Source organism: Brachionichthys hirsutus, chromosome 21, assembly GCF_040956055.1.
Source record: "Brachionichthys hirsutus isolate HB-005 chromosome 21, CSIRO-AGI_Bhir_v1, whole genome shotgun sequence".
Lineage (NCBI taxonomy): Eukaryota > Metazoa > Chordata > Actinopteri > Lophiiformes > Brachionichthyidae > Brachionichthys > Brachionichthys hirsutus.
Genome location: NC_090917.1, coordinates 3140202 through 3252942, shown reverse-complemented (window position 1 = coordinate 3252942; position 112741 = coordinate 3140202). Strand labels below are relative to the sequence as shown.

Here is a 112741-nt window from a genome sequence, read left to right as displayed (position 1 = left end):
TTAGCATTGCGAAAGTCCTCGCTGGAGAGAAGCGTCGTCAGGGAAGCCCAGCCCCCTTCCTGCTGATTCAAGATCCTCACGGAGCCTCCTCTCCTTCCTCCTCATCTCTCTCTCTCTCACTACTCCCTCTCCCCCCCCCCCCATCAGTAGTGGAATTTATTGTCCTGCTGCCCAAATGTTTAAGACTGCCCCGTTATGTGATAGGCCCAAAAACCCTCACACAGGCACAACACTGCTCTCTCTCCTCTCTGGTGTCTCATAAATTGTGTATGTCGCTCACCCCCCCCCCCCCCCCCCCCTCCCTCCTCTCTCTCTGTCATGTGTATCTAGCTTCTGCCGAATGTGAGACAGGATTCCATGCAAGTCTTTTGGATCCTCTGTCCAGTTATTTTCAGCCAGGTGAAAACCTTCAAAAAAAAAAAAAAAATACAACACCAGCATGAGATAAAATGCACACAACTCTTTACACCATAAATGTTCAGTAAGCAGACCAATATTAAATAGTAATTTAACAAAACAGGTATAAAAACAGTTTACACTTTTAAATAGAGACAATTTAAATATAGGATCAATAAATACAACTTTAGCATAACAATGAATTGACTTCAATTACAACTTTTTAGTAGTAATGAACAATAGTATGAATTACATTTTAATTTGTTTAACTATACAGTGTTTATTTATATTTATCCATCGAGTTATTTATATACTATAACTAACCACTCCAAAAAATTGAATCCCCCCGCATATTAACGCACCATAAAGCTTTTGGGATTGTAGCAAGGAGCGTCTATGGATTCTATACAATAACAACAACAACAACAACAAAATAGCTTAAATATCAGCGCAGTAAATCACTGTTCCTCTCCGGCTGTCAGCTCAGACTGTTTGCGGGATCGATATTACGCAGGACGCGTCCATAACAAGTCCTTTTTTCTTAGTTGCGCTCGTAGTATACGTAGCATTTAGCTTTAGCCGCTCCGGGATCATAACAGGAAGAGGAGAAGGTGTGCGTCGCTTAAACCTGTCCGACCGCACCCCGAACATCCGCCTAGTGATGTGCTGCTCGCCGCGACGCTCTCCCCCCTTTCCCATGCCTGTAACCTACCTTGTAAAAAAAAAAAATCAGACACAAAACATTCCTTTTGCACTTTATTGGTTTCTGGATGCACGTACTTCTTTGTGTACAAAAACAGACTTTCACAAACATACAAATGTACTCTCACGTACGCCGACAGACGGGCTTTCATCGAAACCAAATCCACCCCCCAGAGCAACCGGAGATAACAGCGTTATCTCGCACGCACTCCCATAATAACCCCACAGTCTGCCCACTGCTTTTACAACTGCAACACTATTTGTAGAACAGCAGCCAAATCAGGGGCTAATTCTTATTCACAAATAATAAACATAGAATATTAATATTGTTTATGTGGCGTGTTGAAAGAGAACATGTTTGAGGTGAGTAAACTGTACAAAGAGAAACATAAAAAAACACGTTGAAAGAATGACATTCACTCATACAAATCAGCTCCAAATTAATACCTTATGAAAATGTATCGCCATGGTGAATTAATCCTTTAAATAAAAAGACAACAAAGCCACGATGGATCATTGAGAGAACGCTCCAAAGTGTGACCTCACCATATGCTGCGCGGGTTGCCGGTTGAATTAGTCCTCTGTTATTTAATATTGGGTGATCTTTACTAATTGATTAGCTTGCTAAATATGATGGCGTTCAAAAACAGCAGCTCTGTGATAAACCCTTTATTTATATTCTTATATTCTGGGACATGAGCTTTTCTCCACATATAACAAGGGAAATCTGGTATCTAATAAAACACCTCACATGTAAAAGTGCTTCACAGACGCGACACTCCTTTAAAGATATCGTGTTAAAAATATCTCCGCGTGGCTCCGTATCTTTACAGCTCAGTGTCATCAATGGCCTCCGGTTCGTTGAGGGTGTCCAGCCGCCTTTTGCAGGCATCAAGAAGTTTTTTCCTGGGGCCCAGTGGTATATGAATGCTGGTGAGATCCTGATCCGAGCAAAGCAGCAGCGCCTGCAGGTCGATCTTCTCCCTCCTGAACATCTGCATGAACTCGCTGAGACTTTGAGAGGCCAGGAAGCTTTCCAAAGGACTGTTTTCCGGCTCCGTGTCCTGATCGGGCCCGACATCGATCTCCTCCCAGGGTAACTCCTGATTGTTTCTTTCTCGCAGGCTCAAGGCGCTGCCGATGCTGTCCTCATCCAAGCTGGGCGAGCGTGGAGGCAGACGTCCTCGTAGACGCACATTCGGCGCCCGGCCCACAGGTTCGCTCCCCGCTACGCTCCTTTCGTCCCGCGTCTCGATATCGAACATTCCTCCAGCCGTGTAGTTCCTCCTGAACACCATGGTGCCCAGCCCGGGTCGGGTAAACAGGGAATCGCGTCCGGAGTCGGCGCTGATCTCCGAGTACGCCGCCTCGTGGAGGCCCGGGTCGCTCATGGCACGGGAGACGGCGTCCGCATCGTCGTCGTGGTCACGCGGGAACACGTCGCGGATGTTGAGACGCGACTGCTCCGTGGGGTCGGCGTATGTGCCCCGTTTCAGGAACATGACATCGTTGCCGAGTTGAAGGCCGGACAGCGAGCGCACGCTTCTCCTCCCATCCTCGTAGATCTTGAAGGATCCGTCGACTTGCTTCTTCTTCTCCAGTTTCTTCCGGATCTTGGTCTTACCCTTGGCCGTGGAATGCAGAGTGGCCTGAGAGGAAAGCACATCGACGTAAAAACGAATGTTCCCATTTCATATTTACAGTCGAAATGTTACAATTCAAATAGGAGAATTGGTTCCTCGCTGTGTTTTCTCATATCTCTGGTAAACACGACGCTGCGGTTTTATAATTTGTCTATAAAAAAAAAAAAAAAAGGAATAACGATTAAATCAAAACTTTTTTCAACACATTTCGGCTTTTCAGACTGAATAATGAAAGAAAGCCTTTTAGTTGCAGTACACACACACACACACACGCACACACCTGTGAATATGGCACGTTGGTGTTGAACTTGGGGCTCCATGTGCTGCCGCTGCTGTAGCTTGAGAAGCTAATCGAATCAAAGTTGTCCAAAGTCCCCGACTCCTTCGCGAACCTCCTCTCCGTGTGCTCGCGGTGCTTCCTCTGGAGCTTAGCGCACTCTTTGATCCGGCGCTCCGCTGCTCGGAACGCCCGGCCCTTGAGTTTGCTGATCGCTTTCGGGTTGAGAGTGATCTGCTTGGCGGCGATGGCGTCCAGGTAGCGCACGCAGTCCGCGTGTCCCTTGGTGGCCGCCGCGTCCAGCGGCGTGTGGTAGTCGTTGTCCAGGCACCACACGTTGGCGCCGAAGGCCACCAGGAAGGACAGGCAGCTGTGGTGGCCGTTGGCAGCCGCCAGGTGAAGCGGGGCGTTGCCCCAGATGTCACACTTATCCGGATCGCCTCTGGAAGGCGGAGAAGACGAGACGTTGGGTCTCAACATCATTGGATTCGTGGAGTACATCGAGATCCGATTGAAAAAAATGGTCTTTTTCCAAATGATGATAATATTAGCTGACTGCTTGGGATGAGTGATTTGATACGGGTGCGGCTAGTTAGCCCTGAATGCTAAACAGCACTAACGCTGTGCCAGCAGTTCCATGTCAAACAACACGCTGGACTTTGACTTTTCATTACGACCGGATTGCGCTGCAGTTCTGGGGAAACGTGTAGCATGTTGACTTTTCCATATCATATAAACGCATATTGTTTTTAGTGATGCTTCATCTTTCTGTTTTCTCTCCGCACGCACACGCACACGCACACACACACGCACACACACGCACACGACTCTCACCCTCTGCCCACGACGAGCCGCAGCGCCTCCAGGTTGCCGCGGTAGGCGGCCCACAAAGTGGGTGTCATCCCGTCTTCATCCGGTGCGTTGAGCTCCTTCCGTGTCGCCTCCTTCAGCGCGGCCAGGTAGCCGTCCCGGGCCGCCCGGTGGTACCGGTCGTTCATGGCGGCGCCCTGGGCTCACTCCGAGCGCGGCTCCATGGACGGTCTGGAAGGATCGCCCCGTTATTTTAGGCAACTATAAGTCAGCGTGATGGAACCGCGGGGCGGCCTGGGGGTGGCAGCTTCACACACAGGCTGGTTACCAAGGCGACACGCGCTGGTTGTCAGGCAGGGGCGGGGTTACGGGCGGTAGACACGCCCCTTTCTAATATAAACGCTGTAGCAGCGTGAAAAGATTGACGCATAGCAAGAATAGAAAAGAAAAGAAAAGAATAGAATTAGTAGCCCTAAAATATTTTAAGGAAGAAACTTGTGTATTCTTCTGTTTGTCATGTTATAATGTTATATAGACCTGTGCTGTCCGTCAGCTAATAACAATAATAGGGTGTGAAAAGTCTGCAAACTCCATCTCCACTTCTGGGCAGTAAGTAAGGCTTTTTTTAAAATCATTATTATTTATTAACCTTGCAGTGATTTTACATGATAACTCATCATACAGCAGTGAATATCAGCAGTCAGCAGTAGAAGAAACTAGTCGACTGCAGGTTGAGAATAGACAGCTCACTCTCTGTGGTTGTAATATTAACATTATTGATTTGGTATTAACCTAAACTACAACCTAAACCCACTTCATATATCTGAAAAGGAGCTGATGGTTTTTGTTTCATTGTATGTTCCCCCCCAAAAAAACACTGAGAAAGGTCTTAGCAGCAACCATGATTATATTCAGATTTATTTGAGCATGTCGATAATGCATAGCAAGAATATGTTTGAGCATGCATTCAATTATTTATCTCTAATCCTCCTTCCTTAAATTCGCCGTAGTTTGAACTGATGAGCTGCAGCCACATATGAATCCCCAGGAGAATATATCAGCCTGACTAAATGAGATACTCAATGGGGCATGGTTAGCCGCAATTTAGCATCAATCTCATGTCGGCAGCTTTGGGTATCTATCATTTCGTCATTTCAGGAAGACTTTTCCAGTAGTATGACCCACAGGTAACCTCAGACTAAAACCAATAAGCATTTAGCTCCTCAACTACAAAACACCTATACTATAACATTTAAGTTAACCCATTTTTTTTTCATGATAGTTTTTCATTTTTGGAGGAGTCATGGAAATTAAAAGTGTTTCGTGTTGTGTATTAAGATGTTAGATATAAATTTTTCATGTCTTTTTTTTTATGTATGCTGTTCTCATCCATTGTGAGTGCATTACCGGTACCTTCAGCAGAGGATGCTCAGCACGACCACAGTGTGGAGCGTGTGGGAAGTGAACCGACGCACTGCTGTGGATGTGGGCAGCAGCAGCACATGAAACCATTTGTGTGCATTTAAAATGTACCACATTTCTAGATTCTTTGCGCCACATACAGATTTGCAAAACAAAGCGAGATGATGGGGAGAAAAAAAAAAGGCAAATCTGTGATGTATAGATGCTCTATTAATGGGCTGAAACATGCAAAAACCACCTGTGTGATGATTTACATTTGAGAGTGAAACTCTACTACTTGTAGACGCAGTAGTGATAAGAGTGATTCGATTTTATAAGTCAGTTCCCGGTGTGGGCTGTACTCAAACAGTGACACAACATGGCACACACAAGCAGCTGAGAAACAATTTCAAAGTAAAATAACAGCTTTGGCTTCAAGAAGAAGAAAAAAAAAAAAAGAGATTGCAGATTGTCAGAGATTCTGTGGACGTTGTTTAATCAAACATTGGCCAGGTTGTTTTAGTCAGGTCAAAGTTCAAGTGGCACAACCTGTTTGAGAAAAGCTGCAAGTGGAAAGTACACGATACCTGTTGCTTTTCCTATGAAAGGTATGCTGTTATTAATCTCGTGTATTGTGACCACACCCACACCAGTTCTGGAGGGCGGATCGGGAAGGAGTACCGGCGCTTTTCGGCCACATGCCCACGCATGTTGAACGGCAGATCAGTTTGAAAGCTCAAGAGAAAACTGTGGAGGCCGGATTAAAAAGAGAAAAATAATACAGGTGGGGGTTAAAAGTATTTTGTTTTAGAAGAACAAGAAGAAAAGGTGAACATGAACTCAGATTCTGGAGCTACAGAGATGGATTCCACCCGGAGGCCAAAGGAAAACTCTTGCAGTGATGAGCCGGTCGGTGGTGCAGAACATCAGATCCGGGTGCCAGAGCTGGATCCGATGCTGGTTTGGGCTCCCAGCGGCAGACGCCTGATCTCTGGTCTGCTGGGTCTTAACGTGGTGCTGCTGGGAGCTGCCCTCCTGACAGGACAGGCTTTCAACCCTGACGGCCTAAGGCATCAAGAGCCCCTGGTGTTCATGCTGCTGCTGATGGGGGCCAGCTTGATTTGGCTGCTGTGGTACCTGCTGTGGGCCAGGAAGAACCCTGACATATGTCCACATAAAGATCACCACGCCGGGGGGATCACTGTCATTGGTACGTCCCTGTGCAATGTGAAAAGTATCAGACATTTGTTTTGGATCGTGTCCTGAAATATTCCTCTTCTCTTCAGTGGTCCTCCTGCTTTTCGCTGCGTTCAGCCTGCTGCTCTATATCTGCAAGATTGGCTATTTGATCAGCCTGAGGGAGTGTAAACCTGCCGTTAAAGTGCTCGCTCCCTTCCTCGAAGCGGCTTTTCTCACACTTCAGGTAATGATTTTAAAATCCTGGGGGGGAAGGAACTGTCACTTTACCGCCGAAAAGAGACCCTGAGCAAGAGGCACAAACGAGAAATAAATATTATAGGTCTGTGAAGTTACAGCTTTTAATAAGTTTATCATGTGTTTTGTGGCATTATTGATCAATAATAAATATATATATAAAAACTCAGATATAAATTGGAGTTAATGTCACTAACCGAAGGTCAACAGGAAGTAGAAACAGAGGTAGGATATCTCTGATTTACAGAAATCTGATGATGTTGATCAGTGTTGAATTTAATTCCTAATGAATTCATAGAAAAGCGCTATATAAATAAAATGTATTATTATTATTATTATTATGATATAAAAGGGTGGCAAATATCTAAACCCAGGAGAAAATGTGTTTCAGGCCTCGCCTAAATGCAAAAGCAAGTATTTATACCCCCCCCCCCCCCCCTTTATCATTAATAAGTGTCCCGTTTGTTTCCTTTGCAGACATATTTACTGTGGGCTCACTCCAAAGACTGCGTTCACCAGTATAAGATAACCACCAGGTGCTTCCGTCTGCTAGTTATGACGTCATCATTACGATTATAGGACTGCAGCTAAACATTCCATCATTGATTAATGTGACCTGATGATTCATGTCTTGATGCATGTTTAGTTTCTTGAATATATCTTTGCATGTCGCCTTTGATGCAGGTCCGGTCTCATGCTGATCCTCTCGGTCGACCTGCTGCTGTGGCTGAACGCGGTCACGGAGGAAACCATCCATGAGGAGATTGAATTAGAAAAAGAAGATAGGCTTGGATTCAGCAACATAAAGTCACTTGAGAACATCTCTGAATCGCTAGGTAGTTTAACACACCCCTGCATTTAACTTTGTATATATATATATATATATATATATTTGAAGTATATTCCTCCATGCATGCCTCCAGGAATCTCCAACAAGACATTTTGTCAGTGCAGCGCGAGTGCAGCCTGCCTCGCCTTCAGAAAAGCAATCGAAATCGTTTATCCCTTCAACATGGAGTACTACCTGATGGCGGGCTGCATGATCTACGTGATGTGGAAGAACGTGGGCCGCAAGATGAGTGCTGGTCAGCACAGCATTACTGAGAAGCTGACTCTTCGCATCGTCTTCCAAGGTGGGATCGTGTACGGAATTGTGCTTGGTGGCCTGGTTCTCATAGCAGGAGCGGCCGTCTTCATTCTCTACCAGATTTGGGTGAGCCAGCCGCAGCTCCGCCTCACTGCCTTCCTCATCTTCTATGGCTACCACTTAGCGGTCATGCCGACCATGTCTCTTTGCTGCCTGGCTGGGATGCTGGTCCACAGGCTGGAAAGGAGGGCAGACAAAGGAGGACACAACCCGACTCGTAGCCTGGACGTGGTCCTCCTTGTTGGAGCGGCTCTGGGCCAGCTCGCGTTGTCTTACTTCTCTTTGGTGGCGGCCCTAGCCGTTGGGACCCAAGGGCCGCTGGGAGGGCTGGACTTGTCCTACTCCCTCCTCAGCCTGCTGGAACTCGTCCTCCAGAACATCTTCATCATCGAAGGCCTCCACAGGCACCCGAGTCTCCTTGCCAGGAAGAAAAGCAAGCAGAAGAGAAGCGTATTCAAGGTAAATGCCCCCCCCCCCCCCCCTGATCTTGAATCCTGCTGCACTGACTTCCAATAAAGACTAAAAGGGTTTTATTTGGTCCGACAGTCTAAGAAGAAGGTTTCTACCAAAGTGCAAGAGGAGAGGAGGACGAGTATTTCTCTACTTGAGAGGAATGCATCAGACGCTGCTGGAGAGAAAGATCAAAGAAGCCCCTGGACCAAGAGAGCAATCAGAGAAATCTGCGCTTTCCTCATCCTTTCTAATGTCATGGTACCATTACCTGTTTTTTTAAAGAACTTCACATTCATTTGTTGTTCCTGCATGCATGTGATGAACCTGTCTTTCCTCTCCTTGCAGCTGTGGATCATCCCTGCCTTCGGAGTCCACCCCCAGTTCGAGAACGGCCTTGGGAAAGAGTTTTTTGGTTTCTCCGCTTGGTTTGTTCTGGTAAACCTCGGCCAGCCGCTCTGCGTTTTCTACAGGATGCACTCTGTGGCAGCTTTGATGGAGATCCTCATCTCTGCTTAAGGAGCAACACGGACTTGCATGGCAATTCAAGCCGATCCAAACATTTCTAAAACGTTTAGTTTATATGTGAACAACCCCCCGGACACATTTGATTTGTTTAAATGTAAATGTGTCCCTTTGGTTAAATACAGTGATTCTTGCTCTGGTGTTTTCTCTTGATCTGCATTAGTGAATGGAACTGGCTGTGATGACCCAATGTTCCTTCAGGGTGTCTTAAATTCTAAAACCACTGAACAGATTAAACAATGAAATCTTAATGTCAAATCTTTATAATGTATATCATCAAAGCAGAGCAACCGAGTTTATTAATGTGACCCAAATGGGTTTATGTTCTGTTTGTAAAACCATAAGGCTGTCATAACACATGATTACACAGGATGTTGGTAACTGTAACTTATGTGTGTGATGCTCCGAAGCAAGCAAATTTCCACAATCTGCATTTTATGAAAAGGCTTTACGTGAACAGTCTGATCAGTTTTTAATTCAGGACAGAAGACTTTGCATTTCCACCCTGAAGCAGCACATATGCAGGACTGTTATTCATCCCCCATCAGACCCTGTATAGTTCCCTTTCAGCAGAATGTCAAATCAGCATCCCGGCACAGGGCGCAAAAAAATGTGAAGACATTGATATTCACTAAATGTCACACATCTTGTGTCCGATTTAATGACCGCCTGGTGCTGCCTGTTCTCCGTCTGCTCACAGCACAGGATGTGTGCAGCACGCCGCGACGCCGTGTCCGGTTGTCGGGACGATCGCCGCTTGTCGCCTTTTGAACAGCAAAAAAACGGGTCTGATCTCGTCTCTTGGCGTGAAAATCCAGACGTCGGGAGGGGCTCTAAATCCTCTGGATCTCAAACAGTCTTATGTCCGTGTCGTACCAGATGGGTGGGTCCACGTTGCTGCAGGAGACGGAGAGGAGAAACGCGTCAGGCTCAAGCCACGACATCCCATAAGCGGACTCGAAACAGGTCAGGCTGGTTTGAAGCTTGTTTTTACAGGATGATCCGCCAGAATGATTCATCGTCGCCTCAGTTGCAGACTCAATGTGGGCCACTGGTTAGTAAAGAACCCTTTTAACGTATAGGTGCAGGTAAAGATGGGCGTTTTTTTTTTGTTTTGTTTTTTTTACCGTAAATAAATGACTCCCCACATGTAGGTGCGGAACCAGACGGTTGTGCCGGCGTTCGCTTGGTACTTCCTGATGAGGAGGGGATGAGGGACAGGCAGGAGGCCGACCAGCGTACCGTGTTGAAGGAACTTCAGGATTTCTGATTCGTCTGTCAAACCCCTGAGGGCCGAAAAAGAAACAGACAACTGGAGGACTGAAGCCAAATGAATCTGTATTTATGCGTGGATAGGGATCGTCAAAGTTCTGATCTCAATGAGAATTCCTGAGCAGGACAGAACATTTAGGCAAGGCGTTAAATCAATTATTTGCTTCATAGATTAACTGAAGCTCTCACTTGTCGATGCAAATCTTCTCCACCTGAGGAACCAGCACTTGTAACAGCCGCATGATCGTCTGCAGAGGAAGCTTCGCTTTCCATGAAAGCACCTGAGACGCAGGTGGCATGGTGGAGGAGGGGAAACGGGGAAAGAATTCAACAAAGCGCCCCCCCCCCCCCCCCCCCCCCATGATAAATACTATGGATTAGATCGATTCCACTGACCCAGTCCGGAGTGGCGCTCCAAGATGCCGCTGACGACACGCTCGACAATCTGCTCCTCGCTGCTTCCGACTCCGCGTGGCAGATCTGGCCAAAGAATAAAAACTAAAATGAAACACTTGATCTGCAGAAAGAATAATAAAGCAGGAGCGGTCGGCGTGCACCTCGCGGTCTTTGTCCGAGCTGGACTCCGTGTCGCTCGCTCCGGCGCCGGCGCCGTGGTCAGCCGATATCTGTGAGGACTCCGAATGCGGCACAGCGACCATGGTACCGTCCTGACTCACCCGGGCCTTTTCCGTTATCTTATCAATGCCTAAAAGGGATTTGAGGGGGTTCTTCCAATTTGCACAGGACAAGAAAATATTTGTGATAATATTTGGCGATACCTGGAGTGGCCTCTAAGCTGGCTTTCAGTATGCCGCCCTCTGCAGGTGCAGCGGGTCTGGAGCCCGCAGGGGATTCCGCACCTCCAGAATTGGTCCTGGAAATCCCAAGGCTTTTCTTCTTCTGTAGGGCCTTCTGAATAGATGCTGTGCCAGACGGCAGGTTGGCCAGCTGGTGGAAAACGCTCCGCTTCCGGATGATGGCGTAGATCAGGTTGTAGTTACCTGCGAGGGAGGATTTAGTGGCTGGTTGACCGACGTAGCCGCGTTCTGTGATCTGTATGCTTCTCACCATCAAACTGGTACTGGATGATATTGTTGAAGACCTCCAGCAGGAAGAATACCAGGTGGTGGTTCTGGCGGGAGGAGAAGAGGAACCAGTGCGTAGAAAAAGCCTCCAGGAGGTGGAGCAGCTTGGTGGCCGCCACCATGGACATACTCTTCAGGTAAGGTGAAACTGTGAAAATAAGCCAAAATAAGAAAAAAAGTGAGGCATCGAATCCAAAGGGGGAGCAGCCTTCCTACTCGGCCGCTAGGGGGCAGCATTTGATGTGCGACGCTCACTGTTCACTATGATCGTAAGCAGGCAGTCAAACAGAGGCTGGAGGCGCTGGTGACCGATGGTGATGATTTTGTGGAAGATCTGAGCACACACACAAAAAAAAAAAAGATTTAGATTGCTGCTATTTATTAATTTTGGATTCCTCCTCTGGGGACAACAAAAACTGTAAATCTGTTCGTTCTGGATCAAAGAAAGTGATAGTCAATGCCCCCCCCCCCTCATCAAAAGCTTTACCACAATGAGCAGGTCAGCGTGGGTTCCTGTGAAAACCGGAATGTCCATGGGAACTCGGAGGGTGTACGGCTTGTTCAGGCGAACGCCAAAGTTTCTCTCTCCGCTCAGAAGCAAGAGGACGAACACGCCGATGTGCATGAGGCCCACACGAGCTGCAGAAGCATGCAAGCAAAAAAAAGATGAACGCCGTTTAACTAGCCATGCCATGCGTCCAACAATCTTAATGCGGATGTGCACGGCGGAGACTCACACTGATCTGCTCTGGCATCGTTCAGGTTGAAGAGGATGGGAACGAGTATTTCCAACACGTCGCTGCTCTTCAGCACAAAGAACAGGAATTTCTAGAATGCAAAATTACGTTTGAAACTTTTAAAGTAGAGAATCTGAGAATATCGAAAGGGAATCTCGGGAAATGCAAGAGCTGAGGCGACACTAAAAAAAACTCCACACCTTGTTGATGTCACAGGATCTCCAGAAGAGGATCAGCAGCTCCTGGTGGAACTGGATCTTTTTGGAGGAATGAGGCAGGTAAGTCTGGAGGAGCGGATTGTTGAGCAGCCGGGCTAGACCTTTAAGGATGAAGCTTAAATCCTGAAAAGAAATACATACGTAAAAAATACGCACATTACATCCTATTTCCGTGCTAGACAACATTTCACATACCTCTTCTCTGTGTATCCGAGAGAGATAATTCACAAAAAGGTTATTGGGATCCGCCGGCTGAAATAACACAAGGGATTATTATTATTTTTATTATTCTGTGCCAGTTAGATTTTCTAATAGTTTAACAAACAAATGAATTCATCTCCCTCTCACCCCTCGCTCCTCCACAGCCGACGGGGAAGCGGCGCCGTCCGCGGCCTGAGGGGCGGCGCTGGAAGGCGACCCAACCTCGTGCTCCAGGGTGACGATGAGGATCTGGATCGCCTGCTCCACCAGCTGCTCCCGGTGGTCAGAGACGAGCAGGTGGTTGTACGGGATGCCGTACCCGACGGGGTCGTAGGCGCAGACCACGTTGAGCAGGGAGGTGAACAGAGGGAGGGCGTGTCTGGGCGAAGCAGTGAAAGATGGGTCAAAGGTAAGTTTTGTGTGTGTGTGTGTGTGTGTTACCTGTTCTCTGTGGAGCAGAAGAAGGAAACCCAGGGATTGAGGGTCTTCTTTTCAGAGGAAGGAGGAAGGTACATGGCTTCAGAGAAGCAGGTGAGGAGCAGCTTCAGCAGCTCAGTCCTGCACACAGGATGGAGGGTCGTAACACTAGTAATCCTGCACCCTGCCCGACGCCCTCTGGTGGCTAAATAATGTAACTGCAAGTGTTTCTTCACCTCAAACGATCCATTTAGCCTAGTTTGCCTGCAGGTGGAGCTGCAGGCAAACTAGGCTAATGGTAAGAGCGCGCTGTTCTATGCGTAATTACGTGTAATAAACTATAATTACCTGTTAATATCATGGTAATAGTTAGTGGGAGGTGACTGCGCAAAACCCACCCCGGCCTCCCAGATGTATTCACAGCTGTCAATGGACTGAATGTGATCCACTGTGTCCTGCAGCAGGAAAAGAACATTAGGAAAACATGAAGATGTTTAAAAACTACAACATTTATATTATTTACAGGAGAGGAAAAATAATAGCATCATATTTAAAAACCGGCTGCTTGTACGTTCACCCTCATTTACTCCTCATGCATTCCTGAAAGCTGAAGTTCCAGGACTGTGTTCACACCTACTTGGACCATGTGAGTCAACAAGTGGACGACGTCGAGTACGCTGGTGACAGTATCGGAAGGCGACACGTCAGCACAGATAACCAGATTCACACGAATAGATCTGACAAGGTGCGCCCCCCCCGCCCCCACTGGTCCTTGTATGTAAACCGACAGGGAAAGGTCACCAAGGCCACGCCACAAATATCAGCTCACTGGTGTTCAGCCAAACCAAGGAAACATGGATTTGGTGATACAAAGAAAAACCATGTAATGAAACCCGGATTAGGTGAAAGATTAGTTTGATTTTTACTGTATATTTATTGGCCGTTTTCTGATCTCTAAATCCTTTTTCAGCTTGACGGCTCAAATCCTTCATGAGCCTCAGAAACTTCTCGGTTTCCGCGAGAACCTTCCTTCTTCACAGGTGGAAACATCCGCTGGGCATTTTCCACCTTTATGTTGCGCAATTTCCCACGAGCGCCACCAAATTCCACATTTCCTGAGGCACGAGGAGCGGTCTGATCCTGGACCAGTTAAGATCTGCAGAACAGCTACTTCCTCTCACTGCCCATGGTCTCCGGTGCAGCAGATGTTTGCTCAATGCATTTAAGACGTGTCCACCCATCGAAGCCCGCCTAACAAACATGGCCACTCCCCCCGCCTCCCTGTTTGATGGAGTAACTCATTAACTCACGCTACTGCCGCAGGAGATTGAGCGCCTGCGATAACAGCACATGGGTCCTAGCGGGCGGCGGACTCACTGGGTTGTTCTTCTTGTGACACTGCACGGTGAAATCCGGACAGAAGAGCAGGTCGGCGACGGCCAGCAGCAAGGATTCAGCCAGCGGCCGGCCTTCGTTGTCGTTTTCATCTTCATCTAAACGCTGGAGGATAAAGACACGAGTTCGGCCACGCCAGCGCCATCGAGTTCTGATGTGTCAACACGAATCTGAACATCTGATTTAAGAATGGGAGGTGCATCGATACATTGAATTAGATTGTGGTCAAATTGCAGCATTTCCCAACGCAGCCTGCTGCAGCGCTGAACTTTACCTCAGTCCCACACTTTAATTAAGGGGCATTCGATCCCTCTTTAATTCAACAACTGCAGCCGGGAGGAAGGGGAGACACAATAATCGCAGTGTTTGGGCCGAGGGTCCCCTGACGACCAGGTAACCGGAGAACCCGCTGCTGTCTGGGAGGCGTGGGAGGGTGGGGAGGGTGGGGAGGGTGGGGAGGTGGGACAGCGACCTCAACAACATCAGCACCAGCGTCTTACAGTAAATGCCACCGATGTAACACGAGCACGCGCTCACACTAACTTAATTGGTGGCAGCAGAGCTTTAAAGCTTCCTCAATGCATTCCTCACACTAAAGGACTAAACACTAAGATTTACGAACAAACGATGGCACGCCCGAGCGTTACATAACCCCCCCGGCCCCTCTCAGCAGAGTGTTTCTGCCCCCCCCCCGTGACAGGTTTTATGTCAGAGTCGTACCCCCGCTCTGCCGGCTCCAGGCACGGTGGACCAGAAGAAGCCCCTCCAGTCGGCGTCTTCGAAGATGTAGGGCAGGAGGCGGCTGAGCAGGCGGACGCAGTTCAGAACAGTCTGACGCTGTTTCTCTGAGGAACAGCCACATTCTGCGCCCTGGACCAGCCTCTCCACCGCCTGAGGTGGAAAGAAAATCAATGAAATTACATTCGAATTGAAGAAATCAAGTGGCTTTATTGGTCCGACACTTTTTTTTTATGTTGGTCACAATGTACAGCTGATGATTTGTCTGCAGGTAAACATCATTCTCTCTATTAAATATAAAAAACAAACCAATATTATGCAGCCAAAATCTCCTGATTCAAAATTCTGGTTAGGAAATTGTTAAAAAACGCCAAAAATTAAGAGTTTATTTTCGATTAAGTATCTAAAATGTTGAGTGTTTTCTTGTGACAGACCGGCGCTGCCATAAGAAGCATACAGTGTTGGGTTTTCAGTTTATGCTTTAACAGCTTTTAAAATACTTAAATGGGTCTTATATATATTTTTTATCCTATCTTAGGTGAGTAAAGTTCAGCACAAATTCATTTAGATTCCAGCTTTGTTAAACATTTGGGAGTTAGATTAGGAGACCAACTCTGATTTTGACGATTGTTTACTTCAAAATGAAAATATCCGTTTTACTCAAATGACCTTTGACATTTTACAAATGCTGAAATGTGTGGGAAAAACAAACAGCAGCATTCCTTCGACTCTAACAGTATCCAGGATGCACATTTACTCAATTTCTAAGTTGCTTTTCTTAAACAATTCCATTCATTGTTGCTTCACAACATTTTGTGCGTTAAAATTGGATTGTTTTACTTACAAATTCAAATTATTATTGCAAAGTACAAATCAACAACGGCACAACATCCACGATCCCAATTTCATCTTCTGTTACTGAACAAACAGCGTCTGAAACACCACATCCTTCACGGCAAGTCCTCCCTGTTAATGCAGGCTACCTTGTAGCAGAGGGTTGCCAGGTTTGAGGGGGACTCCTCTCTCACGGCTCGGATCTCTGCCGCCGGCACCAGCGCGAAGACGTCCTGGATAGTGGTGGGGGAGTGGGCCCAGAACTGATCCCAGAAGGCGTCGTCTGTGGCTTCTACAGGCTGCAGGAGGGCACACACACACATCAGCACGTACATGCGTGTGTAACACATTTTAACATTACCGATAAGCCAAAAAACTACAAAACCTAAAGCTACTACTTTTTGTTTAGCATTAATACTTAAATTGTATGACCTTTGTTTTTTTTGTTAAACAACAACAACAACAACCTCTTGATTTCATTTCTTCTGCATTGGTGGCAAGTAACTAATACATTTACTTCACAAATGCAGTACTACAACATTACACTACTTGTGCTTTACTCAAGTATTGATGGACGGCTCAGAGACAGTGGCTCTGAGGAAAAGACAGGAGGCGGAGCTAGAAGTGGCGGAGATGAAGATGCTGAGGAGTGACCAGGTTGGACAGGATTAGAAATGAGACCATAAGAGGGACAGTGAAGGTTAGACGTCTTGGAGACAAGGTCAGAGAGGACAGACTTTGATGGTTTGGACATGTCCAGAGGAGAGACGGGGACTATATCGGTAGAAGGATGCTGAGGATGGAACTGCCAGGGAACAGGGCTAGAGGTCGACCCAGGAGAAGATACATGGACGTAGTGAGGGAGGACATGAGAGGGGCTGGAGTTGGGGAGGACGATGCAAAGGACAAGGTGAAGTGGAGATGGTTGATTTGCCAGACTTTTTTTTTTTTTTTTACACAGTTTTATTTTAGAACGTATTTCTGCTTTTACATTATGTATACTGTTTGGTAAACTGAAACAGGATGGAAAGCTGCGCCCGTAGATTCTGACTGTCAGCAGGTGCAGCTCCACCGTCTGCCACGCAACTAATTGAATTCCATGTTTTCCCCACGTCACGTGGTGAAGGTTCGGGCTATGTAGGGAACGTGTCACCAAATAAGTAAACAACAAGTAGGGAGAAGTTCAATTCATCTCAGAGATTGCACTTTCCAGGACTTAAAAAAGCGCAAATATTCAAATTAATGATATTTTTCAGAGGATATATTTTAAAGGTACATTTAAAGCATCTATTAAAAACTGACTGAAATGATTTTTCTCTCCAGTTTGTGTCATCTGGGCAACAATTCGGGCTACCATCTGGCACTCCAACTTTGTGTCCTCAGGCGCACAAGCAAACACACAATTTACAAGAAAAAAAAGGTGAAACCAACCTGTGTTTTAGTTGTGAGCTGAATCACAGCTTTCCTGAAGTGAAGCTTTCCGTCCGCGTTTCCCATGTTGTCGCAATAAACCGCCTCCTGCCTGGCGAGGATCCGTGTTTTAACGCCGGGTCGCTTGGAAGGAGGATAATCTCCCTCATCCGACGCTCACAGCCGCTCTGCGCCCTGCTGCGTTCAGGGACCACTCGGAAACTCTCGACAAACACTGTTCAACTTCGACTTTTACATTTTGTAACTTCTACCGTGTTAGTGTGTTTGTTGAATAAGTAAGAGATGACGCTATTTTATACTGAAACCATAAAAAAGAAATAAAGTTCGAAGTTATGATTCTGAAAAATTCTGGTACACTCAAAGGAGATAAAACATGTAATGGTTTTTTTTTTTTTCTTTTTTGGGGGGGATTGGTTTTGTTGTTTTTTATTTTTATGCTTCTTTGTTGTGTCACTTAATAAATTTAAAATGTATTAAGTAAAAAAGGAAAAAGAGCAATTAAGAAGAAGATTGTAGGGTGTTTGAAGAATTAACTAAAAACCAAACAATTAAACACTTTAATATTTTCAAATCTGAAATTAAAACATTAATATGTATTAAATATATTCAAACCGGACTATTGCGTTAAGGCCTACGATAATACAACACAACGCGTTGGCATTTCAAGACTTTAAATAATTCCGACGGTATTTAAAGGGAACACAGCCCAAACAGGATCCAACGACTTCCGGGATCCTAATGTAAATATTTACTTTCATTCACGTTGTTTATTGGACGAAACCCGTTCTCATTTACGTATGATGCATATGCAGGTATGACGGCTGACGTCACCGTCGCATCATCACCTTCTGCGTGATCACCTTAACCATGTCATCATTTTTATTGTAGTAAATGGGAAACTTGTGACCGAACCTCTCACTATTTTTCACCTTTTAACATCTGATCTGATTGAAGGCTTTTTAGTTCCCATCTTACACCAGAACTATTTCACGGGTTTTCGGTGAAGTTTAGTGAAACTAGGCAGCATTTGTTCGAGCGCGTCTCATCGGCGGTCTGCTCTGATGTCCACAGAGCAACAGCGACATCTAGTGGATCCATGAGCGTTCAATTCATGGTAAAAAAAAAAAAAAAAAAGATTTTTAGCAGTAAAATGAGTAACGACTTTGTTCTTTTTTCTTCCTGTCTTTCTCAACCATCCATGTTGCTTCTGCTCAACCTCAATCGTGGAAATCATGCATGAGAAAATGTTCAGTCACCATAACGACAGCTAAACAGTATATCTGATTCCAATACATTTATCAGAAGCGCACCCCCCTGAGGAACGCCTTCATCTTGTATCGGTCTCTGTTTCCCAACTAGTCTTGCAGCATCACTGGTTAGAACTTGTGACTTATTCCAGAATTGTGACGTCCAGAGTATAGAATTATATCAGGAATTTTAATCAGGAAACTGATTCGCCACTGAAACATCTGAATGATAAAAAAAAAAAAATCCCTGATGTGATTCCTGGGATTCAATTATACGGATTATTAGTTCTTACACAACCATTTCTTCACACCTAAACAGGTGGGCCAGTCCTGTCAAAGAGATCTCCTCAGCCAATCGCGACTCTCGCTCTGCTCCGGCACGCAGCAAACAGACGAAAACAGGATAAGCCCCCCCGGGAGGGTCGGATCCCTGCAAGCACATTCACGCAGTCTGGATATCAACCTCTGCGGAGCGGCAACATGGTGGCGACGCAACGATTTGGGATTTGTATGTTCATCCTGGCGGCCCTGCCGGCAGCCGAAGCAGTGAGGCGCAGATTGATCTCTCTCAAAGTGAAGGTGTTGCATTTATTGTCGTGTGATCGCCGTCGCTTTGAAACTTGCAGGGCTTATTGAGAGATAGAAGACGGAAGAAGATTTCCATTGTCCCTTCATCCTTGTCCTCATCGTCTTCGTTCGCCTTCGGCCACTCAGGTGAGGAGCTCTCCACCGGTGCTGCTCATCATCCTAAGGGGGCGCGTCGGACATGGCGGTGAACTCTCTCTCTCTCTCTTCTCAAACAGGTGGGATCTGTCTCAACGGAGGAACCTCCTTCCCATCCCTGACCACAGGCCAACACATGTTTTGCATGTGCGCCGATGGCTTCGAGGGGACAACCTGCGAAACGGGTGAGGGGGGGGGGGGGCTTAAACAGTAAACCTATAGCTGCATGCTTTATTTTTTTTTGTTTGTGCCCATTTTTTAGTCACACTTATGTTCCTGTAGTGAAAAGCGGTCACTGCTACGAGGGTTTGGGACTGTACTACAGCGGCACGGCTTCTAAAACGGAGAGCGGGCGGACGTGTGAGGACTGGGATTCTGACACCAGACAGTGGCACCTGTCTTCAGATATCAATTCAGGGAGGCACAACTTCTGCAGGTAAGACGCCCACGACTCAGTTTTCTCCAGGCCCCTTTATGTCAGTGGATTTGAAATGACACGCCAATAATGCACTTATAGTTGGCTTTGATACTCAATTCGTTTGACTTATGGATCTGCTAATCAATGATGGGATGCCTTCAAGAGAGCCATAACTAATCGGTCATAGCTTCTTACCCCATGTCACGTTATTGATGTGTTAGTTTAACGGCTCCACAGGAATCTCCTCTTCAGACGGCGCCCATGGTGTCATGTGTGGAGAAATCAGCAGCTCACGTGGGAGTACTGCGATATTCCACAATGCGCGTCGGAGTCGTGTAAGTTGTGCGTTCCATTTGGACTTCCAGGAACAACCCAACCGCTCTATTTCATTCACTACGACCTTTCTACTCTCACAGCTCCAGCTCCGCCTTCTCCGACACCCGCTGCTCCAGAGCTAGGTACCGTCACTGCCTCCCTGAAAGCCATCACATCCCCCCCCCCTGCTTTATTGACTTGATGTAATCTCCCAGCTCCAGTGTCGGCATGCGGCCAGCGAAGCAGAAGAAAGCTGATGAAGATTGTGGGAGGAACAGTCGCCGCCGTGGAAGCCCACCCTTGGGTCGTTGCCATGTTTTGGCGCGGTAAAGCCAAGGAGAAGGTTTTTCGCTGCGGGGGGAGTCTGATCTCTCCCTGCTGGGTCTTGACAGCTGCCCACTGCTTTCCTGATGGGTAGGAAGCGATGTCATATGCTGGACTGCATTCCCAGCAGGTGCCCAGAGACAGCAGGTTGACCTGTTGACCTTTTTTTTCCAGCTCTCATACTAAAAACCAACGCTTCACCGTCATGCTGGGGAAAAACGCTCTTAATGAGAGCAACCCGACGGCGGAGCAAAAATTCAAGGTGGAAGAAATCATCATCCACGAGGGGTTTGACGAGGGGAGCTTCGACAACGACATCGGTGTGGGCGGGGCTTCACGCGCTTCAGATCTGGAGATCTGCACTCGTCAATGAAGTCATTCCTCTGCGATTCTTTCCGCAGCCCTGCTGAAGCTCAGGGCCAAAGGTGGGAAATGCGCAAAGGAGAGCAGGAGGGTGAAGATCGTCTGCCTGCCGCCGCCTCAGCGGGACCTCCAGCCCGGCTTCACCTGTGAGATTGCTGGATATGGGAAAGAGAAATATGGTGAGGAAAAGTCTTTGATCTTCTCTGCTTGATGGTTTGGTCTTCATTGATCACCATATAAACTATATGGTTTGATTAATGAACTAGAAAATGATGTCACTGGACAAATAATTAATGGCATGAAAACGAGTCTTCCAAATTCAAATAGAACCAAAAAAAAAAAAAAAACACATTTAATTTGTAAATTTTGCATGTGTCTTTCTCTTCTGCACAGGTTTGTGGTACAACTCCCAGAACCTCCGGGAGGCTCAGGTGAACCTCATCGCCGATGACGTGTGTCGAAACGAGGATCATTATGAAAACTTAATAACCGACAACATGTTTTGTGCCGGTCGCCCCGACTGGAGCCAGGACGCTTGTGAGGTATTCACAGCGAGTTGGTGCACGATCGGCCTTTTCGCTTCTAGGGACCGTTTTGTTCATTCCCTTCAACGCCGCTCGTCTCTCGTCCTCAGGGGGACTCGGGAGGGCCTCTGGTGTGCCAGGTCGGCGACAGGCTCTTCCAGTTTGGGGTGATCAGCTGGGGCGACGGCTGTGCCAAAGAGTTCCGCCCTGGCGTTTACACCAGAGTGACCAATTACAACAGATGGATAGCAGAGAAGACGGGGCTGCGTCACATCGCCGCCGGGTCCATGTAGGGACGTCACGATTATTGTGAGAGGGACACACGATTATGCACCATTATCATCATTATGAAAGGAAACAACGTGATTATTTTTGTTTTTTGTCTTTAAAAATCATTCATCATTAATCTTCATTAATCTTGTAAACATTCACTTTTTAAAATAAAAGGCTTCAAGAAGCTTCTTCCAGGAAAATAATTAATTGGGTAAAAATGTTTTTTATTTATTTAGGATTTGCAGACATAAGTGTATTATACATTAAAAGGAGCAATTGTAATATAGAAAAAGCTCAAGGTTAGTAAATATTGCATATAACTATTACATGAATGAAAAAATAAACCTAATTAATTATTGTGATTAAATTATTAGTATTATTATATTAAGCTAATATTATCACTTTAACCTCAATTCAGCAGTTAACGAAGATAAATTGTTGATGACTTGGGCATCAAATGCCACCCGGGTATGGAGTCTGAGACCCCCCCCCCCCCCCCCCCTCCGCTGAAGGAGCACTCCCTTGAAGCAGGTTTCATGGGAGCGCTCAGACAAACTCAGCAGGCCCAAACGTGTTGTGTGCGGTTCTGTTGGGAATGTGTAGAAGCGCCTGCAGTTATTGTGGTCTTCAAGTCCCACCTCCAGCACAGCTTCGACTTGCCCGGTCGACTCTTCTTTTTTGCTCATGGTGATTTACCGTGACCTGGATGACTTGCGAACCTACACGGTCAACCTGCTATTGAGCATTTGAACTGTTTCCCTATTTGATCAGGTGATCTTTTACAATTGCCACAAGACGTTGTTCAATTCCAGGATCACTGCTCGTCAGTGCCTCCAGAACCGACGTGTGGTTTTCAAACTCCTTGGACATTTTTTTTTTTTACCCACAATGGCCTTGAGTTGCCTCTTGAAGTTGTCAAGGTCACCGATGATTTCTGGCCAAACAATTTCAAACAGGTGACGTTTTACGACGTCACCCACGAGATGGCGCTAAAATGGTTCAAATGAAAGAAAGCTCAGCAGCGTTGCGCATCAGTCGAGTGGCTCTGGTGGGAGTTTTCTCTCTCTCTATTGATTGATGTACTCTATGGATCATGTGCATGATGTTCCCGTAGCCGCGAAGTGAGAAACTATAAAGTTATACAGACGAAAAGCCCTTTTCATTCCTTCGTAAATAGGAGAAGAAAAAGCAAACCGAAACGCAACACGTTTGAATAAATATCTACCGAAAACTCTGAAATGCTTCAAATAAAATAAGCTGCTGCAGTAAGAGAAAATATATGCAGGAAATACAGGAAATAAGATTAAGTTAAATAACTTTGATGGACAATTTGAACACCATATAATCTATTTTCACGGGTCTGAAATGATTTCACCTGAATGAGCTGAACCACCGTGACTTTGGGTGAGCATTGCTGCAGTGCTTCCTTGTAAAGAATTTTAGGGTGCGACTCCCATCATTGGAGGAAGACCGGATCTGTAGCTTCTTCTCGTTGTGTAGAAAAACCGAATAAATGGATCTTGTTCTGCAGCAGTGAAATGCTGTTGCACAACTGTCTCACCTTTAATAAGCAGTGTAAAATAGGCCAGACAAAGCTGGGGGTTTGTGACATGAAGAGGAAAAAAAAAAAAACATGCAAAAAGAATGAGAAGATCTATTGCATTAAATTGTGCTCATAAAAAAAGAAAAAAAAAAGACTGTGGCATTCACCGACACAAAAACACTGTCTGGCATAAATGATTTTTTTTTTATTGTCAGCTGCCACATTGTTCTTCTTTCAGGTGAACCGGTTTGGGGTTTTCAGAATGAGTCGCATCAAGTCCAGACTTTCTGATGGGTGAGGCTCCAAATTCTTGCGACATTCAGGGATTTCACCCAGCAACCGTCAGCCACAGAGGGCTAAATAACAACGTGTCTGCTTAAACCTAGACTTTTGCCTTCAATCACGCGTTTTTTAAAAATGTGTTAGACTTTTGTGCATTTTATCTTAACTGTACATTTAAAGGTTTACACAACACCTATCGCGCGTGCATTCAGGCGTCTCTTGAAAACAGGTAAGTGCATGAGACACACCTTTGAGGTAAAAAAAAAAAAAAAAAAAAAAAAAAAAAAACTCGCCAGGGTGGGTGTGACTATAGACTTGTCACAAAATGTTAACACCGAGCAGATTGCAGAAGACTCCCCGCCGTCCTCCGTGAATCTAAGGTGCAGTAAGTGCTTTTACTTTGGTAATTATACGGAAATAGCCGAAGCCAGATTTATTTTCTAAAAACGATGATCGAGATATTAGTTTGCATTATACGACTCTAAATAAAACATATTCTGTGCTGATGTAACGTTCCTTTGATGCATTATGTTCATATCATTTCACGTCATGTATAATTACTGCAGGGCCTGCATCATATTTATTCTATTTGATTCTATTTAATCAGTAAATATCATGTCTTTTTTTTTTATTGTCACTTCTGTCGTTTTCCGTTGATCCGTTGTCTCTTTCCTCTCCTGTCGATCAGCCGCCATCCAGCGACAACATGCCAGAGACTGCAGAGTCCCACGCTGTCATTCTCACCACCAACCGCAACTGTGTCATAGAAATCCACAATGTCAGCCAATACTACCTTTACAACCCACAGTAAGAGCACCGGAATCACGCATTGAGTCCTTTGTGATTCACATTTCTGCTGCTCTTGGTAATTGTTTTTTCTGTCTTTGTGTACCCCCCCCCCCCTCACCCCCTCCCAGGGTGTATACTAATAGCGGCTATGCCCACAGCCCCCCGACCCCGACCTTACGCCCCAACTTTACCGAGGTGTGCTCCTTCACCAAGGACGACAACACAGCGTCGGGCGCTGTCGGAGTTCTGACGTACGAAGTGGTCGGAGAGAAAAAACGATACATCCTGGGCGTCATGTTCTCTGTGCCGTTCGATAGAAACTTCTACAGTAACTGGTTGGGGGTGGGCATCTTTGATTCCCCCGCAGCCTGTGATGAGGCTCTGTATAAGAAAATGTACAACGACAAAGAGGAAAGTTTTGTGCGTCATAAGGCCGACGGCTCAGGGATAACGTTCTCCAACAAAAAGCTGAAAGTCAGGGCATGCATGTCCGACGAGGGCAGGGCCATTATCAAAATGGAGGTGTACGACAACTGACGAGATCATCTGAGTCCCTTTGTGAGAATCAAAGGAGTGCAACGTTGTGGAATAAAACACAAATACAATGCAATGAAATTTAAAATACACAGATGCATATCCCTGAAAACCGCCATGCAATCTGTCAACCATGTCATGTATTAGTGCTTTAAATAAAAATAAATACATAAAAACACGGACATCCTATTCTCTTGTATCATCTTTAATTTGTGTTTTGTGAATGAACATGAAATATGTGAAATAAGAAAAAGAGGAGCGTCACATGCATGCGCTTTATTGCAATAAATACCGAGCTTGTCTTGACAGGAATAATTCAAAAGAGATTCACAGACAAAAGGTGCGCATGCAAACGGAATCTGGACAGACCAGCTTCCAGCAGCGTGTTGTTTTTGCGTCTGGATCTCCTGCCAGCGTAAACATGCCTGCAGAGGTGCAGTAGGCTGGAACGTGGTGTGGGTGTGGTCAGTACCGTGGATGGAGACACCTTTGGGGGTGAGGTTTAGGTGGCAAATATCCCCGACACGAAACAGATTGAAAAAGGGACGTCCGCGTCAGACCGTGCGTAAAACCAAGGGAGCAGCACAGCCGCGGGATCCAGGACACGTAAGACGTGCGTTCACTCTTTCTTTCTGTGTTTAATGGTTGCACGTGTTGAAGTGTTGGATTTGATTTGTTGCTTCTCCAGCATTTTAACGATATGAGCGAATCGGCAGAAGCTTTGGCTGCCAGCCTGACAAGCAGCAGAAATGTCACCATCGAGATCAACAACACCGCCCGCGGAATCTGCCTGGCCGACCCCAAGTAAGCGCAAGACTTTCTCAAAAGTTATTCTTTATTCATAAAAAGTTATTCTTTATTCATTTGAACGCATCCTTCGAAGTTTAAATCCAAATATGAGAAAGAGCTTTTTTTCTTCTTCTTCAAAGTGCGTTCACAAATTGTCCCCAACTTTTATTTATTTATTTTCTTCTTTCTCAATGGTCTTTCAAAAAGGGTTTACCTTGAGAGCGGCGGCTGCCACAGTCCACCCCAACCCACTGTGCGCCCACTGAGAACCGAGGTGTGCAACTTCACCAAGACCTCCGGCACATCTGGCGCAGTGGGCGTCCTGACCTACGACATTTATCTGAAAGGTCAAAAGGAATGTAAAAATAAATTAGCGATTATGTTCTCTGTGCCCTATGACAACAGCGCGTACAAGAACTGGGTGGCTTTGGGAATCTTCGACATGAGCAGAGAGTGCGACAAAAGTCTCTACAAAGAAATGTATTACAATGAGTGCAATAAGTTCGTGCGACAGGAGGCCAACGGCAGTTGTGTCGTATTGAACACCCACGACCAGTTAGACGTCATGTGCACCATGTCTCCCCTGGGCAGGGCAATTATGAAGGTGGAGGTGTGGGACAAGACAGATGCAAAACGTCTGACGCCGTAGCGTTAAGCCGTGCACGTTTAACCATCTGTTTGTGCCTTTGCGCCACATCTCGTGGAATAAATACAGTCTGACATTGAAATTTGCGTCTTAGTGATTATTTGTTGTTGTTGTTGTTTTTTTGTTTTTGTTTTTTTATCTCAAAGCTTTACAACAGTCGTGAGGCTATTTAGTGTTCGTCATCCCCCGAAACTATCTTTATATATCTTTATATTCAATTTATATTTATTTATTTATTTCGATCATGTAAACAATAAATAAACAAATATATTCAATTTATATTTATTTATTTATTTTTCGATCATGTAAACAACAAAGAATAAAAATGATAAAACAACGCCGAATACATGCACACACATAGATATACATATACATATACATATACATATACAGACATATACACATCATCACATGTAATAGTAATTAATAATAACTCAAATAATAATAATAGGCATAATGCAGTAACTATGCAGTTTACATGAACGAAAAGGAGTAGGAGGAAGTACGTACTTATTTGATCCTACCCCTTCTAAACTTAAACATTATCTGTAATTATTCATTTTCTAGCCAATGTGCATCCTCTACCTTTGTATAGTCAACATTTATTGCCAATGAAGATAGTAAACCTGCAAATGAAAAAAACAAACACCAGGAAATGATGTCGTAAATTATATATTATATGTGTCTTTTATTTTCCGATAAATTATATAGAGACGCGCTCATGAAGCTCGACTGGGTGGCGACCTCAGCAATGCGCATGGATATAACAGCGCTGTGTGTTGCATTAGAGTGCCACCTAGTGGTTGAACGTACTTAGTGCTTAGTTTGCTTGTTTTATAAAGTATGTAAGGAATCATGTGATCATTTTAATCAAAGTAAATCGATTCTGCTTCGGGTCGTGTTTCTGCAGGGTCAATGAGGCCCAGAGCACTGCTCATTAAAAACACTGACGACTGTATTGAACCTGTCTTTCAGATACATCTCAAGCGTTTCCAGTGACATGTGTCTCACATCATATCCCCTGAACACTTTCTTAGCTGTCTGCTGCACCGGTACAATTTCCTCGCTGCTGTTACGGTCGTTGCGTCCGATTGCAGCGTACGAAGGAAATGCATCCTTCATTTCTTCCGGGAGACTGTTGTTGTATCTTGGGCAGCAGTATGCAGACCAAATGTACTCAGGCACAGCAACGCGACGATTCTTGAGCCAGTGTTCTTCCTTCAGGTAAGGGATGATTCCAGTCACTATGAACGCATCTCCAAGACAGTAGGCCTCCAGTGTTTTGTTGGCAGTCTGCTCCCATATTTCCCAGGGGCCGTCATTCGAGCCTGCCTTTTGAGGAACCACATTGGTGAGGGTGAAAGTGGCAGAGCGATCCTCATGGCTCCGGTGGTGAAGGCTAGGGTTCAAGTGGCCACGAGAATAGGTTGAATTGATGTAGTCCAGCTCCACCGCCTGGCTCTCCACGACGTTCGGGTCCAGAGGACCAAGAGGGAAAGGAATCATGTTGCCATCGGCTCCTGGGTAGGCTAACTGCTTATTGGTAGGTGGAGGGAAAACACACAACACAAGAAAAAACACATCAGATCTCATGCTTCAGGGAGTAAAACGGATCCCGTTAGCCGGTCTCACTTTGTGTGACCAGTCATGCGCTCGTTTCCTCATTTTCTTGTTATATGCTGAAAACACGTTACATAATTTCTGCTAAACTGCAGCATCAGCACCTGCCAAAACAGTCATGTTTTAAACATGTCTAATAATTATAGTGCCATTGCAAACTGGTTTCACGCTATAAGACAACATGAAACCAGTTTTAGCGCACGTCCTCCTAAAGTAGAACTTTAAACCATTTTTATGTAGATAACATCTGTTTATTTAGACATCTAATTATACCACTCTTCAACGTGTTTAATTCTTAATAGAAATGCACATTCTGATTGATGAAACCAGACTTCACACAGCAGTCGATCGTCCTCACCTGAGGCTCGAACTTCCAGAATGATGAGGGTCTCTTTCCCGCCGGCACAGAGTAGGAATAGGCCGAGAACCACGGAGATCGTCGTTGCCGGCTGTACAGAGTGGCAAAGCGGTACTGGTTGTTAAAACGCTGGCAGATCGGGGTCCCGGCCAAACCTTTAGGCGGCCAAGACCTGTAGAAGGACCGCAGGCATGGAATGAAGCTGCCTGCGTCAGCTTCACACAGGTACCAGCGCCCGGCGAGGGCCAGGACGGCCACAGCCGTCATATAGCAATGTGACATTTTTGAAGATCGACATCCGATGGTGAAATCCTGCTGAGATGTGTCAAGCCTCTAAGAAAGTAGACTGCAACGATCCGTGAACAATGATGTTGTTCCCCTTTGACATGTGACGTTGCAAAAGCAGAAGCAATGTAGTTTTCTTTGTCTGTAAAAAAAAAAAACGCAGTCAAGATTCAAAGACTGGCTGTAGCACAAAACTCACAGAGGACACACCCAAATCCAGCCCAGACAAAACAAATATGGAGAGTGGACATCACCCTTTGCCCTCTCTGTGCATGTGAATAATGTGTGTGTATTGTTACAGGTCTTCTTCTTCTTCTCCTTTATTAATTATACTATCATGTCATTCTCCTCCCTCACACAATCACCCTTTCCTGCTCTTATCTCAACTTGCCAATGAAAAATGTAACTTCCTAAAGTCTCTCTTTTGAAAGCTGAGCTCTGAGCGTTCTGAAGGTCAGGACAGGTCAGTGTTGTGCGCTCAGCACGGAGGTGGAGGAGTGGCTACAGGGTAACTGTTTACCAGCCCTCCCCTTGCGAGGTCTCTTCCCCGTGTTATGTAATAAGCTATTTTGTAGTTTGGATTCCATGCAGGCTGTTGTTGTCGTTTTTTTTAGAGATTTAAGGTAGACTGGAAAACGTATTTTTCCTTTTCTTCTAGTTTGGATCACTGAAGGTTACCGGTTTGCAGGTAAGAACCAATTCAGTCGGTTTCCTCTTCTTGTTTTACAAAAGCTGCAGAAATATGTGGTCATGATTTTCTTCTTGCATGTTGTGTGTTTTTTTCCTTGTTAGCAAAGTCCCTCCTGAAAGATTAGAATCCATAGCAGGAATGCTGTTCTCTTTTGTTTAACATGCAAATCCTGCCAGTCAGAAACAAAGAAAGGAAATGAGTGGCAGAGAAAGGAAAGGAAGGCAGCAGAAAGTTAGGATTCAAGATAAGGGCAAGCCTTTGGGTGATTAGTTAGATAGTTCATATACATGCTATGGTGTAAATTATTGTTGCTCTATCTATGCAGGGTCATAAACTGGCTAAGAATGTATGGGTATGACTCCTAATTGCATATCACACTTTGACTTTGACCTCCGCCGAGGCGGGGATATGAAATCCCCAGCGTTGGTCCGTTTGTCTGTTAGCATGATAACCCAAAAGGTTACAGACAGATCTCGATGAAATACCAGGAACAGATGATTCAACTTTGGTGATGATCCAGAAGAGGTCCTGGATTATGGATCACTTTGAGGTTTTTGTTAACATTGTAGTCTATGGAGCTTAAAAAATGGTTTTTTTATTTATTACTACAAGCTGCTTTTTCAAATCCTTCTTTTCATTATAAATATGGTTGTTCATTTCCCAAGGTGCATCTCCTGAATGGAGCGAAGAGCAAAGACGCATGAGACAATAAGATATCGGCAGTTAAAACATGGCGCGCAGAGATTGAAAAAAGACATTGGAATGCGAGGGGCAAAAAAAAGAGAGTACAGGAAGTGAAGAACACAACATGTTTGTGCAGGAAAATGTTGAACTTATTGCACTTTTGTATTCTCTTTTCCTCAGCCTGCACATATGGGGACCATCCAAGGCCTTTCAGTTCTGCTTCTGGTGGTAAGCGTGACCCTCCTGACGTGTCCCAGCGTCCACGGTGGAAAGATTCTGGTATTCCCCGTGGACGGCAGCCACTGGGTCAACATGGATCTAATGATTCAGAGCCTCCATTCCAGGGGCCACCAAGTCACCGTGGTTCGCACAGCTTCCAGCTGGTTTGTCAAAGAGAATGCGCCGCACTTCCGCTCGATCACCGTCACCCTGCCGGAGACCATCCTCATGGAAGACGAGGACTACCTCGTAAAATTCCTGTTCAGCATGCTGAAGATCCAGAGAGAGGGGTCGTCGCTTGTCAGTTCCGTAAAGTTCTACTGGGAAATGCTCGATTCGATATCTCAAATTCACAAACAGGCCAGCATGTTGGTGGTAGAGATGTTTGAGAATGAGACTTTGATGAGGAGCATTCGTGAGGCTCAGTTTGATATGGTTCTTATGGACCCGGGATTGCCCGGGGGGGTTCTGGTGGCCCATGAGCTTCAGCTTCCAGTTGTATACAACGTGAGATGGATCACTAGTGGCGATGTCCATTTTGTGGCCGCTCCTTGTCCACCGTCCTATGTTCCAGTTGATGGTCACGTCGCGTCGGACAAAATGAACTTCGGAGAAAGGCTCAAGAACGTGTTCTACTATTTCTTCAAAACATGGAGCGACAGATATATAATTTCACCTCACTATGATAGAATTGTAGACAAGTACTTTGGTCCAGATGTAAACTTCTATCAACTTCTACAAGGAGCAGACATCTGGCTCGTCAGGGTCGACTTTGTCTTTGAGTTCCCCAGACCCATCATGCCCAACATGGTCTACATTGGTGGCTTTCAGTGCAAGCCTCCATCGCCTTTATCAACGGAACTGGAGGACTTTATTCAAAGTTCAGGAGAGCACGGATTCATCCTGATGAGTCTCGGAACTCTGGTGAAAGCCCTGCCGATAGAAATCACTTCTGAAATCGCCGCTGCCTTTGCTCAGATTCCTCAAAAGGTCATATGGAGGTATCTCGGTGAGCGTCCAAGTAATTTAGGCAACAACACCCTCCTGGTGAAATGGTTGCCCCAGAATGACCTTTTGGGTCACCCGAAGATCAAAGCCTTCGTGTCCCACGGCGGCACAAATGGCGTCTATGAGTCCATCTACCACGGCGTGCCAGTCATAGGAATGCCTCTTCTCTTTGACCAGTTTGAGAATATTTTCAGGTTAGAGGTGCGAGGAGCTGCCAAGACGGTGGATGCAACCACCCTCACCAGCCAGAACTTCCTGGAAGCAATACAAGAGGTTCTTCAAAATGCTTCCTACAGAAATAACATGAAACGCCTCTCGGCGCTCCATCGGGATGTTCCGATGCGTCCTCTGGACACAGCCATCCACTGGGTGGAATTTGTTATGAGGCACAAAGGAGCCCCACATTTACGCTCCGAGTCGTATAAGATGCCCTGGTATGTTTATCATTCGGTAGATGTCGGATGTTTTTTGATAGCGGCCTTGTTCATCCTGGCAGCCATTGTGGTGGGATCAATACAATTTGTTTGCTTTAGCCTGTGCAGGAAAAGAAAACCCAAGCAAGAGTAGTGAAGGGCTCCCTGATACTGGATGAACAATAATAGAGCCATTTGGACACCTTTAATTGTAAAAGTAGATGGGGAGATGTATTTTTATTTTACCTGCCCTGAGTAACTGTCAAGAGTTTTTTGTATTTGAAATATTTGAATTTGAAATTCTAGTGTCTAGTGTAGGATCAACAATTTCAAAATAAATGCCAAATATTTTGTTGTGAATCATCATCATTCGAATAAATAAAATGATGTGGTACAAATAAAAAAAAAAAGTTTAAAAGAGCTTTATTCTGCAATAATTTGAAATGTTTGAACAACTGCTCCATGTTTGTTATAAAATGAGAAAAGTGTTCTTGGATGATTTAAGGTCTTGTAAAATATAAGATTCTAGTACTTAATGCATCAAAACAAGCATTAATAGTCAGATCTAATCGCTGTATACATAATTTATACCAGTAGGTGGCAATGCTGTGCAGTTTTATATGCTGTTGGCCTCTGGGTATTCTGTACAAGTTACCTTGTAGGATGATGAGATGGCAATTTTCCAAAGGTTTTCATAGGATTTATTATTATAATTATTATTATTAGTAAATATATGTTTTTATGTCTGAAAGGGGGAAATCCCCATAGTGAGATTTCAAAATCTGGTGTAAAGACTAAAAATAGAAACAACTGTTACGGTAGCAGATTAATATCAAGGGAAACCTTTTGGTTGTAGTGCGTGCACACAAAAAAATGTCACCAGACATATACAGTATTTAATAATATACATTTAATAAATATCCTGCAGAATTGTGAAAATACATCTATGTGGAGATAAAACACATCCAAAGTATTAAGTATTACATGTCACTTAAATTACTTTAAACTCTGCAACAATCTCAGCAATCATGAAATATGCTTTCTCAAATCACCTGAACTGCTCTTAGGGCTGCTGCCAGAAACAAGAAAGATACCGGCATTTCTCATCATTAGGTTTACGCGATTGTTATCGTACGACATGTAAATATGGCGGCATCAACGGGGTGTGGAGCCACAGAAGAGGCCACAGGATGAGGGAGCGGCCCGCTTCAAATGAGCATGCTCTCACTGAAATGTGTGACAGCAAAAGGGCAGATCATCTGTAGATATGTGCACTTTTACACACCAACAGTTCACTGTGATAAGAGCTGACATCACCTACATTAGGTGTGATCAGTCCTTAAGGTAGTAACTGAACAATGAGATGAATTCATCAAGAAAAATTAAGAATGTGAAATGTTGTTGAATGGGACTTTTTCTCTGGACGGGTGGATGTGTGTCAGTGACCTGCAAAGTCGCCTAAATGTGAATTAGGGTATATAATGTGGGTAGGAGGAGGAGGAGGAGGAGGAGGAGGGGGACGACGACGGGTGAAGAAGGAAGTTGTGGCCCAACTGAAGCGTGACCTCCATGTGTTCCTGACTAATCCCGGTGCATACAGAGGACGTGCAGAGACGGCGTTAGAGCAACTCTGTGCTAATGATTCAGTTACAATCCACCATGACCCAACATGACAGGGCCTTTATCACCTTGTTGTCATTTCAAAAGCACGGATTTCGGAATGCATTTACTTCATTTAGTGGCAGATAAAAACACATTTTCCCCAGTTGAATATTTCACCTGGAAAGCCCCAAAATATATATATATTCTGAAAACGCAAACCTCCCAAAAAATGTATTGGGAAAGAGGTTAATGGAACACACCATTAGCACAGAGTCAACGCGCCATATAAAATGTAAATTAGCTAGCTTCAGAGGTGCTGATTGGAAAACTTGCTGTCAGACAGAACCAGCTTTGATGTTTCTTCCTGTTTTGAGCTAAGATAAGATAAACTAACCGGTTTTCAGCTTTTGGTTCATATGTATAATAATAATACAATTAAAACAACCCCAGATAATTATTCTTATAGAAAAATAGTTCCCTGACTTTTTAGATTTATGATTTCACTCATTTTAATAACTGACTACTATTGTAATTTACCACCAGACTGTAATATACAATAAAAAAAAAAAACCCCGCATGGAGCAGCCAGGTGTTGTTGAGATTAATCGTCGCAGGTCTAACACAACTCACTTTTGGACTTTACTTTTCCAAACTACCAGATAAACCAGTACCGGAATGATGGCGACCGGTATGAGAGTGAGTAGGATCACCAGTCCCTGAGGAGCGTCCACAAGCGGGAGCTCCCCCTGGGAACAGTCCTGGAAGTACAGAGAGTGGATGTACAGGAAGAAGTCTTGGGTGTCGGTGTTCGGGTAATAACAGCCGGCCAGATTTGTCACCATTTCCAAGCATAAAGTCATGTTGTTGTACGGCCTGTAATGGATCAATTAGAAGACATTTAGAAGGGAATTAATAAATCAAGAAAATAATTGTCAGATTAATCAATGATGAAAGAATGTATTAATTGCCTTAAGATTCTAGAAATTAATATTAACAGTTATTACTAAGCGTATCCTCACTGGATGGAGTCAGGAAAAAAAAAAACAAGAACAAATCTGAATTCATGAGAATTAAACGCCTAATTTGGAGCAAAAACGCATTCAAAATCTACCTGCAACCAAATCTACTCTGCTGTTGTGGTCGCGGCATTTCCTGTGAGAATACCGACGAAGTGGGCGAGGGGAGGGTGGGGCTGCTGATTTTGCTCAGTCTTGATGACAGATGTTTCCCAGCACCTCTTACTGCTGAGGAAACCCAAAGGTCACTGATCATTCTCTGCATTCATTCTAAACAAATGTTCACGACGTTTTCTGAAACATCCGGGGTATTTGGGGCAGAATGACCGTAATTATAATATTATATATTAATTACTGCGGAAATATTTTAATTTAATTTGTAAAAATGTCCTTAATTCCTTCATTTTTGGTTACGTTCAGGTACTAGTTTAGAGTTAAAATAAATTACGTAATTTTTTATTGTAATAATAAAATGTTATTATTGATTATGTATATAGCACGACTTTTGAAAAGGGTGAATAAAACGGAATATTCTGTAGTCTTACCCGATGACATTTTCCAGGACACACCATTTGTCTTTGCTAATGGACAGAATCTCTGTGCGGAAAACGGCACCACAGATGCTGTGACTGAACTCCGTCAGCACGTCTTGATGGCAGCGCCTGGCTGAGAAATCCATTGCCTGGTCCTGAAAATGTTCTACAAAACAACAATGTATGAAATATGAAACAAATGGCATGTTTTCATCAATAAATTGTTTTGTTTCATTTGCCTTGCTGTGAAATTGTCAAAGTATGCATATTGTGTGATATGCAGATTTGGTTAACGCATTCGCCGGCCTAAAGCACTTTTCTTTTCTTCACTGTGGCCTTTGCCAGAAAGTGAAACTGCTGAAACCTTAAAATGAATGCAGTCATCTCCACAGCTACAGGAAATGTACACACACACACGCACGCACACACACACACACACCAATAAGAGCAGGGGGGTTTCCTCAGGCAGAATCAGAGGAAAATCTCACCATCATCTTCAGTGATAACAGTAGACGTCTTGTGTTGTAATTCTTCTTCAATTTGACTCATCATCACCTCATTCTCCTCTTTGAACAAGCTGGAAGTCACGTTTCCTGTTTTCATTGTAACTGCAGGTGCAAATCGTTCACTTTAGCAGAGCAGCATTCTTTGGGATTTGCATACATGGAAAATCGGTTGCTTTTCGTACATAATGAATGAAAAATAAAGTCTTCTTCTCAGCAGTGGACTCACTGAATGTTTGGTTCCTCTCAGCCTTGCGCAACTCATCCCGTGTCACGTTGGCTGACAGCGATTCCACAGCGCCTAAAAACACAGATTCACAAATCAATATAATCTGAGGCATGTTTTTTTTTTTGTTGCCCCTCAAAGCCTACAACTTTTTCCATCCATTGAGACAGGAGTAAACAATGGACACTGAGATATACCCCACCCCCCTAAACAGGAAATACTAAGAAAGTAAATACGATTGCACTAAAAGATGCGTGAAGTCAGATACGTACCGAGGATGAGGCCGGGGAAGAGCAGGTACAGGATCATGATGAAGACCTCTGAGGCTGTCGGCTGACCCGAGGCGCCGTATGAAGGATCTGAGAGCGGGCGGGTTCAAGGACAAGCCCAGCCCTCTTTATCTCGGCACGGATTACTGTTGTGTGGGCACATTTGTGTCGGCAGTGATGCCGTAACATGCAAGACGAACAGACCGAATGACACAACATGAAACGTGACCCCAAACAGTCCTACCATCTTATCGTTTGCAGATACAAATAGCCTCCCTAGCTGCTCATTTCTTTGTAAGAAATGACTTTTGCCGTCTTTGCAGCCTGCATGAGAGGCACGACATATGAACGAACCACAACACACATCCTCTCACGAGGTTTTTCTTTTTTCTTTTTTTGAGGTGAGATTTTGATGCAATTCGGATAAATCTCCAAAGGGAAATAGGCAGCTATGGAGAATGTGAGATTAACATCTTAATCTGAAATCAGTCTAAGGGATAGACTGACGAGGCTCTTCAGAAGCAACCCATCCATTTGTATAACCGTCAAGATGGACGGTCAAACTATTTGAGCTCAATAATGCATAAAGCCGCAGCGATGCAGCTACCTAATTGCTGTGGGACCCTCAGGATGTTTATGGGAATGTGGGCAAAGGGTGGCGGTACCACCCGGTTTCCTGCTCTTCCTCGGAAAGTCGAAGAGAAGCCCCAGGGGAATTTCCTCCTTCACTTAGCAGTGGTGAATGTGACTAACCCAGACAGAGATTGGGGGGGCGGGGGGTTGGAATCAGGAAGCTGGAGCAGCATGCAAGATAGGCAAAGTTGCTAAAACACATAAGCGGCACCCTGCGGACTGTCGCCTACTATTCCTAACATCCGAATATATACCCATTTGCATTCTTGCACGAGAAATAAGCGTTGAAGGATCTACTTCCTCTGATTTGTGTAATTTAGTGTGCAGGATGTCAAGCTTTCAGTAAGCGTGTCTCCAGACAGGAAGCTGCTCTTTGCTGCAAGTTGATGATTAAGGAGATTTTTTTGTTTTGTAATTTAGAAAAGTAAATCAAATATGTGCTGCATATAAAAGAGTAGCAATGACTTTATTTATTAGATAGTTCTCATAAATTCTCGTTAATTAATTCTCTGCATGCAAAATTGTATCATTTGAATTAAAGTAAGGGGACAATACAATTCTCATTTCATTTTCTTCAACACTTACATTGAAAATGTCTCCATGCCACTCAGGGTCACTGTGTAATTCTCACAGCTGCATAATACACATTTGATATTGTGTTCAAATGATTGTGAAAGCTGGTTTCAATTCGCCCTCCGGTGGTTAAAAAAAGAATCAGGTCATCACTGATTTATTTTCTTGTCACTGCTCTTAGTCAGAAACTCTTTCTTTTTCTCACCATCACTGTCCGAATCCACAATCTGTTCTTCACACCTTCAGCTTTTTCTGTTTCACATTCACACATTCAGACAAGAAGAAAAACTCAATGTAAAGCTGCTTTCTAAGGAAGAGTGCGGACCGGGAAACTTTCCATGTCTAAATGTTTGCTGTGCACAGAAGCTAGTGTCATAAAAAAAACATCTGCTCATGAAGGAGATACAATTATATAGTAATGATATATTCTGCAAAATTCCATCAGCAGTCATAGAACATCAAATAGTTTATTTTGTATTATGTAATATGAGCATTACTATTTAAGCAACAATAATTTCAAGTGTTTATATGTATATTGTAGCGGGGAATAAAATAAACTAATAAAATAAACTTGAAAGTATTTTAGCTATATAAAATGTCTTTGTTTTTGTTACAAAGGTAATGGTATATTATGCTAATTTTAATGTTTCAAAAACATTGAGAATATTGAAAAAGTTTAATTTAATTGCATCACCGTGTGTAACGACAATAAAGTGCAAACCTTAGACAAATATGGAGATAACATTTTTTTTATGTTAGTATGAAATAGCAGCATGTTTCAAAGTGTAGGAGTACATAAAAAAAAGAAACCACACTCAGGGATCTTTTTTATGCTACACATGAGAAAGTTTTAAAATAAATTATGGGTTCTGTATTTTTATAAGGGAAAATTTTGAGCAAACACATTGGAGTCCTGAAAATCGAACTTAATTAAATATATACATTTATACATATAATTTCAAAACCTCAAAACAGAATTATAGAGGTTATATAAGTGATCTCTTCTCTAATTTGAGAAGGCTAGATTTTTGCATTGTTCGTTGGAGGCCATAAAAATCAACGCGAGTTGTCTGAAGCTGAAAGTATGGACGGACCTGAAAGTTCCTCTTCCTGAGTATTTCTAAATGAAATGTTAAAATAAAGAAGAACTGATATGAGCTGGAGGTTAAGAAGCACATAACCATCTTGCAAAGGAGTGGGTGCACAATACAGTGTGACGTTCGAGCCACAGGTTGGCTTCTAGGTCACCGGTTTCACACAGATTCACAAGAACCGCGTTCGCAAAAAAAAAAACAAGCAAGGAAGGAAGGTAGAAATCTCAGCCCGAGAAAACCACATTGCGCTTCAAGGAATCTCAACATCCTAGCCAAACCTTCAGCTGCACATCGACCCAAAGCTTAGTTTTCTCTTGGTCTGGCGCCAACATCTGAGGCAAACATTCCCAGCACCGCTCTGAGGTGATAGGGTCACGTCTGCAATGCTATTTATTAAAAGGTCAATCAGACACAAACTCAAGCTTTTCACCACTAACACAGGAATGGACAGATGGGAGATGGAAATTGTACGTCGGGAACCCTTTGTAGTTTTATTCTCCCATTTCAACTCAAAACACATCTGTTTAAAACTGCCTACTCCATCTGATGCCAACTGTCAATTTTTATTGTTTTATTTTTATTTTATTTTTTATTACCGTATCACTTTCTTAATTTATTTCCGTTAAATTTATTTTGAGAAAATGTTTTATCCTGCATTAAAATTGTCTCTATCAATGAGGCCTCATAGCAATAAGGCTCTTGGGATTCTTTGCTTTGCACTTGTTTTTTTGTTTTTCAAGGATGATTGGTTAGAATAGGATTTCAACATTATTACTCAGTCAAAATAAGGAGCTGGTTAATTTCATCTCTTGCCTTGCTTTCAGTTAAAGAAAACTCAATGCAGACTTCATTCGTCAAAAAATTAATGAATCAAAATTTAAAATGCCACTTCAGCTTTGCAGCTTTAGATGCTTTTCACTTAGACCCTTATAGGTTACATCCATAAATAAACATTTAATCGTAACAGAAGTCGAGAAGTGGTTTAGTACTGGTTTAGTAAAAAAAAAAAACAGTCACACCCAGATGTTTTGTTTTCACCTTTGTCCGTGTGTTGAACCTGCAGCTATGTACATTTTAATTTTATCTTCTTATTCTGGCATATTTTTGATTTCTCAAAAGGGAAAGTGCCATCATATATACAGTAGATCAAAAATGTAATTGGAAATTATCAACCAAAGTACTAAAAACTTAGTATAAGTAAATAAAATAAAATAAATTGTGGTCACTGCGGGACAAATACACGCTATGTGGTTGCGATGAGGGTGTAGTTGACACATATCTTCTTCAAATTCAGTGCATGTGACAAACCATGCTGTCACCATCTGAGATGTGACAGCGTCACCGAGGCATCCTCACTGATTCCTTGTGATACAAGTACAGCAAGGTCAGCAAGAACAGCGGGCTGGTCTGATTGGCCGGAGGTGGGCTCGCCTCTGGTTTGTATTTAAGGATGCTGGCATCTCAAATTTATGGTGCTGCACAGGAACGGGAGGAGGACATGCTTAGCACGTCAAACTGCACGGCAGGTAAGGGCAACTGAGAGATAATATGCAGAAATAAAATAGGATTTACGATTTTTAAAAGACTAAAATAAGATTTTAATTGGTAGAAAACAACTTTGAAATAATAGCATGGTCGAATTCAGTCGTAAAATGTTTATTATTGTCTGTTGTATTACTAATTAATGTATTAATGTATTACTATGCTATTTTTTGTATGCATAAAAAGTCAGGGTCTTGTAATAAAAAATGACTGTATAAAAAATAGTCAAATTATGTAATATACCAATATATCCACAATATAAAAACGTTAAACCATGAATTTACAATTAATAAAAATGAATACATTTACCTGATTGTTGTTCAATGGAGAAGATTTTCCAATTTCAGTTTTCACTGGCAAAACAAAAGCAGTGTTTTTAACAGGAAAGATGGCATTTAGTTCAGACACAGTGAAAGCAGAAATGAAACCAGCGGTGATGGCATGTGACGGTTGGGATTTTTAAGCTGCTCGTGGATTCTCACATGCCCACAACTTAACACCAGTAACCTTTACAGCATAAACATGGTGAATTATATGATTGTCATGGTTTATTGTAGAACGTTCATGAATGATAAAATACTTGGAGGTAACAGGACCATACTTTCTTTCTAGAATAGTGCTCAGGCTGTAACAGTACAAACGGCTGGCGCACTATTTTAAGTGACAAATTGACAAGATACGAGTGTAATTTAGATCTGCAATTCAAAATGTGGTTGATAACTAAAATATTATTATATTATATATATTGTTATATGTCTATTATTATAGACACTTAAAATTGAGTGCAACCTTACACAGTCAACATAACAAACAGAAAGAAACAAGATAAAAATAAAAACAAGAATCCATATGAGCAGAATATTAATTTTGAATTCATGTGGTAAAAAAAAAAACAGAAAATATTATCCAATATCCATTTCAAAATATTTTGAGATTGTAAAATGTAAATGAAATGTGAGGTAGATTGAACATTTTAGAGCTCCTAATAATAAAATGTGATAAAATGCCTTTTTTTGTTTTTAAGATGAGCAATTATTACGTTGCAACTTGTTTAGAATTAGTTGTCTAAGACACAATTGCAGACTTAATCCAACACTTTTAACAGCGACAGCAAGATATCATTTTCCACATTCAAGTAAAATAATTGTTTTGCCACTAGACAAACTATAATTCAGTTAAAACCAGCAGGTTAGAAAATACGTTCACCTTTAAGACTTTTTCTTTTTCTTACCTTTGAGAGGAAGCCTCACATCACCCAGCATCACCCGAACCAGACAGAAAGGAAAGAGGAATATTTTATACTGCAAGTAACTTCAGCAGCAACACTATAAATGGTGCTTGTGGAGGCGGCTTCTAACGGTTACCAGCGTGTGACCCTGACTGATTTGTGGATTTAAAAGTTACCCACAATTTCCCGTGTGCCAACGACCTGATGCCGGTGGCACGCAACATGGCACAGGGTGACTAAAATGTCACAGCTGCTTCCTCAAACCGAGAGACAAAGCTGCAAGTCTCTCACCTTCAATTCGAGTGGAGGAATTTCCTTAATAAAACAATGAAGTCTGGTATCAATAATGACAGAAATGTTTCGGAAGAAGATGTGATTTTTTTCTTTTGTCAATAGAGACATGTTACAAATTATTATTACTACTTTAATGGTTTTATTTTTCCCGCCAGCAATGGACGATTTCATCTACTATGACATCTCAGACTACCCGCATTGGAATTCGACTAACAGCACAGAGCCCAGCGATTATGATTCTGACTGGTGTGAGGCTGGAGAGGAGGAGTTCACCATTAAAACCTTCCAGACTTGTGTTTTCGGCCTGATTTTCCTGCTGGGCGTGTTGGGGAACTCCCTTGTGATTGCCACCTTTGCCGTTTACCGCCGCTGCCACCTTCGCTCCATGACCGACATCTTCCTGTTCCACTTGGCGCTGGCCGACCTTCTCCTGCTCCTCACGCTCCCGTTGCAGGTCGTCGACACCCACCTCGGTTGGATCCTCCCCATCCTGCTTTGCAAGGTCATGCGCACGTGCTACGCTATCAACACGTACAGTGGGCTTCTGCTGCTGGCCTGTATCAGCGTTGACCGCTACCTGGTGGTGGCCCAAGCCCAAGAAATGCTAAGGCTGCGCAGTCGGATATTTATAGGTGGGACAGTGGCTGCTGCAGGAGTGTGGCTTGCGGCTGTGCTCCTCAGCCTCCCGGAAATCCTCTTCTCTGGTGTGTCGGGATCTGGAAGCGATGCATACTGTGGCATGATGGGTAGCGGAAGTGCCAAAATGGCTGCCAATGGAGCCATCATTCTCGTCTTTGGCCTGTCCCTGTTTGTTATGGTGACGTGCTACTCTCTGATTGCTCGAATTCTGCGGGAAGGGCAAGTAAATCGTAAAGGTAAAGAGTGGCGTCGTCAGCGTACCTTGAAGCTGATGGTGGCTTTGGTGCTGGTTTTCCTGGTATTCCAGCTGCCGTACACGGTAGTGCTGTTACGTAAAATGGCAGGGCAGTTCTGCGGACTTCTGCTAGAGTACATAACCTGTGCTTTGGCATACGCCCGCTGTTGCATCAATCCCATCCTGTACGCCCTGGTAGGAGTGCGCTTCCGGAACGATGTGCTCAGGCTCATCCATGACTTCAGCTGCCCTTGCGGGCGTCAGCTGGTGCCACAGACGGTCAGCTCAATGTCTCCCTCTCCACCCGCTGTCTCGGCACTCTTAAATCCAACATCCCCCAATGCAGTCACCTTAGTAAAAAGATAAATTGCTTCAGGAAATCATAAATATTTGCTAAAAAAAAAACGAAATATCCTTACAATTTAAATATACTCAGTAGAACAAGCAAAGAATTGTATTATTTTGTGAAGTCCAGTATCCATTTTATCAGAATTTATATATGGTATATGCTTAGAAGGGCCTGCCTATACTTGCATTTAAATATATGTACAGTTTAGATCTTTTTTTTATTTCTTTATAATGTAAAAAAAAACTATTCCTTTGTTCATTCATGGTCCTTAATATTGCATTTATCATTAATGTACATGACCGCCAAACCAATCTATGTTTTCACAGCTGTTACGCCCAGATTACCATCTTTAAATTGTATTTTTTTGATACTGTTGAAAATATTGTATTCATACTATAGAGTTGAAGGTTTGCTGCTAACAGAAAACTTGATTTCTGGGTTGTATTAATTCCACCACAATTTTAAGAAATTAACGATTTGAGGATTTGGGATTACTGTAATAACGTTTTGTTAATGAATGAGTGGTAGCTTCAAAGCAAGATCCTATTCATTTCAAAAAGATTGACTTCTGGAAAGTTACCTCCTAGCAGGAGTAATTTAGTGTTGCTTCTTCTCTATATACTGACTGATGTGGCCGCTGTCTTATTTAAGTGCGATAACAAGCCTTTGAAATATACATATATATATATATTGTTGTCATACAATGTCTTGTAATAAACCTTTACATTTATATGAATGTTAAATCGGACAGCGAAACAATAAAATCACTGGAACTGTCACGAGTTGTCTGTTTCTATTGATGCTGACACTTTTCATTTATTACCCATAATAAGAGGGTTGCTACCCGACTGCTGTCATCGTTGGTCACATTACAACCAAAAATAGTTATTTGGCCACACTTTGTTGTTTTTCGGCCATCAGATGACCAAAAAGCAGCTGGTCAGATTTTCGTAACTTTAACCACAATGATGAAGACAGCGCCACACTGGTTTTACTTCAAGGAACTGAAATCTGCCTTGCGGGTCATGGGTGTTGCTGGAGCACATCCCAGCTGGCTGCAGGCGAGAACCTCTGTGTCCTTTGACTTGTCTGACCATTTCAATTTGGCCAGTTCGAAAGCTCTCTCACAACCCTGTGCAAGGAAACACGTTTTGCAGTGCTTGAAACCTCTCAACGCTTCCTTCAGATCTTTGAGAATATAGGTGGCTCATCTCAATCACTGGTTCAAGTATCTTAGTCACAGATCAGATGCTTAGCTTCTCTTAGCCGATCCTGGTCAAGCTTTTGTTCCCATTTTCCATCAGAGACTTGTTTTTTTTTTTAATGTTTTTTCTCCACAAATACGGACCATGAATATTTGTTATTTTCTTTGTATCCAGATGAGTATCCGGATTGCTCCATAAAATACCATGGCGACAGGGTGAGAAGGTTGGCAGGGGTTTTCAGGGATGAAGCAAAATGCAATGAAAATAATGGAAATGAAATGAAAAACATTATTAATAATTATCTAATTTAATCCATTTCAGTTTAGTTCAAGAACCAGAGACCAAAGTATGAAATGTGTTGAAGTGGCATGTGGGTGCAGAGCACTTTCATTTGTAATGTGATGTTTGGACCAGTAGATGTCAGTCTGTGGACGAGACACTGTGTCCCAGTCTGTCCATAGCACAAGGCCATGTGGTAGACAAAGCCCCACTTTAACGTTGAATTGAGCCATGAGGTGATTCCTGGTTAGTCCTCCCGGATGCCTGCGTTCAGATGTTTTTTCAGGCACGTCCGACAGGAGTGAGATCCCATAGACTCGGACACCTCTGTGAACTTCTCAGAATAACACTATTGATCATGTTGTCCCCGTATCTGTTAAAACCCTCACAACTAGAGTGTCACGTTTCATTGCACCCCACGTGCTGCTGACCAGGTGTGTGCAGACATGCAGGTATCAGTGTGACACATGATTTATTAACAGCTGCCTCCACCTTCCAGTAACACTCCAGGCACTCTGCATCCAGCGCCCTGCTTAGCCCTAGTCCTTTTGGCTCCGTCTGGGTAACAACTTATGATTGTGATTAAGAGCGTGATCCTGTTGAGCAGCCATGCTGCTGCTGTGTTTGTCGGGTATTGTCTGGGTATTACGACAGCTTCTGTATGAATGATGCCTTGTTGCCGGTGGACATTCTCAGCACATGCTGCTGCAGCTTTCATTTGCTGTTTGTAGGTTCGACATTATGCCAGTCACAATTCAATTTGACGTCCTGCACTTAAATGGCTGAGCTAACGACTATAAACAAAATGTAAAATATTGTGTCTGCATCATTTGAAACGTAAATGACTCAACATCCAAAAGCAATTCAGTTTGTGTCGGGGATGCGATCCTGCAGCTTCCTGTGGGTTGCAGGAGAAAAGTGTTTGTTGTTGCAGCCGGAGGCGTTAGGACCCAGAGAGCTCGGATCTCTCCTCATTTAGACCTGATGTCTCTCTCTCTCTTTCTCTCCCTCTCGGTTTTGGTCAAACAGAGTGGTTGCCTGTTGGATCTCTGCCTGGCTTTTCGCTTTTCCTCTTTTTTTTTTCTTTTGATCATGGAACTCAAAGCCCCAGACTTCTAGCATCCAACAACAGATGGAGGATTTCCAAAAGATGACCTGCAAGCCCAATGCAGTCTTTTTTCGAGTTGCTGCATCCAGAGACCCCCGCCCCCCCTCTGAAGCAGAGGGATCACAGAAGTGAAGCCTTTTTTTTGAATCATCTTGTCTCAAGTCTTTCTCCTTATCGCAGCCTTGCCCCGTGCTCCAGCGCCGCAGGCTCTGAGCTCTATCTCCGCCCCTTTTCTGTTTCACTCATTCAGCTGTCACTCCTTCTGTCACTCTCAGGCTATCACCTTCCCTCCGTCTAGTGTTTCATAATGCACCAGGAACTCACTCAGAGGTGGATTTCAACCCAATGCTTTCTCCTTGTTTAAGAATATGGACAAGTCACGAGTGACACTTGAGCGTCAATCAACAGACAGGGGTCAAGGAAATAATGGAAGGTCACGAATGGGTGCTTCACGGGATGTAAACGAAGTTTGTTAATTTAATACAAAGTTTTTTTTTATTCAATTCAGCACTTTTTTTTCGCCAGGACAGCTTTTTTTTGTCTGTCTTTTGTATGTTTATTTCTCTGCTTTATTGGATATACACTAATGGGAAATGCAGCAGGAAGTATTGAGGTGCCCCAGGGGAAGACGGGGTCCACAAAACAAACCAAGGCTCCGAAACTCCCGATGCCACCAGAGGAAGAGCTTGAGCATCGCTTTGGCGCAGTGCTGGTGAGTTTCGACTTTGTACAGGTCAGGACACACGGCAGTTTTGACACGGAAGGAATGAGCACGGTAGAAAGAAAGAAAGCACAGAAGAAAATATGCATGAAATGTGCACGACCTCAGGACAAGCTTATCACAGTCCCAGGTCTGACCTGAGCTCCTTTTGAAATGAACTGAAACACTGACATTGAGTCGGACCATAAAGAGCCAGTCACTCAAACAAACGCTCTCTGGTCTGACTCTGCTGACATGATGATGATGAAATGTTGCTCACAAAAACGGCCAAATCCATCACAATGTGAAAAACACGACGATTCACAAATAAAGGTCACCTATAGATCAGGAGAATATGAACCTTTAATGTGGGATTATATTATGGTCTTATTTCTTTCACTCCTGCTACTTTAAGGATATTAAGCCTTCAATAAAGTCTCTAAATTAGAAGGAAGTTTTTAACTCTCTGTTTTCATGGCCTGGCCTTCCTCGTGACTCAAAACAACACGACAAATTCCCATTCCTCAAACATAACCGGATTGTCTCCTCGTTGCTTCCTTCACTGAGCAGGAATTGCCTCTGATTTACGACAACGCGAGCAGTCGCATACCAACCTCGTGCCTTCGCGTCGACAAGGAACCAAACAAGGGCGAGGTACCATTGAAAGGATGCAGTTATGCTCGATATGCAACCGAACCGCTTGTCTAACGATCGACTGCATTCGACTGCTGTCATCATCTCTGATTCTCAGAGGTGCCAACGGAAATGCGATGTCCGCGACGAGCCTATCTTTGATCCGACACATGAAACAGTCCTGCGGCTTATTTTCCCACTGAATGTGGCAATGAATCCATGTGAAATCATGAAATCTGTCTAAACAATGCGAGCACGCATGGTTTGTAGAAGAATCTATCCCAATAAAGGTAAATTTTCAGCATCCTGCAAACACCTGCATTCCGTTTAGCAAGCCTTGTTAACCGCTTCACTTAAAGGTTCTTTAAAGGTATTTTCAAATAGTGTCCAGTCTGTCTTCCAGATGTGTTCTATTCCTTTTTGCATGTGAAAAGTCGGCAGCACGACATCATTTCACGTAATAAAGTTAGCATTGCGTCGTTAATGCCAGCAGTCTTCTCCCTATAGCTGCAGCTGAACCACGTCAACCTGTTGGTAGGAGAGTTCTAATCGCTGAGCAGGAGGCCAACAAAGTGTAAAACGCCTCCACCGGTAACTTCACAGTGTCGGCAGAAAATAGAAACTCCATAAGGCACCTTTGAGTCAGCCATCGTAAAACAACATGCCAGTGCCTGATTCATTCTTGCTATGCAAAGCTTGTTATTCTAAAATTTAAATGTGCGCAACAACAAGTCGCCCAAAGAGCATTAGAGGACAAATTCTCTATTGGCAATTCCGATCAGTCAGAAGCAAGAGTTTTCTATAGGTTGAAGCAGGCACAGATCCTCGTGGCTGTCACGAGGAATGAGATGAAAGCGACTTTGAATTCCTCTCCAGTTGTAAATTACATGTGCCGAGAGCACGTGTCCGGTGCCAACTGCTGCAGAGGTCTTTCTTCCTGAACAGGTGTGTGTGTATTCCGTGTGAATGTGACGCTGCATGCAGGCGACACTGCAGCGGTGGAACCGCCGGCATGCAGCGTCACATTCTTTCACCTCCTCACCCCGAGCTCCTCACCCCGAGCTGCGCACAATCCTGCCTGTTAACGCCAGGCTTTCTGCTTCACCACCGCTGTGTCCCACCGTACATAAATCATCTCTCCCAACAATCCAGTCACCCCCCCCCCCCCCCCCCTTGTCCCCCCCTATAAATAATCTTCTGAGTCTGCAAAGCAAATCTGGTGTGGATTGTGGCAAAAGATATTCACTCTGCAGACAACTCAGCTCTAGGCTGCTTGCTTTCTATGTAAAGCAGTGCATGTGAGAGTCACAAGTGTGCGGTGTGGAAAGGTGTGCACTTGGAGGGTGGAGGGCAAAGGCTTCTGTCTGTATTTGCATGTGAGAGTCACAAGTGTGCAAATCTGAGCCATGGAGTTCATGAGAAGACGTATTGATGCTTCATTTCAGGCTGAGGTCACTGCAGCATTTTCAGGTCGAAAAGAATCGATATGAAAGCAAAACACGACGACGCCAGCGCTCAAAGGCAAAGGCTGCCGAGTTTATGTGCAGCACTCTCCCCCCTGAGATTTTTACATAACACTTTGGGTATGTCCCAACAGGGAATGCGGCAAAATGGGTGGATTTGCAAAGCGACTTCGAAATTGTATTTACTTGACTCGAGATTGTCCACGAATGCCTTTGAGCCTTATTGTGATTTATATATGATTAAAAGCAACAGAGTATATTCTTGCAGCGCAGACACAGTCCTGAACAAAGTGAATCAAGGAAACGCACCAGTCAGGAATTATTCAGCTACTGCTGAAAACGCAGCCTCTTTCTGCAAACATGATAATTCCGTTGATTCAGCTGTTGCAGGAAGAAATCATCGTCATAAATCATTCAAATGCACAAACGTTGTCCTACATAATGCCTCAAATTCAAAAAGCTGTCTTCCACTTCCTGCTGCCAGTTTGAGCCTCATTTGATTACATTTCCCGGTGTTGCTTTACATTGATTGAGCTTTGTTGAAATTAACCTGACTTGATGACGCTCAGCATTTAATATTTTAGAGACAATTTAAAGGCAGAGAGGAGAATTCGGGGTTGTGTTTCTCTTCAGTTTTTGCTGTTTGATAGATCCATTAGGTCTTACATAAGCGGCGCGTATCGAGCCACCGGCTCTGTTCATCAGCCCTGATTTATCCGATTCACATTCATCTTCCCAGCACCATTGATTTACTGGGCTGTTTGGGATTTTGCTGTGCCGTTGTTTTTCAGCCGGGCAAACGTGATTTGCATGAAAGCCTCGTCTGATTTCTTTGTGTTCAGGAATGAAAATGCTGCCCTATGCTAGTTTGCCAACTGAAAAACACTGAAAAAGTCACAAATATCTATGTCCTATAAAAAAAAAAAAAGAACATTCTAATTCAAAAATTGATAATATTCATCTTATCTTTCAAAAGAACATAGCTAATCTCTACTAAGTAAAGCTGCTAGCTTTCTTCAGTAAACTGGCTCCCTCCGGGGGGATTCTGGCACTGGGTCTCTCACGGCCTCCGTCACGTCTGCATGATGACAATGTTTCGTCTGCAGGAACATTTGACATTCATCAGTTCGTTATCATCCCAAACTGTGTTTCAAAGTGCAGGATCAGCTTGTGCTTTTAATGCCACAGTCGGACTTTGCAGCTCGAGGCAGAGCGCCTAAGCAACATTTTAGTTTTTTTTTTCATAGACGGTGAGAGGTGACGCTGTTGTGCATTATTAGCAACACACATCTTTTGTTTCATGACGCTGACCACTGAATGCTTCCTTAATTTATGAACAAGGACCCGTGACTCATAGAATGACTCGGTCAAGTCAAATCAGGACAGCATGTTATTGCTGCATTTTTTTTTTACCTCTGTCCAGGTGGTTGCTTATCTCCGTTTCTGTTTAAAATAATTAGTGTCAGTCCAGGTTCTAGGGAGGTTTTCCTGGTCAAGGACTTTTTGGTGCAAAGATATGCTGAGGAAGTCGGCGTCTCAGCACATGTTTTCCTGTCTGACGTGTGTGACGTGTCTTGGTCTATTCAATAATGAAACATTATTTCTCTATGCAGACAAAGATGTTCTTTGCATTTGCACAGTCAGCCTATTCAGTTCAGCTGGGAGCAGAAATGGTTGCCTTTCCATAACAACTGACTCAGCACAAGAGGCTTTCAATGTGTCCTTTGCTGCTTCTCGGCTTGTCAAAATGGGACACAAAGGAAACGTGCACGGCTCTGTATTAGTCCAAGTTAAGGCTAGTGTCCAGACAACAGCAGCAAGATGATAAAGGTGTGTCATTGTCCTGTTGGATGGATGCGAGCCGACGATGAGGACAACTGATATCCAAATTAACAGCATCAGGAAATTGAGACTGTGCACGCATGAGCGGTTGTAACGACAGGTCGTAACTTATTCCTTTTTTTTTTTTCAGAACACGATGAACCTCCCTCCAGACAAGGTGAAGATCCTCAGTCAGTATGACAATGAGAAGAAGTGGGAGCTGGTCTGTGACCAGGTGGGTCTGCTTTATAGATTTTCATTACGTTTTCCCACCGACTTTGACAAAAGAGCAAATAAATGTCACGCTTTTTATGTGCACTGGACATATCATAAAAAGCAGTGGGGGGGTGGATCAATAGCACGGACCTTGAGAAACCACATTTTCACACACCAGGAGGCTCAGCAATATTCAGTGCATCACCGTGGTAACCACAAAGAGGCACTGTGGTGTGAGGAGTGACAGAGGACATCTGTCACCTTTATACTGTGGCTGAAAAATGCTCAGTGACGGGACACGAGAGGGATGGACTGTCCACTCGCATAAGAGACGGCGTGTGATCAGACTGAAAGTGAAACCTCCATCACTGCTGCAATGCAATCAAAATGCAATTACAGATCTGTGTGTGTGTGTGTGTGTGTGCGTGTTCAGGAGAGGTTTCAAGTTAAGAATCCACCATCCGCCTATTTGGAGAAGCTGAAGCTGTATCTGGATCATGGAGGAGTTGGTCGAAAGGTACTAGAAACACAGTTCAAAGCGGAGTTACTGTGCATGCAAACGTTTCCTGGGCAGGACTAATATGTTCTCTTAGTTTTCGTATGTGTGTGTTTTTTTTTTTTAACGTTTACACATTAATTCCTTACAACACTCCACGGCATCCTTTCTACAGTCTTTCTATGTCACTGACCTCATTACCATCCTGTGTGTGTTCTGTCAGTTTAAGAGACGTGTGCAGGAATCAACTCAGGTCCTGAGAGAGTTGGAAATTTCACTGAGGACCAATTATATAGGGTGAGACCCCCCCCAAGTCCAATTTGGAAAGCTGTGTCAATGCTGTATAATCGCTGGATAGCTCAATGCCCATTGTCTTGGTTGAATGAATATGGAAACTTTTTGACGGTTAAAAATAAAAAGTTTTCTGTTTCCAGCTGTGCTGCTAAATTGAAATCTCTCTTCGCAGCTGGGCTCAGGAATTCCTAAACGAGGAAAACCGAGGTTTAGATGTTCTTGTGGATTATTTGTCCTTCGCCCAAAGTGCTGTCACGTATGTATCAGACTGAAACACAATCGTCTTCTAATCTCTGGAGCAATCATGCTTTAAGTACGTTCAAGGATTTGAGTCCACTGGAGACCCCGTTTTGTTTGAGAGTAAACGCAATCTGTGACTCACAGGTATGATGTGGACACTTTGGACAATGGCACGCCGCCCACAGACAAAAGCAAAGCTGTGGATAAGTCTGCGGAGGACGTGAGCAGAAGTGCCAGTAGCTCTCCCTCTCACAGTGCGTCTAAGGCCCACAAGCCCTTCACGGTCAGGTGAGTGACCGGTTTAATTCCACATACATGTTGATATCTCACCTGAGATTGACAAGAGCAGCAGAGAATGATCGGAGTAAAAGATTTCAAGTGCAGGAAATCCTGTTAGATTCATTCCAATGTTATGTTTTCCATGTTAAAATGTCATGTTTTTCCTGACCTCATTCTGGATCAGATCCAGAAGCCATTTTTCATGATCGTTCTTATCGGACCCCTTTATGACTGTGAGTGAGTTGAATGCATATTTTACAAGATATGATTTTTTTTGAAAAAGCCTCCATAAGTAAAAATAAAAATAAAAAAAATAAATAAATAAAAAGGGGGAAAATCCTGATTTATTTTTGGATCCAGACGGGTATCCGGATCGCTCTCAAAATGTTATGGAATCTAAGTTAGACAAAGACCCGTCTTCAGATTTGTTTTTATCAAAATCCATCCAGCAGTTTTTCCATAATCCTGCTAACAAACAAACAAACAAACAGACAAATGCTATCAAAAACATAACCTCCCTGGTGGACATAATAAATAAAATAAAAATTTATAAAAAATGTTTTTAAGAAGTACATCATAAAGTGAAGGAAATTAAAAAAGTTTAATACATTTACAACATAATTCAATGCTGAAAGTATTTAAAAAAAGTTAAACCACAGACACACCGCCCCCCCCCCCGAGAAATCTAATCCATCTCGTCCGAAGTGTCTGCATTCCTGTCACGGTTACTTTACCTGTGAGCGTGGCTCAGCAGCCCACTTGCTCCGATTGCTGTTGTGTGACGTGCGACTCGTTCAAGCACGAGTGAGACAAATATGTGGGTGACAATAATTAACACGCTCCCTCACCTCCTGTTAGAAAACAGTTTTCCCCACAACTCCTCAGTGTGCTTTTTGTTGGGAGAGATTCCGGTGCAGAGAATCTCTGCAGCCACCAGTTTAAAACAGAGTGATATAAAAAAAAAAAAAAAAAAATAGGACACACCAGAAAGCAGTCAAGCTAATTTGCATATATGTTAGTGCAGGGCAGGGACGAGCAGTCCGTAACTGCAGCGTCTCTCACCTGGCAGATTCAAATCTCTCCAAAACAGGAAAACCATGTGGAGCTCTCGCGTTGCGGGCCAGGCCGACGACGTCCACCTCTGCATCATGTGCGTACGTGCCATCATGAACTATCAGGTAACTACACTTAAAAAAAAAACAAGAAACAGTTATGCAATATTTGATAGGTACATTTTTTTTTTATTGCCTTCCCGGTTCTTACCCTGCCTGCTTCCGATTATCCGTTCTGTTCCCGTCCTGAAAACCTAGACTTCCGTCCACGTCCATGAGCTTCACCTGCACCTTACTGGACACAGTCTCCCCATCTCCTGTCCTGCGTTTTAATGCCTCACTTGTGTGTGTGTATTCACGTGCACACACAAGTGAGGCATTCGTCTTGCATATTTCCATGCAAGACGAATGAAGTCATCCCGGTATACGCTATTAAAAACAAACACACACAATAAATTAAGATTGCATGTTAAGAGACTAATTTTGGACACTTTTGACCTCGTTTCTTCATCCTAATATCACAATTTTAAAGTCTATGGAATTTTTGAGTTCTAATCTCAAACACTGATGAATTATTTTCAGTCTGGGTTCAACCAGGTGATGAAACATCCCTGCTGTGTCAACAAGATCATGCTGAGCCTTAACAACAGAAACCCCAGGTACGGACGACGACGTTCAACATGTGTGTGTGTGTGTGTGTGAGAGTGTTGCAAAGCCACAAGTTACTTTCTGTTTCACCTTTAATAATTGCTGCCCCTCAGGACCAAAGTGCTGGTGTTGGAGCTGCTGGCGGCCGTGTGTTTGGTGAGAGGAGGCCACGACATCATCCTCTCTGCCTTCGACAACTTCAAAGAGGTTTCTAGACTTTTAGTTTTCTGTTCAACCCATTGTAATGCTGCTGCTCCCTCAGTAGTTCTTTGCTGCACCACACAGCATGTTGAGGGGAACCCCAGCACCCCCCCCCCCCCCCATCAGCTGCTCCGTCCAGTTGTCCCACTGCCAGACAAAACTGACTGAAGCGGCGTAAAAATACGAACCACTCAGTGACCTCTGACCTCCTCCTGGGCTTCCTCGCAGCTTTGGCTGCGAACGCAGCAACTGCTTCCAGCACGCTGTCTCCCGTGGCCACGGCAACGCAGACAGGAAGGGGGCGAATAAAACCTGGACCAGGAGGGTCTATTATTAGTGAATGTTGAGGGTGTTAGAAACCTGACCTGCAACACGCGCCACAGCAGGACTTTAATTTATGTTGGAATAATAACCCGACAACTCAGATTACGACGGCGCCAATTAGATTAGCGCTTCAACCAACCGGTTTAATAAGAGCTGCCAAAGTGTTTTTTCAATGAAAATGTATTTACAACCTAAAGATGTCAGCTTGGATGAGGCTGATTCCATCATATATGGAATCTGTAACTCTACCAGACAACACGAATATGACGCAACACGCAGGTGATACGATTACTGTGTTGTTGTTTTTATTCTACTGATCGGTAACAAGTCCTGCAAAAAAGGCCAAAACAACAACAATCAATGAAATACTGCTGATCGTCTGTGACATAAAAACACATGTATATATTTTAAAGGAGCCCCTGTTGTTGACAAATGTTACTCCAAAAAAAAAAGCATAAAGCATTTGTTCGAAACGGTTTTCACTGGTGGGTGAAGTCGAATTCAGTGCTCATGTGTGTCTTCTTGTGCCAGGAGGTCGTCGACAAAGATTGTGTTTATGGTAATTAAGGAGTGTGTCATCCAGCGACTAGTGTGGCTGCCTGATGTATTTTTAATAGAAGGACACACACACACACACACACACACACGCACACACTACTTGTCAGGAGATCTACTCGCCGCTGGCTCGATTTAATTGAAAATAAATGTTCACGATCAAGAGAGGAACAAAATCAAGTCTATAAATTAAAAACCCTGACACCTGGCTCCTGAGTCATCTTTCGAGGGACGCTGGTTTTTGTGTGGGCGAGAGCCAAAAAGGAGATTCGCAGAGAGAGATAGAGTCTAGAACAGTTCTCATGTGTCCCGGAACATGGGCTTTGTTTTGTTTGGTGCAGCCTGTCAGTTTGGAGCGTTGCATTATTGAGTGGGCAGGAGGGGTGCCAAAAAATGGATGCAGAATGAAACACAAAGTCATGGGACACGTTTTGTCTCCCAGCATGTTGCAGCGTATGATCATCTAATGATCCGTCTGCAGGATAAAGAGCACACACACCAGACCTCTTGCTCAATGCCTTGAGCCCTCAGCTGATTGTGATTTAGTGTGCTCAAAATGTAGGATAGTCGTGTAAACTGTGAGTTTACTGCCCCCATGTGCGTATAAAAAGGAACATGTTGATAAAAGCTAGATATATTACGCACAATGTGTGGTGTCATCGGATTTTAATTCTCACTCTTTAATTTCATTGAATGTGTTTTTTCCAGGTGTGCGGGGAGAAAAGTCGATTCGAGAGTCTGATGGAGTTTTTCTGCAGGGAAGACGGAAACATTGACTTTAAGGTAAACCTGTGAGCGTTGAGACAATTACAAACGTCAAACCTTCTGTGGCTCCAGAGGGATTCGTCTGGTAAATGCCATTAAGTGGCGTCAGTAGCAAAGCACACCGGTCGTTGAGCTGCATTGTGGGTAATGTAGGCCGCCGGGTCTTCCTATTAATTAAACAGGTCGATTTGAAATTTAATAAAACAGATATGACAGTCATCAATTGATCAATTGATCAATTTCAATGATGGAAGGATGAGTTAATGTGAATAATTCTGCACAAATTATTTAGATGTGTCCTTTTGAGAGAGAAAAAAAAAACAATAATAGAGCAGAATGATCTATTTTTGGTCATTTGAGTGTTCACATGCATTCCAGTGAGTGCCTTATAAAGGGTTGAGCAGTATTGATCCAAAATGAACACATGCAAATGAATTCTAAGAGGCTGAATTGCAGCTTTAAGACAGAATAAATAAACACACCTGTCGTCGCTCACCTGGGCACAGCGTTTCCCTGGATAGGGGAGGGGGTGCTGTCCTCACAGGTATTTACTCCATCTTCCCACCAGGTGGCGTGCATGCAGTTCATCAACATCGTGGTCCACTCGGTGGAGAACATGAACTTCAGGGTCCACCTGCAGTATGAGTTCACTCACCTCGGGCTGGACGACTACCTTGAGGTGCGTTTGGACTCATAGCACCTTAAGATAAACTTTGAATTTAATTTCAGCGCATATATATATATATATATATATATATATCCTGTGTCTCTGTGCAGAAGTTGAAGTTCACAGAGAGCGACAGGCTGTCAGTGCAGATTCAGGCCTACCTGGACAACGTGTTTGATGTGGGAGCTCTGCTGGAGGATGCAGAGAGCAAGAACGCGCTGCTGGAACATGTGGAGGAAGTGCAGGAACGCAGCACGCAGGTGCATAGATACCGTACGCACGACCACGCTCAGGGTGTTTCACGCATGGGAGACAATGGATGCGTTTTGTTTTTGGCATCCCAGTTGAGCGGCAGGCTTCAGGAGAGCGAGAGCGAGGCGATGGAGAGAGTCTCTGATTTGGAGAAGAAGCTCATTCAGACAACAAAAGAAGTGGAGCTCCTAAAGGTGAAGATCGCGCTTCGTCGCCATCATGCTGGACACCAACGAGCAGCTGGCATTTTATATAACCTTAGAGGAGCGTCTGCTTCCACTCATATGTGAAATGCTGCTTCTGTAACGTAGGAGAGTCTCCGTGACTCCAACTCCCAGGTGGCTCTTCTGCAGCAGCGAGAACGAGAGAGAGAGCTAGAACATGAGAGGGAGCTAGAGAGAGAGAGAGAAAAGGAACGGTCCGCCCAGGCCCTGACGGAGCTGGAATCCACCCTCCAGGCTCTGGTGGAGCAGGGCCTGATTCGAATGGAGCGCTCCTCCTCCGGACACCTGGACCTCCAGGTGGTCCCTCTCATCCAGGCGGGGACACAGAAAGGTCAGAGGTGTAATATGTTTGTTACTACTACTAATAATAATAATATAACCTTTTAGCTAGCTTATGAAGCTAGAATGCAACTATGTGTAAATGTGTTTAAAATGGAGTCTGCTTTTCCTGGAAACTGTTTGAATAATAATTTGACCCATAAAACTCCAAGCTCAGACTCTTGTTAAGGGTTTTATTTTTATCATAAATTCACCGAGACCAGAGGATACAACTTCTTCTTGTTCCTCTTGCAGCTAAAGATGAAACAGATTTAGATAACGACTGTGGAGCCACACAGACGTCCTCTGAACCGCCGCCTCAGTCTGAGGGTCCCTCACAGTTGGCTGAGCAGCCTCATCCACCACCACCACCACCTCCGCCACCTCCACCTCCACCACCGCCTCCACCTCCACCTCCAGCCTCAACTCAAAGTCCTCCTCCTCCACCACCGCCTCCACCTCCACCTCCGCCTCCATCTCCAGCCTCAACTCAAAGTCCTCCTCCTCCACCACCGCCTCCACCTCCACCTCCGCCTCCATCTCCAGCCTCAACTCAAAGTCCTCCTCCTCCACCACCGCCTCCACCTCCACCTCCGCCTCCATCTCCAGCCTCAACTCAAAGTCCTCCTCCTCCACCACTACCCCCAGCGGCTCCGCCTCCCCCGCTGCCTACCGGAGGCGGAGCAACTCCATCAGCAGATTTGACTGACGAGAGCTCAGGTGAGTATGCAGGAATATTAGTAAAGGTCTTTTAACAAAGAAATCCCTTCTGGATTTTCAGAATTCTGAATGCTTTATTATCCTTTTCGGTCTAGGATGTAAAAAAAAGAAAGCCATTCAAACCAAATACCGCTTGCCGCTGTTAAACTGGCAGGCGCTCCGGTCCAACCAGGTGACGGGAACCGTCTTCAACGAGCTGGACGATGAGCACGTGTTAGAGGTTTGACCAATCCACACATCCGCTGCTGCTCATTTGTCTATGTCACACTATATGTATATGAAAATAACGCATTTATTGTTTTCAACGATTAGAAAATTCTTAGCACAAGTAATTCTCATTGCACCGCATCCACATTAATCCCAGTTCTGCAAATCTGTCTCTGATATCTGATCCTATAGGAGCTCAACATGGCAGATTTTGAGGAGCAGTTTAAGACCAAGGCCCAGTCCACCCCTGTAGACGTGGGAACCCTCAAGATGAAAAAGGCCCACAAGACCCCGAGTAAAGTGTCTCTAATGGAGCCCAACAGAGCGAAAAATCTTGCCATCACCCTCCGCAAGGGAGGAATGGATGCATCTGAAATCTTCTGTGCAATCGAAACGTAAGATCATCCAAATGACACGACTGCCGCGTCGCACTGGGCGATATCGACCTCTAAAATGGGGTTTTGATACTGAGAACCTTTCCTCCGTCACCTACAGGCACAACCAAAAAGCATTCAGCATGGATTTCCTTGAGCTCCTGGAGCGTTTCATTCCCACAGAGAGCGAACAGAAACTCATCCACAGCTTTGAGTGTGAGGGCAGGCCCCTGGATGAGCTCAGCGAGGAGGACCGTTTCATGGTGCGCTTCAGCAAGATCCCACGGCTTTCCCAACGTATCAGCACTCTGACCTTCATGGGCAATTTCCCCGAGAGCGTCCAGCTAATACAGCCCGTGAGTTCACCTGAGGGTTTATGGAGCCGAAATATCGGATCCCACTCCTGCTTTTTTGTGTATATCTAACACTAAACTTTATCCTGAGACTAAATTTAACACGAGGTGTTAAGGGTTAGGGATGACATGCTGGCTTGTGTTGTTTTGAGCACTTGATCAGACTAAAAAGGCTGTTTGTACAATTAATTTACCCTTTTAATGGTGATGCATCCACGCTGACCCCCCCCCCCCAATGTGTATTAACCAAATAACAGACGCAATGTTTTTCTGACAGCAACTGAATTCCCTCATCGCCGCGTCGATGTCGATCAAATCTTCGTGCAAACTGAAGAGAATCCTCGAGGTGAGATCTGAACCGATTTGACCTTCATTACTGCCCTTCAAGTGAGTGACTCCTCAGGAGTCATTTGTGGAATCGCTTCATATATTCATATTCATATTTTGAGCATTTTAGCATGGGTTTGTTCTTTGCAAACAATTCTACATCTCAATAAAATGATTTGGCTATCACATTTTTACAATTCCGACACTCTTCTGACGCAAATTTACAGATTATTTTAGCATTTGGAAACTACATGAACAGCAGCAAACGTGAGGCGGCGTACGGTTTCCGTCTGCAGAGTTTAGATCTGGTGAGTTAAGAAAAAAGAGCTTGAGCTCTGAAATGCATCGATCTTTACGACATTTACTTCTGCAAATAGCTTTTCAGATGCAACACATAAATGTTTCCACTCTCGACTCCAAGCTGTTAGACACCAAGTCGACAGACCGAAAGCAGACGTTGCTGCACTTCATCGTCGGCATCATCCAGGAGAAATACCCAGAGGTCCAATCCTTCTACACAGAGCTGCACTTCCTGGAGAAGGCGGCGCTGGGTGAGCATCCGAGCAGAGGTGTCGAGTAGCAGCAGCCGTCGACGGATGCTGTAGCAGCGTGCATCAAAGTTTGGCTTGAGAACAAAATTAATTTCAAAGTATTTCAAAAACAATAGAAAATCACATTCAGTAATATCAATGTTGTTATTAAATATCAACTAAAAATACAAATGAATAAAACATAATTTAAAGCACATAATCTTTGTTAGCAAAAATAAAAATCTTATTTCACAGATTCAATAAGTTTTAAATATTAGAGTAAATTATTTTCTTTTTAATATTCCACATTTTATCAGTTGCTTTTACACTAAATAACCTTGTTGTTGTTTTTCAGGAAAATCAATGCTGGTTATTTAAATATAGGATATTCTTAAAATTGTTTAATTTGTGACTCAATATTTTCTCCTCGTCTGCTCTTTCTTGCTTTTTTTTTAAGTCCATTTGAGAGAGATCTGTCTCTCCTGTGGAGGATATTTAATTTAAAAAAATCCTTTTAGCTGAAGCTGAATGACACTTTGGATTGTAAATTAAATCTCACAAGATGAGAGCGAGTCGAGCGTTAATGTGGCGTTTCAACAAAAAGGGAATGATTCAAGTCTTATTTTGTCTTTTGTGCAGGTTACCTTTACTTTGACCCCTGAATCAGCTTTTATTCCATTTAAACTAAGAGCTGTTCCCTCAATGAGGACCGATCAGACTCATAGGTGGATTTTATAAAGCGGATTTATGCTCTCCTCGGAGTGAAAGAAGCAAGTCACAATAGAGAAACTACACATTAATACAATACTAGTACAAATATACTCTGCTGGACATTGGCATTGACCTTTAAATGACTTTGAACTCACCCCGCTGTTCTTGCAGTGTCTCTTGACGGCGTCCTGCAGGACGTCCGCGCTCTGGAGCGAGGCATGGAGGTGACCAGGAGGGAGCTCTCTGCAGAAAACGACAACTCAGTCCTGCAGCTGTTCCTCAGCAGCAACGCCGAGCTGCTCCAGTCGCTCAAAGCTGATGGACGAACCGCCCAGGTTGGCTTCAGTCATCCCGGGATAGCCACACACGAGATGCTCAGTGTTATTTTTGACTTGCATTTCTACATTTTATTCGGGTGATGCACTAAAAATCGTTTTCTCTCCTGCAGAACGCGTATGACTCTGCTGTGGAGTACTTCGGGGAAAACTCCAAAACCACTCCACCCTCCATGTTCTTCCCTTTTTTTGTCAGGTTCATTAAGGCCTACAAGGTCAGATAACGTTGGATCGTATCGCACCACGAATTATCTTTACCTGCATCCCAATCCAGGCAGCGTTATCCGACCTTCAGGTGCAGATAACGTAAAACGTATTTCCCTGTGACAGCAAGCTGAGCAGGAGAACGAGCAGAGGAGGAAACACGCCCTGAACCCTTCCCCTTCCCCTCCGCCTAAACCCAAGATCACTGCCAATAAGGTTATTTTTTTATTTTTTTTTATTTTTATGTATCCTCTAATATTTTTCAAAGCATTTACAGACATCTGTAGGATAATTGAGCTGCTCTCCCAGAGCCACACAAAACTTTCTCCTGGTTATTCCTGCCATTTATAAGATAAAGGTGAAACCAGAAAGTAATGCTTAAAAATAAATTCTTCAAAAGGTCTGTAATGACCCGAGAACAAATCGGAAGAATGTCTGATTCTGACGCGGATCTGTCGGATGTTTCAGGTTCCCGTCGCATCCAGACTGCCGCAGATGGATCTGATAGCGGAGCTGAAGAAGCGACAGGTGTCTCCTCAGGTGAGGGAGGGGAAGGACGGAGCCATCGAGGACATCATCACAGGTACGCAGCCGTGAGATATTCTACTGCCCACGCTTTGAAAAGCTGCCCCCCTCCCACTGATTTATGAGAAATGGTTCCCACATGCAACCGCACCTGATTTGTTAACGCTATTCACTCGACGTCCTCATCGCTTTTCATCTTTTAATGCGTCATTTAAAGGCTTCACTTACATTTGTCCCTCCTGTCTTCCCGTCCCTGCTGTCTCTCCTGTGTGTTCAGCTCTCAAATCTGTGCCCTTCACGGCGCGTTCTGCCAAGCGTTCCTCCGTCTTCATCGACGAGACGACTTCTTAACGTCCCTCCGTGCTCTGTGGGTCTTTCTCTCTTCCTCTCTGCTGATGTCGTTCTTTCTCACTGAATAAACAGCTTCTCTTTTTTTTTTGCATCTTCAACATATTCCACAATATTAGATTGACTGATCTTAATGTTCTGCAAAAAAAAGAAAATAACTGCACAACAGACATTATTTTACAGCATTCTGCCTGTGATGCCACTTTAAAAGGCGCTGGCAGCCATTGAAACCGTTCTGGATCCAGTTTACTGTTTACGCACTGCGGCTCCGGGTTTCCCCCCGGAGATGTTGGAGCTTTTTCCGGCTCATTTAAAACTGTCAGCCGCATTTAAAGAGGATGAAAGGAGACGATGGGATTCACTGTTAGAAACAAGTATGATTCAGCTCAGGTGTTCTTGTGTTTAGGCACAACACACACACACACACACACACACACACACACACACACACACACACACACACACAACCAGGTAGGAACAGATGTTTGGTTTTGATTCAAGAAAAACAAAGAGACTGAGCATCTGGGATGATTCATAATTATAACAAGGCATTTTGATTTTAGAATCTTATCTTCACTCGTCAATGTAATTAATGAGCCTTGTCCGGTAAGATTAGTTGTTTCCAACAGTAGATTAGATTACATGATGTTTACCTGCATTTATCCCTTTGAAATACAATAATAAAACTAGAAAAGCACTCGGAGAGCGCAGACCTCCGCCAAGCAGCTCACTCCCCTCCTAATTGGATTTACACCGTCCACATGGTGATCTGGAATGGTGAATCGGTGTTGTGCATTAGAAAGCAGTAGAAAGAAAAGCTGCACGATGGCATTACAACTTCTATGCATCTACTCGTTGATGTTAATGTGATGGCAAATTGAAGTATCATGAATCTAAGTGACGCTCAAGGATGGCCTGTTTGTTCTCAGATTTAAAGAACCAGCCGTACAGACGGACGGACGGAAGCCGGCGAAGCGCCAAGTGGAAACCGGGACAACAGCTCAACGTGTCCTCAGACATCTCACTCTGAAAAGCAGCAGGACATGCCAGGCCGAAAACGATCCCACTTCCTCATGCACGATGATGCGGACGCGCCTGATTCCAAGAGAGAGAGAGAGAAAAACAATCAAGGCTAACTAGCTCGAGGAGCGAGGCGTCTGCGGTCAATAGGCTGAAGCTGCGTTGTGTCATGTGAATACAGGGTGAATATGAGCTGCACTTGATGCTAATGACACCGGACCTCGTTAAAACAATTACATGGTAGAATGAGCCAGTCAGAGTGCTTCATTAATGCAGAGCAGATATCACCGCCTCAGATTAAAAACGATCGGCGCCGGAGGAGAAACGGCTCCAAAATCAGTTTGATCAGTTTCCTAGAAATTCTAAAGATGTGATTTGTTTTTGTTTTTAATTGGTTGAAATAGAAAACTAAATGCATTCATTGTTGATGTATTGAGCGAGAGAAAAGAAGATTTGTATATTAAAGTTATTTTTAATACTGAAGTAAGAATGAGAAACTTCTACTTTTCAACAATTAAAACATTTTATAGCATTAAGGATCTCTATGGTGGCATTTTTTTTATTATGTTAACGTCTACTAGTCTTTGTATGTATATCTGAAATCCAGAGCATTTTATTTTTACTTCCATTCTGTCGTCTCTCCTGCTTCCTTTGAGAGGCGTTGGTTCCCCAAATAGACGTTGTCCGCCAGCATCTGTAAAGTTGGATGGGAGCAGCGACCGGAGGACAGTTTGAGTCGGAACTTCCGCAAGCCTCAAAGCAAGAACAGTTGTGAAACGTATTATTAGCACAGCATAAATAGCATGATAAGTCCCATAGGACCATACAGAATGCATTCACAGTGATTCAGGCAAAGATCAGAGAAAATCATCCTTAGATCTGAAGATGAGAAATAATTTTTTATCTCCTCATTTCTCATTTTATTTCATAATTAGAAGTCCATTAAATAAAATCCAAACTTTAGCGAGGTGAAGCTGACATCATCTGACCTAAAGCTAGAAACCTGACTGTTCAAACACGGACACGCGCCATTGCCTCACAGCAAGAAGGTCACAGGTTCGAATCCGACTTGGGACCTTTGCATGTTCTCCCCGTGTCTGCGTGGGTTCTCTCCGGGTTCTCCGGGTTCCTCCCACCTCAAAAAAACATTCAAATTAGGTGAGTCGGCTGCACTAAATTGACTGGTTTTAGCCTCAACTTTAAAATCATCCCATAAATGGATGAAGGTCAGACGGAACGCCGATCCTGGCGGCGGCATTAGAGGAAGGCTGCCTTACATAATAACTCTCCGAAGACCTGTTCCAGTCAGGGATCACCTTCAGGGGCAATTTAGTCCCCATTAGTGTCCACAGTTATCCAAGTCTCTGCCAATTAGAGGTGCCGATGTCTGTCTGGTCGACACTCACTGTTCCACATGCTAAAAAATGAATTCCAGACTAAGTTTGTCATCAGATATTTAGAGGACACCGTTTCTACACACTAAAACAAACTTTTCATCCCTGAACATCTGGAGATTCACACACGGAATGCTGTAAACAGAGATGCCCACTTGTTTCTAATTGCCGCCCATTCTTACAGCGCACTCACATGGTTATTATCTTCCCGCCGCTAATGGAGGCGCACGGCCTCCTCCTCGGGACCGTTTCAACTTTCACCTCATCTAAATGAACGCTGCCCAACCTTATTACGCCACGGCTCAAGCAGAACTGAGCACATACTTAGCTAGTTTTAGGCATTTTCTTTTTTAAAAGGTCAGTGCACACTCCACACAGATGGGATTCGAACCCGGTACCTTCTTGCTGTTTAGCGGCAGCGCTAACCACTGCACCCCAGCGCCACCCTCTGCTCGCAAGGATTTCACTGACTTATAAACAAGTTTGTATCATTAAACTTTACAATCAGAAAGCAGCTATTTTCTTGCATTTTTATCAAACGGAATCAAATGTTCTGCATTAAAATTTACATTTTATTTTACCAAAACTAGGAGGAGAAAAATGTGCCCAACAACGAATAATTTCAGACCACTCACAGACTCACACTCACAGCCAAGCGTGTATAAGAGGGTCACTTTTATTGTCACAAAAAAACCACAACAGGAACGTACAAAAAGCAGCAACCTTCTCTTCGATGGATTTTTCTCACGCAAAGCAGCAACTTCTACTTTCCATCCATTTAAGTTGCTCCATGTTTTGCACTTAGTTGGTTTTTATTAGTATACTGACATTGTAGTAGATAACCATTCATCACAATTCACAAACAACACAGCAAGCGTCACTCTCAGACTGGAGGAACGTTATTTTGTCGGTGTCATTCAAACATCTTTCTCCGTGGTTAGAATAATATTTTTTCTTATCCGTCCTGAACTTGATACAAAAATCTATGTTACTGTACAACTTTTTTATATATATATATTTCTTTTCTTTTTTTTTTTGCTCTATTGTACACTCACAAGTATACACGGAATTATTGACAAGAAAATGAGATCTTTGTTGACCCAGCGTGCAGATTTTCAGGAATGTATACAAGTACGCATGCCATTTTGGATTATGTTTTTCCGTCTAAAAAAAATGTTCAACATAAAATCAATTTCGTCATATATTATTTGAGTTTATATATACATTTTTTTGAACATCCACAAATGGAACAAAACCACACATTCATCAAGAAACCATCGACAGAGTCTAATCTGCCCGCCTGTACGTACACTGTTGGTTATAATAGAGGGAAACAGCTACAAAATGGAACGTCCAATCGGCAAGGCGATTGTTTTTCAGAGGAAATGTGCTTTTTATAAATGTGTTCAGTCCGTCACAAACGTCTGGAGTGTTTTTAAATGGTTTGTTTCATGGTTAGCGAGAAAGAGAAGAAAAAAAAAAGATTTCTCGAACACAGAATAAAAATAATTTACAGAATAAATGTGTTACATGCTCATGAATCCTCTTCAAGTATAAAAATACAAAAAAAAGCTTGATTATATAAAACATAGATGATACTTTTTCTTTTTTACATATTAATAAAGCGATTTCTCTGAACAAAAAAAACTAAATGATCATTTGTTACACACACAATATATCCATGACGTGATTCAGGTTATACGTTAACTGTGTTTGTCTACGTTTTAATGCTTTTTCTGATACTACTAATACATTCCATAAATGTATTATCTATACTGTATACTGAAACATCTGTTTGTAATTGATTTCTGCCCGGGGTTTGAAAGCACGCTCGCAGGATAAGATTTATATTTCCCTCTAGCAAAATGTCAAACAGCCCAAAGCCTGTGTGCAGGATTATTTATCAGATCAGATCAGCTTCACATCACGGTTTCACTTGTCACCTCAGCAACCTTGTTCTCGACTCGTCACAGTTCTGTGGTTCAAACCCTCCAAACATAATTTGAAAGTAAATATCATCCGTGTCCCAGTTTCATACTAATTGCACACATTATTTACTAATTATCACAGTATAACTTTTGTACTTTTAAGTGACTCAGTGCATAAAAAGAAAAAGAAAAAAGATGGCGTAGTCATAAAATGGGGCTGCAGAAACAAGGTGTTCACTTTTGTAATTGGTGCTACATTGCTGGAGATAACAGAAACAGAAAGGCTGCAGTAGAAACGCTGCAGTAATCAGAACGCAGTCGAACACTGGAAGCCGCAAATGTCAAGCGTTGCAGCTAAACATTGCACCTAAGGGGAGGAGCGTGCAAATGAGCAGCGTCTCTTTAGACAGCTGAAGCTGTCCCAGCAAACCCAGCACAGCCCCTCCCACCCAGGCTGAATCCAAACGCACATTTTAATTATGTCTGCAGTCGATGCTTCCTCTCACAGAGCTGCTTTTCAATTGAACTGAACACTATATCTGGCCTGAATGAAGCAAGTGAAATTTAAATGAAGTTTTACACGATCATATTTTTGGAATTGGAAAAATTATTACGCATCACATCCATATTACAATAAATATGTCCTTTTTATATCAGTGCAAGTCCGGTTAAATCTGCACCCCATGCTAACTCCCTGCAGAAACTCTGCCTGACACCATCATGGAGGAGATGAAAAGCCAGTCTGGAAAGCATTCAGCACTCACATACTTCCTGGTAATGACCGTCTGCAGGACGGAGAAGTCTGGACAATCATTAGGACAAATCGACTTGTGGTGGGGGGGTCAATGTCGTTGTTTTTCTGTGACTGTTGCGTAACCATCATCCCCACTGACTTCTTAATATTATCCATGTTGGAGGATTTTCTTCGCGGGAACGCCTGTTTAGAATTAGTGTGGAACTGGGACACATGTTTTGATGGATTGTTAGACATGGTGAGCGATGGATTTTCATCACAGACAGAGGTGGAATCGCCGCACTGCTTCACGCTGCAGGTCCAACGCTGCATTAGTCACAATAGAGGAACTGCAGCTAATTAAATGGTGTGATAATATATTGAACTTTAGCTTTAACATCAGAAAGAAAGAAAAAAGTGTGCCAATGACAAGATCTCACGCCTTCAAGGTCTGAACTAGCACTGAGTCCAAAGACGGAATTATTGATCGGAGTACTTGCTCCTCTCGCATTTAGTCCAGCTGAGACCTGAGAGACCTGAGAAGCAGACAGAGGATGTGGAAAGCAAGTGCGAGAAGGAAAAGAAAGAAGGAGTGGCTAAAACGATGCGAGGAGAAGAAGCGGGAAACATCAGTGAAACCGACGGCGGCCGGCCGGAGAGATGAGCAGCATTTCGACTGTGGCACAAGAAGCAGCGGCGACAAGCGCCTCAGGACTGCCGCAAAAAAAAGCAAGCAGGGGGAAATTTAAAAAGACGAAACAAGAAGCAGTGAGAGGAAGGGAGGGAAGAAAAGAGAAAAATCAAGATTTACAAACAAACAAATGTATTTCACGTTTTTTGTTAAATCTTTCATCTGCGTGTCTCAGATGTTTCAAGGTTTTCTGTGCAACGTCTGAGTCGATGCTGCGCTAATAATACTGCTAATCTTTAATCTGATTGGCCACCGGGGATGTCAGGGTTTGATGTGTTGTCCTTGTGCTTGTTGTGGGTAGGAGAAGAAGAGAAGAACGTCACCGTTCGGTAAATGCGAGGCTGGGATCACAGCGCTGCTCTGTTTATCAGAGTTCTGGGACCAAAGAAAAGTCTTTCATCAAGTAGTTTTCTCTGCAGGAAGCAGGATATAAAGAGAGGAGAGGACAGGGGGAGGTTTACCATGAGATGAGGACACTGGGAAAAAAGAAATGGAACGACAAGAAGAAATTACAAATAAATGGTGAAAACAAAGAGATGAGAAGTGAGCAGAGAAGAAAATACAAGGAGAGGAGAGGAAAGGGGCAGAAAAGATGTGCAGTAGGATGTCCATGGAGAAAGGAGGATACAAGGGGGAAAGAAATAGGAAAAAGGAAGCCAAGCAGAGGAAATTAAAGAAGCAAAGGAAAGCAGGAATTGACAGGGAGATGACAATTAAAAAGAAAGAAGAGGAAAAAAGAGTCAAAGGGAGACAGGAGAGTAAATAACGAGACATGGAAAGATGAGTCAAAAAAAGGTGAGCTGGCAAGAAGAGAAGAGTGGGAGAAGAGAAATAGACAAATATGATGAAAGGAGAGTATGATATAGGAAGAGAAGAAAATGAGAGAGTTTGGGAAATGAAAGGGCAAAATAGAATAGGAGAAGGAAGGGGAAGTGACAAGATGTAAAGAAAGGAGAGGAGAAAAGGAAGAGGGAATTAGGAGGACAATGAAGAAGAAGAAGTGAAAAGGAAAAGGGTAGATGAGGGAGGAGAGTTAAAGCAAGGAAAGGAAAAAATGAGGAGAGGAAATAAGAGCAAAGAAGAAGACGGAATACAAGGAGAGGATGCAAGGAAAGGAGACAAGGGAAACTAGATCAAAGAGAAACAGAGAAGAGAGGAGGCGTCGTGATCTTTCAGCAGCAGCAGGCTGAGGCCCAGAGGCCTGTTTATGTGGCGAGTAAACAAGCCAACCGTTCCGTTGCCTCTAACGAACAGCTCGGCGCAACCCACATCCATTCCCCTCCATCACTCACGTAGGAGCCACACATGACCGGTGGGGGTTTGTCCATCCAAATGTTCAGCGAGGCAAGAAGGAGGACAAATCATTTGTGTTCAGAAAGATGAGTTAATGAGCCGTTTACTGCGCAGCGGTGGGAAATCACTGGGAACGTACGTCTAAAAAGGTTTTTTAAAGCAATATCATATTCAGGTTCAGTTGTGTTCAACTGAATGTTCTCTTCTAAATAAACGCGGCTAATTAAAGGGCTTGTTTATCGTTCCGTTGCTTGTATTTCTTGGCCCGATTTCTCAGTAATTAATTTAGCCGGTGCAATAAGATTAACACTAATAGATGCATTAACCAAAATCACAGAAGTGAGTTCCGAGTCGAGATAAACGGTAATAAACCTTTGAAGTAAAGACAGTGGAGGGAAATAAAGTCCTGCTGCCCGTCGAGCGAGACACGCGGTTCTAAAAGCACATTTAAATACAACATTTCTGAAACTGATCCGCACGCAGCAAAGGAGACGAAGATTCGGAGAGGATGTTAGTGAGAGCGGGATGCGTTAACAGTTTCAGGAGGAGGGAGGGGTCACGGCTCCATTGAGCAGGTCAGGGGCGGTTTACAGTGTCTGCAGCGGGACATAAAAACGAGCGAAGAGCCAAGTGCCGAGTTTAACCTCCCGTCCTCCCTCGTCTCGTTTAACTTACTCGCCTCTGACTGGCCAGTTAGACGGTATCCTGAGTCCTTTATCCTGAGCGATTAAAGTCAACATCATTTTCGTTTTTATTTATAAGGTTGCATTTGAGAGCCGATTGTTCCAGTTCGTTGGAACGGCTGCGATCAAATCGCACTGAATTTTATATGGAACTAAATACTGCGCTTGATTGTGAAATGTATGCACACAAGATTTTAAATGTGTGACCTCGATAACCATTTTAGATTAATGATGACTTAAATATTGCTTTTTAGGAAGGTGTGCACATTTTTATTCGTATCAATTATTTATTTTAAGCTTTTTAAAACTGTGTTTTTAAGAGATTCGGACACAATCGTTGATTCTTGGTGCGTCGGAACGTCATGTTTGAAATGTAAATATTGTTTTTGTTTGAGCAACTTGCTCTTTTAGTTTGACTCGGTTTATGTTATTGGATGTGTGAAAATCTTCACTAAAAAACAAAATCAGGCTTTTAAGAGAGAAATTCCGATAGATCAGGAATGCTACAAGTTGATGGCATTACATTTCATAATTAACTATACTTAACAGCTTTGAGTTCTGTATAAAGTTAACCTTTCCTCTGTTGCCTGTCAGTCTTCTTGTCCTCAACAGCGATTCTCTTCTACTTTCTGTAATACATATATTTATTGCACTCATTAAAGTGAGTAGCCGGCCTACAAAAACAGCTTTTTCAGGTAACCTTGCACCTTGTGCTTCACTCTTGTCATCTTGCATATTAAATCGTATAGCATTACAGCTGTTAAAAGGCAATTCTGAGTCAGCCAGTATCACGGTTTGGCCTTGTGGCTGGAATGTGGACCTTTCGGTCTTTTCATTTCCGACCGGGCCAACGTACTGAAATACTGTGCAACTGCTGCAGCGCTACCTCGAGATGCAAGGGATGGGTGATGCAGAAAGTGCAGCATGAGGTAATTATTGGATGAGAAAAGAGAGAGATGAGGATTCAGTGAGAGAATACGTGGCTGGATCGCGGTGAAGCATCGCCACTACGACCCTGAAATAAGTCCGTGGCATTACTGATATTGTCGCACAATGGAGGATGCAGAATGAATAGATCTACTTTAATAAAGCTACTTTAATCTGCACCAGCAAGACCTTCCTCATCAAATCAAAGACATCGACATACTCTCACAGCAAAAACTTGATCTCTTAGCAAGCTGGGTTGGATCCGGTGACTCAAAACGCACGTCAAGAACTGTAGACAGCGCCCCCTCTGGTCTTTTGCGTTATTTACGTTCTGCTATGCAGCTTGTCTTGCAGAAGTCACAGGGGAAGCTTCGGTGGAAGCGACAGCAGCAGAAAGGAGAGGCAGATGAAGCGCCAGAGGTGGAGGCTTAGAAGTGGAATACCTGCTGCTGGCCCTGGACTTTGTGGAAATCCTCCTTCTGCTTGCGGCTTTTGGGCCTCTCCAGGCTGCCCTGTTGCAGGTGTTTGAGCCTGGCTGCGACGGTGGGGCCCTTCATCGGTACCGGAGAGTTAGTGCTGTTCTGTGGGATCCAAGACAAGATGACTGTTAGCAGAGAAGTACATTAAATTTGACTTTGGCTGTGCTGCCGGTTCCATTCAGACACATGCCTTCGGTGCCTGCAGCCGCTGCGCTCAGTGAAGTACCATCAGTTTTTCTTTTCCTTTCTTCATTTAAAATATATTTATTGTTACAAACAGCAAATGCAAACCAGTTTCTGCAGTTATTTTCTTCCTCAAAGCCAATTTTGTTGGAGCCACATAAAACATCTTGGCTTACCAGATTTATTGTTACTGCATTTTTTTATTTTTTTTTAACCTATTGGGAATTTAGCCTGACTTTTCATATTTGTTTTTCTTCATTATTGTGCAAATAAGCACAGCAACGAGATGCTCAATAACAGAAGCTTTCTGAACTTGCCGCGAATTCAAACGCAGCACATAAAAATGAAAAATGGTCTATCGTGGGAAATACTGTTTTAATGATCAATAATAGATCGAGACATTGTTTTGTTGTGCTGATATAAATCACTGTTGGCACGATCTTTAAACTTGGCACAGTGTGTGAATACTAAAAACCTGCAGGTAAAAAAAAAAACCCAAAAAAGATCTTTTCAAGAAGCGTTTCTGTCTGCAGCTCTGGAACTCAAATCTTCCTTCCCTTCTACCCGCTGCCTTTTATCTTGACGCCGCTGTGCGATAATGTTAACAAAAGAAAGACCGCTCTGCTCAGCGGAATATGTCGCAGGCGCTGCAGACAAAGGCTCACATCGGCAAGCAAAAAAAAAAAGAAACGCCATCAGCTGCAAGGTTGCATGTTTAGAATAACGCAGCAGTCGTTAACGGACGTAGGAAAGCAAAGGCCACAAAGGTCATATTAGGATGAGAGCCTTGAAGGGTCGACGCTACAGATGAGTGTTTTAAAAGTTGTAGATGGAAAGTAAAATGAGGATGCCAGCAGCAGTAAAGGGAAATTCCACAGGGTGGCATGCGGCGCGGGCTGGTGGGGGCTTTACCTTTCTGGGTAAAGCCCCCACCAGCCTTTGATGGGGAGCTGCGGTGGGGTTTTTTTTTTTTTTTACAATATTTTACAGGCGTTTTCTGAAATACCTTTGAGCCGAGGTTGTTGTATGGAAGAATGTGACAAAGACTTTTAATGAGTGGTACGAACGTCCCAAACAGGAAATGCAACGTTACAACCAAACAAAAAGACTACCTCCAGCTCGGCAATGATCCGCTCCTCGTCGTCGTCGTCGTCCCGAATGGCCGACGCGGCGATCACGGGTGGAGTGGAGGCGGGTCGAGGGGTGTCCAGCGGGGGCCGCCGCAGCTTCACTAAGGTTTTAGGCATGTCACCATCCTCCTCCATCTTAAAGGAAAAATAAAGATGTAAAACCCTCTCGAGGCTGGAGCGCCCAGGCGACACCAACAACCCCCCCCCCCCACCACGATTACTGGTTCAAGTCTCGAGAGTCACTTGCATTCATATTCTTGTTGGTGAAGATGACCTCTCCAGTGCGAAGATGTGCCGAAGGGAAACTTCGGCGAGGCGGCGGTGGAGGCGGAGACTTGGAGGGCTTTTCTGTGCGATACCTGGCCACATTGAGATCCACTGTGAACAGAGGGCATCATTTTAGAATGCCGCATCATAAAATAAGTAAAGCGGAGTAAGTCGTAACAAAGCGAAGGCTCACTGGACCCTCGGTGTAAACTGCCCCCCTCCATATTGTTCAGCTTCTGGGCAGCTAGCTGTACTTTGCCCGGCAGCTGATCCCCAACGGATGCGGCGGTGGAGGATGAGGTCCCAGTGGTTCCAGCTGCTGGAGAATTAACCACGGCGGAGGTCATCGGCATGGTGATCTGGGGCTTGGGGGGCACTGCTGGCTTGTTGATGTGCCTGGCAGCAAAGTCCAGGTCCGGAATGGCCTTCATCAGCTCCGCTTGGGTCTCTTCCAGCAAGCGATTGATATCCTGGGCGCTGAACTGGGTCAAGCTGGCGCGCTTTTCCTCCCAGTCCCGCTCTGCTGCCTGACACGTACAACGATATAGACAAATGATGATGCAAACAGGCAAGCTGGCGAGGCCGGGATAAATACCGAGAACGCTTCCGTGCACGCATCGTAAAGTAACGGCAGGTGTGCGCGACCAACAGTTGTTTACCAGTCTGACTTCTGCCGACACAGATTTATCAGACAGACGTCGACTTGGCAACTCATCCAGGACCCGGTTTCTGTAAGTCATCGAGGGCTGGATGTCCTGCTCGGCGCCCAGGGCGTCCGCGTCGCCGGCGGACACCGGCCTCCAGTTGGCCAGGCCGGCACTAGTGGTCAGGTCAGCGAGGCTGAGGGGAGGGCTGTTCAGGATATCCAGGTCAGCCCTGCGACTCACGTCCTCCGCTCTCTTCTGCGATTGGCTGGTGAGGTCCTCGGGGCTCTTCCACACGCCTTCTGTGACTTGTCTGTACATATGCAAGAAATGCAAGAAACTGCGATGCAGACAGGACAACAGGAAGGTCCTGGACTGTGTTAGAAAAGACACTCAGAAACTCCAGGGATAGAAGAAACACACAGAAATGACGCTTTGCCAAATTAAACATTATATAATAGAAATTAATGGAAATATGTGTGACAGATATTATGTAACGGCCTCCTTACAATCCAACTGACCAATGAACAAATAGGTGAAGCTAAAACCTCCTTGGATTGTTGGATTAAATAAAAACACATCAAGGAATCATTTTGGTAACGCAAAAAAACTTGTGTATTACTTTGAGAAAACAACACATTGTCTTGGCAACGCTAAGGCGTGTTTGATATTCATACCTTCGCAGCATGCTGAGCGCATCAGTCATGGTGTTGCAGCGCTTCAGCAGGGCGTCCAGGCGGTGGGGCTCCTCTTTCAAGAACTTAACAGCCTCCACCTCAACCCTCAGCACCACTCGCATCTTACACTGCAGGCTGGGGAACTGGTCTGTATGGGCGGGGCCAGGGGGGGGGGGGGGGGGTGATGGATGAAGAAAGAAAGTATGATATTAGAGGGATGAGTTGAGATAATGATGTGTGGAACAACGGAGGCGGAGCGGGAGGAAGCTGTTTCTATCGCATGCGTTTGATGCCCCTGTCACATTCCAAAGATGGATTGCGTGGATGGCGGCCAAATGAGAGGGAGGGGCAAGCTGGAGGCGTGCTAACATAAACAAAGTCTGCGCTCATCCGTGGGTGGATGTGAGGATGGTTGGCTGCCAAAATTTGAATAGTTGGATGCTCAGCCGTCCTGGAAGGCGTCCACTTGCCAATCAAACGGCGAATGGAAGCTCAGCGATCCATAATTGGGTGGTAGACAGGGACACGGTAGAAAAGATCGGTCCACACATTATCATAACGAGCCACCCAGAGAGTTTAGGATTGACTCCTTAATATTCACAGTCGAGTTAGGGTGGCCTGGCTAAACCTGAAACTTCATGAACATTGATTTCAGTCGTAGATTCATAAATAATTCATCTGTGACTTGTCAATAGTGATATCAGTACGACCTGTGAAAGTATATAAATAGCTTCTTTTGTTTTTTGAGTGCGATACGTTGAAATGAAGGTACCAGGAGGAACATCTGCAGAAAGACAGTGAAATGAATTCCCTGTTTTCAGTATTTCAAATCAAAGCAACAGGAGGAGACCACAAGTGCTTTAGAACTCCCAGAGGAGGAATTAGGAGACAGTTGTCTCCCAGCAACGGAAGGAGGCAGATCAACTTGACAATAGGACTCAAGCAAAACAAATTTGTCGAAACAAAAGACTTTACGGAAAACGAGTCGTCAAATTCCAGAACGGCATGAGGAGGAGGATAAATGCAGAATTTCAAGACCAATTTCCTGATGATTTATGAACTTAAGTTGTGGGCGGGGGAGGGGGGGCTCATTGTGCTCGCAGATTTCATGAGAGAGGTCTTTTTGTTTCTTGTGCAGCAGGTCCAGCTCAAAAAAAAGATAAAGACATTAGCTTTGGCCTGCCAGTCCAAGAAAAAGTGAGGACAAACGCCTTAAATACACAGTTTACAGAGATGCGTACTTTTGAGTTCTGTGAGAGTCTCTCCCAGCATCCTCAGCTCCTTGCTCTTCTGCTCCACGTCCTGCTCCGTCACCAGGCCGTGGTTAACTGAGGAGCTCCTCTGCAGCTCCTCCACGGATTTCTCCAAGTCACTGCGGTGGGGGGGGGGCAGATTCATGTCAATAACGTGCAGCTCCTTATTGTCCACGCTACAGAAATGAGTCGCACTCGGAACTCACTGCAGCTGCTGGATGAGCAGCTCCTCCTGGTTCAGATATTTGAGTCTCTCCTCCTCCACTAGGAGGCGCTGTCTCTGGAGTGGGTCCTCCTGGGTGCGAGTGGCATCCAGCATCATCAGGCTCAGCTCTGACTCCGTCTCCCTCAGCAGGGATAAGACTGAGTCCTGGTTCTCCAACTGCAAAGTCACACGGGTTCGTCTGATCAGAGCAAAAACGCCCGAGACGAGCGCCGTTTCTACGGAACCTCTCAAGCACAGGATGAAGCGTTCTGCATTCTATGACGTGCATTAAAAACGACCTCAGACCTCAGACCTTCAGCTCTGCACACACCTGCATGTTGCGCAGCTGCGACAGCTGTTTGCGCAGCGCATTGGTGTTCTGCTGCAGACCTTGCAGGTGGAGTTGCATCTGCAGACGGGACACCGACACAGGCTGGTTGACCGCCGAGGGTGGAGGCGGCATCAGTGCCAAAGGAGCAGACGGCGTCAAAGCTTGCCCGATGGAAATGAGAATCTAAAATCAGTTCTCGCTTAGTTTCATCTCGGCTTTCGTTAGAGCACAGTGAAACGGATAGAAATTGTCCTTCATAGAACAATCAGAGGTTAAATATTGAAGAGGCCAAAAAATTAAGAGCCATACATAAAATAAGATGGAAACAACTGATATTCCAAAGAATCCCCCAATGAATCGATCTGTTGATCGCAAACAAATCAACAGGGATTGGTCGTTTCAGGATTTTTGGCAGCATCATTTCAGGACAAGTTCTATCTGTGCTCTAGGTAAAAGGTGGAGATTAAGGTTCTACACGGACGTAACAATGATAAACAGCAACAGCAGGCTTCTGAAACAAACAGGGTCAGGAGTGAAAAACATAATTTTCACTCTATACAAGTAACTCTTGTGACTTAAAGAGTTGCCAGACAGCTTGTATGGATGAATGTCTCTTAGTCGCCAACTGTCTGAAATGACAGCTCGGACATTTATAAGGGTGTTGAGTCACACACATCATGCAGAATGAGACAAAGGGGGGGGATAACTAGATAGACAGTAAATTGAAGAATTGCATAGACTCCTGTGTCGCCACCAGTCCAACACATCCGCTGAGAGCGATAACAAAAGCGCCTCAGTGGCGACTTCTTTAACTTTGACTCATCCTAGAAACTCTCAATGGGAGAGTTGCAGCCAGTGTTGTTGTTTATATATATAAACCTCATTTCTCTCTAATTCCAGACAGGAAGAGCAACTGGCAGTCGCCCATGTGACTTTCTGCTGCCTTGCTGGTCTGGATGAATGAGAGGAATTCTCTGAATTAAAGTGCCAGATAAAAATTTGATTCCGTTTTACTGGCAATATATGTTTCCAGTATCCTGACAGGTAGTTAAGAATCTCCCCAAAAGGATAATGATGCCAAAAAAAGAGGAAGTCTCAGGTTATTTTGGATGAAAAGAAATCTATTAGCCTTCACTGAAATACGAATTCATGTCATCAACATTAAACTACAGCGAAAAGTTGCAACAGCTTTAAAGTAACAAAGGTTAAGGATGATATGTCAGATATGGTAATACTATTACAGAGATTACAAGAGATGCTTCTGAGGAAGGGCAGTTCAATCTGAGCCCTGAAATCAATTCACTTGGGAAGTATTCAGCTTTAAAAAAATATATATATATATATATACAGTTCAGTCAGAAATATGAGGTAAGAGCAATTTTCCTTTTTCGGGAACACCAACAATTTTTTGAAGCTCACTTTACTTTTTTTTTTAAACATGCCTGACAACTAAAAGCAACTCACTCAAAACAGAGGAGGGAAATCTAGATGATACAACGTGGGATTATTGCAGACTTTATGCAACTCCAACAACAAAAGAAAGGACAAAAGGACAGACATTCTTGTGTTGTCCTTCAGGAGGACACACATACACACATTTTTTGGGAAGCCCATGAGGATTCAAATAACGGACATACGGGAGGGGAAGCGGATGGGACAGGAATACATAACTACCTTTCTTTTTTTTAGTTCGTCCAGCTAAAACAAAACAAAAAAGGCATGGGCACCGGTTACAGAGCAAGAAAAGCCAGCGAGCCCAGTGTGAAGAAGCCTGCAGTCAGCCATTGTGATTACGTATGAGGCACTCCAGGAAGTGTGCAGGGACGAGAGGACGTGTGAGAGGAAGTAGAGCCAATTTAAAGGGCTATCAAACGGGCAATAGTAGGGAGCAGTGACAGGAAGTGATAGGAAGGCTTTGGTCTCTTTTTTTGTTGGGGGGGGTGGGGGTGGTGAACACTTACTGTCAGTTCCTGAGCAGTCGCTGGCTGACTCGGTCTTCTCCCTGCAAGAGGAAAGTGTGACTAAGAGTCAGAACACACACTATCGACTTAGCTGCTGACAAGTTACTGATACACGGTGAAACATGTGTGAAATAAAGGCTCGCAGCTGGTGCGTTAACAATCAATGAAGGTTTGAGACCCACTTCCTGCATCAATGATGGGTGATTCAACACTTTGGTTTATTATGCCTTTACTGCCCTCTAGTTTTGAGGGCAGTAAATGTCTCAGTAGGCGAGTAGGACCAAATAAAAAGTCTCATCTACGTCGTACTCGCCCTGGAAAATAATAATTCGATTAAGACACGATACAAACCTTCATTTCATTGAGAATGCCATTGTTGCACAATGTGTGTGTGTGTGTGTGTGTGTCTCACGGGCTCTCAGCCTCAGGCGCTCTGCTCAGAACTCTCTGCAGCAGCCCGGTCAGACTCGCTATCTGCTTCTCCATGGCCTCCATGCGTTCCCTGGATCCACACAAAAGCCCGTAGCAGATCAGCTGTATTTCTATTTTTATTACACGTCACACAATGAAACTCCTCCTGTTCTCCTTTCAATTTCACCCCTGCTTCATGATTAGCGGCGGCATTGACAATCCAGTTCACAAAAAGTCATTTAGAATAATCAATAATAGCTTCTTTAACGAAGCAAAAAAAATTATTACAATTTTGCATTACAGTTCAACTGGCTTGACCTTGAGAAATATTTAAGTGATGAAGAGTCAAACACTGAGGAAGCTTTACCATCAACATCCATTAGCGTTCTACATTGACTGCACTTTCTACACCTTCACGGTGCCCACATTCACACTAAAGTGGGCAACTGCTGCCAGGCCCACTGGGAGCAATGTGGGGTTCAATGCCTTGCCAAAGGACACTTCGACAGTCAAAGGCGGGACTCAAACACTGACCCTCCGGTCACCTGTCGACCCGCTGTACCTACTGAGCCACAGCAACCCCGATTATATAGCAATCGCTGCAGGGGTATAATAACCAGCAAAAACGACCACAAAAGAGAGCGTGGAGAGAGAGAGAACATTCGACTGGGTCACTGGTAACTGGTATCATGACCAAGTATGAAGCTGGCTTCCTTGAAAGGCTCAGTTCACAGGCAGCGCATAACAGCGCATAAATTATGCAAATCACAGCGGCGTGCCGAAGCCGCCCTACCTGGTCTCCGTTTCATTTCCCAGCAGAGGTGAGCCAAACATTCCGGCTCCGCCTCCCTCTCCTCCGGGACCGGCCATCAAGCAAAGCTGCTCTGAAGTGAGGCCCAACCCTGGGCCCTGGCCCCGGGCTTTGGGACTGTCCCCAAACACAGAGGAAGTCATAGAGTCCCTTCGCAGACTTTGCCTCCCTGGGGAGCCCCGGCCTGGCATGGTGCCCGCATAGGAATCCCTCATGTCTGGTATTTTCTGTGGAGAGGAAGGTGGTGGCACCCGGAGCCCCATGGCCAACATGGAGGCAGCGTAGGCATCGTTGTAAAGCGGTCCTCCGGGTCTGTAGAGGGCGCCACCGTCCATCAGTTCTCCTTGCAAAGCAGCTGCTGAATAGGAGGTGAGAGAACGCATCGATCCAGCGCCTCCGCCGCCTCCTCCACGGCGGTATATGGAGCCATAAGGGTCTCCTCTGGTTGGTAGAGGGGAATGAGGACCACCTGCCAGACTCATCCGACTTGTTTCTGCTCCGAGAGAGTAGGGGTCTGCATAGATCCCTCCTCCCCCACGGTCATCTCCCCGCAACAGCACCATGGTCCTGGATCCCCCCACTTCATCGTCCGGCTTCACGTCCCTCCGCTCCAAGATGGCACTGGAGGAGGCGCCGAAGACCTGCTGGGGGTGATGGGGCTGGTGGAGCTGTGGTTGCTGGTGGGGAGACGAGTGGTGGGACTGGGGATGGGGGTGGGGCAAAGAGTGGGTGTGGTGAGGCGGCCCGGCGTAGGAAGAAGGCCTGCCCCCGCTGTAGAGAAGGCGGGCGCGAGACGGCGAGCCTTGAGGGGAGGCAGAGGAAGATGAGTGCTGGGAAGACATGGGTGGGTTGCTGAGACGGCGGTTGGGCGGAGAGTCCTGAGGTGCATACACCATCTCCCTCTATGAATAAATAAAAGAACAGATGTAGCGGAGCAGGAGTCACTCAGAATAATGATTAAGTAATGATCATCGGTCTTAACTGGGAGAAATATTCCTCTTTTGTTCTTTGCACGTGATAAATGAAACCTCGATTATTCTTACAGGTCCTAAAGGACAATTAAACATCTCCGACATGGCACGCAAGCCGACCGAAAACCGACTCATCTAGTAGGCGTGAGGCGGGCACTGCAGCTTACAAATAAGATCGCAATCTGTTTAAGTGCAATTATAGTTACCAGACACTAAATCTGCTCTCGTTTATAAATGCCATGTAGACCAAAGCCTCATTTAAAACAGCCGATCAATTGAATTCGCGCTCGGTTTGGCAGCTGATTATTTTACACAACTTTACATCACCAGTGAGGTTCCATTGCGTCGTTTTAACTATCGGTTAAAACATTTGAGTCAAATTACAGTCGAATTTCACAGCAATTCAAGGAGGAGGAAAGGCTCCGAACCGCCTCCTAAAGCGCATCTTAACATGCACTTGATCGCTTATTGATGACCTGAGCATGAAGGGCTTAATCTTTTGGCATCAATCCCAACTGCCAGACAGAAGGGCAAAAACAAAGCAGAGCAGAGGGCGCCGACAGGGTGTTGGCGAGAGCCCTGCATCAGAAGGCGCCAGGCAAGAGTCACAGATGCAGCAGGGAAACACCAACGAAGACAACACTGTAATTGCCTACGACACACAAAGACGGCTCTTCGAGACAATGAAAATTAAAAATACAATATTTCTCAGGCCCCTTACAACAACACCCCCCAGACTAATGACTGCGGTGCCATCTTCTTGTGTCTTAGCAACAGCGGCGCATTTTTGCCATCATTTCGCCGCACTGACGATTGAAAGCCATTTCACTCAACCGCCAACACCCCCCCCCCCCCCCCCGAAGATGTTCGCCTTTGTGCACTCCCGAAACGTTTGGCCGAAGATAGATGACATTTCCCTCCGTGAAGAAAATCTGACAATCAGCCTCATCCTTAGCCACATCCTGTCCTCTGCAGCTTTTGGTGTGGATGGATCTCTGTAATCCCGGTCAGTCATGCTTTTGTGGTCCGCAATCAGTGTCTAATCTAGTTCCAGCTGGGGTTCAGTAAGCGCACGCACACACACACACACACACATGCACACATGTCCTAGTCGCTCACCTTGATGGCGGGGGGGGGGGGGGCAGCAATTTACCCCACCCACATAAAACTCTGCTGCTGTGATAAGGTTGTAAAACACCAAGGAGGATTTCAGCACCATGGCATAATAATCCGAAGAGTGATCACATGGCAGAGAGGAATAGCTGACCTCCGCTAACATTAGCGAGCAGCTGCAAATGGAGCACAGCGGCAGGCAGAAAAGCAATCACACACGCGACCATGGCAACAAAAAGCCCCAGGGTGCTTGATTGACAGCGGCAAAAAAATGACAAATGCAGAAAAAAAAGTGCCCTGTCTCTCTGACAACGCTCGCGTCAGCTCGACGGTTCACCATGAAAATGCATTTTTCCTGCTGTGCACGCTGGATTTGTCTGCTGCTCTAGAAAGTGATTTGTCTAGCTCATAATTTATTTAATTCCATAAAAGTGCATTCTCTCACACGAATCGTGGGCGCATTCTCATTTCCATCATTGCAGCGTAATTAGACAGCAACCAAAAATTTTTTTTTGCAAAGGTCCTCTGCAGAAACACTGAACGACACCCCGAGCTCACGTGGCTGCATCCCAACGCAGATAGCATTAGTAATCGCGCTAATCTGGTTGGTGTCACGTTTGTTTCGCCCGCAGCAGGCTGATGAATTGAGATCAACCCTGTCGTGGCTCAGCAATAAGAGGGGAGGATGCTAAAGGTAATAAAGGAGGATAATTAAAAAGGTGGCTTTAGAATCCTGGTTGGACACTTGGTTGTCGCTATTGAGTACACACACACACACACACACACACGCACACACACCATTTTCCAACGCTTCTACTGCAACAATTGAATTCCATGAATGCATCCATGAAAGTCCCAGATGAACAGGACCAGATTCTTTTATCTCGGAATGCTTTTGTTGCTGTTTTTCATTGTGTGGGAATCCAGCCGAGTCAGCATCTGCGATAATATAGAGCTGGCGCCAAGCCAAAAACCACTGCCGCTTCTCGTAAGGTCACGTGACTCATATTCGCTCAGTGAGTAACTTATGTTTGGGCACGTCGTGAGAATCATGAGAATGAGTCGTTGATGTTGGAGGATCGTTTTCTTGGTGGCGGTTTATGGGATTAATACAAAATAAATACAGATTAAAAGTCACAATATCGTCTCATCTTTCTTCTCTTACGAGCTCCGACTGGACTCTTGCGGAACAAAAACATGCGTTCACTCTTAACATAAGAAGAACTCTTCATCTTACCAACACACTTCGATACAAACTATATGAGCGCTCGTACCCGCAGGTCTCCGTTGGCCAGGTGAAGGTTGTGATGTCCCGGGTAGGTGCCGTAGATGGGCTCTTTGCAGTAAATCTTAATCACGCAGCGGTCCTGAACGTCCCGCGGGTCCTCCAGCTCGTAGAAGACGTTACGGGTCTCATCTTTGATCAGCAGAGCCGTGCTGGGAGACCTGAATATCAACAGTCATCAAAAGAATCACAACACTTTCAGCACCAATTACCTGTGGATAATCATTGATGCACGTTCAATGACACACAAAGGGGTAAGAGTAGCACCCATCCATCCGTCCATGTAAATATTCAGGATATTCCTCTCCCCAGCAACTCTTTCCCACCTTCCTGGGAGATCCCAATGCATTCCCAATGTTACCAGCTCTGGATCTTCCTCATCGTGTCCTCCCAGTCACCTCCAAAAGGAAGCATGCAGGAAACACGATGCCACCCCAAACCACCTGTCCACGTCGTGCCGGGATGAAATTCCACTTACCTGAGCATGGCCATGGTGAGCCTCTGAGGGAACATGTGCACAATGAGGGCCCTCAGGGTGTCCAGGCTGGTCAGCTCATGGGTCAGGTGCACCCTGCGGGTCTCCTCCCCGAGCTGGAGGAACAAGATCCCTGCATTTATGGATGGAGGAGTCGATGAAGGAGATCCAGCATGGGTGACGGGGGTTAATGAAGTTTTAAGTCATGGATGAAAACAGAGAGTGGAGGAATAATTTACACTCTGGAGTTACACCATAAACACAATCACAACTCTGACGGTTGTGTCAAATCCTTGCGCAGAACCATTATCGATGGAATGTGTCTAACAAGCAAGGAGGAGCACACATATATTTACTTCCCTGGTAAAAATAAATAAATAAATAAACCGCCACTGATCTGTTGCTTTGTGAAAGCTTTGGAATTGTAAATTCAACATTCCGCTTGCAATCTGTGGCTTGTAGAAACAATTATAGGTGCGCTTTAAAAAAAAAAGGCAATCAATCGTAGGTCAGGTTTTGTTTTCTAACTCCCACTAGTGCATACTCCTCCTCCTTGTACACACGCTAGGTACTTTGAAGAAGCAGATTGTGTTGCTTCTTGCCAGAGCCGTGAATCAAAGGTAACAGATTATATTCAGCTATCTTATAGGCAGGAGAGTGACATCAGATTTACAAACATTTCATGTAGCGGGATCAATGATTTAACCTCACAGGCAATGTGGCTTTAAATAAATACATATATATATATATATATATATATATAAAAGAGGATCATTGTGATTCACCAAAAGGGTAGCAGGACGACTAAAAACCATCAGTCACAAGTTTGGAAGTATAGAGTACAGATAAGAAAAGGATGGACCATCAGTATATAATAAAATACAAATCAAAGTTTCATCACAAGTGTTGGTTAGTCTGGATTTCAAACTATGAGCACTGATTATTATTATTTTTAGTGTGGATCGGTGGTCTGACCTGGCGCCCGGAGCTTAGCCTGGCTGGATGAGCGGGCCAGCGGCAGGCTCTGACGAAGCCGGTTCATGCGGTTAAAGCCGATGGGGATATCGGACTCTGACATGGTCTCCAGATTTTCAGCTGACGCGAAGGATACCCTGCTGGCCTGATCAGCGAGGGCCGGCTGCGGCGGGCTCAGGCGTGTCACGCGTGGAGTGCGAATCTGCAAGATAAGAAGTATGTGCAGAGATAAAGACGGAGCAGAGGCTGAAAAATCACCATGGTGACAGCTGCAGATGCAGCACAGATCCACAAAAAATTACTTAAAGTTTTTATATTCAACACGTAGTCTTGCTCTCCTCTATTCAATTCATGGTAATTTATTTAACTACACATAAATGCAGCACCGAACATATAATATCCTAAAGGAAAATATACCAAAGGATGCAGCAAAGGTTGCCTGGGAACGCACGCTCAGTTTAAATGCCACAATGTTTCCTTTTGGCAGTAAGCACAAGAGTAAAATCATTATTTAAAGATGAAATATGTAATAAACACTGAAATATTAATTACAATTTCTTTGCTTCTCTTTTCATCATTACAGAGAAGAAGAAAAATGCAAGATTTAAAGCGACATGTGTTACATATGTGGTTTAATACATTTGATTGGAATAAACAGCAGCTAATCCAACAACACAAGGTTTAATTGAACTAGTAATTTGTGTGTTCTTCCATAATAATCAATCACGACCTCGAGTCGACGAAGCGGCGCTATTAACGGAAGGCAGGAAAAACCTTTAATGACTGAGCGCCAACTATTGGCTAAAGGACATATTACCTGGAGGGTTTGTGATTCTGGTATGAGAGGTAGAGGTTGTATAAAGTGTTGTGAAGTGGCTGGGAGCTCAAATGCGTCGCCCAAAGGTATTTATTCTCAGGTGAGAGTGGAACCCCCCTGCATCGGTATTCTCTTCTGAGCAAACGGGTCACGGGTTCGTCAGAGGTCATCAGCATCAATATGTGACCTTGATATCTCCAGAAAAGGATGTATGTGACACACGAGACCTTCAGGGTTTGCTGCACTAATACAATTAACAACGAACACCCCAACAACAAAGTGTAGCTTTAATTCCGGTTTCTTCCCCAAACTACTTCACATGTACGACCCGCGGCGAAGGATAATTGTCTTTCACGTAAGATCAAGAGGCAAACTTTCATCCTGTTATTCAGTCTTATTAACGTGAAGCCTGCCGAGTAAACCTCGGGGTCTTGGCAGATGGCAGTGAAGTGTCAATAAGCGATTCTGGCCATGTGTCTCTCTGCGTAGCGCCAGGAAGGGAACGCTGCAGCAGTTCTAAGCCTTTTAGCGGTGGAAAGAAAATTCCAGCTTTTCTCCCGAGTCTGATTGGGGACTAGCGATTTTTCACTAAGCGTCATATCAACAGAGAAACAGCATCAGGGCAACAAAAGCGTTTGTCTGAACGAGTTAGAGTTGAGCTGGCGAGCTGGGACAAATATGGTAGGGAATGTCTGGGGGATGCCTCGGTGTATACGAGATGGCCTGGTTACATTCTGCATGTGAGGCAAATGAGACGCAGATGATTGCAAAGCTTCCAGACTCCTTGATGTGGCAAATATAGCGTCTAAAAACAGCCTTGTGTGTATAATTGCTGATATTTCTCGATAGTTCAATTTATTTCCTCACTATTCAGCTTCGTATTTGTCAATATAAAACTTGCCTCGTAGACCGTTCCCTGGAAATTATGCATTCTACACCCAAGATTTATGAATCAGATTCAATTCAAGCATTTACATGTGTTCACTTGCGAGAAATGCTAGAAAATCATTTCACAGCTTTTAGTCACCTGATCGGCAATAGGCATTCAAAGAGCATACGGTTAAGCTCCAGTAAGCGCTTAGGCTAGCATATGCACAAGAGCACAATCCCCCCCCCCCCCCCCCCAACTCTGGCTACGCTCGAGTGAGGGGCAAAAGGGCGTGTTCAATAAGCATATTGCATTCATGTATGAGGTGGAACTAATTATGTATTATAGTCTTTGCAGTATTCTGCATGAGCTCGTACAGCTGGCCATACTTATAGAAATCTTACCAGAAGGATATGCAGTATACGGTTAACGCTTTTAATTTTTAATTTGGCTGAATGGATTCTTTAATTGCCTAAACTCAGATGATCACAACAATCCCGCTTCTTCCAGCAGCATAGAATAAAACTGTTAACAGTTAAAAAGAAAAGTGCACGACACGAAATGGAATGGAGAAAAAGGCAAGCAGGCATTCAGAGTCACAATGGAAAGTTAACCTATTGGACACAAAGCCACACCAAGGGACAGATTTACACTGAAACACAAACGCAATATTGGCACTGACCTTAAAGCTCCAGTAGTTTGGTTGTTGCTAGGGAGGAAAGAAAAAAATAAAACGAAGAGCAAAGGAGACAGAAAAGGGACAGGGAGGGGAAAGAGGGACAAAAAAGGATAGAGTGTGAGATATTTCCTCATGTGTGCAGCAGCGAAGCACAAACACTCCAAAAGATCAAGCAAGAGAACGACGGGAAGGGATCAGGGCTGAGGCGAAATACAGAGAGAAAATAATTTCATTTTGCTCCCGTGAAAACGTTTGCAAAGCGATACCACAAAGTGTGACTAATAAAGGTTTAAGGCTACGTCATTCTTATGCAGGGAGATGTAGAAGCGCCGTGTGACCCAAAATGTCTGCATTAAATGGACCATCAATTTAAAAAAAAGCTTTCTTTTTAAATATATGATAAAATAAATGATAAAATAATTATTGTGATGATAGCCAGATTAACTTACGTTGGGCTTCACTGCCATCATAATAGCACTTTAATTGCTTGTAATTGCCTCTCAGCAATTAATCAAATGTTTACCGTGACTTTACACACTCTAATGATTTGGGCCCAGGCAGTTCCTAAATTCTGGCCCTCGTTCTCCCTCAATGTAACCTTGACTGGCGTAGATCCAGAAGGCTTGATGCGATACGCTGATTAAGAGGCTGCCATTTTCATTTTATCTGCTAAGAAGCAAATAATTCTAGTCTACACCAAGACATGGGCTGAGGTGTGGTAGAAGTATTTGTGATGTTCTCACCCTGTTGAAAGCTATTTTCTGCAAAGTCTAATGCACCTAAACTATTTCCTGAATGATTTACAAAGCACTAAGAACAGATCTAAAAATTAAAAAAAGACATTTTTACTCAGAGACTCATTTAAGTCATTGCACCGCTGAGAAAATAAAGCTGTACAAAAAGAGCATCAGTTATCTGTCCTCTAAGATAACTGGTGCTGCGTGCCACGTGGAGGCTTATCAGATATTTAGCTGATGCCTGTTTATTTTTGCCAAATAAAAACATATTAATTAGCAGAATATTTCAAAAATATCCTTTAAATAAAGATGCAAGAGTTGTCATTTGTGTTATTTATTTAATATGCTGATCTTTATCTTAGCTTGCAATCATGATAACATTAAGTAATAAGGAATAAATAAAGCACACTTAGTCAAACTGGACTCATTTTAACCTGAAGTGCTGCATAAAAAGAAAAGAGCTAATTAAAGCTTTTACAATCCACCTTGAAGGCTGGCACAAAATATTAAAGCAATTATTATGAAATTCTTACCCCGATATTTCACTGTCAAATTCTGACCCGCTGATGATCTGACATCACCGTCCAGCGAGGAAACCGTATTAATATTAATACCAAAGATTCATTTAGCAGCAGCTGTAAATACTCGTCAGTGCGTGATGAATAAATATTCCATCATCAGTTCAAGGTCATGATCAATAATGAGCCTGGAATTGCCCAATAAAATGCAGCTCCTGTTTAATGCAGTTATGTACACCTCAAACGATGATCAGCTAATCGCATGACACAGAATTCCCCTGTGATTGGGGGTTGGGATGCTCGGAACCGGCCCGCTCTTCCACTGCTTGTGCCAAGATGTCTGCTCCTAAACACATTTCACTGAGAGGCAAGTCCTGATTGATCTGTGACTTTGACTGCCGCTTTGAACAGCAGTCAATGTCATTACAGCATTTGAATGAATGGAGATGTAACATCTCTGAATTCGATGGCGTATTTGACGAATGGAGAACGAACGAATTCCCGTCATGTTGGAAGCTTCCAGCAGAGGAATGCATTTATTTATTTATTTATTACATATAAATAGAATAGAACCTGAATATGTCATTTATTTATGCTTATTAATACTTAAATTGCAGGGATCTGACCATGTGTAGTGAAACAGTGGTGATTGCAGCAAGAAGGTTCTAAGGTGGGGTTCGGGTTCTTTCTGCATTGTGATGAAATGGTGACCTGCCCAGTGTCAGCTGGGAAACGCTCCAGACCTCCCACAGCCCTGAAAGAGGACGACAGGCCGGATCAATGGGAGCCGACCAAAGCCTTTAAACGCATCACAGTCGAATCGTTTCCACATCCTCTCAAATCGTCTTAATTCTTTCCGCCAAAATACAGAGAGTCTCTTCAAGGTGGCTTCCTACTCGCAGCGCAGGTGTTGATATTTTCTGTGAGTTTAGATTCCCTCACATAAGCTACCAGAAGCTTTTGAAAAAGCTAAGTCTCTTAAAAATTAAAGGTGTGGGCGGAATGCAATTCAAGTTTGAGCAGCTGTTCTGGGAAGCTGCGTGGAGTCCAAATATTTTCTCAGCGACTCGCCTGAAATCTCAGTTGGAATTTGGGGAAGTCGTCTCACTTGAATGCAAAGTGAAGTTTTGGGACAGGAAGAACCAACAGGCCCGTTGGGCTGCTGTGACCCAGATTTCGGGGGGCTGTGTGTGGTTTTTGCAGGCCTTCGTCCAACTCCTGGCGACCAAAACAAAGAAGCCTGATCTGGTGCCATTCAGCATCAGCAGCATTTCGAATGTCGGAGTTTTACGCTTGTCCCCACGGGAAAAAAAAGAAGAAAAAAAAATATTTTCATGCTTTTTGTAAATTAGATTAAGATTAAAATCATGTACCGTAGGTGCTTTTGGCCTCAGGAGGTGCAGTTCTGTCGTCATTGTCAGTGTGCAGAATCTTCCTAAATTAAATACGGGCCTTTATGACATTTACTTGATTAATTCAATTCAGATTTTCATGTAGTTTCCTTCCCACCGTAAATATTTACAGTGTCTGTAAATTCCATCAGCTCAGATTCAGTCTCTTTCAGTGTTTGTTTTTCTAGCTGGTAAATTGAACTGAAATGTTCCAGGGATTACGTTGAAGCTAGTCAAGAGAAAAGAAATGGTTTAAACAGCAATAAATAATAATAATACACTGCAAATAATGAATTCATGCATTCACTTTTCTGTCATTTTAATATTTATGCATATTTCATTTCTATTGGCTTAACTCTGAAAGAGCCTTTGGTGTCACATTACTTTGATTATTCCTACTGTCGGCTTTGTTAGCGTAGCTACACACCATGTTTTAAACTGTCATAGACTATTTTCCACCTCGGTGGATGACAAAGCTGTTTTGATTTCCTGGGAAATAGTAATATTTTAAATCTCTCTCTTGCGTGCAGTTTGTACAATAGAACCCTTCACAAAGCTAACATTCAGTTTCCTTTTTTTACGCTAATCCGTCAACCACTACGCTTGTAATCGACAAAGATTTATATTCCAAAAAAAACAAAGTTCCCGATTCCACTCTTTCATCAGTATCCACTCTGGAATTTAAACAGGTCATTCCCAGTCATATTCCCTACCTTCACACCAAGCGTGCTGAAAATCAAGTCAATGTCATCAAGCAGTTTGCGCGTAATCCTCCGACCAATCACATCCAAACCTTCGCATGTTGTCAAAAAAATGTGCACATTTTCCCAACGTGCAAGCTTCCACGCGTGTATTGATCATTTCTTGGAATCAATAGATGCCCTATCCATATTCACTTCTCAGGTTACCCTTTGCTTCCTGCCTACAAAGGAATAGCAAAGCTATCGAGCATCAACCCCCAAACTTGCTTGTCAGAATTATTAAGACAGAAACAAAGGGCTGATAACTGTCAAGTCCCCCCCCCCCCCCCCCCCATTGTGTTCTAATCCCGATTATATCTCACCATCCACACAAATCTGTGTGCCACGCCGGATTTATTCACCTCATCCTGGAATAACAACATTTTTACCACCAAGTCACTCCAAAAAATAATGTAATGCTCCAACAAGCAGACATTTTTGAGAACATAGAACCGTTCTCATCTAACGCAAGCAGCCCCCCCCCCCCCCCCCCCCCCCCCCATGCACCATGACTCAGTGATTACCACCTGCAATATTTCTCAATCACTTGAGCTGAAATCCCGAGGCGCTCATATGCGCAGAGACACGGATAGCTTAGAGAGATGGGGGGGGGGGGGGGCAGACAGGAGGAGAGACAGACAGAAAGGGAAACAGCAAGAGAGGGATGTGCAGAGAGACACGCATGCCTGACCTGCATGCCAAGTAGCCATTTCTGTACCCCCCCACTCTCACAGCCTTGCCTCGTCTCCAGCCCAAACACACACACACACACACACACCAGCACATGTGCACTCACTTCCTCGCACATGGATACACACTCTTCCACGCACGCGTCTTCCCGCCTTTGCAAACATGACGACGCATCTCTGTGGGTGCAAAGTCACACCCGGCCTGCTCTGGGAGGATCCTCCCCTAAAAACACAAACGCTTGCACTGAAACAAAAGGGAGTGGACGATCAGGTCTACCCCCACAGCCAGCATGAAGATGCACACACACACACACACACACACACACACACACGCACATCATCATCTCTCCTGTACTTTACATCGGCGGCGTCACATCAGCACCACAGAGGAATCAGCTGAGGATGCAAGCACAGGGTTAGAGTTACCGTGGCTACTTAGTGAGCACGTCGGCTGCCTGGCGCATCCTCCCGCTCCACACGCCTCCCTCTTCCTCCGCCCCCCCCCCCTCTCCATCTTTTTTTTTTTGCCCGCTGCGGCTCTGTGTCTTTCCCGCGCCCTGAGGATCCGCCAGAGTCCCCCTCGCTGGTACCCGTAGCAGCGCCTAAAAAGCAACCAGCATCCCTTCCCAGCCCTCCTCCTACTGTCCTCTCCCTCTCTCTCCCTCCGCCTTTCAGTCTCTCTCGTCCTTCGTCCCTACTGACCTGAACGATAAAGAAAATGAACCCCCCCCCCTCCTTCCTTCGCCGTCTCCCCTCTTGTCGCTCTCCTGCTGGCGTTGCGTCTCACTCGGTACAGTGTGTGCCTCCTTCCAAAGCCCAGGCAGCACCAGCCATATGATATCACTCGGCTGCCTTATATGGGAAACGGTGGGTTACCATGACGACAGCAGACTCCACCTGTTTCTCCCTCCGTCGCTCTCGGTCTCGGGCCACCTTTCTCTTTTTTTCCTGGGAGATGGACGGTGTTGCTTTGGGTAAACAAGCGCGGCACATGAAAAGGCACAGAGTGGGTGGAGAGGAAGAAGGAAGATGAGCGAAGGGAGCGAAGAGATAGAAGATGTGATGGACAGAAGCTGACAGGGAGGAATAACAAGTACATTATTATACATTACGTAAAAAATCACATCCGGGTATTGAAATGAGTGAGATGGAGCATGCTTAGCAGACATGAGGGGCATTGGGTGGCTAAACTTTCCTTGCCCCGCCCCCCGTTTCCTCACACGTGACACAACAGGCATGAAGCACGACAGAAACAAACACGCTTCCCTAAATGTGCAACATTAAGCCTCACAGAGTAACACGGAATCCGAGATGTTCTGCGGCGACCATCTGTCACGGCGACGAAGTCGGATCCCGTGTTGAAAGCGTGCCGGAGTGAAAGGGAAGAGCAGTGGCAGCAGGTAGGAGATCCAGCGGAGCGTCGAGCAGCCATTTTCACACCGCCTCACTCAAAGTCGGTTTATGTTCTATCAGCGACACATTCAGATGAAATCCACTCACAAACGGTCCATTACTGACCCAACAAGCCGGCCACAAGAAAAACCTCCACTGCCCGAGCGGCATCTCGACATGGAATGCACTTGTGTGGGTTTTCCAAGCCCACCGATGATGATGATGTTATTATATCCCAGGGAGAAAGTGTGGAAAAAGAAAGCACTCAGAGAACTCTTTGCGCCCCCCCCCCCCCCCCCCACACACACACACACACACACACACACACACACTGGTCTAAATTTGTTATCGTCTGATAATCTAGAGCTGCATTAAAATGCTGTGTAATAAATGCTGAAGAATCAATGATGCTAAGAACAAGTTCCCCAAGTCCAGTTTGGTCACCCTTTTGTGGACTAACTGGACCTAATCCTGTCTCAAGAGGACATAAAAAGATTACGATACATTAAGAACTGAAAAATGTCCTTTCCTGAGACATCCCTGCTACTTGGTTCCTTTATGTTTCAGCCTTTCTCATAGAGCGGAGACCTTTGCATGTGAGCGACAGCATGGCGTGCACGTCTGTCTGCAATAGAAGATGGGTTTGTTTCTTTCTCTCATTTGTCTGCAAAGTTTTTCAAAAGCCTGCTTGAGGATTGTGACTTTGTTTCCAGTGGGTGGAGATAGATGGGCAAACTTTACATTTGGCATTTCGCTCAGGTTGTTTTTTTGCATAAGGTCTATAAAAGCACTTTGATTTAAAAAAAAAAAGAAACAGAAGTGAAAGCATCCTCACAGCAGAGCCTCCGTTACTGAAGCCCAGATAACCATCATCATCATCTTAATCACAAACACAGGAAAAGGAAAGATAGTTTGAAAGACAGAATCTGTATTGTTTTATTATCTACTATATTTGCAGCTACGATTCCGATGATGATGAAATGGCAACGGATTTATGACGCATTATCCTGCATCCTTCAGGTCGGACACATCTCTAGCTCCTTTTAGAGTCTAGATCTTGTTTCCGTGGTGAAGTTACCTGCCGTCCAGCAGCGGGGGATCCCTGCGACACGCTGCTGGGGCTGTTGGAGTACTTGCTCTTCTGGAGATCCATGAGGGCATCCCGTTGGCGTTCAATGTCCGCCTTATGGATGCTGTTCAGGGCCTCCAGGCTCTTGGCGGCGACGGAGTTATGCCGGCGGTCCAGCGAGGATGAGGAGAACCCCCCGTTGGTGTTGTCGGGGAACCGCCGGGCCCCGCGGCCTCCACCCGCACCCAGGGTGTGGTAATCCCGCGGGAACTCGGCATCGCCAGCGGAGATCATGGGGCCCTTTCTCTTTTCTCGGCCTGCAGGGGAGAAAGGGAAGACATGAGGAAGAGGGAAGAGTGATGTGAGAGGGCGGTTTGTGATCAAATGATGAAACGGTCAAATATCGCAAAGGTGTCCCTGCCATGTTTCAATAGCAAATATAAAATGTGTCTGTCGATTGAAAACCTTTCAGGCAGCCTGTCGCCTTTATCGCTGCATTTATTAAGATTGTGTTGCAAGAAAAGTTAGACACAATACTTAAGGATGCTATCGCACACTCCCGATATGAGAGGGTGACTCTAATCTGAAGAAGGGGGACACAAATATCTTTAAAATAACAAACATCAAAACGATTTTTTTCCAACATGAACACACAGCATTGATCATTTAGACTGATCTTTCAGATTTGATCATTTGTTTCTTATTGTTTGTTTTCGAGTTGAATCTTACAACGAGAAGCAGAATCGTAAAGCTTCTAAAGGTGGAATGCGAAGCCTTATAATAAAGCCTGTTGTTTAAAATAACCTTAAATGACACGCCAGTGATATTTATTACACGCTGTCACACACTGCGTGTTTTTAAACACGCAGCAGTTAACGAGTTAAACCTTGAGGCTTGTCATGTGAGGACTAACAATGGGGAACATCCATGCGATGATTTCATCCTTGAGCGTCCTGTGCTCTATATTAATAACGTTTAAAAGAAACGCTGTTTACTCCGTTTGCTTGTTTCTGCCTACACACACACACACACACACACACACACACACACACCTCTAGCAATATGGAGCCATGGCTTAAAAGCAGCTGCGGCATCTGCCCGTTCCAACACACCACAACTATCCCGGGGCAAAGGAAACACGCCCCCCTGTTGTTTAATGGCGTAACTGTCCCACATTTGTGTCACAATCAGTCAAGGGGAAGAGACATAAATAAAAAATGATGTCTCCGAGATCGGGGACACGTTTACTGCCCTCTTGTGACCGATGTTTGATCAGGCATTGCTGACTAGGTGAAAGTTAAATTGAACTTTTAATGGCTATAACAAGATTAAACATGCTGGTGTCCAAAATGTATATTTAGGTTTTTGCGTTAACGGGATGCAAGTGAATGCAACAGTTGTTCTGCACAATATATAAAATTAGATCTGGAAAGTTTTTGAGTCATTGTTTTTTTATCTTATCCTACTTATTTATTGACTGAAGAAGTTTGACAAATAAAGAACAGATCATTTCACACATTCTGCATTCATCACTTGCGTGTTTTTACCATTTTGATTGTCGTCCAACATTTACTCACAAAACTCTCCTCATTGTCAATCATTTGGCAAGAGCTCATTTTGATGATGCCCAACGTGTGCGTTTACTACAGGCAGCAACATCAAGGCATGCGAGACAAAAACCTGGAAAAAGAACAAACTGGAATAACTGGAACAACCTCTCTGTGACCAGACAGGAAATTATGCATCTCAAACACATTTAATACCGACCGTGGTACAAATTGGCTTCGTCTCACTCGTTCCCGTTTCTGTGAGTTGTTTTATTTTATAGTTACTACACACTGCAGGGCCTGCAGAGTCTCTCGTAGCGCATTATCGAGCTGTTCACTGAAGCAAGTCGCTAAATTCCATTAGCTAGCAGTTAAGGAGCAATGATGAGCAGCTTGGAATTCAGCAGCAGGAAACAGCATGTCATTCCCCCTTTAGGTAGAAGTTACATTTATCTATTAAACCCGGCGTATGGTAACAACACACTGACTAAACACTCCATTTCTGCTGACAACGTGTTTGTAGTGAAACGCTGTTTGCATTATATTTCTATTTACTATAGTATAGTTGGTTTGGCTCCAGAATGAGTGGAAAGAAGAGTCCTAATGTCATGGCTATGTTCATTCATTCATTCATTCATTCAACTTCTTAACCGCTTAATCCGGGATCTCCTGGAGCCCATCCGCCCATTCTACGGGCGAGAGGCGGGGTACACCCTGGACAAGTCGCCAAGTCGCCACATGTAGGAAATCATTCACGCACACACACTCACACCTGCGGACAATTTAGCAACCTGTGCGCTAATCCTTGTAAGTCCTTCCCGGTATTGCAGCAGCAGACCAGGAGATATTCACATACCCCCCCTCCCTCTCCTTGCCTCCCTTTGCTCAAGAACCCGGAGAGAACCCATGCAGACACGGGGAGTTTTGATGCTGCTCCTCCCGGGATTCAACCCAACAACAGAAGCATTTGTCGTTTTAAACTGTCTGCAGGAAACATCTGATCTGGTCCCAGATGTAAGTCTTCTGGCAGGGGCACAGGAGCATGCCGGCAGGTTTCCATGGCAGGGAGGAAAGAGCGTTATAAGGGGGGGGGGGGGGGGGGGCTGCGAGAGATGGACGGGAGGGAGTGCATTTAGACAGGAGCTTGTCACTTTAATTTGTGAGAAGCATTGAGCAAAGGGAGGGAAGGAGAGGGAGGGGAGGAGGGGGGGGGGGGGGTATGTGAATATCTCCTGGTCTGCTGCTGCAATACCTGCAAGGACTTACAAGGATTAGCGCACAGGTTGCTAACGGCGACGATGCAGAACATCTGACCAGTATATTTACTATATTTATATTTACAATCAGACTTCATGAGCCAGTTAGACGTCGTTCAACATTTTAACCTGCAGGATTATATATATTACAACGTCTATACTTTACATAGCTTTGCTCTGGTATTCAATTTTCAAAATAAAAGCACCGCAGTGACTTTTTAATTTTGTTTTGGGGGGGGGGGGGGTTACATTCTTTTCCATCACACTCTGACTTGCACCGTCATGCCTAATCTATTTTGTGTATTAAATTCACACTACGCTTGGAGCCCAGCACACGTCCCTTTAATCACAGCATCACTCCTCCAGATGTAAAACCAGATCTAGCTGTAACTCCACCGTGTGATTACTGCTACTGCTGGCAGTTAATGGTCCCCACCCCCTCCCAGCTTGCTCCTGGCACCACCTCTATTATCATGGCTCCGCTTAAAGTGCTACCAGTCCAGCTGATGAATCCTCCTTTAATTCTCCTATACTTTCCTGCACACGGTTAAAGTCTAGCAGCGATGCTGTCGCCGTCAGGGAGGTGATTGCAGCCACACTCACTTACATGCTTTAATAACTCCGTGGACGTCTTTAACTACATTTACGTGTGAACAACTGAACCCAAATCCAGGCTAATGTCATCTGGAAAGCGTCACAACAGAACCAGTAAAAAGGAATTTTACTGGGCGAGCTCGGAGCCACCTTATATCAGCTCGACGGGACACGGTCCAAAAAAGCTCCTCAACGCCACAGCCAAACACTTCTCATTGCAAAGCTAGAAGTGTGTGTGTGTGTGTGTGCGTGCGTTTGGGCAGAATAACCTTGATGGCCAGAGTCTGACAGAGGCCATTTGTTAGTTTTATGCTTTTATTGAATTGAGGTGTAATTATTTACCTCACATTATTTCCATCCTGTTTGGAATGCATCTGCCAATGACGAAGCCTTGAATGTAAGAATCTGCTCCCTAGTATAATGTCCATGCATACTCGTGATTACAAACTAATCAATACAGCAATAACTGATGAGAAGAGAAACTACTGGGCAGCTGTAGCATGGCTCCATCCATCGAGTTTACTAAAAGAGAATAAGCCTGCTCTGCAAAAAATCTGATAAGTCTTGGGAAATTTTGCAATTGCATCCCAGCCGTGTCGGCTTGTTTCCCCAAAACTACATCTAAAGAAAAGGATGTACCATCCAGAGAAAGAAAGAAAAGCCAGGAGGACCAAACAACAGTACCATGTTCTCAGCTGAGAATTTTGCCAGACATAGCAGTGCATCCTTTTTGGCAAGCTCCGTGACTCAGCTGTGCTGATGCAACACCATCTGTACATTTATTTCACTCCTACATATACGTAGATAGCAAGTCTGTTTCATTAAAGTCCGTATGAAGCTGCAAAAGGACAGAATCCTGCTAAGTACAAACTATAGTCGTGATAATATAAAGAAACACAAATGACAGGGATTTGTTAAAGAATATTAGCTATTGCTTAAAAACATTCAAAACATTTAATGTCACCCACAGCTGCAGTCCGCACCTTTGTTCATCCATTCCATTTAAATATAAAGTGCATTTCTATCCTGAATGGTGAAAAGTCTTTTCCACTCATGTCTATTTTTGAACTTGTGTTCCTTATTAGGCCCGAGCGCCTATCCCAGGCGTAAGGGGCTATTGCTTTTTCATCTTCCTCCTTTTCCTCTCTCCCTCCACCACAACCCTCCACACAGCAGAGATCATTAACTATGAAACGAAGGGACTGTGGCATGAGTGAATAAAAAAAATAATAATAATAGTTCTCCTCCATCCACAAATTATATATTCAGCTCTCCAGGGCACTCGAAAATTAAAATAAAACTCAAACAAGATCTGAACGTCTATGCCGGCTGGGTTATATTTGGAACAAGGCCTACCTTTGCTGAATACATTTTTTTTTTACTGTTCCAGGCTGGGAAGGCGTTCAGGATCACAACGAAGCAGCGTGCGGTTAGCCTTGAAATGAAACGTCGATTGGCTCACATGTAAGCGGTGGAATCGCCTGTATTAAGAGCGGAGCGCTAAATTCACACATTTAAGTGTCAAATGTGTGGTTTTGAGCACAAGTTTATAGTTAAACTGCGTATTAATAGTAAAAAGCAGAAGATTGAAATATATATATATGCATGCTGGATACTTTCTAAACTCTCTCCTGGGAGAGTCCGTTTAGAGCGCAGTAGAACCTGTCCCGTCTGGTTCTGGAGCACAACCACGCATCAATGTTCAGTCCACAGCCGCAGTGCAAACGGACCCGAAGGACACTTGATCCTGGACATGTTGTCTCTGCAAAGCCTCGTCAATCCTGGGCTCCGACTGATCTTGTGATAAACAGACTGAGGAGAGGAGGAAGAGGAGAGACAGCTCTGGAAGAAGACAGAACAAGACTAAAATAACACCACAAAGCATTATAAATGCGTGTGTGTGTGACGTGATTAAGTAGTATTTTTAGAACCCAATAAAATAACACGGAATGTGAATTAATCCCACTTTTTGGAACAGGAAAATATACAATGATATACAAAGTGAGGAAACAATATAATAAATAAATATATAAGTAACTAATTTGGATAGTAACTAAGTAAATAAATGAAATACAGACCCTTTAATAAAAGTGGAGCATTTTAAAATGTTTGAACTTCGATTTTAGAAAAGGGTCTGAATATTCATTCCACCATGAGATAAGGAACGAGGGGTTTAATAAAGGTACATTTGCAGCACCAATAATCCCATGTGATGCATGCGTGTGACATTTATCCACTGCTGATGCGGTTACACGGTCAGGAGACACTGGCATTTATCCCTGTATCAACATTAGCCTTGCATGGAGGACAATACTTTCCTTTGGCTGTCATCGCTGAACATTTGTGCAACCAGGTCACTCATCACACCGAGAATAAACCACTCGGCAGATTTGCCAACTTCACTGGGATGGCAGATCTTAAATTTGATGATCCGTCTTCAAAGAGAATAATGATTCAGGACCGTCTGGAAAAAAGGCATGCCTTCATGATGAGGAGCGGGGACAGCTGAGAATGATTTCACTTTACCCTCCACTCTGATCTTCAAACTGTCTCATTCTCAATTTATAACGCTTGCTCTTCGGATTTGAGCTTTACTGTTTTTTTGGTGTGTGTTTTTTTTTGGGGGGGGGGGGGGGGGGGGGGGGGGCTTAAAACACACGTTCACTCTGCTGACGTTATAAAGCAACGACAAGCTACGTCTCCGAAATTGCTGAACCTACAGCGACATCCAAACCTTGCAGCCAACGTCAGAAAAAAAAAAAAAAAAAAAACCTGATCCGAGGCCAGACTTCATCTCAGATAGGAAGTTTTGGTAATTAGAAAGTGATATTTTTGGGCTTGTCTGAGCCCAGGACAAGTCCTGAAGGTGAGTAATTGGTATCAGGATGAGTCAGGGATCGAGTTCTATTAGTGGCTGCTAATCAGCGTCTCCACACTGGGCTCTGGGAAGCAGCCAGCTGAAAGTCTGCTGGCTCAAAGCAAGCAAATAACAGCAGCGTCCCTGAACATTGTAAATGTCTGTGTGCGGGTTTTTTTTAGGTTTTTATCCTAATGAAACTTCAAGCACACACACACACACACACACACACACACACACCATCCCAGTAGCCCCAGTGGAACTGATTGGAGATGAGGCAAAGTCATTTTAACTGTTTGACTGTCACTCTGTTTCCTTTTAGTATTAATATATGCACCACAAAGTACTCGAGCCGCAACTAGGGCGAGTCAGAGTCTTCAACAACTTCCCTTTAAACTCACCGTACAAGTCGCCTTTCTAATTCAGTGCAGAGAGAGCAGTTATTATAAGAAAAGTAATCAAGTGCAGTTATACTGATGCAATTTAGCTTTAGCGTCGAGTCGATCTGAAAGCCCTCAGCCGCCGCAATTGTTGATCTTTGCCATCCAAAATCGTCATTTTGCACGAACCATTTATGAATGAGTCTATTTCCCATCACATTTCATACCAGTCGGGATCCAAAGGGCTGTGCTGAGGGGACTGGAGCAGCCGAATCCTTCAGGAAGCAACAGTTAAGCAGGGGTTGACTCTGGAACTCTGGAATTAATATTCTAAATCCTCAAAATGTGTTGGTTGAAAAAAGAAAAAAAAGAGTAATCCTCCAATTTTAAACACAAAATACTTTTACAAATGTCGGACAGTAACTGCTGCGTGTGGGAATCGTGGTGCCTTTAAATGCTCCAGAAGCAGGCAAAAGAAGTTCAATAAATTGCCCGACAGTTGTGTAATGTCATTGTGTATTCAGCACAGCGACTTCTGCGAGAGTCTCTCTCGGAGCGAACGTCCCACTGTGTCATATATGAATTTTAAATGCTCTCCTAGCGTCTCAGAATGACTCAGTTCGCTCCCGCCTGCATCACGAACAGCGACAGACTCAGACAGACTGCCCTCGACCTCCGTCTCTGCTCCTGTCCCTGATCTGCTCCATACTGTCCACGTCCCCCGTCTCCTCCCAGCCGTTGGGCCTCTGAGGCTGACAGAACCAGAACTAATTATTCTGGCTGTTGTGGGTCGGGGGGGGGGGGGGGGGGGTTGTACTGCTCTTATGGTTGTAACAACTTCACACACAAACACACACACACTCACACAAAACACCATGTGTTACCGCCAGAGGACAGCCCAGCTGAGGCGCCGCTGACCTTTCCCCTCCCAGCTGATCCTGGGAATTCATTTCATAAGGAGAAATCACCTGCCTGCATGTCCACATGCATCTCAACATACTGCAGCACATTCAGGGCTATGATTATTAATATGGCCCTGGGGGGGGGGGGTTTAAACACAGGACAGTGTCCCACATACCGGCGCCCCAGGCGGAAGCAATGCTTTAACCGGCTGTCTGCTGAACTCTCTCTCTTCACCCGACGTGACAAAACATCCCTCGCTTTGGCTTTTCTCTGTCCTTTACTTTCCTCTCCTCCGCTGATCTTTCCTTTCCTTTGGTTCTCTTGGGGCTATGCAAAGAAGCCAGATAATCCTGCTGCATGCAGCCAGCGAGAGTCTTCAGCAAGGAGTGAGTGGATGGATCACTTAAGCGACAGACCCCCCCCCCCCCCCCAAAGAAAAAAAAAAAAAGCTGCTGCATAATGTGCCAGTGTGAGAAATGAGTGCACAAACGAATGAATGAATCTACCGTACCTGGGTCGTGGTCCGGTGCAGGATGGTGCCCCGCCTCTGGCTGAGACTTTACATGACACCGGTGTGTGTGTGTGTGCACGTGTGTGTGTGTGTGTGTGTGTGTGAGGGAGGGAGGATAGAGGAGTAAGTGCTGTGGAGGAGACGGGAAGAGAGCACAGTGCAGTGCAGAACGTTGGAGACAGGCTACTCAGTGTGTGCTAAGACAGAGCCTCTCTCTCTCTCCCTCTCTCTCTCTCTCTGAGTATAATCCCTTCCACAGTCTACGGGGACCAGCTGCAAATGAACCAGCTCTATCTCTCCCTCTGCCTCCACTTCCGTCTTGTTCTCTATCTCGGCGCTGCACATCAGCCCCGAGCAGAATCCCCCCCCCCCCCTTCCACCTTGCAGTAGATAAGCCAGAGTGGCGGAGAGCACTCTCGCCCTTAATGCCTGCTACAACTCTATCCCCTCCACTAAGGTCCCCCTAACGCTGCGCCGTCTGCTACTCGTTTGTGTCACGGTGTCTCCTCCTGAGCATTTATACTGACACTGCAGCCACACTCTTTATACACGCATGTTTATTATAAGACAATAATTCCACTGTGGCATGTTGATGGCGATGCACCAGAGCCCTCGACGACAATACTAAAATGCACTATTCAAATTATAGCGACTAATCCAATATGGCGTCTGGAAATACCTGGCAACAACCGGGAATGCACGGGATGAAGCAACTCGAGGTTTAAGCACTGCAGAAATACAAGTCGGTCTAAACGATTGGCCTGTTATGATTCAGTTTGTGGGAATTTAGAAGTCATCACTCGAGCAAAGTTCACTCGAGGACACCAACGGGGGTCCAATCAGGTGTCGCCTCTGTGCGTTGGAACGCTCGATCGAATCGAATCAAGTCAATCTTCTTCCGTGAGGAGGTGGAACCGGCACATTGGCTTCAAAGAGGAACGCGATAATCGAAAATGCTGTCGATGATTTTCACAGAAAATTAATCCAGTTATAATTTTCGCTCTTAATGTCGGCGATCAATCTGATCAGCGAGGCTTCAAATATCTGCCCCTTCCATGTCTTCCTGCATTCCTATCAATGTCTTGCCAGGCGGAGACAGACGTCTTACGCTCTGGAATGGTTCGCCATCCATTCAGTGCTGCAGGAGCAATCAGCTGCATTCAGAACAAATTGATCGTGATGCTCAGAGGAGCTCCTTTCCTCCAGCTGGACTCGGGTGCATCAATATCTGCATGCGCCTGTTTCTGTAACATGCGCCTCTGCATGTTCAGAACAATTTCCTCTTCCTCCATGCCAACCAAAACACGCCACATTCCCAATTTAGACCAAGTGCTCCCCCCCCCCCCCCCCCCACACCCACCCACGCACTCTGTGGCTCTGTGTGCATCCGCGATGCTTCCAGCTCTCCAACACATCAAACCTCCGGCCTCCACATCATGGCTGCAAGCGTGGAGAGAAACGCGCGCGGATTACGAGTGTGTCGGATTGGCAGGATGTGTTAGCCTCACACCAGACACCGCCACATTTACCCCCCACTAGTCAATTATCAAGATAGATAGCTCGTACTGATAACAGCCTGCAATGGCAACTGGACCCATTTTCTGCTCAGTGGACAGAATGAAGGAAGATGGTGAGGGAAAGAATGTGTGTGTGGGGGGGGGGGGGGGGGGGTAAAAGCACAGCAGCTAAAATCTGAAGATATTTCTCTGTATCAATGTCTAGAACTTCCACACTATGTGGCAATCAAACCTCCTCCTCATGATCTCTCTCTTGATTTCAGAGCCCACGAGACAGAAGCGTTTCGCTCCAGTGTCTGACAGGGATTGCACAAAAGCCATTCTGTACAATCAGCACACGAGTGGCTCGTTAAAAGTTGTGATTTACTCATCAGCGTGATGAGCAGCGTTGCTCCAGCATACCGTTTTGGAGGACGGGTGTCGGGAGTGATGCCCGAGCGGAAGCTTTACTACAATGTAAAGCTGTGATTTGAGTTTACTGTGAATTCTGGAGGATGTTCTGCTATTCTGCCTCGCCTCTTACATTCACTTTTTACCTGAGACAGCCCTCGCACCTTTCTGGTCTGGTGTGACAGTAATGCCATTTGAAAAAGGCAATAATTTTATTGAGGAGAAATGTTAATGCTTTAAAAAAAATTATAATTTAATCATGGATGAATGTCTGCGATTCAGTCTTTCAGAGAATGTCAAATGGGAACTTTTAATGTATTTCTCATTACAATAGAAATGTCAGACTATGTGACAGCAGGAAGACCTTGAAGTAACCTAGTACATGCGCACACACACACACATGAGCAGTTATTGTAAAATCCCCAGGCAATTCTTAATCCCTTTCGTATGGCGTCGTAAAAGTTACAACAAAGGCCATTTGAAGGAAAAATCAGTCCATGCATTCACGCAGCACATCCAAGAAAAATCATCCAGAGACTTCTGTCAGTACAACAAACTATGCGAGAGCGTGTGTGTGTGCGTGTGTGTGCGTGCATGCAAAAAAAAAAAGTCAAATCAACCCTCTGCTGTGGGGTGAGGAAACATGGAGGCGTGAATCCAACCTCTCTGGAACGCTGTGCTCTGGCTCCAGATGAGTCCATTAAGTGAAATAGCAAATACTTGCTTTTTGGCACTAAGGTCGATGACAAAGACTTCGTGTGGGTCTGCATGCATATTATCCTTTAAAGAACGGCATGCAATTGGCGTGAAAATTGTGATAGACGTGTCGTTTAAAGTCGAGCCATTCACTGGCGCAGAGGCGTGAAGGGCCGCCGCCATGCAGGGAACCCACGCGAGGTCATTATCAGCCCTGCATGTCCAGAAGCTGTCAGATAGACAGATAAAGCAAAATACGATCGGCTGCAACTGAGAAAAGTCTGAGCCAGTAATCTGCAATTAAACTGATTTATTAGCGGAAGGCAGCCACCGCCCCTTCCAGGATGGCTTTCTGTCTGGTTATTCCCCCCATCTTTCTTCCACTTGTACACAACCCCTTGAGGGCTGGAATACAACAAAAAAAGAAAAACTACTGCAGGAAAAATCATAAAAGGCCGCATCCTTTTTATAATCCCATTTTTCACTGTCGCAGAAGTCTTTTTGTTTTTTTGGTGCAATATTCTTTTTCCTCCAAGTTACATTTGTCTTCATACACAATTTCTTCCTTTGGAGACACCCATTTTTTATTTTTTATTTTTTTTAATAAAAATAAAAATAAAAAAAACATCTCCTCGGGAAAGGAATGCTTCGTGACAGTCATTAGCATCTGTCTTCCAACAACGAGACATATTCTTCTGTGATTCTCCTTTGTTCTCGTCTCAAAGTATTCGCGGCTCTCTCTGTTGTCACCGTGTCTGCGCGATGCCTTGAATTTATGAGAGGAACTTTAACGTTGAGATATCCGACAGTCTTAAAAGGAAACGAGGACAGGTGTGCTTTTCGCCAGACGAGCGACGTCACGAGAACCGATGCTTCCGTAACCAGATGATGCAGACATCCTGAAATCGGCACCATTTTTTTCCTCGGGACTGCGCATGCAGTTCCTCCAGCTCGGCCCTTGGGGGCAGAGTTTTCACCAGTAGGAAGCTGCTCAAAGTCAAATGAAGAAGACCGGCCATCTTCTCCCATGCAAAACTAGTGTAAGATGGCGAAAGTAAAAGAGCGGGTGCGCTGATGTCTCCGTGTGGCCCCCGCGATGCGCTGGTGACACGTCCGGGGTGTATTTTCCCCCCACCAACTGCAAGCAGGGATAGGCTCCAGCAACTTCCGTGACCCGAAAACGGATGGGTGATCAGGAATTATTGTTACATTCCTCAAAGATATATTAAATTTACCCTTATTTTGGTAATGCATGAAAAATTGGATAATATAAAGGCTTATTTTAGCTGTTAGCTGACGTGTCAGACTGGCCGGTGCTGGAACTGGCAACCCAGGTTTGAGTCCCGCATGCATTTTCCCTGTTCTGATAACATGCCTTCTGCCAGACAATCTAATGAATGGAGTTGAACCCCGTAACCATGACAGCAAAATTGCCGCCCACTTTGAAATAGAGTTTCTGATCTCGACCAAAATCTAGCCATTTGTCAATAGGCTGCCCGGATGCTGCGTCAGCTTCCCAGCACAGACCGCGACTAATCAAATGAGATATAGACATTAACTCCCTCCGGCGGCGGCGACTCGTGAATGTTTCATTGCCCTCGGAGACCAGGTTTCTCCTCCTTTCCTTTTGCATATCTTTGTCCTCCAATGTCAATAACTACATCTATAAACACCTGGTTTTATATCAGCGACACTAAGCAGCGCTTTCCAAACAAGCTGCTGGGAAAAGTTCCCGCCGCTCGCCCAGAAGGACGAGTCCTTGAACAGTCGCCGCAGGAGTCGCTACATCCCGTACGGAGAGGAGAATCAATACTTTATGAAGGCTTCGAGTCACAAGTGTGACCCCCACAGCGGAAGCAGGGGACGACTCCAACAGGTCGAGAGTTTGAGGTACACGGCGTCCATAAAAATCCAGTCCCAACTTTTGTAAAAGGCAATTTGGACAACGAAGACGCTGGTTTATTCTGTGTGGTGGGAGGAAGCCGGAGAACCCGGAGAGAACCCACGCCGACACAAGGAGAACACGCAAACTCCTCACAGAAGCCCCCCCCCCCCCTACGAACTTCTTGCTGTGACAAAACTGCGCCACCGCGCTCGTAGACTAAAACAGAAATGATCAAACTAAGGACGGGGTCTAAACTCTCCGCGGGTTCAACCTTTGGATATGAAGTTTAAACAAAATGATGAAGCGAGCCTCTGATGTGGAAGAGCTCCTTTTGGATTATCCGCCGAACCGGGCGCAGTTTTTTTGGGGGAAAAACTGGGGAACTGTCAAAAGAAGCAACATCAAGGGTGAAACGTCAGCAGCAAAAAAAAAAAAAAAACAGCAGCTCCTGGGAGAAAAGGCATCCCGGAGTCAACAGTATCATCGCCTCACCCTCACCTGGAGGCTCTGTGGCAACCGCATCAATCGTCCCCATTGATGTTTGCCGCCGTCTGCCCTGCAGCAGTCTCTTTCTGGCCTTCATCTCTTCCTCCTCTTCCGTCTCGCTTCCATATCCTCAAAGCTGTCAACAAGTTTGATCAGGCAAACACGGGAAACTGTGTTTGGCTGCTGCTCCTCAGCTCTGACAGATCCTCTGCCTCGTCTCTCTCCCCCCCTCCACCAGCAGGCTTGATCTGCTTACCCGCCGCCGCCACCTGCCCCTCCTGTTAACCCCCCCCCCCGGAGATGCACGGCGGGCTCCGAAATGTCACTGAGGTGACATGACTCGCACCGTCAAGCAGCACAGAGAGATCAGTTTTGAGATGTTCAAGGGCAGCGCTGCGTTTCAAAACGCTCCGCTCAGATTGAATTCTCGCAGCGATTTTCTAGGATGTGACAGGTGTCGTAGAGAACCGCGTTGACTTATCAGAAATATTCAAGAGGCTGGAGTCGTCTCTCGCTTCCGAGACAGATTTGTGCAACGATCTGGAGGGTGAAACGAGAGTATCCTATAAATCAGCGCTCATTAAAAAGAGAGCGGACGTCCATTTTACACTCCGCCAGCCTTCAGTCGGGTAAATCCTGCCGCAGCGCCGGTCTCTGCATAGAGAAGTAGAAGAAGACGCACAGCCCCCCCCCCCCCCCCCCCCCCCCCCTCGCATAGTTAACATCATCTCTGTGCAAGCCCAACAGAAAGCGTGTGTTAAAAAAAACAAAAGTGCTTGCAGGATCCCTCAAGAAAAGAAAGCAGAGGCATCGAACGTTATTCCAGACGTCAGCGTTCCCATTTTACATCACGACTCCACTCAGCAGTGAGAGATCATGATGTCTCCTCCTGCCATCTCTGCAGGGCCCCTCCGGGCCCACACCCGGAGGGGTTCCTTCTCTGAGCCCTTCAAACAGCTGCAGCAGCATCACGTCCAAATGTTGGTGATAGTCCAACCGTCTTTGGCAGAGGTAACACACAATCGCTCCGAGCAACCGGCACCGTTTGAAATCGCCGGCGGCTTCAGCGCGAACGACGTTTCCAGGGACGAGCCGAGAGAGCTGCTCTGTTAGCATTAGCCATTAGCTGCACATCCTCAGAACGTCATCTCGCCAAGCGTGCCGTCAGATCCATGCATGCAAAGTGCATGGCTCGTCTTACTTTGTGTTGTGGAAGCCAAAGGAACAAACATACTCTGCATTACATTTGGTGAGTGAGAAGATGGCCAACTTTCAGAATGACCTCAAAATCATCTTTCAAGTTCAAACTCAAAAAAATGTTCATATGTAGAAATCTCAAAATACCAAACGGGACAAATGCTCATCGGGATTCATGGATGGATGAAGTTTGGAGAAGCGGATATGTTTAGTTTTTGAGTTCTGAACAAATACAACTGCAAAAAAAATAATAATAATAAAAAAATGTTTCATCCATTTAATCCAAAAATGGATTCCATTGGAGTTCAGTGAGATTTTACAGCTTGGCTGCGTCTCCGAATGCGCAACAAGCACATTTTGCCTCTCATTTCCCAAAACTGCTGCATTAAAAGCCAAGCGCAGCGCAGAGAAAGCAGCATCGCATCCATCTGTCAGACCAAAGGCAATTCCTGCCATCGCTTGCCTTTCATGTTGCCCCAGATTGAGACAGAGAGAGGCAGCAAAAAGGACACCAGACACGCTCTCACAGCCTCCAACCCTCTCAGATGCTCCGTCCTGCCAACATCAGCACCAAAACACGCACCTCTAATGCCTTTCCCGATGGGCTGCAGCTTTTAGAACTGACCATAGCCTCAGCCAGAAGCTTCATCTCGAGTCGGATCAAAACAACTCTGAGCTTCTACATCCCAGGTTCTTATCGTTTTTAGATTTCAGCACCAAAGGATGTATTTCAGATAATTCTAGATGCATCTTGCATAACCATGCGGGTGAAGACAGACAGCATCATCATCATCATCATCATCATCACACACGGTGGTTTCCCCCGCAAGCGCGTCAGAGAAGTTAGAAATACCTGCAACTACAGAATGGACGGAGAGAGAGGGGACATGCCTGGGAAGGAGGAATTGCCCATTCTCCTCCTCGACGCGCCCGTTTCCCGTCCTCTAGCGCGCCGTCACTTTATTCTCGTCTTCTTCACTTCCGCCGTTTCTCCACTTTATGTTTCTTTTCGTGCTCCCTTTCCTCTCAGCGCGTCCATGGCAGAGCTGTGTGAGCATCGGCGGCGACGCTCTGCCGGTTCTGGATGTGAGCGCACGCCGGAGCGCACGGCCGCTACTAACGCACGTCTGAGCGCGGCCGCTGAATAAACTCATGTTTTATGGATGCGCAGCCCCCCCCCCCCCCCCCTCATCCTGCCTCTCTTAAAGAACCCCCCCCCCCTCGCCCCCCTCCAATTCCGACTGCTTTTTGATCCCAGCAGCGTCATTATAGGGATCGGATCTTAATCACGCGCGCACACGTGTGCCCGTGGGAATACACTGAAGTGTCCATCAGTCATCCGATACCACAGCGTGAGCCCGACGCGCCTCCCTGCGCGGCCGAGGAAGGGAAGCAATTGATGGAAGGATGAAAGGGAGCCCCCCAAAAAAATGTTTAAAAATAATCAATAAATAAAAGATGTTCCTCTGACAGATGCAGCAGACACAATTCATGAATTATGAATACCGGCGAGCCAACAGCAAACACTGATCGCGAGCGCGGCGTGACGCAGCGTTGCGGCTGATGCGAGTTTCTGCGCGCAAAAGGTGAGTCCGAAGTTAATCTGGTTTCTACCGCAGGCTGTGATTCGGTCCCGATGTTAGAAGGCCATGATTTAATGACCGTGCGTGAACGTGCGCGTTCGGGTCAGAAAGGCTGGATGTCTAAGCGCGGGAGGAAAGGGCCTTTAAAAAAAAGGTATAAAATAAGATTAAAAGAGATGAGATGGAAAATAGTTTCTTGATGCCAAATGAAAAAAATCTAATAAATAGACGAGAGTACAATTCAGCGGCTGATAAATAAAATAGTGATACATTATAAACTCTTGAAAGTTCAGATGCTCTAGAGCTCAACTTAATGCTCCAGTGCATGTCTTCCCTTTCCCATGTAGATTTAGTGTATGCGCGCACACACACACACACACACCACAGGTGGAAGGTAGAATGAAACACGCAGCATAATGCATGTTCTTTTTTCCCTCCCGTTTCTATAGCTGCTGCTGTAATTAAAGCACCGTCACAGCTCAGCCAGAGTCAAATCACAGAAGAGAAAGAACATAATTATGCGGAGGAATGGGGTGAGCGAAGGGACAGAAACCCATTCTTATTTTTATTTTCCCTCAAGCAATAAATCCAAGTCACGTTTTCCTGTCAGATTGACAGAGTGATGAAAGGAGGGGGGGGGGGGGGGGCGCTTTAGGAAACCTCCTTCATAAGAGGATGATATTTGGGGAATGGGAGATGACAGGTGGACAGGACGAGTGACGCAGACAGGCAGCAGAAAGACAGAATATCGACAGAGCCAGAAAGGGCAGATAGACGGGGAGATGACGGGATAATCACAGATTCATGGCTTTCTGGTTGACCGGTGCCAGGGAAGCTGAATAATGAATCAGGATGGAGTCGATGCTGCAGGCGCACAAGGAGCCAAGACGTGCATCACAACAGCAGCAGCAGAAATGACACAAGGGAGGAGGAGACGGGTGTAAAAAAATAAATAAAAAAAACCTCAAGGTGGCTGGCGCGTCATCCCTGATCAGAGGGACAGTGGTTCAAGTCAGATTAGAAAATAACAAAATAAATCAGGAGCGGAGAAATGTCAGCTCAGAGACATTCTGATCAAGTGATTCAAATATTCAAATATTTCCCACCCCACACACGGAGTGAGGATTGGAGGCGAGCCATCTCAACCTGCATTTACACTGAAGTCCCACGGACAGAATGTGGCTTGATACAATCTGGGGCAGCAAAGAGTACCTGCTGGGGTTCCTCTGGCCAAAGGAAACCCGGATCACTGGATTTCTCCTGCAGGGTCTCTCCATAATCACAAGCTCTTTGAAGCCTTTCTGAGCAGTCTCTCTGGTGTTTGGCCTAGATGGTCAAACATCTGTTGCCATGGCAATTCTTCCATGTAAAGAGGGCTGTGGGGGAGAAGGGCTACCCAAGCATCTTGGTATTGAACAAACACACACACACACACACACTAAACGAGAGTCGTCAGTGATGGAATCAGCTCTTCAGCTTCTGAAGCTAATTATAGTATAGAGATATCCACACAAATATTTTAAATATAATTAAATTTGTGTTTAATATGAAATTTATTCAACATATAAAACAGGTATGAAGAGGGCACAAATATTCAAAGTTTCTAAAACTAACAAACCGTAATTGATTTTAAAAAAATATTAAACTTTGGACTGACTGCACAATATTTGCTAAGCATACGCCGACATTTTAGCACTGGAGCTTTGTGATAAAAATGCAAACAAGAAATACAAATATTCCAATAAAAAAAAGGATCTTTACGAAATACCATCTTATTATTGCGTCAAAATGTGGCACTGACGTGATATCAATTATCTGTTAATCTCAAAGACTCTTTAAACAGCGCCATCTAATCTGATGTGTAATTTATTCTGTACGTCTGTAAACCGAGCTGAAATTTTTGAGGACATAAGGGAACATTTTTCAGGAATAACAAAAATGTAAAATAAAGTGTTACTAAAAACCTGAGGTCCCTTATTAGCTTTTTTTCCATAGCTTTAACCATTTAAGATCTTCCTCAAAAGTTCACTTAGTGAGATCATACACACAAAAAACATAAACGCAAAAAAAATTTACACATTTTTACACGTACATGAAACTTTCATGTGCCCTTGTAACAGTTCCCTTCACCACCATTGTGCAAAAATAGCAATGAAAGTTCTTAAAGTTCTAATTAACATAAGACAATTAAGAAGTTTAAAAAAATAAATCGTCAGGACTGTGAAACTACATGATTGCAAAGTCAGACATCAGAATCCACGTGTTCGTTTCTCACAGCTCTCAGCCGGCGAAGCCCTGAACTCCTGCAGACCTCTGACTCAGAGTGTCCTCTGGTGGCCGTGATCGAGGAGCTCTCCGGTGAAATCCGCTCGAGCCACATTCAACCATCTTTGCACATCCGTCTCTTGCCAGCGCAGACAAATGGGATCTGAAAAGCAGGCGCTTTACCCCCCCCCCCCCCCCCCCCAAAAATGCTAAAAGTCTGTCCAACATTGAGCCATCTCCACGGTGGCCGCAGCTTGTTACTAAAAAAATACAAACCGAGTGTTGAGCTGGAGTCAAAATGATTTAAAAAATACTAAAGCGGGAAAAGGGAGGCGAGACCCTTCACGTCCGTGGATTCACCCAAACCCTGGTGGCATAATGACGGACTACCAAGGTCGGCACATAATCCAGTAATACATAAATACAATCTGTTGCCTGGAGTCGGCAGTTTAGACTTGAGCTAAAAAAAAAAAGTCAGGGGCCGGTATAGGAGAGGCTGCAACGAAGGGTCACGGATGAGTTCGCACGGGTTCACAATGCCACGCAGACACAGGGGTGTTTGAGGCACACGGGAAGGATGCCCTTGTTGATTTGGTGGAATTCCACCAGCTGCAGGAGGTCGACGAAGAGCGTGACGCCGTCGTCCATGGTGTAGTACTTCCTGCCGTCCTCGTCGCACTGCAGCGACACGGATAATCGCAGCTAATAAAATGTGTGTGGAGGGGGGGGGGGGGGGTTGTTCCAAGAATGTGGGGGAACTCACAGGGATGACGAGGTAATGTCTGGTCTTCAGCTTGTGACACATCGAGAGGACGAAGCAGTTTCCATGCTGCTGGCTCTCACGAATGAGGAACATCCTGCGACAGATATTTTTCACGTTGGTCACACGCCGGTTACCGGTCCAGAACATTTTAGAGGGCCTTTCATGCAAGTGTCTCCACTCACCCGTCCACTAGGCCCTGCTTCTCCATCAATCTCTGAGTCTCCTTTCTGGAAATGTGGCCGTGAAACCACAGCTGGGACTTGTGGATGGCTACAAAACAAGCACACAGGATGACTGTGAGGACGTGGGGGGGGGTCGGGAACGCCGTCCCCTTGACTGTGAACTTACAGGACGTTTTTGCGCCAGAGTTCAGGTTGGGCAGACTGCACCTCAGGGCTTCTCTTCTCTGCATCAGAAAGAGAATCGCAGAGACAGAAAGGTCACGAGGGCAAAGGTCAACAAGTAGCTGAGCTAATGCAGAGTCATTCAGACGGGTTTAATGTGCGAATGAGAAGATGGAAAAGAGGAATATAGATAAACTGTTGATAATAAACAGATGATTAGAAATGCTGGGAGTCGATTTCAGAGGCCAAGGAAGGCTTTCATTTGTCAGAAAGTAAAAGCGACGCCGTGACGACATCGTCATGTGATTTTTGGCCTGGGTCGGCAAATCAACAGGAAATTATCTCATCGTTCCTCCTCATCTCCCCCCCCCCTTTCTTACCCTCCAGGTCCGTCCCTCCTCCATCTCTGCACTCTCCGCTTCCACCGGGTTCTGGATGACCCGTCCAGACTTCCCTGAGAAGTCCATGGCCACCAGGCTGGCCTCCGACTTCGGCTGCACTCACATTACACACAAACACACACACACACACACAGAGTGTCAGACGGCACAGGAGTGATTTCACGGGCTCCTCCATGTTGCGTCATGTCTGGTGATCTCACTTTGCAAGCTGTGTATCTGGTTTCTTCAACGCATCGTTGGGCCGTCTTGGATAATTGGTAGTTACAATGAAGCTGCTTCCCATGCTGACCACACAAATAACAAAACGGGCACATTACAGGTAGCATTCATGTATTTTTTTTTCCAGCTTTACTTGGACAAAACCGTGAAGATGGCATGCTTTAAAATGTTTAGCACAATGTAATCCGTATTTGCTTAGTTAGTGAGAAATAAAACTGGTTTTAAAGTATCTAAGGAAGGCGGAAGACTGCAATAACCTTGAACAGTCTGAACGCGGAGGTCCAACATGTTCGAATCTGTTCATTCTCTGCGCACAAGAGCTTCAGGTCCTGAGTACGAACCGGGTTTCTGGAAGGCTGCACAGGAACACACAAAACGCAAAATGACAAGGTCACAGTCTGACTCAATGATTTCAGTTGGTCTGTTCCTGCCGAAGAACAGATCGCATAATGCAAACATTAAAGTTCACAGAACTTGTGGTCAACTAATAACAACTTCTTGCAAATTGCAGAAAGAATTTGTCCTCCAGGTTTTACGTGAAAGACACATTTCCTTTTTTCTACATCCGTTAAGCTTAACGGCATCAGTGGCATTCACACGAGCTCTGCCCCCTCCTACGCACAGACTCCATGGTGCATTCAAGTGCACCTAGAACTCCGAATATTACAGGGCTTTGTACACAAAGTGCATTCAAAACAACTCATAAAACCAGATATCAATATACAGATTTACAAAAAAAAATATCTTAAGGTTTTAAAAATCGGCCAACATTCATGTTCAACAGGTCACATGACCAGATTGCCCTGGGGTGAATGATCTCTCCTAAAGGGTCCATCTGGTTTTAGGACATTTCTCAGAGGTGGCTACCTTGATGCAGAAGGTGAAGTCCGACGGCGCTCCGTAAAGCTTCCGGCTGTTCACCACCGTGTACACGTTCAAATCTTGCAGATCGGCCACGCACTGCAGGTGCCGAGGCTCCTAAAAAAAAAAAACACGTTAAAAAGAAGAGTCGGGTTTAAAGAACGGCGTCACAGTGACGTGCAAACAGTGAAAGCATTGAGAACTGACTTGCTGACCTTGGAGGAGCCTTTGGTGGAGCAGTAGAGTCCAGAACGTCGGAGGAAAAAGTAGACCTTCTTCCAGGCTTTGCGACTCGATTCTTTTGAATGCAGGAAACCCTGAATCTCTGGACACGTTCCAGACTTCAAGAGGTTCTGCAGAGAACACAAGACTCATATTTAGTTTTATTTTTTCCCCAAAGACGTTAGTAAATGTATGCATTTAATTTTCCTTTTTCAAACTGAAACCATTAAAGGAAAGAGAAGACAAACATCTCCACGGTAGGGAGCTCAAAAACCTTTGAGGCACATCGAAGCAACCCAAACTTATTGGGGGGGGGGGGCATCCCTTTTAACAGGCCTTCTGCTAATTGCCCGTGCCGACCGAAGCTCGTGATCTCTGATCTGCTTTTACCTGGATGAGGTCCGATGACGTCATCCCCTTGCTGATGTCCGCGCTGTCAGAGATCATGCTTTCTGGGAAGAAGAGCTGAGAGCAGAGGGAAAGCACCGTCTTTAAAACCCGACAAACAGGAAGGGGCTATTTCCATGACAAAGAATACCCACTTCATCATTACATCACCCTCCCCGATGGTGAAGATGTCGTGGGTCATCATCATCTTGATTACTCAGGATAATGATGACATGAGGGGGGGGGGGGGGGGGCTCGTGGTCTATTCGTCAAGATCCATTAGAGGAGCGCAGAGATTACGACTGAATTGTTCATGCAGATTATTCGTGGGAAAAGTTGGTCAAACCCAACAGGCGTCAAATTATAACGCAGAATCAGAAATCCTGCTGGAATATAATTGTGAGCTTTTCCAAGCCTGCAAAAACTTTTTTCTGTTTGACATTACGTGAAGTGAAGACACCTCGGG

The 112741-nt window shown here is 44.7% G+C and overlaps 12 protein-coding genes and 1 pseudogene across 14 annotated transcripts in view; 7 read left to right on the top strand and 6 right to left on the bottom strand.

The window, feature by feature from the left end:
* Window positions 1–1925: 1925 nt before the first annotated feature.
* LOC137910198 (pre-mRNA splicing regulator USH1G-like) lies at window positions 1926–4016 on the bottom strand. The gene is made up of 3 exons (XM_068754632.1): window positions 3853–4016; window positions 3022–3460; window positions 1926–2747 (listed from the first exon to the last, which is right to left on the bottom strand). Exons 1-3 carry the CDS (start codon window positions 4014–4016, stop codon window positions 1926–1928), a joined length of 1425 nt encoding a protein of 474 aa, XP_068610733.1.
* Window positions 4015–8779, top strand: LOC137910417 (proton channel OTOP3-like). Its single transcript, XM_068754853.1, has 8 exons — window positions 4015–4057; window positions 6041–6439; window positions 6516–6652; window positions 7141–7199; window positions 7348–7499; window positions 7587–8269; window positions 8357–8521; window positions 8609–8779. The coding sequence occupies exons 1-8, from the start codon at window positions 4015–4017 to the stop codon at window positions 8777–8779; spliced, it is 1809 nt and encodes a 602-aa protein (XP_068610954.1).
* A 298-nt stretch (window positions 8780–9077) lies between these two features.
* hid1b (HID1 domain containing b) lies at window positions 9078–17179 on the bottom strand. Its single transcript, XM_068754485.1, has 19 exons — window positions 17114–17179; window positions 15832–15981; window positions 14831–15001; window positions 14093–14215; window positions 13064–13170; window positions 12740–12856; window positions 12446–12677; window positions 12293–12349; window positions 12080–12220; window positions 11880–11970; window positions 11630–11781; window positions 11398–11476; window positions 11126–11290; window positions 10837–11058; window positions 10615–10763; window positions 10454–10537; window positions 10247–10338; window positions 9913–10071; window positions 9078–9682 (listed from the first exon to the last, which is right to left on the bottom strand). The coding sequence occupies exons 1-19, from the start codon at window positions 17177–17179 to the stop codon at window positions 9619–9621; spliced, it is 2421 nt and encodes an 806-aa protein (XP_068610586.1). The 3' UTR covers window positions 9078–9618.
* A 266-nt stretch (window positions 17180–17445) lies between these two features.
* plaub (plasminogen activator, urokinase b) lies at window positions 17446–21467 on the top strand. Its single transcript, XM_068754852.1, has 12 exons — window positions 17446–17464; window positions 18680–18906; window positions 18987–19074; window positions 19164–19268; window positions 19366–19519; window positions 19739–19836; window positions 19918–19959; window positions 20032–20230; window positions 20315–20460; window positions 20542–20682; window positions 20897–21045; window positions 21138–21467. The coding sequence occupies exons 1-12, from the start codon at window positions 17446–17448 to the stop codon at window positions 21318–21320; spliced, it is 1551 nt and encodes a 516-aa protein (XP_068610953.1). The 3' UTR covers window positions 21321–21467.
* Window positions 21468–23465: 1998 nt separating this feature from the next.
* On the top strand, window positions 23466–24625 carry LOC137910261 (uncharacterized). Of its 2 annotated transcripts, none has more exons than XM_068754701.1 (3): window positions 23466–23510; window positions 23814–23932; window positions 24043–24625. In XM_068754701.1, the coding sequence occupies exons 2-3, from the start codon at window positions 23832–23834 to the stop codon at window positions 24449–24451; spliced, it is 510 nt and encodes a 169-aa protein (XP_068610802.1). In that variant the 5' UTR covers window positions 23466–23510; window positions 23814–23831; the 3' UTR covers window positions 24452–24625. The 2 variants fall into 2 exon arrangements, with proteins under 2 accessions (XP_068610802.1, XP_068610804.1); XM_068754703.1 differs by having other exon boundaries at window positions 23472–23505.
* Window positions 24626–24875: 250 nt separating this feature from the next.
* LOC137910275 (DELTA-sagatoxin-Srs1a-like) lies at window positions 24876–25957 on the top strand. 2 transcript variants are annotated; one of them, XM_068754717.1, is made up of 3 exons: window positions 24876–25054; window positions 25137–25252; window positions 25445–25957. In XM_068754717.1, the coding sequence occupies exons 1-3, from the start codon at window positions 24926–24928 to the stop codon at window positions 25884–25886; spliced, it is 687 nt and encodes a 228-aa protein (XP_068610818.1). In that variant the 5' UTR covers window positions 24876–24925; the 3' UTR covers window positions 25887–25957. The 2 variants fall into 2 exon arrangements, with proteins under 2 accessions (XP_068610818.1, XP_068610819.1); XM_068754718.1 differs by having other exon boundaries at window positions 24962–25061.
* A 268-nt stretch (window positions 25958–26225) lies between these two features.
* On the bottom strand, window positions 26226–29835 carry LOC137910413 (endonuclease domain-containing 1 protein-like). Its single transcript, XM_068754850.1, has 3 exons — window positions 29761–29835; window positions 27862–28194; window positions 26226–27416 (listed from the first exon to the last, which is right to left on the bottom strand). Exons 1-3 carry the CDS (start codon window positions 29833–29835, stop codon window positions 26796–26798), a joined length of 1029 nt encoding a protein of 342 aa, XP_068610951.1. The 3' UTR covers window positions 26226–26795.
* Window positions 29714–31500, top strand: LOC137910507 (UDP-glucuronosyltransferase 2A3 pseudogene; annotated as a pseudogene).
* A 993-nt stretch (window positions 31501–32493) lies between these two features.
* On the bottom strand, window positions 32494–35557 carry LOC137910412 (receptor activity-modifying protein 3). The gene is made up of 6 exons (XM_068754849.1): window positions 35515–35557; window positions 35314–35400; window positions 35045–35116; window positions 34325–34478; window positions 33394–33636; window positions 32494–32512 (listed from the first exon to the last, which is right to left on the bottom strand). The coding sequence occupies exons 1-6, from the start codon at window positions 35555–35557 to the stop codon at window positions 32494–32496; spliced, it is 618 nt and encodes a 205-aa protein (XP_068610950.1).
* Window positions 35558–40831: 5274 nt separating this feature from the next.
* ccr10 (chemokine (C-C motif) receptor 10) lies at window positions 40832–41914 on the top strand. The gene has a single exon (XM_068754848.1). It carries the CDS (start codon window positions 40832–40834, stop codon window positions 41912–41914), a length of 1083 nt encoding a protein of 360 aa, XP_068610949.1.
* Window positions 41915–45075: 3161 nt separating this feature from the next.
* Window positions 45076–61773, top strand: fmnl1b (formin-like 1b). The gene is made up of 27 exons (XM_068754248.1): window positions 45076–45201; window positions 49258–49341; window positions 49756–49839; window positions 50042–50115; window positions 50285–50368; window positions 50497–50640; window positions 51701–51809; window positions 52266–52342; window positions 52445–52538; window positions 54120–54194; window positions 54745–54855; window positions 54954–55103; window positions 55188–55289; window positions 55407–55650; window positions 55893–56030; window positions 56241–56357; window positions 56453–56577; window positions 56757–56959; window positions 57060–57294; window positions 57569–57637; window positions 57846–57926; window positions 58040–58169; window positions 59031–59194; window positions 59308–59409; window positions 59525–59614; window positions 59867–59981; window positions 61201–61773. Exons 1-27 carry the CDS (start codon window positions 45076–45078, stop codon window positions 61299–61301), a joined length of 3228 nt encoding a protein of 1075 aa, XP_068610349.1. The 3' UTR covers window positions 61302–61773.
* A 3526-nt stretch (window positions 61774–65299) lies between these two features.
* Window positions 65300–98635, bottom strand: srcin1b (SRC kinase signaling inhibitor 1b). The gene is made up of 22 exons (XM_068754847.1): window positions 98614–98635; window positions 97573–97623; window positions 91021–91328; window positions 84479–84505; window positions 82112–82313; window positions 81140–81269; window positions 80651–80822; window positions 77275–78194; window positions 76483–76572; window positions 76071–76111; window positions 75784–75807; window positions 74110–74270; window positions 73780–73955; window positions 73562–73692; window positions 72321–72468; window positions 71659–71956; window positions 71193–71526; window positions 70980–71110; window positions 70715–70867; window positions 69384–69521; window positions 65787–65882; window positions 65300–65398 (listed from the first exon to the last, which is right to left on the bottom strand). The coding sequence occupies exons 1-22, from the start codon at window positions 98633–98635 to the stop codon at window positions 65300–65302; spliced, it is 3852 nt and encodes a 1283-aa protein (XP_068610948.1).
* A 10974-nt stretch (window positions 98636–109609) lies between these two features.
* The window catches only part of grb7 (growth factor receptor bound protein 7), a 7358-nt gene continuing 4226 nt past the window's right edge, over window positions 109610–112741 (bottom strand). Inside the window, exons 6-15 of the mRNA XM_068754322.1 lie at window positions 112279–112353; window positions 111882–112019; window positions 111673–111783; window positions 111063–111161; window positions 110787–110870; window positions 110566–110679; window positions 110190–110247; window positions 110024–110111; window positions 109842–109935; window positions 109610–109756 (exon numbers count right to left, since the gene is read on the bottom strand). Coding sequence (XP_068610423.1) covers window positions 109610–109756; window positions 109842–109935; window positions 110024–110111; window positions 110190–110247; window positions 110566–110679; window positions 110787–110870; window positions 111063–111161; window positions 111673–111783; window positions 111882–112019; window positions 112279–112353 — 1008 coding nt within the window. The remainder of the gene's footprint in view (window positions 109757–109841; window positions 109936–110023; window positions 110112–110189; window positions 110248–110565; window positions 110680–110786; window positions 110871–111062; window positions 111162–111672; window positions 111784–111881; window positions 112020–112278; window positions 112354–112741) is intronic.

Excerpts from the sequence above, each read along its gene's own strand:
- fmnl1b (XM_068754248.1), top strand. The coding sequence starts at position 45,076 with ATGGGAAATGCAGCAGGAAGTATTGAGGTGCCCCAGGGGAAGACGGGG. Across the intron at positions 50,116-50,284 it reads CTGAGGACCAATTATATAGG|CTGGGCTCAGGAATTCCTAA; the intron begins GTGAGACCCCCC and ends CTCTCTTCGCAG. Across the intron at positions 51,810-52,265 it reads GTGCCATCATGAACTATCAG|TCTGGGTTCAACCAGGTGAT; the intron begins GTAACTACACTT and ends AATTATTTTCAG.
- LOC137910413 (XM_068754850.1), bottom strand. The coding sequence starts at position 29,835 with ATGTTGACCCAGTGGCTGCCGTCCACGGGGAATACCAGAATCTTTCCA. Across the intron at positions 28,195-29,760 it reads CGCTGGGACACGTCAGGAGG|AGGCTTGACACATCTCAGCA; the intron begins GTCACGCTTACC and ends CTACTTTCTTAG. Across the intron at positions 27,417-27,861 it reads TCTGGAAGTTCGAGCCTCAG|TTAGCCTACCCAGGAGCCGA; the intron begins GTGAGGACGATC and ends ACCAATAAGCAG.
- LOC137910198 (XM_068754632.1), bottom strand. The coding sequence starts at position 4,016 with ATGAACGACCGGTACCACCGGGCGGCCCGGGACGGCTACCTGGCCGCG. Across the intron at positions 3,461-3,852 it reads CGGCTCGTCGTGGGCAGAGG|AGGCGATCCGGATAAGTGTG; the intron begins GTGAGAGTCGTG and ends TCCGCCTTCCAG. Across the intron at positions 2,748-3,021 it reads CCAACGTGCCATATTCACAG|GCCACTCTGCATTCCACGGC; the intron begins GTGTGTGCGTGT and ends CTTTCCTCTCAG.
- LOC137910261 (XM_068754701.1), top strand. The coding sequence starts at position 23,832 with ATGCCAGAGACTGCAGAGTCCCACGCTGTCATTCTCACCACCAACCGC. Across the intron at positions 23,933-24,042 it reads TACTACCTTTACAACCCACA|GGTGTATACTAATAGCGGCT; the intron begins GTAAGAGCACCG and ends ACCCCCTCCCAG.
- ccr10 (XM_068754848.1), top strand. The coding sequence starts at position 40,832 with ATGGACGATTTCATCTACTATGACATCTCAGACTACCCGCATTGGAAT.
- LOC137910275 (XM_068754717.1), top strand. The coding sequence starts at position 24,926 with ATGGAGACACCTTTGGGGGTGAGGTTTAGGTGGCAAATATCCCCGACA. Across the intron at positions 25,055-25,136 it reads AGCCGCGGGATCCAGGACAC|CATTTTAACGATATGAGCGA; the intron begins GTAAGACGTGCG and ends TTGCTTCTCCAG. Across the intron at positions 25,253-25,444 it reads ATCTGCCTGGCCGACCCCAA|GGTTTACCTTGAGAGCGGCG; the intron begins GTAAGCGCAAGA and ends TCTTTCAAAAAG.
- plaub (XM_068754852.1), top strand. Across the intron at positions 19,837-19,917 it reads ACAATGCGCGTCGGAGTCGT|CTCCAGCTCCGCCTTCTCCG; the intron begins GTAAGTTGTGCG and ends CTACTCTCACAG. Across the intron at positions 21,046-21,137 it reads GGAGCCAGGACGCTTGTGAG|GGGGACTCGGGAGGGCCTCT; the intron begins GTATTCACAGCG and ends TCTCGTCCTCAG.
- LOC137910412 (XM_068754849.1), bottom strand. The coding sequence starts at position 35,557 with ATGGTAGGACTGTTTGGGGTCACGTTTCATGTTGTGTCATTCG. Across the intron at positions 35,401-35,514 it reads GTTTCATGTTGTGTCATTCG|ATCCTTCATACGGCGCCTCG; the intron begins GTCTGTTCGTCT and ends GCCCGCTCTCAG. Across the intron at positions 33,637-34,324 it reads GTCCTGGAAAATGTCATCGG|GCCGTACAACAACATGACTT; the intron begins GTAAGACTACAG and ends GATCCATTACAG.
- LOC137910417 (XM_068754853.1), top strand. The coding sequence starts at position 4,015 with ATGGCGGCGCCCTGGGCTCACTCCGAGCGCGGCTCCATGGACG. Across the intron at positions 6,653-7,140 it reads CGGCTTTTCTCACACTTCAG|ACATATTTACTGTGGGCTCA; the intron begins GTAATGATTTTA and ends TTTCCTTTGCAG. Across the intron at positions 8,522-8,608 it reads TCATCCTTTCTAATGTCATG|CTGTGGATCATCCCTGCCTT; the intron begins GTACCATTACCT and ends CTCTCCTTGCAG.
- srcin1b (XM_068754847.1), bottom strand. The coding sequence starts at position 98,635 with ATGCATGTGGACATGCAGGCAG. Across the intron at positions 81,270-82,111 it reads GGCTAAGCTCCGGGCGCCAG|GGATCTTGTTCCTCCAGCTC; the intron begins GTCAGACCACCG and ends CCATAAATGCAG. Across the intron at positions 69,522-70,714 it reads GGATCATTGCCGAGCTGGAG|AACAGCACTAACTCTCCGGT; the intron begins GTAGTCTTTTTG and ends TGGATCCCACAG.
- hid1b (XM_068754485.1), bottom strand. The coding sequence starts at position 17,179 with ATGGGAAACGCGGACGGAAAGCTTCACTTCAGGAAAGCTGTGATTCAG. Across the intron at positions 15,002-15,831 it reads TGGCAACCCTCTGCTACAAG|GCGGTGGAGAGGCTGGTCCA; the intron begins GTAGCCTGCATT and ends TTTCCACCTCAG. Across the intron at positions 11,782-11,879 it reads CGATGCCAGAGCAGATCAGT|CTCGTGTGGGCCTCATGCAC; the intron begins GTGAGTCTCCGC and ends ATGCTTCTGCAG.